General features: G+C 44.5%; 2 protein-coding genes across 4 annotated transcripts; both read left to right on the top strand.

Annotated features, from left to right (window-relative positions):
• Positions 1-48,633: 48,633 nt before the first annotated feature.
• LOC115120496 (uncharacterized) lies at positions 48,634-119,473 on the top strand. The gene is given in 17 exon segments (XM_065015938.1): positions 48,634-49,002; positions 74,146-74,262; positions 74,440-74,524; positions 74,652-74,880; positions 75,290-77,072; positions 77,326-77,499; positions 84,430-84,603; positions 84,785-84,831; positions 87,743-87,795; positions 109,804-109,911; positions 110,042-110,267; positions 110,660-111,201; positions 111,203-112,443; positions 116,071-116,244; positions 117,722-117,895; positions 118,111-118,157; positions 118,749-119,473. Coding segments are annotated over 17 exon segments (6,081 nt in total). The 5' UTR covers positions 48,634-48,742; the 3' UTR covers positions 119,396-119,473.
• Positions 119,474-130,865: 11,392 nt separating this feature from the next.
• atp5pd (ATP synthase peripheral stalk subunit d) lies at positions 130,866-141,964 on the top strand. 3 transcript variants are annotated; one of them, XM_065015935.1, is made up of 6 exons: positions 130,866-130,971; positions 131,732-131,877; positions 132,216-132,312; positions 139,565-139,636; positions 140,673-140,735; positions 141,643-141,964. In XM_065015935.1, exons 2-6 carry the CDS (start codon positions 131,756-131,758, stop codon positions 141,772-141,774), a joined length of 486 nt encoding a protein of 161 aa, XP_064872007.1. In that variant the 5' UTR covers positions 130,866-130,971; positions 131,732-131,755; the 3' UTR covers positions 141,775-141,964. The 3 variants fall into 3 exon arrangements, with proteins under 3 accessions (XP_064872007.1, XP_064872008.1, XP_064872009.1); XM_065015936.1 differs by having other exon boundaries at positions 130,874-130,966; XM_065015937.1 differs by lacking the exon at positions 130,866-130,971 and adding an exon at positions 131,011-131,193.
• Positions 141,965-144,179: the final 2,215 nt, after the last annotated feature.

Below are 144,179 nucleotides of genomic sequence, written 5' to 3'. Positions count from 1 at the left end.
CCAGCTATTGCTCTCTCTCTCTCTCTCTATTGCTTGCTGTCTAAAGTCTCTCTCTCTCTCTCTCAATGTATTGCTCTCTCTCTCTCTCTCTCTCTCTCAATCTCTCTCAGCTAAAGTCTCTCACACACACACAGATAATGCCATCCAATGGAACAAAAAGATAAGATAAAATGTCAATGTAGACCAGCATAAAGTACAACAACAGATCTATGTCAATGTAGACCAGCATAAAGTACAAGAACAGATCTATGTCAATGTAGACCAGCATAAAGTACAAGAACAGATCTATGTCAATGTAGACCAGCATAAAGTACAACAACAGATCTATGTCAATGTAGACCAGCATAAAGTACAACAACTGATCTATGTCAATGTGGACCAGCATAAAGTACAACAACAGATCTATGTCAATGTAGACCAGCATAAAGTACAACAAGAGATCTATGTCAATGTAGACCAGCATAAAGTACAACAACAGATCTATGTCAATGTAGACCAGCATAAAGTACAACAACAGATCGATTGCAGTGATGAGCGACATACCCCTCCCTACAGGTAACTGACAAAATAGAGTAAACACAGTGTCTTAACAGGGCGTTTTGCCACCATGAGCCGCCAGAACGATGCTCCTTGGTGTAGATACGCCTTGAAATACATTCTACAATGTCTGGAACTCTATTGGAGGGATGCGACATCGTTCCTCCACAAGAAACTCCGTCATTTGGTGTTTTGTTGATGATGGTGGAATATACTGTCTCAGGCGCCACTCCAGGATCTCCCATTAGTGTTCAATTGGGTTAAATTGGGTTAAAACATTCAAAACATGAAAACACAACTTCAAAACACCATTAAATACAGTTGAGGGTCACTACAATACAACATTCAAAACATGACAACACAACTACAAAACACCATTAAATACAGTTGAGGGTCACTACAATACAACATTCAAAACATGACAACACAACTACAAAACACCATTAATACAGTTGAGGGTCACTACAATACAACATTCAAAACATGAAAACACAACTAAAAAAACACCATTAATACAGTTGGAATGTAGTTAGAACTCAAACTGTTTCCATCAAACAGAAAAACAACCAAATGTTGGATCAACACATTTACATTTCTTTGATTTTGCATTACCCATATATCTGTTTAAATTCATACAAAGGCAGAGCGCAGTATCAGCATTTTAGGGGTCATAGGTCAGATCAGTGGTCATGGTTGACATATATAAAATAGTAAGATAATACATCAGTACATTATCACTCACAACATGTTTGGCTGGACAGCAGTACATTATCACTCACAACATGTTTGGCTGGACAGCAGTACATTATCACTCACAACATGTTTGGCTGGACAGCAGTGCATTATCACTCACAACATGTTTGGCTGGACAGCAGTACATTATCACTCACAACATGTTTGGCTGGACAGCAGTACATTATCACTTACAACATGTTTTGCTGGACAGCAGTGCATTATCACTCACAACATGTTTGGCTGGACAGCAGTACATTATCACTTACAACATGTTTGGCTGGACAGCAGTACATTATCACTTACAACATGTTTGGCTGGACAGCAGTACAACCTTAAAGCCATTTTTATCTTCAGTTTGACTGTTACTTGTTACTGCTCTTTGCCTTTGTATGACAGTATGCAAGCAGTCAACGCACAACAATTCTTCATGTAATCATGGGGGAAACCCTTTTGAAAGCAGTTTTTGGCCTTAGTTAAGAAAAATAGTGGGGATCGAGGCTTTCCATTGTGAACACGTTTATCTCGATAATCCTTCAATTGCCTTGTGGCATCGTTTTACAAATGCAGTTACAACCGAAGTTTCATGCGTGATTTAGGCAGATTTTCAAAAGAGCTCTTAAAGGGGCAATGGCATCTTAAAAGGGTGATTATATACTTTGTAAAAGAAACAAAAACAACAACAAAACGATACTGAATAATAATGACAATCAGGATGTTGTGTTCAATGGGGAAGATACAGATACAAACCCCATGCTTCAGCCTATGTATTTCTAGTCACTATGCTCCATCAGTTGGGCTACAGGTCATAATGCTTATTGCTAAGAGTACATCTGGTAATAGACCATCAATACAGGCTATATGCATGGTGCAAAATGTTCAAATCATTTAAACATCATTATTACCCTGATGTTATTGGGCTCATTTCTGGAGGAGGAACCTATGTTTTAGATGGCGTTTAGCATCCTTGTATCTTCATTCATTTTGCAGTAGAATGTCCTTTTTGAAAAGTCACCAGAACTGAGCTTTTCTGTCCTTCTACATGGTGGTGTAAAGTACTTAAGGATAAATACTTTAAAGTACTACTTAAGTCATTTTCTGGGGTATCTGTATTTCACTATTTACTGTATATTTTTGATTACTTTTACTTTTACTTCACGACATTCCTTAAGATAATAATGTACATTTTACTCCATAATGTTGTGCCGTCTGCTTTGCTTAATATAAGGAATTTGAAATTATTTCGATTTTAACTTTGATACTTAAGTATATTTGGCACTAAATACTTCTAGACTTTTACTAAAGTAGTATTTTACTGGCTGACTTTCAGTAAAGTAGTATTTTACTGGGTGACTTTTACTAAAGTAGTATTTTACTGGCTGACTTTCACTAAAGTAGTATTTTACTGGCTGACTTTCACTAAAGTAGTATTTTACTGGCTGACTTTCACTAAAGTAGTATTTTACTGGGTGACTTTTACTAAAGTAGTATTTTACTGGGTGACTTTCACTAAAGTAGTATTTTACTGGGTGACTTTCACTAAAGTAGTATTTTACTGGGTGACTTTTACTAAAGTAGTATTTTACTGGCTGACTTTCACTAAAGTAGTATTTTACTGGGTGACTTTTACTAAAGTAGTATTTTACTGGCTGACTTTCACTAAAGTAGTATTTTACTGGGTGACTTTCACTAAAGTAGTATTTTACTGGGTGACTTTCACTAAAGTAGTATTTTACTGGGTGACTTTCACTAAAGTAGTATTTTACTGGGTGACTTTCACTAAAGTAGTATTTTACTGGGTGACTTTCACTAAAGTAGTATTTTACTGGGTGACTTTTACTAAAGTAGTATTTTACTGGGTGACTTTCACTAAAGTAGTATTTTACTGGGTGACTTTCACTAAAGTAGTATTTTACTGGGTGACTTTTACTAAAGTAGTATTTTACTGGGTGACTTTCACTAAAGTAGTATTTTACTGGCTGACTTTCACTAAAGTAGTATTTTACTGGGTGACTTTCACTAAAGTAGTATTTTACTGGGTGACTTTTACTAAAGTAGTATTTTACTGGGTGACTTTCAGTAAAGTAGTATTTTACTGGCTGACTTTCACTAAAGTAGTATTTTACTGGGTGACTTTTACTAAAGTAGTATTTTACTGGGTGACTTTCACTAAAGTAGTATTTTACTGGCTGACTTTCACTAAAGTAGTATTTTACTGGGTGACTTTCAGTAAAGTAGTATTTTACTGGCTGACTTTCACTAAAGTAGTATTTTACTGGGTGACTTTCACTAAAGTAGTATTTTACTGGGTGACTTTCACTAAAGTAGTATTTTACTGGCTGACTTTCACTAAAGTAGTATTTTACTGGGTGACTTTCACTAAAGTAGTATTTTACTGGGTGACTTTTACTAAAGTAGTATTTTACTGGCTGACTTTCACTAAAGTAGTATTTTACTGGGTGACTTTTACTAAAGTAGTATTTTACTGGCTGACTTTCACTAAAGTAGTATTTTACTGGCTGACTTTCACTAAAGTAGTATTTTACTGGCTGACTTTCACTAAAGTAGTATTTTACTGGGTGAATTTCACTAAAGTAGTATTTTACCGGCTGACTTTTACTAAAGTAGTATTTTACTGGCTGACTTTCACTAAAGTAGTATTTTACTGGCTGACTTTCACTAAAGTAGTATTTTACTGGCTGACTTTCACTAAAGTAGTATTTTACTGGGTGACTTTCACTAAAGTAGTATTTTACTGGCTGACTTTTACTAAAGTAGTATTTTACTGGGTGACTTTTACTAAAGTAGTATTTTACTGGGTGACTTTCACTAAAGTAGTATTTTACTGGGTGACTTTCACTAAAGTAGTATTTTACTGGCTGACTTTCACTAAAGTAGTAGTTTTACTGGCTGACTTTCACTAAAGTAGTATTTTACTGGCTGACTTTTACTAAAGTAGTATTTTACTGGGTGACTTTCACTAAAGTAGTATTTTACTGGGTGACTTTCACTAAAGTAGTATTTTACTGGCTGACTTTCACTAAAGTAGTATTTTACTGGGTGACTTTCACTAAAGTAGTATTTTACTGGCTGACTTTTACTAAATTAGTATTTTACTGGGTGACTTTTACTAAAGTAGTATTTTACTGGGTGACTTTCACTAAAGTAGTATTTTACTGGGTGACTTTCACTAAAGTAGTATTTTACTGGCTGACTTTCACTGAAGTAGTATTTTACTGGCTGACTTTCACTTTTACTTGAGTCATTTTCTATTATTAAGGTATCTTTACTTTTACTCAATTACAGTTGAATAAATATTTAATAGCAGATTTCAAAGATGTAATACATTAATTAAACATAATCAGAAATTCAAAAACACAAAATAACTTCCACAGCCGAACGACAAATAAAATAATATTTGACAAGTTGTCCTTACTGATTTGTAATGACTAGCCCACTATATGGCATGATTACATAAGTCAACTCTATCATGGATTTGTTGTTGTACTCAAGGAAGGGATGCAAGGTCTTAGCGATAAAGTCATTGAGAATTTACTGAATTCGAGGGTGTCCATCTGTTCTGGCACTTTATGCTGGTCCACATTGCCATAGATCTGTTGTTGTACTTTATGCTGGTCTACATTGACATAGATCTGTTGTTGTACTTTATGCTGGTCTACATTGACATAGATTTCACACAATCATTTCTCTTGCGTACATTCTAATGCCTCAAATGAAAGTTCCATTGACATATCATGATGATGTCATTAGAATACAATATCAGTTGGCACTAAAATATAATATTTCTTGGAACTTTTGAGTCAAGGAGATGTTTCTGTTCAAAGTCTGTTTAATTTACTTAATGTTGTATTTTTTCCATTGGTTGGCTGTGTATGTATATGTGTGTGAGTGTGTGTGGTTGAGAGAGAGAGAGAGAGAGAGAGAGGTTGGGAGAGAGGTTGGGAGAGAGAGGTTGGGAGAGAGAGGGGTTGGGAGAGAGAGAGGGGTTGGGAGAGAGAGAGAGGTTGGGAGAGAGAGAGAGAGGTTGGGAGAGAGAGAGAGGTTGGGAGAGAGGTTGAGAGAGAGTTTGGGAGAGAGGTTGGGAGAGAGAGAGAGAGACAGAGAGGTTGGGAGAGAGAGAGAGAGAGAGAGAGAGGTTGGGAGAGAGAGAGAGAGAGAGGTTGGGAGAGAGAGAGAGAGAGAGAGAGAGAGAGAGAGAGAGAGGAACAGGGACAGAGAGAGGAGAACAGGCAGAACCTGGTATGTAAGTGGGTTGAGCAAACGAAAGTAATGATCATTTCAGACTCTGCTTCTGTTGAGACGGAGATAAAAGGTAAGACGATGATTGTAATGTGTATTCATAAAGGTGATGATATTGTTATGTGTATTCATATAGTTGATGATGTTATGTGTATTCATATAGTTGATGATATTATATTTTTGTTGGACAGTGTTATAATAGGCCTAATCTCATTAAAATGTATTTGATGTAAATTAGATGCAGAGGTTGAATTCGATATTGTTTCCCCAGGGTGATCTCCTACTGATCACCCTGGGGAACACAGGTGGCCTATAGGTTTGTCTTCTCAAAACAGGCTAAAAACACAACAAGCAACAAACAATCATGTTCTCTTTCTAATCTACTGTTAACTGTTTTCAGTCAGGAAGGTATTTTTTGTGAAAGAGAAACCATTAAATATTGTGGAATGACTAAAAGCAACTTACACTTCCTCAAAACAGGTTGTGTGTATTCATTAGTGTCCACCGTAGCAAAACGTTTGGCAACAGAAACCGTTTGTGTCACATTGTACAGAGTTTAGAGCAAACACTTGATACAACATTGCAAAACTATTGGCTGTGGAGTAAACTAGTGAATACAACCCAGGTAGTAGCCTATAACTCGGTTGTTGATGCCTGGTTGATGCTGAAACCTGAACATAGCTTGAGGGGTATACTATTATGCAAGCTAGTGTGTTTGCCTTTCACTCCACCAACCCGGGTTCACTTGCTACACAGGTGTCAGAAGTGGTATAGCGGCTGTGAGGCCATCAGAATGACTGGACATGTGAGGGGGCAGAGTAGTTGAAGCATGGGGATGTGCCTTCTTGTTCAGAGGGGACAGAGTAGTTGAAGCATGGGGATTCTTCTTGTTCAGAGGGGGCAGAGTAGTTGAAGCATGGGGATGTGCCTTCTTGTTCAGAGGGGGCAGAGTAGTTGAAGAATGGGGATGTGCCTTCTTGTTCAGAGGGGACAGTGTAGTTGAAGCATGGGGATGTGCCTTCTTGTTCAGAGGGGACAGTGTAGTTGAAGCATGGGGATTCTTCTTGTTCAGAGGGGGCAGAGTAGTTGAAGCATGGGGATGTGCCTTCTTGTTCAGAGGGGGCAGAGTAGTTGAAGGATGGGGATTCTTCTTGTTCAGAGGGGACAGAGTAGTTGAAGCATGGGGATTCTTCTTGTTCAGAGGGGACAGAGTTGTTGAAGCATGGGGATTCTTCTTGTTCAGAGGGGGCAGAGTAGTTGAAGCATGGGGATTCTTCTTGTTCAGAGGGGACAGAGTAGTCGAAGCATGGGGATTATTCTTGTTCAGAGGGGACAGAGTAGTTGAAGCATGGGGATGTGCCTTCTTGTTCAGAGGGGGCAGAGTAGTTGAAGCATGGGGATGTGCCTTCTTGTTCAGAGGGGGCAGAGTAGTTGAAGCATGGGGTTGTGCCTTCTTGTTCAGAGGGGGCAGAGTAGTTGAAGCATGGGGATTCTTCTTGTTCAGAGGGGGCAGAGTAGTTGAAGCATGGGGATTCTTCTTGTTCAGAGGGGGCAGAGTAGTTGAAGCATGGGAATTCTTCTTGTTCAGAGGGGGCAGAGTAGTTGAAGCATGGGGATTCTTCATGTTCAGAGGGGGCAGAGTAGTTGAAGCATGGGGATTCTTCTTGTTCAGAGGGGGCAGAGTAGTTGAAGCATGGGGATTGTTCTTGTTCAGAGGGGGCAGAGTAGTTGAAGCATGGGGATGTGCCTTCTTGTTCAGAGGGACAGAGTAGTTGAAGCATGGGGATGTGCCTTCTTGTTCAGAGGGGGCAGAGTAGTTGAAGCATGGGGATGTGCCTTCTTGTTCAGAGGGGGCAGAGTTGGGGATTATTCTTGTTCAGATGGGACAGAGTAGTTGAAGCATGGGGATTCTTCTTGTTCAGAGGGGGCAGAGTAGTGGAAGCATGGGGATTCTTCTTGTTCAGAGTGGGCAGAGTAGTTGAAGCATGGGGATGTGCCTTCTTGTTCAGAGGGGGCAGAGTAGTTGAAGCATGGGGATTCTTCTTGTTCAGAGGGGGCAGAGTAGTTGAAGCATGGGGATTCTTCTTGTTCAGAGGGGGCAGAGTAGTTGAAGCATGGGGATTCTTCTTGTTCAGAGGGGGCAGAGTAGTTGAAGCATGGGGATTCTTCTTGTTCAGAGGGGGCAGAGTAGTTGAAGCATGGGGATTCTTCTTGTTCAGAGGGGGCAGAGTAGTTGAAGCATGGGGATTCTTCTTGTTCAGAGGGGGCAGAGTAGTTGAAGCATGGGGATTCTTCTTGTTCAGAGGGGGCAGAGTAGTTGAAGCATGGGGATGTGCCTTCTTGTTCAGAGGGGGCAGGGTAGTTGAAGCATGGGGATGTGCCTTCTTGTTCAGAGGGGGCAGAGTAGTTGAAGCATGGGGATTCTTCTTGTTCAGAGGGGGCAGAGTAGTCGAAGCATGGGGATGTGCCTTCTTGTTCAGAGGGGACAGAGTAGTTGAAGCATGGGGATGTGCCTTCTTGTTCAGAGGGGGCAGAGTAGTTGAAGCATGGGGATTCTTCTTGTTCAGAGGGGACAGAGTAGTTGAAGCATGGGGATTCTTCTTGTTCAGAGGGGGCAGAGTAGTTGAAGCATGGGGATTCTTCTTGTTCAGAGGGGGCAGAGTAGTTGAAGCATGGGGATGTGCCTTCTTGTTCAGAGGGGGCAGAGTAGTTGAAGCATGGGGATTCTTCTTGTTCAGAGGGGGCAGAGTAGTTGAAGGATGGGGATGTGCCTTCTTGTTCAGAGGGGCCAGAGTAGTTGAAGCATGGGGATGTGCCTTCTTGTTCAGAGGGGCCAGAGAGTTGAAGCATGGGAATGCCTTCTTGTTCAGAGGGGGCAGAGGATGAAGCATGGGGATTCTTCTTGTTCAGAGGGGGCAGAGTAGTTGAAGGATGGGGATTCTTCTTGTTCAGAGGGGGCAGAGTAGTTGAAGCATGGGGATTCTTCTTGTTCAGAGGGGGCAGAGTAGTTGAAGCATGGGGATTCTTCTTGTTCAGAGGGGGCAGAGTAGTTGAAGAATGGGGATTCTTCTTGTTCAGAGGGGCAGAGTAGTTGAAGCATGGGGATGTGCCTTCTTGTTCAGAGGGGGCAGAGTAGTTGAAGCATGGGGATTCTTCTTGTTCAGAGGGGACAGAGTAGTTGAAGCATGGGGATTCTTCTTGTTCAGAGGGGCAGAGTAGTTGAAGCATGGGGATTCTTCTTGTTCAGAGGGGACAGAGTAGTGGCATGGGGATTATTCTTGTTCAGAGGGGACAGAGTAGTTGAAGCATGGGGATGTGCCTTCTTGTTCAGAGGGGGCAGAGTAGTTGAAGCATGGGGATTCCTTCTTGTTCAGAGGGGGCAGAGTAGTTGAAGCATGGGGTTGTGCCTTCTTGTTCAGAGGGGGCAGAGTAGTTGAAGCATGGGGATTCTTCTTGTTCAGAGGGGGCAGAGTAGTTGAAGCATGGGGATTCTTCTTGTTCAGAGGGGGCAGAGTAGTTGAAGCATGGGAATTCTTCTTGTTCAGAGGGGGCAGAGTAGTTGAAGCATGGGGATTCTTCATGTTCAGAGGGGGCAGAGTAGTTGAAGCATGGGGATTCTTCTTGTTCAGAGGGGGCAGAGTAGTTGAAGCATGGGGATTCTTCTTGTTCAGAGGGGGCAGAGTAGTTGAAGCATGGGGATGTGCCTTCTTGTTCAGAGGGGACAGAGTAGTTGAAGCATGGGGATGTGCCTTCTTGTTCAGAGGGGGCAGAGTAGTTGAAGCATGGGGATGTGCCTTCTTGTTCAGAGGGGGCAGAGTAGTTGAAGCATGGGGATTCTTCTTGTTCAGATGGGACAGAGTAGTTGAAGCATGGGGATTCTTCTTGTTCAGAGGGGGCAGAGTAGTCGAAGCATGGGGATTCTTCTTGTTCAGAGTGGGCAGAGTAGTTGAAGCATGGGGATGTGCCTTCTTGTTCAGAGGGGGCAGAGTAGTTGAAGCATGGGGATTCTTCTTGTTCAGAGGGGGCAGAGTAGTTGAAGCATGGGGATTCTTCTTGTTCAGAGGGGGCAGAGTAGTTGAAGCATGGGGATTCTTCTTGTTCAGAGGGGGCAGAGTAGTTGAAGCATGGGGATTCTTCTTGTTCAGAGGGGGCAGAGTAGTTGAAGCATGGGGATTCTTCTTGTTCAGAGGGGGCAGAGTAGTTGAAGCATGGGGATTCTTCTTGTTCAGAGGGGGCAGAGTAGTTGAAGCATGGGGATGTGCCTTCTTGTTCAGAGGGGCAGAGTAGTTGAAGCATGGGGATGTGCCTTCTTGTTCAGAGGGGGCAGAGTAGTTGAAGCATGGGGATTCTTCTTGTTCAGAGGGGCAGAGTAGTTGAAGCATGGGGATTCCTTCTTGTTCAGAGGGGGCAGAGTAGTTGAAGCATGGGGATGTGCCTTCTTGTTCAGAGGGGGCAGAGTAGTTGAAGGATGGGGATTCTTCTTGTTCAGAGGGGACAGAGTAGTTGAAGCATGGGGATTCTTCTTGAGGGGGCAGAGTTCAGAGGGGATTCTTCTTGTTCAGAGTTGGCAGAGTTGAAGCATGGGGATGTGCCTTCTTGTTCAGAGGGGGCAGAGTAGTTGAAGCATGGGGATTCTTCTTGTTCAGAGGGGGCAGAGTAGTTGAAGGATGGGGATGTTCTTGTTCAGAGGGGCAGAGTAGTTGAAGCATGGGGATTCTTCTTGTTCAGAGGGGGCAGAGTAGTTGAAGCATGGGGATGTGCCTTCTTGTTCAGAGGGGGCAGAGTAGTTGAAGCATGGGGATGTGCCTTCTTGTTCAGAGGGGGCAGAGTAGTTGAAGCATGGGGATTCTTCTTGTTCAGAGGGGGCAGAGTAGTTGAAGCATGGGGATGTGCCTTCTTGTTCAGAGGGGACAGAGTAGTTGAAGCATGGGGATGTGCCTTCTTGTTCAGAGGGGGCAGAGTAGTTGAAGCATGGGGATTCTTCTTGTTCAGAGGGGACAGAGTAGTTGAAGCATGGGGATTCTTCTTGTTCAGAGGGGGCAGAGTAGTTGAAGCATGGGGATTCTTCTTGTTCAGAGGGGACAGAGTAGTTGAAGCATGGGGATGTGCCTTCTTGTTCAGAGGGGGCAGAGTAGTTGAAGCATGGGGATTCTTCTTGTTCAGAGGGGGCAGAGTAGTTGAAGGATGGGGATGTGCCTTCTTGTTCAGAGGGGCCAGAGTAGTTGAAGCATGGGGATGTGCCTTCTTGTTCAGAGGGGCCAGAGTAGTTGAAGCATGGGGATGTGCCTTCTTGTTCAGAGGGGCAGAGTAGTTGAAGCATGGGGATTCTTCTTGTTCAGAGGGGGCAGAGTAGTTGAAGGATGGGGATTCTTCTTGTTCAGAGGGGGCAGAGTAGTTGAAGCATGGGGATTCTTCTTGTTCAGAGGGGGCAGAGTAGTTGAAGCATGGGGATTCTTCTTGTTCAGAGGGGGCAGAGTAGTTGAAGCATGGGGATTGCCTTCTTGTTCAGAGGGGCAGAGTAGTTGAAGCATGGGGATGTGCCTTCTTGTTCAGAGGGGGCAGAGTAGTTGAAGCATGGGGATTCTTCTTGTTCAGAGGGGGCAGAGTAGTTGAAGCATGGGGATGTGCCTTCTTGTTCAGAGGGGACAGAGTAGTTGAAGCATGGGGATGTGCCTTCTTGTTCAGAGGGGGCAGAGTAGTTGAAGCATGGGGATTCTTCTTGTTCAGAGGGGACAGAGTAGTTGAAGCATGGGGATTCTTCTTGTTCAGAGGGGGCAGAGTAGTTGAAGCATGGGGATTCTTCTTGTTCAGAGTTGGCAGAGTAGTTGAAGCATGGGGATGTGCCTTCTTGTTCAGAGGGGGCAGAGTAGTTGAAGCATGGGGATTCTTCTTGTTCAGAGGGGGCAGAGTAGTTGAAGGATGGGGATGTGCCTTCTTGTTCAGAGGGGCCAGAGTAGTTGAAGCATGGGGATGTGCCTTCTTGTTCAGAGGGGCCAGAGTAGTTGAAGCATGGGGATGTGCCTTCTTGTTCAGAGGGGGCAGAGTAGATGAAGCATGGGGATTCTTCTTGTTCAGAGGGGGCAGAGTAGTTGAAGGATGGGGATTCTTCTTGTTCAGAGGGGGCAGAGTAGTTGAAGCATGGGGATTCTTCTTGTTCAGAGGGGGCAGAGTAGTTGAAGCATGGGGATTCTTCTTGTTCAGAGGGGGCAGAGTAGTTGAAGAATGGGGATTCTTCTTGTTCAGAGGGGGCAGAGTAGTTGAAGCATGGGGATGTGCCTTCTTGTTCAGAGGGGCAGAGTAGTTGAAGCATGGGGATTCTTCTTGTTCAGAGGGGGCAGAGTAGTTGAAGCATGGGGATGTGCCTTCTTGTTCAGAGGGGGCAGAGTAGTTGAAGCATGGGGATGTGCCTTCTTGTTCAGAGGGGGCAGAGTAGTTGAAGCATGGGGATGTGCCTTCTTGTTCAGAGGGGGCAGAGTAGTTGAAGCATGGGGATTCTTCTTGTTCAGAGGGGGCAGAGTAGTTGAAGCATGGGGATTCTTCTTGTTCAGAGGGGGCAGAGTAGTTGAAGGATGGGGATGTGCCTTCTTGTTCAGAGGGGCAGAGTAGTTGAAGCATGGGGATGTGCCTTCTTGTTCAGAGGGGCAGAGTAGTTGAAGCATGGGGATGTGCCTTCTTGTTCAGAGGGGGCAGAGTAGATGAAGCATGGCGATTCTTCTTGTTCAGAGGGGGCAGAGTAGTTGAAGGATGGGGATTCTTCTTGTTCAGAGGGGGCAGAGTAGTTGAAGCATGGGGATTCTTCTTGTTCAGAGGGGGCAGAGTAGTTGAAGCATGGGGATTCTTCTTGTTCAGAGGGGGCAGAGTAGTTGAAGCATGGGGATTCTTCTTGTTCAGAGGGGGCAGAGTAGTTGAAGCATGGGGATTCTTCTTGTTCAGAGTTGGCAGAGTAGTTGAAGCATGGGGATGTGCCTTCTTGTTCAGAGGGGGCAGAGTAGTTGAAGCATGGGGATTCTTCTTGTTCAGAGGGGCAGAGTAGTTGAAGGATGGGGATGTGCCTTCTTGTTCAGAGGGGCAGAGTAGTTGAAGCATGGGGATGTGCCTTCTTGTTCAGAGGGGCAGAGTAGTTGAAGCATGGGGATGTGCCTTCTTGTTCAGAGGGGGCAGAGTAGATGAAGCATGGCGATTCTTCTTGTTCAGAGGGGGCAGAGTAGTTGAAGGATGGGGATTCTTCTTGTTCAGAGGGGGCAGAGTAGTTGAAGCATGGGGATTCTTCTTGTTCAGAGGGGGCAGAGTAGTTGAAGCATGGGGATTCTTCTTGTTCAGAGGGGGCAGAGTAGGAAGAATGGGGATTCTTCTTGTTCAGAGGGGGCAGAGTAGTTGAAGCATGGGGATGTGCCTTCTTGTTCAGAGGGGGCAGAGTAGTTGAAGCATGGGGATTCTTCTTGTTCAGAGGGGGCAGAGTAGTTGAAGCATGGGGATGTGCCTTCTTGTTCAGAGGGGGCAGAGTAGTTGAAGCATGGGGATGTGCCTTCTTGTTCAGAGGGGGCAGAGTAGTTGAAGCATGGGGATGTGCCTTCTTGTTCAGAGGGGGCAGAGTAGTTGAAGCATGGGGATTCTTCTTGTTCAGAGGGGGCAGAGTAGTTGAAGCATGGGGATTCTTCTTGTTCAGAGGGGGCAGAGTAGTTGAAGGATGGGGATGTGCCTTCTTGTTCAGAGGGGCCAGAGTAGTTGAAGCATGGGGATGTGCCTTCTTGTTCAGAGGGGCCAGAGTAGTTGAAGCATGGGGATGTGCCTTCTTGTTCAGAGGGGGCAGAGTAGTTGAAGCATGGCGATTCTTCTTGTTCAGAGGGGGCAGAGTAGTTGAAGGATGGGGATTCTTCTTGTTCAGAGGGGGCAGAGTAGTTGAAGCATGGGGATTCTTCTTGTTCAGAGGGGGCAGAGTAGTTGAAGCATGGGGATTCTTCTTGTTCAGAGGGGGCAGAGTAGTTGAAGAATGGGGATTCTTCTTGTTCAGAGGGGGCAGAGTAGTTGAAGCATGGGGATGTGCCTTCTTGTTCAGAGGGGGCAGAGTAGTTGAAGCATGGGGATTCTTCTTGTTCAGAGGGGGCAGAGTAGTTGAAGCATGGGGATTCTTCTTGTTCAGAGGGGGCAGAGTAGTTGAAGCATGGGGATGTGCCTTCTTGTTCAGAGGGGGCAGAGTAGTTGAAGCATGGGGATGTGCCTTCTTGTTCAGAGGGGGCAGAGTAGTTGAAGCATGGGGATTCTTCTTGTTCAGAGGGGGCAGAATAGTCGAAGCATGGGGATGTGCCTTCTTGTTCAGAGGGGGCAGAGTAGTTGAAGCATGGGGATTCTTCTTGTTCAGAGGGGACAGAGTAGTTGAAGCATGGAGATTCTTCTTGTTCAGAGGGGGCAGAGTAGTTGAAGCATGGGGATTCTTCTTGTTCAGAGGGGACAGAGTAGTTGAAGCATGGAGATTCTTCTTGTTCAGAGGGGGCAGAGTAGTTGAAGCATGGGGATTCTTCTTGTTCAGAGGGGACAGAGTAGTTGAAGCATGGGGATGTGCCTTCTTGTTCAGAGGGGGCAGAGTAGTTGAAGCATGGGGATTCTTCTTCTTCAGAGGGGACAGAGTAGTTGAAGCATGGGGATGTGCCTTCTTGTTCAGAGGGGGCAGAGTAGTTGAAGCATGGGGATGTGCCTTCTTGTTCAGGGGGCAGAGTAGTTGAAGCATGGGGATTCTTCTTGTTCAGAGGGGGCAGAGTAGTCGAAGCATGGGGATGTGCCTTCTTGTTCAGAGGGGACAGAGTAGTTGAAGCATGGGGATGTGCCTTCTTGTTCAGAGGGGGCAGAGTAGTTGAAGCATGGGGATTCTTCTTGTTCAGAGGGGACAGAGTAGTTGAAGCATGGGGATTCTTCTTGTTCAGAGGGGGCAGAGTAGTTGAAGCATGGGGATGTGCCTTCTTGTTCAGAGGGGGCAGAGTAGTTGAAGCATGGGGATTCTTCTTGTTCAGAGGGGGCAGAGTAGTTGAAGCATGGGGATTCTTCTTGTTCAGAGGGGGCAGAGTAGTTGAAGCATGGGGATTCTTCTTGTTCAGAGGGGGCAGAGTAGTTGAAGCATGGGGATTCTTCTTGTTCAGAGGGGGCAGAGTAGTTGAAGCATGGGGATTCTTCTTGTTCAGAGGGGGCAGAGTAGTTGAAGCATGGGGATTCTTCTTGTTCAGAGGGGGCAGAGTAGTTGAAGCATGGGGATGTGCCTTCTTGTTCAGAGGGGGCAGAGTAGTTGAAGCATGGGGATGTGCCTTCTTGTTCAGAGGGGGCAGAGTAGTTGAAGCATGGGGATTCTTCTTGTTCAGAGGGGGCAGAGTAGTTGAAGCATGGGGATGTGCCTTCTTGTTCAGAGGGGACAGAGTAGTTGAAGCATGGGGATGTGCCTTCTTGTTCAGAGGGGGCAGAGTAGTTGAAGCATGGGGATTCTTCTTGTTCAGAGGGGACAGAGTAGTTGAAGCATGGGGATTCTTCTTGTTCAGAGGGGGCAGAGTAGGGGGATTCTTCTTGTTCAGAGTTGGCAGAGTAGTTGAAGCATGGGGATGTGCCTTCTTGTTCAGAGGGGGCAGAGTAGTTGAAGCATGGGGATTCTTCTTGTTCAGAGGGGGCAGAGTAGTTGAAGGATGGGGATGTGCCTTCTTGTTCAGAGGGGCCAGAGTAGTTGAAGCATGGGGATGTGCCTTCTTGTTCAGAGGGGCAGAGTAGTTGAAGCATGGGGATGTGCCTTCTTGTTCAGAGGGGCAGAGTAGTTGAAGCATGGGGATTCTTCTTGTTCAGAGGGGGCAGAGTAGTTGAAGGATGGGGATTCTTCTTGTTCAGAGGGGGCAGAGTAGTTGAAGCATGGGGATTCTTCTTGTTCAGAGGGGGCAGAGTAGTTGAAGCATGGGGATTCTTCTTGTTCAGAGGGGGCAGAGTAGTTGAAGAATGGGGATTCTTCTTGTTCAGAGGGGGCAGAGTAGTTGAAGCATGGGGATGTGCCTTCTTGTTCAGAGGGGGCAGAGTAGTTGAAGCATGGGGATTCTTCTTGTTCAGAGGGGGCAGAGTAGTTGAAGCATGGGGATTCTTCTTGTTCAGAGGGGACAGAGTAGTTGAAGCATGGGGATTCTTCTTGTTCAGAGGGGGCAGAGTAGTTGAAGCATGGGGATTCTTCTTGTTCAGAGGGGGCAGAGTAGTTGAAGCATGGGGATGTGCCTTCTTGTTCAGAGGGGGCAGAGTAGTTGAAGCATGGGGATGTGCCTTCTTGTTCAGAGGGGGCAGAGTAGTTGAAGCATGGGGATTCTTCTTGTTCAGAGGGGGCAGAATAGTTGAAGCATGGGGATGTGCCTTCTTGTTCAGAGGGGGCAGAGTAGTTGAAGCATGGGGATTCTTCTTGTTCAGAGGGGACAGAGTAGTTGAAGCATGGGGATGTGCTTCTTGTTCAGAGGGGGCAGAGTAGTTGAAGCATGGGGATGTGCCTTCTTGTTCAGAGGGGCAGAGTAGTTGAAGCATGGGGATTCTTCTTGTTCAGAGGGGGCAGAGTAGTTGAAGCATGGGGATGTGCCTTCTTGTTCAGAGGGGACAGAGTAGTTGAAGCATGGGGATGTGCCTTCTTGTTCAGAGGGGGCAGAGTAGTTGAAGCATGGGGATTCTTCTTGTTCAGAGGGGACAGAGTAGTTGAAGCATGGGGATTCTTCTTGTTCAGAGGGGGCAGAGTAGTTGAAGCATGGGGATTCTTCTTGTTCAGAGGGGGCAGAGTAGTTGAAGCATGGGGATGTGCTTCTTGTTCAGAGGGGGCAGAGTAGTTGAAGCATGGGGATTCTTCTTGTTCAGAGGGGGCAGAGTAGTTGAAGCATGGGGATGTGCCTTCTTGTTCAGAGGGGGCAGAGTAGTTGAAGCATGGGGATTCTTCTTGTTCAGAGGGGGCAGAGTAGTTGAAGCATGGGGATGTGCCTTCTTGTTCAGAGGGGACAGAGTAGTTGAAGCATGGGGATGTGCCTTCTTGTTCAGAGGGGGCAGAGTAGTTGAAGCATGGGGATTCTTTTTGTTCAGAGGGGACAGAGTAGTTGAAGCATGGGGATTCTTCTTGTTCAGAGGGGGCAGAGTAGTCGAAGCATGGGGATTCTTCTTGTTCAGAGTGGGCAGAGTAGTTGAAGCATGGGGATGTGCCTTCTTGTTCAGAGGGGGCAGAGTAGTTGAAGCATGGGGATTCTTCTTGTTCAGAGGGGGCAGAGTAGTTGAAGCATGGGGATTCTTCTTGTTCAGAGGGGACAGAGTAGTTGAAGCATGGGGATGTGCCTTCTTGTTCAGAGGTGGCAGAGTAGTTGAAGCATGGGGATTCTTCTTGTTCAGAGGGGGCAGAGTAGTTGAAGGATGGGGATGTCCTTCTTGTTCAGAGGGGCAGAGTAGTTGAAGCATGGGGATGTCTTCTTGTTCAGAGGGGCAGAGTAGTTGAAGCATGGGGATGTGCCTTCTTGTTCAGAGGGGGCAGAGTAGTTGAAGCATGGGGATTCTTCTTGTTCAGAGGGGGCAGAGTAGTTGAAGGGGGATGTGCCTTCTTGTTCAGAGGGGGCAGAGTAGTTGAAGCATGGGGATTCTTCTTGTTCAGAGGGGGCAGAGTAGTTGAAGGATGGGGCCTTCTTGTTCAGAGGGGCCAGAGTAGTTGAAGCATGGGGATGTGCCTTCTTGTTCAGAGGGGCAGAGTAGTTGAAGCATGGGGATGTGCCTTCTTGTTCAGAGGGGGCAGAGTAGTTGAAGCATGGGGATTCTTCTTGTTCAGAGGGGGCAGAGTAGTTGAAGGATGGGTTCAGAGGGGCAGAGTAGTTGAAGCATGGGGATTCTTCTTGTTCAGAGGGGGCAGAGTAGTTGAAGCATGGGGATTCTTCTTGTTCAGAGGGGGCAGAGTAGTTGAAGAATGGGGATTCTTCTTGTTCAGAGGGGGCAGAGTAGTTGAAGGATGGGGATGTGCCTTCTTGTTCAGAGGGGCAGAGTAGTTGAAGCATGGGGATGTGCCTTCTTGTTCAGAGGGGCCAGAGTAGTTGAAGCATGGGGATGTGCCTTCTTGTTCAGAGGGGGCAGAGTAGATGAAGCATGGGGATTCTTCTTGTTCAGAGGGGGCAGAGTAGTTGAAGGATGGGGATTCTTCTTGTTCAGAGGGGGCAGAGTAGTTGAAGCATGGGGATTCTTCTTGTTCAGAGGGGGCAGAGTAGTGGGGATTCTTCTTGTTCAGAGGGGGATTCATGGGGATTCTTCTTGTTCAGAGGGGGCAGAGTAGTTGAAGCATGGGGATGTGCCTTCTTGTTCAGAGGGGACAGTGTAGTTGAAGCATGGGGATTCTTCTTGTTCAGAGGGGGCAGAGTAGTTGAAGCATGGGGATGTGCCTTCTTGTTCAGAGGGGGCAGAGTAGTTGAAGCATGGGGATTCTTCTTGTTCAGAGGGGACAGAGTAGTTGAAGCATGGGGATTCTTCTTGTTCAGAGGGGACAGAGTAGTTGAAGCATGGGGATGTGCCTTCTTGTTCAGAGGGGGCAGAGTAGTTGAAGCATGGGGATTCTTCTTGTTCAGAGGGGGCAGAGTAGTTGAAGCATGGGGATTCTTCTTGTTCAGAGGGGGCAGAGTAGTTGAAGGATGGGGATTCTTCTTGTTCAGAGGGGGCAGAGTAGTTGAAGCATGGGGATTCTTCTTGTTCAGAGGGGGCAGAGTAGTTGAAGCATGGGGATTCTTCTTGTTCAGAGGGGGCAGAGTAGTTGAAGCATGGGGATTCTTCTTGTTCAGAGGGGGCAGAGTAGTTGAAGCATGGGGATGTGCCTTCTTGTTCAGAGGGGGCAGAGTAGTTGAAGCATGGGGATGTGCCTTCTTGTTCAGAGGGGGCAGAGTAGTTGAAGCATGGGGATTCTTCTTGTTCAGAGGGGGCAGAGTAGTCGAAGCATGGGGATGTGCCTTCTTGTTCAGAGGGGACAGAGTAGTTGAAGCATGGGGATGTGCCTTCTTGTTCAGAGGGGGCAGAGTAGTTGAAGCATGGGGATTCTTCATGTTCAGAGGGGACAGAGTAGTTGAAGCATGGGGATTCTTCTTGTTCAGAGGGGGCAGAGTAGTCGAAGCATGGGGATTCTTCTTGTTCAGAGTGGGCAGAGTAGTTGAAGCATGGGGATGTGCCTTCTTGTTCAGAGGGGGCAGAGTAGTTGAAGCATGGGGATTCTTCTTGTTCAGAGGGGGCAGAGTAGTTGAAGGATGGGGCTGTGCCTTCTTGTTCAGAGGGGCCAGAGTAGTTGAAGCATGGGGATGTGCCTTCTTGTTCAGAGGGGCCAGAGTAGTTGAAGCATGGGGATGTGCCTTCTTGTTCAGAGGGGGCAGAGTAGATGAAGCATGGGGATTCTTCTTGTTCAGAGGGGGCAGAGTAGTTGAAGGATGGGGATTCTTCTTGTTCAGAGGGGGCAGAGTAGTTGAAGCATGGGGATTCTTCTTGTTCAGAGGGGGCAGAGTAGTTGAAGCATGGGGATTCTTCTTGTTCAGAGGGGGCAGAGTAGTTGAAGAATGGGGATTCTTCTTGTTCAGAGGGGGCAGAGTAGTTGAAGCATGGGGATGTGCCTTCTTGTTCAGAGGGGGCAGAGTAGTTGAAGCATGGGGATTCTTCTTGTTCAGAGGGGGCAGAGTAGTTGAAGCATGGGGATTCTTCTTGTTCAGAGGGGACAGAGTAGTTGAAGCATGGGGATTCTTCTTGTTCAGAGGGGGCAGAGTAGTTGAAGCATGGGGATTCTTCTTGTTCAGAGGGGGCAGAGTAGTTGAAGCATGGGGATTCTTCTTGTTCAGAGGGGCAGAGTAGTTGAAGCATGGGGATGTGCCTTCTTGTTCAGAGGGGGCAGAGTAGTTGAAGCATGGGGATTCTTCTTGTTCAGAGGGGGCAGAATAGTCGAAGCATGGGGATGTGCCTTCTTGTTCAGAGGGGGCAGAGTAGTTGAAGCATGGGGATTCTTCTTGTTCAGAGGGGACAGAGTAGTTGAAGCATGGGGATGTGCCTTCTTGTTCAGAGGGGGCAGAGTAGTTGAAGCATGGGGATGTGCCTTCTTGTTCAGAGGGGCAGAGTAGTTGAAGCATGGGGATTCTTCTTGTTCAGAGGGGGCAGAGTAGTCGAAGCATGGGGATGTGCCTTCTTGTTCAGAGGGGACAGAGTAGTTGAAGCATGGGGATGTGCCTTCTTGTTCAGAGGGGGCAGAGTAGTTGAAGCATGGGGATTCTTCTTGTTCAGAGGGGACAGAGTAGTTGAAGCATGGGGATTCTTCTTGTTCAGAGGGGGCAGAGTAGTCGAAGCATGGGGATTCTTCTTGTTCAGAGGGGGCAGAGTAGTTGAAGCATGGGGATGTGCCGTCTTGTTCAGAGGGGGCAGAGTAGTTGAAGCATGGGGATTCTTCTTGTTCAGAGGGGGCAGAGTAGTTGAAGCATGGGGATGTGCCTTCTTGTTCAGAGGGGCAGAGTAGTTGAAGCATGGGGATTCTTCTTGTTCAGAGGGGGCAGAGTAGTCGAAGCATGGGGATGTGCCTTCTTGTTCAGAGGGGACAGAGTAGTTGAAGCATGGGGATGTGCCTTCTTGTTCAGAGGGGGCAGAGTAGTTGAAGCATGGGGATTCTTTTTGTTCAGAGGGGACAGAGTAGTTGAAGCATGGGGATTCTTCTTGTTCAGAGGGGGCAGAGTTCTGGGGATTCTTCTTGTTCAGAGTGGGCAGAGTAGTTGAAGCATGGGGATGTGCCTTCTTGTTCAGAGGGGGCAGAGTAGTTGAAGCATGGGGATTCTTCTTGTTCAGAGGGGGCAGAGTAGTTGAAGCATGGGGATTCTTCTTGTTCAGAGGGGACAGAGTAGTTGAAGCATGGGGATGTGCCTTCTTGTTCAGAGGTGGCAGAGTAGTTGAAGCATGGGGATTCTTCTTGTTCAGAGGGGGCAGAGTAGTTGAAGGATGGGGATGTGCCTTCTTGTTCAGAGGGGCCAGAGTAGTTGAAGCATGGGGATGTGCCTTCTTGTTCAGAGGGGCCAGAGTGGTTGAAGCATGGGGATGTGCCTTCTTGTTCAGAGGGGGCAGAGTAGTTGAAGCATGGGGATTCTTCTTGTTCAGAGGGGGCAGAGTAGTTGAAGAATGGGGATGTGCCTTCTTGTTCAGAGGGGACAGAGTAGTTGAAGCATGGGGATTCTTCTTGTTCAGAGGGGGCAGAGTAGTTGAAGGATGGGGCTGTGCCTTCTTGTTCAGAGGGGCCAGAGTAGTTGAAGCATGGGGATGTGCCTTCTTGTTCAGAGGGGCCAGAGTAGTTGAAGCATGGGGATGTGCCTTCTTGTTCAGAGGGGGCAGAGTAGATGAAGCATGGGGATTCTTCTTGTTCAGAGGGGGCAGAGTAGTTGAAGGATGGGGATTCTTCTTGTTCAGAGGGGGCAGAGTAGTTGAAGCATGGGGATTCTTCTTGTTCAGAGGGGGCAGAGTAGTTGAAGCATGGGGATTCTTCTTTCAGAGGGGGCTTCTTGTTCAGAGGGGGCAGAGTAGTTGAAGGATGGGGATGTGCCTTCTTGTTCAGAGGGGCCAGAGTAGTTGAAGCATGGGGATGTGCCTTCTTGTTCAGAGGGGCAGAGTAGTTGAAGCATGGGGATGTGCCTTCTTGTTCAGAGGGGGCAGAGTAGATGAAGCATGGGGATTCTTCTTGTTCAGAGGGGGCAGAGTAGTTGAAGGATGGGGATTCTTCTTGTTCAGAGGGGGCAGAGTAGTTGAAGCATGGGGATTCTTCTTGTTCAGAGGGGGCAGAGTAGTTGAAGAATGGGGATTCTTCTTGTTCAGAGGGGAGAGTGTAGTTGAAGCATGGGGATTCTTCTTGTTCAGAGGGGGCAGAGTAGTTGAAGCATGGGGATGTGCCTTCTTGTTCAGAGGGGACAGAGTAGTTGAAGCATGGGGATTCTTCTTGTTCAGAGGGGGCAGAGTAGTTGAAGCATGGGGATGTGCCTTCTTGTTCAGAGGGGGCAGAGTAGTTGAAGGATGGGGATTCTTCTTGTTCAGAGGGGACAGAGTAGTTGAAGCATGGGGATTCTTCTTGTTCAGAGGGGACAGAGTAGTTGAAGCATGGGGATTCTTCTTGTTCAGAGGGGGCAGAGTAGTTGAAGCATGGGGATTCTTCTTGTTCAGAGGGGACAGAGTAGGAAGCATGGGGATTCTTCTTGTTCAGAGGGGGCAGAGTAGTTGAAGCATGGGGATTCTTCTTGTTCAGAGGGGGCAGAGTAGTTGAAGCATGGGGATTCTTCTTGTTCAGAGGGGGCAGAGTAGTTGAAGCATGGGGATTCTTCTTGTTCAGAGGGGCAGAGTAGTTGAAGCATGGGGATTCTTCTTGTTCAGAGGGGACAGAGTAGTTGAAGCATGGGGATTCTTCTTGTTCAGAGGGGGCAGAGTAGTTGAAGCATGGGGATTCTTCTTGTTCAGAGGGGACAGAGTAGTTGAAGCATGGGGATGTGCCTTCTTGTTCAGAGGGGACAGAGTAGTTGAAGCATGGGGATTCTTCTTGTTCAGAGGGGGCAGAGTAGTTGAAGCATGGGGATTCTTCTATTCAGAGGGGACAGAGTAGTTGAAGCATGGGGATTATTCTTGTTCAGAGGGGACAGAGTAGTTGAAGCATGGGGATGTGCCTTCTTGTTCAGAGGGGCAGAGTAGTTGAAGCATGGGGATGTGCCTTCTTGTTCAGAGGGGGCAGAGTAGTTGAAGCATGGGGATGTGCCTTCTTGTTCAGAGGGGGCAGAGTAGTTGAAGCATGGGGATTCTTCTTGTTCAGAGGGGGCAGAGTAGTTGAAGCATGGGGATTCTTCTTGTTCAGAGGGGGCAGAGTAGTTGAAGCATGGGGATTCTTCTTGTTCAGAGGGGCAGAGTAGTTGAAGCATGGGGATTCTTCTTGTTCAGAGGGGACAGAGTAGTTGAAGCATGGGGATGTGCCTTCTTGTTCAGAGGGGGCAGAGTAGTTGAAGCATGGGGATGTGCCTTCTTGTTCAGAGGGGCAGAGTAGTTGAAGCATGGGGATGTGCCTTCTTGTTCAGAGGGGGCAGAGTAGTAGTTGAAGCATGGGGATGTGCCTTCTTGTTCAGAGGGGCAGAGTAGTTGAAGCATGGGGATGTGCCTTCTTGTTCAGAGGGGGCAGAGTAGTTGAAGCATGGGGATTCTTCTTGTTCAGATGGGACAGAGTAGTTGAAGCATGGGGATTCTTCTTGTTCAGAGGGGGCAGAGTAGTTGAAGCATGGGGATTCTTCTTGTTCAGAGGGGGCAGAGGGAAGCATGGGGATTCTTCTTGTTCAGAGGGGGCAGAGTAGTTGAAGCATGGGGATGTGCCTTCTTGTTCAGAGGGGGCAGAGTAGTTGAAGCATGGGGATGTGCCTTCTTGTTCAGAGGGGGCAGAGTAGTTGAAGCATGGGGATTCTTCTTGTTCAGAGGGGGCAGAATAGTCGAAGCATGGGGATGTGCCTTCTTGTTCAGAGGGGTTAGAGTAGTTGAAGCATGGGGATTCTTCTTGTTCAGAGGGGACAGAGTAGTTGAAGCATGGAGATTCTTCTTGTTCAGAGGGGGCAGAGTAGTTGAAGCATGGGGATTCTTCTTGTTCTGAGGGGACAGAGTAGTTGAAGCATGGAGATTCTTCTTGTTCAGAGGGGGCAGAGTAGTTGAAGCATGGGGATTCTTCTTGTTCAGAGGGGACAGAGTAGTTGAAGCATGGGGATGTGCCTTCTTGTTCAGAGGGGGCAGAGTAGTTGAAGCATGGGGATTCTTCTTCTTCAGAGGGGACAGAGTAGTTGAAGCATGGGGATGTGCCTTCTTGTTCAGAGGGGGCAGAGTAGTTGAAGCATGGGGATGTGCCTTCTTGTTCAGAGGGGGCAGAGTAGTTGAAGCATGGGGATTCTTCTTGTTCCGAGGGGGCAGAGTAGTCGAAGCATGGGGATTCTTCTTGTTCAGAGGGGACAGAGTAGTTGAAGCATGGGGATTCTTCTTGTTCAGAGGGGACAGAGTAGTTGAAGCATGGAGATTCTTCTTGTTCAGAGGGGGCAGAGTAGTTGAAGCATGGGGATTCTTCTTGTTCAGAGGGGACAGAGTAGTTGAAGCATGGAGATTCTTCTTGTTCAGAGGGGGCAGAGTAGTTGAAGCATGGGGATTCTTCTTGTTCAGAGGGGACAGAGTAGTTGAAGCATGGGGATGTGCCTTCTTGTTCAGAGGGGACAGAGTAGTTGAAGCATGGGGATTCTTCTTCTTCAGAGGGGACAGAGTAGTTGAAGCATGGGGATGTGCCTTCTTGTTCAGAGGGGGCAGAGTAGTTGAAGCATGGGGATGTGCCTTCTTGTTCAGGGGGGCAGAGTAGAAGCATGGGGATTCTTCTTGTTCAGAGGGGGCAGAGTAGTGAAGCATGGGGATTCTTCTTGTTCAGAGGGGACAGAGTAGTTGAAGCATGGGGATTCTTCTTGTTCAGAGGGGACAGAGTAGTTGAAGCATGGAGATTCTTCTTGTTCAGAGGGGGCAGAGTAGTTGAAGCATGGGGATTCTTCTTGTTCAGAGGGGACAGAGTAGTTGAAGCATGGGGATTCTTCTTGTTCAGAGGGGACAGAGTAGTTGAAGCATGGGGATTCTTCTTGTTCAGAGGGGGCAGAGTAGTTGAAGCATGGGGATTCTTCTTGTTCAGAGGGGACAGAGTAGTTGAAGCATGGGGATGTGCCTTCTTGTTCAGAGGGGACAGAGTAGTTGAAGCATGGGGATGTGCCTTCTTGTTCAGAGGGGCCAGAGTAGTTGAAGCATGGGGATGTGCCTTCTTGTTCAGAGGGGGCAGAGTAGATGAAGCATGGGGATTCTTCTTGTTCAGAGGGGACAGAGTAGTTGAAGCATGGGGATTCTTCTTGTTCAGAGGGGGCAGAGTAGTTGAAGCATGGGGATTCTTCTTGTTCAGAGGGGACAGAGTAGTCGAAGCATGGGGATTATTCTTGTTCAGAGGGGACAGAGTAGTTGAAGAATGGGGATGTGCCTTCTTGTTCAGAGGGGGCAGAGTAGTTGAAGCATGGGGATGTGCCTTCTTGTTCAGAGGGGGCAGAGTAGTTGAAGCATGGGGATTCTTCTTGTTCAGAGGGGGCAGAGTAGTTGAAGCATGGGGATTCTTCTTGTTCAGAGGGGGCAGAGTAGTTGAAGCATGGGGATTCTTCTTGTTCAAAGGGGGCAGAGTAGGAAGCATGGGGATTCTTCTTGTTCAGAGGGGGCAGAGTAGTTGAAGCATGGGGATTCTTCTTGTTCAGAGGGGGCAGAGTAGTTGAAGCATGGGGATGTGCCTTCTTGTTCAGAGGGGGCAGAGTAGTTGAAGCATGGGGATGTGCCTTCTTGTTCAGAGGGGGCAGAGTAGTTGAAGCATGGGGATTCTTTTTGTTCAGAGGGGGCAGAGTAGTTGAAGCATGGGGATGTGCCTTCTTGGTCAGAGGGGGCAGAGTAGTTGAAGCATGGGGATTCTTCTTGTTCAGATGGGGCAGAGTAGTTGAAGCATGGGGATGTGCCTTCTTGTTCAGAGGGGGCAGAGTAGTTGAAGCATGGGGATGTGCCTTCTTGTTCAGAGGGGGCAGAGTAGTTGAAGCATGGGGATTCTTTTTGTTCAGAGGGGGCAGAGTAGTTGAAGCATGGGGATGTGCCTTCTTGGTCAGAGGGGGCAGAGTAGTTGAAGCATGGGGATTCTTCTTGTTCAGATGGGACAGAGTAGTTGAAGCATGGGGATTCTTCTTGTTCAGAGGGGGCAGAGTTTGAAGCATGGGGATGTGCCTTCTTGTTCAGAGGGGCAGAGTAGTTGAAGCATGGGGATGTGCCTTCTTGTTCAGAGGGGGCAGAGTAGATGAAGCATGGGGATTCTTCTTGTTCAGAGGGGGCAGAGTAGTTGAAGGATGGGGATTCTTCTTGTTCAGAGGGGGCAGAGTAGTTGAAGCATGGGGATTCTTCTTGTTCAGAGGGGGCAGAGTAGTTGAAGCATGGGGATTCTTCTTGTTCAGAGGGGGCAGAGTAGTTGAAGAATGGGGATTCTTCTTGTTCAGAGGGGGCAGAGTAGTTGAAGCATGGGGATGTGCCTTCTTGTTCAGAGGGGGCAGAGTAGTTGAAGCATGGGGATTCTTCTTGTTCAGAGGGGGCAGAGTAGTTGAAGCATGGGGATTCTTCTTGTTCAGAGGGGGCAGAGTAGTTGAAGCATGGGGATTCTTCTTGTTCAGAGGGGGCAGAGTAGTCGAAGCATGGGGATGTGCCTTCTTGTTCAGAGGGGACAGAGTAGTTGAAGCATGGGGATGTGCCTTCTTGTTCAGAGGGGGCAGAGTAGTTGAAGCATGGGGATTCTTCTTGTTCAGAGGGGACAGAGTAGTTGAAGCATGGGGATTCTTCTTGTTCAGAGGGGGCAGAGTAGTCGAAGCATGGGGATTCTTCTTGTTCAGAGTGGGCAGAGTAGTTGAAGCATGGGGATGTGCCTTCTTGTTCAGAGGGGGCAGAGTAGTTGAAGCATGGGGATTCTTCTTGTTCAGAGGGGGCAGAGTAGTTGAAGGATGGGGATGTGCCTTCTTGTTCAGAGGGGCCAGAGTAGTTGAAGGATGGGGATGTGCCTTCTTGTTCAGAGGGGCCAGAGTAGTTGAAGCATGGGGATGTGCCTTCTTGTTCAGAGGGGGCAGAGTAGATGAAGCATGGGGATTCTTCTTGTTCAGAGGGGGCAGAGTAGTTGAAGCATGGGGATTCTTCTTGTTCAGAGGGGGCAGAGTAGTTGAAGCATGGGGATTCTTCTTGTTCAGAGGGGGCAGAGTAGTTGAAGCATGGGGATGTGCCTTCTTGTTCAGAGGGGGCAGAGTAGTTGAAGCATGGGGATGTGCCTTCTTGTTCAGAGGGGGCAGAGTAGTTGAAGCATGGGGATTCTTTTTGTTCAGAGGGGGCAGAGTAGTTGAAGCATGGGGATGTGCCTTCTTGTTCAGAGGGGGCAGAGTAGTTGAAGCATGGGGATTCTTCTTGTTCAGATGGGACAGAGTAGTTGAAGCATGGGGATTCTTCTTGTTCAGAGGGGGCAGAGTAGTTGAAGCATGGGGATGTGCCTTCTTGTTCAGAGGGGGCAGAGTAGTTGAAGCATGGGGATGTGCCTTCTTGTTCAGAGGGGGCAGAGTAGATGAAGCATGGGGATTCTTCTTGTTCAGAGGGGGCAGAGTAGTTGAAGGATGGGGATTCTTCTTGTTCAGAGGGGGCAGAGTAGTTGAAGCATGGGGATTCTTCTTGTTCAGAGGGGGCAGAGTAGTTGAAGCATGGGGATTCTTCTTGTTCAGAGGGGGCAGAGTAGTTGAAGCATGGGGATGTGCCTTCTTGTTCAGAGGGGCAGAGTAGTTGAAGCATGGGGATTCTTTTTGTTCAGAGGGGGCAGAGTAGTTGAAGCATGGGGATGTGCCTTCTTGGTCAGAGGGGGCAGAGTAGTTGAAGCATGGGGATTCTTCTTGTTCAGATGGGACAGAGTAGTTGAAGCATGGGGATTCTTCTTGTTCAGAGGGGGCAGAGTAGTTGAAGCATGGGGATGTGCCTTCTTGTTCAGAGGGGGCAGAGTAGTTGAAGCATGGGGATGTGCCTTCTTGTTCAGAGGGGGCAGAGTAGATGAAGCATGGGGATTCTTCTTGTTCAGAGGGGGCAGAGTAGTTGAAGGATGGGGATTCTTCTTGTTCAGAGGGGGCAGAGTAGTTGAAGCATGGGGATTCTTCTTGTTCAGAGGGGGCAGAGTAGTTGAAGCATGGGGATTCTTCTTGTTCAGAGGGGGCAGAGTAGTTGAAGAATGGGGATTCTTCTTGTTCAGAGGGGCAGAGTAGTTGAAGCATGGGGATGTGCCTTCTTGTTCAGAGGGGGCAGAGTAGTTGAAGCATGGGGATTCTTCTTGTTCAGAGGGGACAGAGTAGTTGAAGCATGGGGATTCTTCTTGTTCAGAGGGGGCAGAGTAGTTGAAGCATGGGGATTCTTCTTGTTCAGAGGGGGCAGAGTAGTCGAGCATGGGGATGTGCCTTCTTGTTCAGAGGGGACAGAGTAGTTGAAGCATGGGGATGTGCCTTCTTGTTCAGAGGGGGCAGAGTAGTTGAAGCATGGGGATTCTTCTTGTTCAGAGGGGACAGAGTAGTTGAAGCATGGGGATTCTTCTTGTTCAGAGGGGGCAGAGTAGTTGAAGCATGGGGATTCTTCTTGTTCAGAGGGGGCAGAGTAGTTGAAGCATGGGGATGTGCCTTCTTGTTCAGAGGGGGCAGAGTAGTTGAAGCATGGGGATTCTTCTTGTTCAGAGGGGGCAGAGTAGTTGAAGGATGGGGATGTGCCTTCTTGTTCAGAGGGGCCAGAGTAGTTGAAGCATGGGGATGTGCCTTCTTGTTCAGAGGGGCCAGAGTAGTTGAAGCATGGGGATGTGCCTTCTTGTTCAGAGGGGGCAGAGTAGATGAAGCATGGGGATTCTTCTTGTTCAGAGGGGGCAGAGTAGTTGAAGGATGGGGATTCTTCTTGTTCAGAGGGGGCAGAGTAGTTGAAGCATGGGGATTCTTCTTGTTCAGAGGGGGCAGAGTAGTTGAAGCATGGGGATTCTTCTTGTTCAGAGGGGGCAGAGTAGTTGAAGAATGGGGATTCTTCTTGTTCAGAGGGGGCAGAGGTTGAAGCATGGGGATGTGCTTCTTGTTCAGAGGGGGCAGAGTAGTTGAAGCATGGGGATTCTTCTTGTTCAGAGGGGACAGAGTAGTTGAAGCATGGGGATTCTTCTTGTTCAGAGGGGGCAGAGTAGTTGAAGGGGGATTCTTCTTGTTCAGAGGGGACAGAGTTGTTATTCTCAGAGAGGGGACAGAGTAGTTGAAGCATGGGGATGTGCCTTCTTGTTCAGAGGGGGCAGAGTAGTTGAAGCATGGGGATGTGCCTTCTTGTTCAGAGGGGGCAGAGTAGTTGAAGCATGGGGATGTGCCTTCTTGTTCAGAGGGGGCAGAGTAGTTGAAGCAAGGGGATTCTTCTTGTTCAGAGGGGCAGAGTAGTTGAAGCATGGGGATTCTTCTTGTTCAGAGGGGGCAGAGTAGTTGAAGCATGGGAATTCTTCTTGTTCAGAGGGGGGAGGAAGCATGGGGATTCTTCATGTTCAGAGGGGGCAGAGTAGTTGAAGCATGGGGATTCTTCTTGTTCAGAGGGGGCAGAGTAGTTGAAGCATGGGGATTCTTCTTGTTCAGAGGGGGCAGAGTAGTTGAAGCATGGGGATGTGCTTCTTGTTCAGAGGGGACAGAGTAGTTGAAGCATGGGGATGTGCCTTCTTGTTCAGAGGGGGCAGAGTAGTTGAAGCATGGGGATGTGCCTTCTTGTTCAGAGGGGGCAGAGTAGTTGAAGCATGGGGATTCTTCTTGTTCAGATGGGACAGAGTAGTTGAAGCATGGGGATTCTTCTTGTTCAGAGGGGGCAGAGTAGTCGAAGCATGGGGATTCTTCTTGTTCAGAGTGGGCAGAGTAGTTGAAGCATGGGGATGTGCCTTCTTGTTCAGAGGGGGCAGAGTAGTTGAAGCATGGGGATTCTTCTTGTTCAGAGGGGGCAGAGTAGTTGAAGCATGGGGATTCTTCTTGTTCAGAGGGGGCAGAGTAGTTGAAGCATGGGGATTCTTCTTGTTCAGAGGGGGCAGAGTAGTTGAAGCATGGGGATTCTTCTTGTTCAGAGGGGGCAGAGTAGTTGAAGCATGGGGATTCTTCTTGTTCAGAGGGGGCAGAGTAGTTGAAGCATGGGGATTCTTCTTGTTCAGAGGGGGCAGAGTAGTTGAAGCATGGGGATGTGCCTTCTTGTTCAGAGGGGGCAGAGTAGTTGAAGCATGGGGATGTGCCTTCTTGTTCAGAGGGGGCAGAGTAGTTGAAGCATGGGGATGTGCCTTCTTGTTCAGAGGGGGCAGAGTAGTTGAAGCATGGGGATTCTTCTTGTTCAGAGGGGGCAGAGTAGTTGAAGCATGGGAATTCTTCTTGTTCAGAGGGGGCAGAGTAGTTGAAGCATGGGGATTCTTCATGTTCAGAGGGGGCAGAGTAGTTGAAGCATGGGGATTCTTCTTGTTCAGAGGGGGCAGAGTAGTTGAAGCATGGGGATTCTTCTTGTTCAGAGGGGGCAGAGTAGTTGAAGCATGGGGATGTGCCTTCTTGTTCAGAGGGGACAGAGTAGTTGAAGCATGGGGATGTGCCTTCTTGTTCAGAGGGGCAGAGTAGTTGAAGCATGGGGATGTGCCTCAGAGTAGTTGAAGCATGGGGATTCTTCTTGTTCAGATGGGACAGAGTAGTTGAAGCATGGGGATTCTTCTTGTTCAGAGGGGGCAGAGTAGTGAAGCATGGGGATTCTTCTTGTTCAGAGGGGCAGAGTAGTTGAAGCATGGGGATGTGCCTTCTTGTTCAGAGGGGGCAGAGTAGTTGAAGCATGGGGATTCTTCTTGTTCAGAGGGGGCAGAGTAGTTGAAGCATGGGGATTCTTCTTGTTCAGAGGGGGCAGAGTAGTTGAAGCATGGGGACTTCTTGTTCAGAGGGGGCAGAGTAGTTGAAGCATGGGGATTCTTCTTGTTCAGAGGGGGCAGAGTAGTTGAAGCATGGGGATTCTTCTTGTTCAGAGGGGGCAGAGTAGTTGAAGCATGGGGATTCTTCTTGTTCAGAGGGGGCAGAGTAGTTGAAGCATGGGGATGTGCCTTCTTGTTCAGAGGGGGCAGAGTAGTTGAAGCATGGGGATGTGCCTTCTTGTTCAGAGGGGACAGAGTAGTTGAAGCATGGGGATGTGCCTTCTTGTTCAGAGGGGGCAGAGTAGTTGAAGCATGGGGATTCTTCTTGTTCAGATGGGACAGAGTAGTTGAAGCATGGGGATTCTTCTTGTTCAGAGGGGCAGAGTAGTTGAAGCATGGGGATGTGCCTTCTTGTTCAGAGGGGCAGAGGGCAGAGTAGTTGAAGCATGGGGATGTGCCTTCTTGTTCAGAGGGGGCAGAGTAGTTGAAGCATGGGGATTCTTCTTGTTCAGAGGGGGCAGAGTAGTTGAAGCATGGGGATTCTTCTTGTTCAGAGGGGGCAGAGTAGTTGAAGCATGGGGATTCTTCTTGTTCAGAGGGGGCAGAGTAGTTGAAGCATGGGGATTCTTCTTGTTCAGAGGGGGCAGAGTAGTTGAAGCATGGGGATTCTTCTTGTTCAGAGGGGGCAGAGTAGTTGAAGCATGGGGATTCTTCTTGTTCAGAGGGGGCAGAGTAGTTGAAGCATGGGGATGTGCCTTCTTGTTCAGAGGGGGCAGAGTAGTTGAAGCATGGGGATGTGCCTTCTTGTTCAGAGGGGGCAGAGTAGTTGAAGCATGGGGATTCTTCTTGTTCAGAGGGGGCAGAGTAGTTGAAGCATGGGGATTCTTCTTGTTCAGAGGGGGCAGAGTAGTTGAAGCATGGGAATTCTTCTTGTTCAGAGGGGGCAGATAGTTGAAGCATGGGGATTCTTCTGTTCAGAGGGGGCAGAGTAGTTGAAGCATGGGGATTCTTCTTGTTCAGAGGGGGCAGAGTAGTTGAAGCATGGGGATTCTTCTTGTTCAGAGGGGGCAGAGTAGTTGAAGCATGGGGATGTGCCTTCTTGTTCAGAGGGGACAGAGTAGTTGAAGCATGGGGATTCCTTCTTGTTCAGAGGGGGCAGAGTAGTTGAAGCATGGGGATGTGCCTTCTTGTTCAGAGGGGGCAGAGTAGTTGAAGCATTTCTTCTGTTCAGAGGGGGCAGAGTAGTTGAAGCATGGGGATTCTTCTTGTTCAGAGGGGGCAGAGTAGTTGAAGCATGGGGATTCTTCTTGTTCAGAGGGGCAGAGTAGTTGAAGCATGGGGATGTGCCTTCTTGTTCAGAGGGGGCAGAGTAGTTGAAGCATGGGGATTCTTCTTGTTCAGAGGGGGCAGAGTAGTTGAAGCATGGGGATTCTTCTTGTTCAGAGGGGGCAGAGTAGTTGAAGCATGGGGATTCTTCTTGTTCAGAGGGGGCAGAGTAGTTGAAGCATGGGTTCTTCTTGTTCAGAGGGGGCAGAGTAGTTGAAGCATGGGGATTCTTCTTGTTCAGAGGGGCAGAGTAGTTGAAGCATGGGGATTCTTCTTGTTCAGAGGGGGCAGAGTAGTTGAAGCATGGGGATGTGCCTTCTTGTTCAGAGGGGGCAGAGTAGTTGAAGCATGGGGATGTGCCTTCTTGTTCAGAGGGGGCAGAGTAGTTGAAGCATGGGGATGTGCCTTCTTGTTCAGAGGGGGCAGAGTAGTTGAAGCATGGGGATTCTTCTTGTTCAGAGGGGACAGAGTAGTTGAAGCATGGGGATTCTTCTTGTTCAGAGGGGGCAGAGTAGTTGAAGCATGGGGATTCTTCTTGTTCAGAGGGGGCAGAGTAGTTGAAGCATGGGGATGTGCCTTCTTGTTCAGAGGGGGCAGAGTAGTTGAAGCATGGGGATTCTTCTTGTTCAGAGGGGGCAGAGTAGTTGAAGCATGGGGATGTGCCTTCTTGTTCAGAGGGGCAGAGTAGTTGAAGCATGGGGATTCTTCTTGTTCAGAGGGGCAGAGTAGTTGAAGCATGGGGATTGCCTTCTTGTTCAGAGGGGGCAGAGTAGTGAAGCATGGGGATTCTTCTTGTTCAGAGGGGGCAGAGTAGTTGAAGCATGGGGATTCTTCTTGTTCAGAGGGGGCAGAGTAGTTGAAGCATGGGGATTCTTCTTGTTCAGAGGGGGCAGAGTAGTTGAAGCATGGGGATTCTTCTTGTTCAGAGGGGGCAGAGTAGTTGAAGCATGGGGATGTGCCTTCTTGTTCAGAGGGGGCAGAGTAGTTGAAGCATGGGGATTCTTCTTGTTCAGAGGGGGCAGAGTAGTTGAAGGATGGGGATGTGCCTTCTTGTTCAGAGGGGCCAGAGTAGTTGAAGCATGGGGATGTGCCTTCTTGTTCAGAGGGGCCAGAGTAGTTGAAGCATGGGGATGTGCCTTCTTGTTCAGAGGGGGCAGAGTAGTTGAAGCATGGGGATTCTTCTTGTTCAGAGGGGGCAGAGTAGTTGAAGCATGGGGATTCTTCTTGTTCAGAGGGGACAGAGTAGTTGAAGCATGGGGATTCTTCTTGTTCAGAGGGGACAGAGTAGTTGAAGCATTTCTTCTTGTTCAGAGGGGACAGAGGAAGCAGGGGAGTTCAGAGGGGGCAGATTAGAAGCATGGGGATGTGCCTTCTTGTTCAGAGGGGGCAGAGTAGTTGAAGCATGGGGATTCTTCTTGTTCAGAGGGGACAGAGTAGTTGAAGCATGGGGATTCTTCTTGTTCAGAGGGGGCAGAGTAGTTGAAGCATGGGGATTCTTCTTGTTCAGAGGGGGCAGAGTAGTTGAAGCATGGGGATTCTTCTTGTTCAGAGGGGGCAGAGTAGTTGAAGCATGGGGATTCTTCTTGTTCAGAGGGGGCAGAGTAGTTGAAGCATGGGGATGTGCCTTCTTGTTCAGAGGGGCCAGAGTAGTTGAAGCATGGGGATGTGCCTTCTTGTTCAGAGGGGGCAGAGTAGTTGAAGCATGGGGATTCTTCTTGTTCAGAGGGGGCAGAGTAGTTGAAGCATGGGGATGTGCCTTCTTGTTCAGAGGGGGCAGAGTAGTTGAAGCATGGGGATTCTTCTTGTTCAGAGGGGACAGAGTAGTTGAAGCATGGGGATGTGCCTTCTTGTTCAGAGGGGGCAGAGTAGTTGAAGCATGGGGATTCTTCTTGTTCAGAGGGGACAGAGTAGTTGAAGCATGGGGATTCTTCTTGTTCAGAGGGGACAGAGTAGTTGAAGCATGGGGATGTGCCTTCTTGTTCAGAGGGGGCAGAGTAGTTGAAGCATGGGGATTCTTCTTGTTCAGAGGGGACAGAGTAGTTGAAGCATGGGGATTCTTCTTGTTCAGAGGGGACAGAGTAGTTGAAGCATGGGGATGTGCCTTCTTGTTCAGAGGGGGCAGAGTAGTTGAAGCATGGGGATTCTTCTTGTTCAGAGGGGGCAGAGTAGTTGAAGCATGGGGATGTGCCTTCTTGTTCAGAGGGGGCAGAGTAGTTGAAGCATGGGGATTCTTCTTGTTCAGAGGGGGCAGAGTAGTTGAAGCATGGGGATGTGGGTTCAGAGGGGCAGAGTAGTTGAAGCATGGGGATTCTTCTTGTTCAGAGGGGGCAGAGTAGTTGAAGCATGGGGATGTGCCTTCTTGTTCAGAGGGGGCAGAGTAGTTGAAGCATGGGGATTCTTCTTGTTCAGAGGGGGCAGAGTAGTTGAAGCATGGGGATTCTTCTTGTTCAGAGGGGGCAGAGTAGTTGAAGCATGGGGATGTGCCTTCTTGTTCAGAGGGGCCAGAGTAGTTGAAGCATGGGGATGTGCCTTCTTGTTCAGAGGGGCCAGAGTAGTTGAAGCATGGGGATGTGCCTTCTTGTTCAGAGGGGACAGAGTAGTTGAAGCATGGGGATGTGCCTTCTTGTTCAGAGGGGGCAGAGTAGTTGAAGCATGGGAATTCTTCTTGTTCAGAGGGGACAGAGTAGTTGAAGCATGGGGATTCTTCTTGTTCAGAGGGGGCAGAGTAGTTGAAGCATGGGAATTCTTCTTGTTCAGAGGGGGCAGAGTTCATGGGGATTCTTCTTGTTCAGAGGGGACAGAGTAGTTGAAGCATGGGGATTCTTCTTGTTCAGAGGGGACAGAGTAGTTGAAGCATGGGGATTCTTCTTGTTCAGAGGGGACAGAGTAGTTGAAGCATGGGGATTCTTCTTGTTCAGAGGGGGCAGATTAGTTGAAGCATGGGGATGTGCCTTCTTGTTCAGAGGGGGCAGAGTAGTTGAAGCATGGGGATTCTTCTTGTTCAGAGGGGACAGAGTAGTTGAAGCATGGGGATTCTTCTTGTTCAGAGTGGGCAGAGTAGTTGAAGCATGGGGATGTGCCTTCTTGTTCAGAGGGGGCAGAGTAGTTGAAGCATGGGGATTCTTCTTGTTCAGAGGGGGCAGAGTAGTTGAAGCATGGGGATTCTTCTTGTTCAGAGGGGGCAGAGTAGTTGAAGCATGGGGATTCTTCTTGTTCAGAGGGGGCAGAGTAGTGAAGCATGGGGATTCTTCTTGTTCAGAGGGGGCAGAGTAGTTGAAGCATGGGGATTCTTCTTGTTCAGAGGGGGCAGAGTAGTTGAAGCATGGGGATTCTTCTTGTTCAGAGGGGGCAGAGTAGTTGAAGCATGGGGATGTGCCTTCTTGTTCAGAGGGGGCAGAGTAGTTGAAGCATGGGGATGTGCCTTCTTGTTCAGAGGGGGCAGAGTAGTTGAAGCATGGGGATTCTTCTTGTTCAGAGGGGGCAGAGTAGTTGAAGCATGGGGATTCTTCTTGTTCAGACGGGACAGAGTAGTTGAAGCATGGGGATTCTTCTTGTTCAGAGGGGGCAGAGTAGTCGAAGCATGGGGATTCTTCTTGTTCAGAGGGGCAGAGTAGTTGAAGCATGGGGATGTGCCTTCTTGTTCAGAGGGGGCAGAGTAGTTGAAGCATGGGGATTCTTCTTGTTCAGAGGGGGCAGAGTAGTTGAAGGATGGGGATGTGCCTTCTTGTTCAGAGGGGCAGAGTAGTTGAAGCATGGGGATGTGCCTTCTTGTTCAGAGGGGCAGAGTAGTTGAAGCATGGGGATGTGCCTTCTTGTTCAGAGGGGGCAGAGTGTTGAAGCATGGGGATTCTTCTTGTTCAGAGGGGCAGAGTAGTTGAAGCATGGGGATTCTTCTTGTTCAGAGGGGGCAGAGTAGTTGAAGCATGGGGATTCTTCTTGTTCAGAGGGGGCAGAGTAGTTGAAGAATGGGGATTCTTCTTGTTCAGAGGGGGCAGAGTAGTTGAAGCATGGGGATGTGCCTTCTTGTTCAGAGGGGGCAGAGTAGTTGAAGCATGGGGATTCTTCTTGTTCAGAGGGGGCAGAGTAGTTGAAGCATGGGGATTCTTCTTGTTCAGAGGGGGCAGAGTAGTTGAAGCATGGGGATTCTTCTTGTTCAGAGGGGGCAGAGTAGTTGAAGCATGGGGATTCTTCTTGTTCAGAGGGGGCAGAGTAGTTGAAGCATGGGGATGTGCCTTCTTGTTCAGAGGGGGCAGAGTAGTTGAAGCATGGGGATGTGCCTTCTTGTTCAGAGGGGGCAGAGTAGTTGAAGCATGGGGATTCTTCTTCTTCAGAGGGGACAGAGTAGTTGAAGCATGGGGATGTGCCTTCTTGTTCAGAGGGGGCAGAGTAGTTGAAGCATGGGGATGTGCCTTCTTGTTCAGAGGGGGCAGAGTAGTTGAAGCATGGGGATTCTTCTTGTTCAGAGGGGGCAGAGTAGTTGAAGCATGGGGATTCTTCTTGTTCAGAGGGGACAGAGTAGTTGAAGCATGGGGATGTGCCTTCTTGTTCAGAGGGGCCAGAGTAGTTGAAGCATGGGGATGTGCCTTCTTGTTCAGAGGGGGCAGAGTAGATGAAGCATGGGGATTCTTCTTGTTCAGAGGGGCAGAGTAGTTGAAGCATGGGGATTCTTCTTGTTCAGAGGGGGCAGAGTAGTGGGGATTCTTCTTGTTCAGAGGGGGCAGAGGGAAGATGGGGATTCTTCTTGTTCAGAGGGGGCAGAGTAGTTGAAGCATGGGGATGTGCCTTCTTGTTCAGAGGGGGCAGAGTAGTTGAAGCATGGGGATTCTTCTTGTTCAGAGGGGGCAGAGTAGTTGAAGCATGGGGATTCTTCTTGTTCAGAGGGGACAGAGTAGTTGAAGCATGGGGATTCTTCTTGTTCAGAGGGGGCAGAGTAGTTGAAGCATGGGGATTCTTCTTGTTCAGAGGGGACAGAGTAGTTGAAGCATGGGGATGTGCCTTCTTGTTCAGAGGGGGCAGAGTAGTTGAAGCATGGGGATTCTTCTTCTTCAGAGGGGACAGAGTAGTTGAAGCATGGGGATGTGCCTTCTTGTTCAGAGGGGGCAGAGTAGTTGAAGCATGGGGATGTGCCTTCTTGTTCAGAGGGGCAGAGTAGTTGAAGCATGGGGATTCTTCTTGTTCAGAGGGGGCAGAGTAGTCAGATTCTTCTTGTTCAGAGGGGACAGAGTGAAGCATGGGGATGTGCCTTCTTGTTCAGAGGGGCAGAGTAGTTGAAGCATGGGGATGTGCCTTCTTGTTCAGAGGGGGCAGAGTAGATGAAGCATGGGGATTCTTCTTGTTCAGAGGGGACAGAGTAGTTGAAGCATGGGGATTCTTCTTGTTCAGAGGGGGCAGAGTAGTTGAAGCATGGGGATTCTTCTTGTTCAGAGGGGGCAGAGTAGTTGAAGAATGGGGATTCTTCTTGTTCAGAGGGGGCAGAGTAGTTGAAGCATGGGGATGTGCCTTCTTGTTCAGAGGGGGCAGAGTAGTTGAAGCATGGGGATTCTTCTTGTTCAGAGGGGGCAGAGTAGTTGAAGCATGGGGATTCTTCTTGTTCAGAGGGGACAGAGTAGTTGAAGCATGGGGATTCTTCTTGTTCAGAGGGGGCAGAGTAGTTGAAGCATGGGGATTCTTCTTGTTCAGAGGGGGCAGAGTAGTTGAAGCATGGGGATGTGCCTTCTTGTTCAGAGGGGGCAGAGTAGTTGAAGCATGGGGATTCTTCTTGTTCAGAGGGGGCAGAGTAGTTGAAGCATGGGGATGTGCCTTCTTGTTCAGAGGGGGCAGAGTAGTGAAGCATGGGGATTCTTCTTGTTCAGAGGGGACAGAGTAGTTGAAGCATGGGGATTCTTCTTGTTCAGAGGGGACAGAGTAGTTGAAGCATGGGGATTCTTCTTGTTCAGAGGGGACAGAGTAGTTGAAGCATGGGGATTCTTCTTGTTCAGAGGGGGCAGAGTAGTTGAAGCATTTCTTCTTGTTCAGAGGGGACAGAGTAGTTGAAGCATGGGGATGTGCCTTCTTGTTCAGAGGGGGCAGAGTAGTTGAAGCATGGGGATTCTTCTTCTTCAGAGGGGACAGAGTAGTTGAAGCATGGGGATGTGCCTTCTTGTTCAGAGGGGGCAGAGTAGTTGAAGCATGGGGATGTGCCTTCTTGTTCAGGGGGCAGAGTAGTTGAAGCATGGGGATTCTTCTTGTTCAGAGGGGGCAGAGTAGTCGAAGCATGGGGATTCTTCTTGTTCAGAGGGGGCAGAGTAGTTGAAGCATGGGGATCTTTGTTCAGAGGGGGCAGAGAGTTGAAGCATGGGGATTCTTCTTGTTCAGAGGGGGCAGAGTAGTTGAAGCATGGGGATGTGCCTTCTTGTTCAGAGGGGGCAGAGTAGTTGAAGCATGGGGATGTGCCTTCTTGTTCAGAGGGGACAGAGTAGTTGAAGCATGGGGATTCTTCTTGTTCAGAGGGGGCAGAGTAGTTGAAGCATGGGGATGTGCCTTCTTGTTCAGAGGGGACAGAGTAGTTGAAGCATGGGGATGTGCCTTCTTGTTCAGAGGGGGCAGAGTAGTTGAAGCATGGGGATTCTTCTTGTTCAGAGGGGGCAGAGTAGTCGAAGCATGGGGATTCTTCTTGTTCAGAGTGGGCAGAGTAGTTGAAGCATGGGGATGTGCCTTCTTGTTCAGAGGGGGCAGAGTAGTTGAAGCATGGGGATTCTTCTTGTTCAGAGGGGGCAGAGTAGTTGAAGCATGGGGATGTGCCTTCTTGTTCAGAGGGGGCAGAGTAGTTGAAGCATGGGGATTCTTCTTGTTCAGAGGGGCAGAGTAGTTGAAGCATGGGGATGTGCCTTCTTGTTCAGAGGGGGCAGAGTAGTTGAAGCATGGGGATTCTTCTTGTTCAGAGGGGGCAGAGTAGTTGAAGCATGGGGATGTGCCTTCTGTTCAGAGGGGGCAGAGTAGTCATGGGGATTCTTCTTGTTCAGAGGGGACAGAGTAGTTGAAGCATGGGGATGTGCCTTCTTGTTCAGAGGGGCAGAGTAGTTGAAGCATGGGGATTCTTCTTGTTCAGAGGGGGCAGAGTAGTTGAAGGATGGGGATGTGCCTTCTTGTTCAGAGGGGCCAGAGTAGTTGAAGCATGGGGATGTGCCTTCTTGTTCAGAGGGGCCAGAGTAGTTGAAGCATGGGGATGTGCCTTCTTGTTCAGAGGGGGCAGAGTAGTTGAAGCATGGGGATTCTTCTTGTTCAGAGGGGGCAGAGTAGTTGAAGCATGGGGATTCTTCTTGTTCAGAGGGGACAGAGTTTGAAGCATGGGGATTCTTGTTCAGAGGGGACAGAGTAGTTGAAGCATGGGGATTCTTCTTGTTCAGAGGGGACAGAGTAGTTGAAGCATGGGGATTCTTCTTGTTCAGAGGGGGCAGATTAGTTGAAGCATGGGGATGTGCCTTCTTGTTCAGAGGGGGCAGAGTAGTTGAAGCATGGGGATTCTTCTTGTTCAGAGGGGACAGAGTAGTTGAAGCATGGGGATTCTTCTTGTTCAGAGGGGGCAGAGTAGTTGAAGCATGGGATTCTTCTTGTTCAGAGGGGGCAGAGTAGTTGAAGCATGGGGATTCTTCTTGTTCAGAGGGGGCAGAGTAGTTGAAGCATGGGGATTCTTCTTGTTCAGAGGGGGCAGAGTAGTTGAAGCATGGGGATGTGCCTTCTTGTTCAGAGGGGGCAGAGTAGTTGAAGCATGGGGATGTGCCTTCTTGTTCAGAGGGGGCAGAGTAGTTGAAGCATGGGGATTCTTCTTGTTCAGAGGGGGCAGAATAGTCGAAGCATGGGGATGTGCCTTCTTGTTCAGAGGGGGCAGAGTAGTTGAAGCATGGGGATTCTTCTTGTTCAGAGGGGACAGAGTAGTTGAAGCATGGGGATGTGCCTTCTTGTTCAGAGGGGGCAGAGTAGTTGAAGCATGGGGATTCTTCTTGTTCAGAGTGGACAGAGTAGTTGAAGCATGGGGATTCTTCTTGTTCAGAGGGGACAGAGTAGTTGAAGCATGGGGATGTGCCTTCTTGTTCAGAGGAGGCAGAGTAGTTGAAGCATGGGGATTCTTCTTGTTCAGAGGGGACAGAGTAGTTGAAGCATGGGGATTCTTCTTGTTCAGAGGGGACAGAGAAGGGGGGATGTGCCTTCTTGTTCAGAGGGGGCAGAGCAGAAGCATGGGGATTCTTGTTCAGAGGGGCAGAGTGGGCATGGGGATGCCGTCTTGTTCAGAGGGGGCAGAGTAGTTGAAGCATGGGGATTCTTCTTGTTCAGAGGGGGCAGAGTAGTTGAAGCATGGGGATGTGCCGTCTTGTTCAGAGGGGCAGAGTAGTTGAAGCATTTCTTGTTCAGAGGGGCAGAGTAGTTGAAGCATGGGGATGTGCCTTCTTGTTCAGAGGGGGCAGAGTAGTTGAAGCATGGGGATTCTTCTTGTTCAGAGGGGGCAGAGTAGTTGAAGCATGGGGATTCTTCTTGTTCAGAGGGGGCAGAGTAGTTGAAGCATGGGGATGTGCCTTCTTGTTCAGAGGGGCCAGAGTAGTTGAAGCATGGGGATGTGCCTTCTTGTTCAGAGGGGCCAGAGTAGTTGAAGCATGGGGATGTGCCTTCTTGTTCAGAGGGGACAGAGTAGTTGAAGCATGGGGATGTGCCTTCTTGTTCAGAGGGGGCAGAGTAGTTGAAGCATGGGAATTCTTCTTGTTCAGAGGGGACAGAGTAGTTGAAGCATGGGGATTCTTCTTGTTCAGAGGGGGCAGAGTAGTTGAAGCATGGGAATTCTTCTTGTTCAGAGGGGGCAGAGTAGTTGGCATGGGGATTCTTCTTGTTCAGAGGGGACAGAGTAGTTGAAGCATGGGGATTCTTCTTGTTCAGAGGGGACAGAGTAGTTGAAGCATGGGGATTCTTCTTGTTCAGAGGGGACAGAGTAGTTGAAGCATGGGGATTCTTCTTGTTCAGAGGGGGCAGATTAGTTGAAGCATGGGGATGTGCCTTCTTGTTCAGAGGGGGCAGAGTAGTTGAAGCATGGGGATTCTTCTTGTTCAGAGGGGACAGAGAAGTTGAAGCATGGGGATTCTTCTTGTTCAGAGGGGGCAGAGTAGTTGAAGCATGGGGATTCTTCTTGTTCAGAGGGGGCAGAGTAGTTGAAGCATGGGGATTCTTCTTGTTCAGAGGGGCAGATTAGTTGAAGCATGGGGATGTGCCTTCTTGTTCAGAGGGGCAGAGTAGTTGAAGCATGGGGATTCTTCTTGTTCAGAGGGGACAGAGTAGTTGAAGCATGGGGATTCTTCTTGTTCAGAGGGGGCAGAGTAGTTGAAGCATGGGGATTCTTCTTGTTCAGAGGGGGCAGAGTAGTTGAAGCATGGGGATTCTTCTTGTTCAGAGGGGGCAGAGTAGTTGAAGCATGGGGATTCTTCTTGTTCAGAGGGGGAAGAGTAGTTGAAGCATGGGGATGTGCCTTCTTGTTCAGAGGGGGCAGAGTAGTTGAAGCATGGGGATGTGCCTTCTTGTTCAGAGGGGGCAGAGTAGTTGAAGCATGGGGATTCTTCTTGTTCAGAGGGGGCAGAATAGTCGAAGCATGGGGATGTGCCTTCTTGTTCAGAGGGGGCAGAGTAGTTGAAGCATGGAGATTCTTCTTGTTCAGAGGGGACAGAGTAGTTGAAGCATGGGGATGTGCCTTCTTGTTCAGAGGGGGCAGAGTAGTTGAAGCATGGGGATTCTTCTTGTTCAGAGTGGACAGAGTAGTTGAAGCATGGGGATTCTTCTTGTTCAGAGGGGACAGAGTAGTTGAAGCATGGGGATTCTTCTTGTTCAGAGGGGACAGAGTAGTTGAAGCATGGGGATTCTTCTTGTTCAGAGGGGACAGAGTAGTTGAAGCATGGGGATGTGCCTTCTTGTTCAGAGGGGGCAGAGTAGTTGAAGCATGGGGATTCTTCTTGTTCAGAGGGGGCAGAGTAGTTGAAGCATGGGGATGTGCCGTCTTGTTCAGAGGGGGCAGAGTAGTTGAAGCATGGGGATTCTTCTTGTTCAGAGGGGGCAGAGTAGTTGAAGCATGGGGATGTGCCGTCTTGTTCAGAGGGGGCAGAGTAGTTGAAGCATGGGATTCTTCTTGTTCAGAGGGGGGCAGAGTAGTTGAAGCATGGGGATGTGCCTTCTTGTTCAGAGGGGGCAGAGTAGTTGAAGCATGGGGATTCTTCTTGTTCAGAGGGGGCAGAGTAGTTGAAGCATGGGGATTCTTCTTGTTCAGAGGGGGCAGAGTAGTTGAAGCATGGGGATGTGCCTTCTTGTTCAGAGGGGCCAGAGTAGTTGAAGCATGGGGATGTGCCTTCTTGTTCAGAGGGGCCAGAGTAGTTGAAGCATGGGGATGTGCCTTCTTGTTCAGAGGGGACAGAGTAGTTGAAGCATGGGGATGTGCCTTCTTGTTCAGAGGGGGCAGAGTAGTTGAAGCATGGGAATTCTTCTTGTTCAGAGGGGACAGAGTAGTTGAAGCATGGGGATTCTTCTTGTTCAGAGGGGGCAGAGTAGTTGAAGCATGGGAATTCTTCTTGTTCAGAGGGGGCAGAGTAGTTGAAGCATGGGGATTCTTCTTGTTCAGAGGGGACAGAGTAGTTGAAGCATGGGGATTCTTCTTGTTCAGAGGGGACAGAGTAGTTGAAGCATGGGGATTCTTCTTGTTCAGAGGGGACAGAGTAGTTGAAGCATGGGGATTCTTCTTGTTCAGAGGGGGCAGATTAGTTGAAGCATGGGGATGTGCCTTCTTGTTCAGAGGGGGCAGAGTAGTTGAAGCATGGGGATTCTTCTTGTTCAGAGGGGACAGAGTAGTTGAAGCATGGGGATTCTTCTTGTTCAGAGGGGGCAGAGTAGTTGAAGCATGGGGATTCTTCTTGTTCAGAGGGGGCAGAGTAGTTGAAGCATGGGGATTCTTCTTGTTCAGAGGGGGAAGAGTAGTTGAAGCATGGGGATGTGCCTTCTGTTCAGAGGGGGCAGAGTAGTTGAAGCATGGGGATGTGCCTTCTTGTTCAGAGGGGGCAGAGTAGTTGAAGCATGGGGATTCTTCTTGTTCAGAGGGGGCAGAATAGTCGAAGCATGGGGATGTGCCTTCTTGTTCAGAGGGGGCAGAGTAGTTGAAGCATGGAGATTCTTCTTGTTCAGAGGGGACAGAGTAGTTGAAGCATGGGGATGTGCCTTCTTGTTCAGAGGGGGCAGAGTAGTTGAAGCATGGGGATTCTTCTTGTTCAGAGTGGACAGAGTAGTTGAAGCATGGGGATGTGCCTTCTTGTTCAGAGGGGGCAGAGTAGTTGAAGCATGGGGATTCTTCTTGTTCAGAGGGGACAGAGTAGTTGAAGCATGGGGATTCTTCTTGTTCAGAGGGGACAGAGTAGTTGAAGCATGGGGATGTGCCTTCTTGTTCAGAGGGGGCAGAGTAGTTGAAGCATGGGGATTCTTCTTGTTCAGAGGGGGCAGAGTAGTTGAAGCATGGGGATGTGCCGTCTTGTTCAGAGGGGGCAGAGTAGTTGAAGCATGGGGATTCTTCTTGTTCAGAGGGGGCAGAGTAGTTGAAGCATGGGGATGTGCCGTCTTGTTCAGAGGGGGCAGAGTAGTTGAAGCATGGGGATTCTTCTTGTTCAGAGGGGGCAGAGTAGTTGAAGCATGGGGATGTGCCTTCTTGTTCAGAGGGGGCAGAGTAGTTGAAGCATGGGGATTCTTCTTGTTCAGAGGGGGCAGAGTAGTTGAAGCATGGGGATTCTTCTTGTTCAGAGGGGGCAGAGTAGTTGAAGCATGGGGATGTGCCTTCTTGTTCAGAGGGGCCAGAGTAGTTGAAGCATGGGGATGTGCCTTCTTGTTCAGAGGGGCCAGAGTAGTTGAAGCATGGGGATGTGCCTTCTTGTTCAGAGGGGACAGAGTAGTTGAAGCATGGGGATGTGCCTTCTTGTTCAGAGGGGGCAGAGTAGTTGAAGCATGGGAATTCTTCTTGTTCAGAGGGGACAGAGTAGTTGAAGCATGGGGATTCTTCTTGTTCAGAGGGGGCAGAGTAGTTGAAGCATGGGAATTCTTCTTGTTCAGAGGGGGCAGAGTAGTTGAAGCATGGGGATTCTTCTTGTTCAGAGGGGGCAGAGTAGTTGAAGCATGGTGATTCTTCTTGTTCAGAGGGGACAGAGTAGTTGAAGCATGGGGATTCTTCTTGTTCAGAGGGGACAGAGTAGTCGAAGCATGGGGATGTGCCTTCTTGTTCAGAGCAGACAGAGTAGTTGAAGCATGGGGATTCTTCTTGTTCAGAGGGGACAGAGTAGTTGAAGCATGGGGATGTGCCTTCTTGTTCAGAGGGGGCAGAGTAGTTGAAGCATGGGGATTCTTCTTGTTCAGAGGGGGCAGAGTAGTTGAAGCATGGGGATTCTTCTTGTTGAGAGGGGGCAGAGTAGTTGAAGCATGGGGATTCTTCTTGTTCAGAGGGGACAGAGTAGTTGAAGCATGGGGATGTGCCTTCTTGATCAGAGGGGGCAGAGTAGGTGAAGCATGGGGATTCTTCTTGTTCAGAGGGGGCAGAGTAGTTGAAGCATGGGGATTCTTCTTGTTCAGAGGGGGCAGAGTAGTTGAAGCATGGGGATTCTTACTTACAGTCTTAGTCTAGATATTCTCCTCCATTTCCTCTGCTGGACACTACTTACAGTCTTAGTCTAGATATTCTCCTCCATTTCCTCTGCTGGACACTACTGGACACTACTTACAGTCTTAGACTAGATATTCTCCTCCATTTCCTCTGCTGGACACTACTTACAGTCTTTCTAGATATTCTCCTCCATTTCCTCTGCTGGACACTACTGGACACTACTTACAGTCTTAGTCTAGATATTCTCCTCCATTTCCTCTGCTGGACACTACTTACAGTCTGTCTAGATATTATTCTCCATTTCCTCTGCTAGACACTACTTACAGTCTTAGTCTAGATATTCTCCTCCATTTCCTCTGCTGGACACTACTTACAGTCTTTCTAGATATTCTCCTCCATTTCCTCTGCTGGACACTACTGGACACTACTTACAGTCTTAGTCTAGATATTCTCCCCATTTCCTCTGCTGGACACTACTTACAGTCTTAGTCTAGATATTCTCCCCATTTCCTCTGCTGGACACTACTTACAGTCTTATTCTAGATATTCTCCCCCATTTCCTCTGCTGGACACTACTTACAGTCTTAGTCTAGATATTCTCCCCCATTTCCTCTGCTGGACACTACTTACAGTCTTATTCTAGATATTCTCCTCCATTTCCTCTGCTGGACACTACCTACAGTCTTAGTCTAGATATTCTCCTCCATTTCCTCTGCTGGACACTACTTACAGTCTTAGTCTAGATATTCTCCTCCATTTCCTCTGCTGGACACCACTTACAGTCTTAGTCTAGATACTCTCCTCCATTTCCTCTGCTGGACACTACTTACAGTCTTTCTAGATATTCTCCTCCATTTCCTCTGCTGGACACTACTGGACACTACTTACAGCCTTAGTCTAGATATTCTCCTCTCCTCCATTTCCTCTGCTGGACACTACTTACAGTCTTATTCTAGATATTCTCCTCCATTTCCTCTGCTGGACACTACTTACAGTCTTATTCTAGATATTCTCCTCCATTTCCTCTGCTGGACACTACTTACTGTCTTAGTCTAGATATTTTCCTCCATTTCCTCTGCTGGACACTACTTACAGTCTTAGTCTAGATATTATTCTCCATTTCCTCTGCTGGACACTACTTACAGTCTGTCTAGATATTCTCCTCCATTTCCTCTGCTGGACACTACTTACAGTCTTAGTCTAGATATTCTCCTCCATTTCCTCTGCTGGACACTACTGGACACTACTTACAGTCTTTCTAGATATTCTCCTCCATTTCCTCTGCTGGACATTACTTACAGTCTTAGTCTAGATATTCTCCCCCATTTCCTCTGCTGGACACTACTGGACACTACTTACAGTCTTTCTAGATATTCTCCTCCATTTCCTCTGCTGGACACTACTTACAGTCTTAGTCTAGATATTTTCCTCCATTTCCTCTGCTGGACACTACTTACAGTCTGTCTAGATATTATTCTCCATTTCCTCTGCTAGACACTACTTACAGTCTTAGTCTAGATATTCTCCTCCATTTCCTCTGCTGGACACTACTTACAGTCTGTCTAGATATTATTCTCCATTTCCTCTGCTAGACACTACTTACAGTCTTTCTAGATATTCTCCCCCATTTCCTCTGCTGGACACTACTGGACACTACTTACAGTCTTAGTCTAGATATTCTCCCCCATTTCCTCTGCTGGACACTACTTACAGTCTTAGTCTAGATATTCTCCCCCATTTCCTCTGCTGGACACTACTTACAGTTTTATTCTAGATATTCTCCCCCATTTCCTCTGCTGGACACTACTTACAGTCTTAGTCTAGATATTCTCCCCCATTTCCTCTGCTGGACACTACTTACAGTCTTATTCTAGATATTCTCCTCCATTTCCTCTGCTGGACACTACTTACAGTCTTAGTCTAGATATTCTCCTCCATTTCCTCTGCTGGACACTACCTACAGTCTTAGTCTAGATATTCTCCTCCATTTCCTCTGCTGGACACTACTGGACACTACTTACAGTCTTAGTCTAGATATTCTCCCCCATTTCCTCTGCTGGACACTACTTACAGTCTTATTCTAGATATTCTCCCCCATTTCCTCTGCTGGACACTACTTACAGTCTTATTCTAGATATTCTCCTCCATTTCCTCTGCTGGACACTACTTACAGTCTTAGTCTAGATATTATTCTCCATTTCCTCTGCTAGACACTACTTACAGTCTTAGTTTAGATATTCTCCTCCATTTCCTCTGCTGGACACTACTTACAGTCTTTCTAGATATTCTCCTCCATTTCCTCTGCTGGACACTACTGGACACTACTTACAGTCTTAGTCTAGATATTCTCCCCCATTTCCTCTGCTGGACACTACTTACAGTCTTATTCTAGATATTCTCCTCCATTTCCTCTGCTGGACACTACTTACAGTCTTAGTCTAGATATTCTCCTCCATTTCTTCTGCTGGACACTACCTACAGTCTTAGTCTAGATATTCTCCTCCATTTCCTCTGCTGGACACTACTGGACACTACTTACAGTCTTATTCTAGATATTCTCCTCCATTTCCTCTGCTGGACACTACTGGACACTACTTACAGTCTTAGTCTAGAAATTCTCCTCCATTTCCTCTGCTGGACACTACTTACAGTCTTAGTCTAGATATTCTCCTCCATTTCCTCTGCTGGACACTACCTACAGTCTTAGTCTAGATATTCTCCTCCATTTCCTCTGCTGGACACTACTGGACACAACTTACAGTCTGTCTAGATATTCTCCTCCATTTCCTCTGCTGGACACTACTTACAGTCTTATTCTAGATATTCTACTCCATTTCCTCTGCTGGACACTACTTACAGTCTTATTCTAGATATTCTACTCCATTTCCTCTGCTGGACACTACTTACAGTCTTATTCTAGATATTCTCCTCCATTTCCTCTGCTTGACACTACTTACAGTCTTATTCTAGATATTCTCCTCCATTTCCTCTGCTGGACACTACTTACAGTCTTACTCTAGATATTCTCCTCCATTTCCTCTGCTGGACACTACTTACAGTCTTAGTCTAGATATTCTCCTCCATTTCCTCTGCTGGACACTACTTACAGTCTTATTCTAGATATTCTCCTCCATTTCCTCTGCTGGACACTACTTACAGTCTTATTCTAGATATTCTCCTCCATTTCCTCTGCTGGACACTACTGGACACTACTTACAGTCTTATTCTAGATATTCTCCCCCATTTCCTCTGCTGGACACTACCTACAGTCTTAGTCTAGATATTATTCTCCATTTCCTCTGCTAGACACTACTAACAGTCTGTCTAGATATTCTCCTCCATTTCCTCTGCTGGACACTACTTACAGTCTTAGTCTAGATATTCTCCTCCATTTCCTCTGCTGGACACTACTTACAGTCTTAGTCTAGATATTCTCCTCCATTTCCTCTGCTGGACACTACTTACAGTCTTATTCTAGATATTCTCCTCCATTTCCTCTGCTGGACACTACTGGACACTACTTACAGTCTTATTCTAGATATTCTCCCCCATTTCCTCTGCTGGACACTACCTACAGTCTTAGTCTAGATATTATTCTCCATTTCCTCTGCTAGACACTACTAACAGTCTGTCTAGATATTCTCCTCCATTTCCTCTGCTGGACACTACTTACAGTCTTAGTCTAGATATTCTCCTCCATTTCCTCTGCTGGACACTACTTACAGTCTTAGTCTAGATATTCTCCTCTCCCCCATTTCCTCTGCTGGACACTACTTACAGTCTTATTCTAGATATTCTCCTCCATTTCCTCTGCTGGACACTACTTACAGTCTGTCTAGATATTCTCCTCCATTTCCTCTGCTGGACACTACTTACAGTCTTAGTCTAGATATTCTCCTCCATTTCCTCTGCTGGACACTACTTACAGTCTTAGTCTAGATATTATTCTCCATTTCCTCTGCTAGACACTACTTACAGTCTTAGTCTAGATATTCTCCTCCATTTCCTCTGCTGGACACTACTTACAGTCTTAGTCTAGATATTCTCCTCCATTTCCTCTGCTGGACACTACTTACAGTCTTATTCTAGATATTCTCCTCCATTTCCTCTGCTGGACACTACTTACAGTCTTTCTAGATATTCTCCTCCATTTCCTCTGCTGGACACTACTGGACACTACTTACAGTCTTACTTTAGATATTCTCCTCTCCTCCATTTCCTCTGCTGGACACTACTTACAGTCTTAGTCTAGATATTATTCTCCATTTCCTCTGCTGGACACTACTTAGAGTCTTAGTCTAGATATTCTCCTCCATTTCCTCTGCTGGACACTACTTACAGTCTTAGTCTAGATATTCTCCTCAATTTCCTCTGCTGGACACTACTTACAGTCTTAGTCTAGATATTCTCCTCCATTTCCTCTGCTGGACACTACTTACAGTCTTAGTCTAGATATTCTCCTCCATTTCCTCTGCTGGACACTACTTACAGTCTTATTCTAGATATTCTCCTCCATTTCCTCTGCTGGACACTACTTACAGTCTTTCTAGATATTCTCCTCTCCTACTGGATACACCCAGGAGTGTCTTTGAGAAACCTTCCTAAAACCCCACATGTTTCTTCTAGGTTGTTGTTGGTGACTCTTTGATTTATTTATTGTTGGGGAATGTAGCAATATTCATATGATCGCATTAACTCACCTGACTGTTTGGATGTTTCTGTTAGTAAATATTTTTGGAATTTTATGAATGAAAGAGAACAATTTACAATCAAGAATTTCTTGTCACTGTGTTAACCTCAACCAACATTCTCTGTTTAGGGGTCAGAGCTCTAAAATGAGTCTCTCTGGGGAGAGAGAGGAAGGGGGCCCTGCCTCTGAAATGAGTCTCTCTGGGGAGAGAGAGGAGGGGGGCCCTGCCTCTGAAATGGGTCTCTCTGGGGAGAGAGAGGAGGGGGGCCGTGCCTCTGAAATGGGTCTCTCTGGGGAACATGACACCAAAGCTAAGAGGTGAGATAAATATTTTCTTTAAGAATATATGAAGGCTTTCCAAAACGATATATCGCATAAAAAAATCATTTTTTTTCATCAGAAATGATTGTTTATGGGTGGGTAGCTTCAATATTACCTTTCTCAGTGTGTATAAAACATTTTCATCACGGCAAATTCATTCTGACATTTTAAAATGGACATTACGAACTTTAGAGGACTTTTTAAACCTTAGATAAATTACAAGTTTGCATTTCCTGCTGTGCAGGAAAATTCCTGCAATTACAGGATGATCAAATTAAGATACACCAACCGTACACTAACTCTCCTGGTCTGGTTTCCGATAGCGATGGAATTTAGGCTTACGAGGAGTGTTTTAAAGAAGCATCTTCCCTACAACGGCCGAAGACATAACATGCAGTTTCCTAAAACACCACGCAGAGAGAACTGTTGCTGTGTGCATCTTGGAGCATGTGTCGATACTGAAAGAAAGGAAAAGAAAGGGAGCGCTGCTCTCAGATCTGAGTATCTGCTCAGATCTGCTCTCAGATCAGTTTCTCCATTCAAATCTTTCCTTAACATTTATATTTAGCAGATTTTTTTTGATCTTAGTGATACTATTTTTGGACAACCCCAAAGTGGAATAGTTTACCTATTTACCTAGTTGGCTTGTTGTTGTGAAATATTCCTCTCCAGGCACATTCAAGTTGCGAGAACCATAAGACGGAAGCATGTATTCTGACAGGCAGACTGGAAGCACGTCAGTTGAACGGTGCTCTCAGCATATCAAATAGCTGAATTTTGATTTACGGTTGTCAGTGAAAAGCATCTAAAAAGGCCTATCGCAATATTTCAGAATAGTCTACAATCACTGGTAAACACAAAAGAGAGGAGACATAGAAACAACTGACCTGTCTTTAGGTGATCAAAATCCTCAACTCACAATAGGCTATTGAGTGAACAGTACTATCTTATTGGCACTATATAGCAGAGAGCATCAGCCCCAGTGAGTGCTGTCTTTATAATCACTATATATCACAGAACATCAGCCCCAGTGAGTGCTGTCTTTATAATCACTATATAGCAGAGAACATCAGCCCCAGTGAGTGCTGTCTTTATAATCACTATATAGCAGAGAACATCAGCCCCAGTGAGTGCTGTCTTTATAATCACTATATAGCAGAGAGCATCAGCCCCAGTGAGTGCTGTCTTTATAATCACTATATAGCAGAGAACATCAGCCCCAGTGAGTGCTGTCTTTATAATCACTATATAGCAGAGAACATCAGCCCCAGTGAGTGCTGTCTTTATCATCACTATATATCACAGAACATCAGCCCCAGTGAGTGCTGTCTTTATAATCACTATATAGCAGAGAGCATCAGCCCCAGTGAGTGCTGTCTTTATAATCACTATATAGCAGAGAACATCAGCCCCAGTGAGTGCTGTCTTTATAATCACTATATATCACAGAACATCAGCCCCAGTGAGTGCTGTCTTTATAATCACTATATAGCAGAGAACATCAGCCCCAGTGAGTGCTGTCTTTATAATCACTATATATCACAGAACATCAGCCCCAGTGAGTGCTGTCTTTATAATCACTATATAGCAGAGAACATCAGCCCCAGTGAGTGCTGTCTTTATAATCACTATATAGCAGAGAACATCAGCCCCAGTGAGTGCTGTCTTTATAATCACTATATAGCAGAGAACATCAGCCCCAGTGAGTGCTGTCTTTATAATCACTATATAGCAGAGAACATCAGCCCCAGTGAGTGCTGTCTTTATAATCACTATATAGCAGAGAACATCAGCCCCAGTGAGTGCTGTCTTTATAATCACTATATATAACAGAACATCAGCCCCAGTGAGTGCTGTCTTTATCATCACTATATATCACAGAACATCAGCCCCAGTGAGTGCTGTCTTTATAATCACTATATAGCAGAGAACATTAGCCCCAGTGAGTGCTGTCTTTATAACCACTATGTAGCAGAGAACATCAGCCCCAGTGAGTGCTGTCTTTATCATCACTATATATCACAGAACATCAGCCCCAGTGAGTGCTGTCTTTATAATCACTATATATAACAGAACATCAGCCCCAGTGAGTGCTGTCTTTATCATCACTATATATCACAGAACATCAGCCCCAGTGAGTGCTGTCTTTATAATCACTATATAGCAGAGAACATTAGCCCCAGTGAGTGCTGTCTTTATAACCACTATATAGCAGAGAACATCAGCCCCAGTGAGTGCTGTCTTTATCATCACTATATAGCACAGAACATCAGCCCCAGTGAGTGCTGTCTTTATCATCACTATATAGCACAGAACATCAGCCCCAGTGAGTGCTGTCTTTATCATCACTATATAGCACAGAACATCAGCCCCAGTGAGTGCTGTCTTTATCATCACTATATAGCACAGAACATCAGCCCCAGTGAGTGCTGTCTTTATCATCACTAGTATTTCCGGTTTGGAGCGAGCAGTCGCATCCGCACTTCGGTCTGCACTTCGGTCTGCAGGAGTCACTGCTAGCTAGCCAACAGCTAGCCAACGTCTACCGATTAGAACTCAACAACCCGGTCGCATTCCGCCTCGCTCCACAGGTAGTATCACATTTTCATTTCATTTCATTACAGTACAACGGTTTGATTTTTTGATCGTAGCTAGCTACATAGCTAGCTACATAGCCGTCTCTGTATCAAAGATAATTGTGTAGTCTAGAGCGATTTTCTAGGTTACCTAGCCAGCTATTGTCGTTCTTTTAACGCAACGTAACGTAATCAACACTGCTAGCTAGCCAGCTAGCCCCCGAATCAACAACGCAGCCACTGCCAGCTAGCCTACAAAGTCAACAACGCAGCCACTGCCAGCTAGCCTACTTCAGCAGTACTGTATCATTTTTTAATCATTTTAGTCAATAAGATTCTTGCTACGTAAGCTCAACTTTCTGAACATTCGAGACGTGTAGTCCACTTGTCATTCCAATCTCCTTTGCATTAGAGTAGCCTCTTCTGTAGCCTGTCAACTATGTGTCTGTCTATCCCTGTTCTCTCCTCTCTGCACAGACCATACAAACGCTCCACACCGCGTGGCCGCGGCCACCCTAATCTGGTGGTCCCAGCGCGCACGACACACGTGGAGTTCCAGGTCTCCGGTAGCCTCTGGAACTGCCGATCTGCGGCCAACAAGGCAGAGTTCATCTCAGCCTATGCCTCCCTCCAGTCCCTCGACTTCTTGGCACTGACGGAAACATGGATCACCACAGATAACACTGCTACTCCTACTGCTCTCTCTTCGTCCGCCCACGTGTTCTCGCACACCCCGAGAGCTTCTGGTCAGCGGGGTGGTGGCACCGGGATCCTCATCTCTCCCAAGTGGTCATTCTCTCTTTCTCCCCTTACCCATCTGTCTATCGCCTCCTTTGAATTCCATGCTGTCACAGTTACCAGCCCTTTCAAGCTTAACATCCTTATCATTTATCGCCCTCCAGGTTCCCTCGGAGAGTTCATCAATGAGCTTGATGCCTTGATAAGCTCCTTTCCTGAGGACGGCTCACCTCTCACAGTTCTGGGCGACTTTAACCTCCCCACGTCTACCTTTGACTCATTCCTCTCTGCCTCCTTCTTTCCACTCCTCTCCTCTTTGACCTCTCCCTCTCACCTTCCCCCCTACTCACAAGGCAGGCAATACGCTCGACCTCATCTTTACTAGATGCTGTTCTTCCACTAACCTCATTGCAACTCCCCTCCAAGTCTCCGACCACTACCTTGTATCCTTTTCCCTCTCGCTCTCATCCAACACTTCCCACACTGCCCCTACTGGATGGTATCGCGCCGTCCCAACCTTCGCTCTCTCTCCCCCGCTACTCTCTCCTCTTCCATCCTATCATCTCTTCCCTCTGCTCAAACCTTCTCCAACCTATCTCCTGATTCTGCCTCCTCAACCCTCCTCTCCTCCCTTTCTGCATCCTTTGACTCTCTATGTCCCCTATCCTCCAGGCCGGCTCGGTCCTCCCTCCCGCTCCGTGGCTCGACGACTCATTGCGAGCTCACAGAACAGCGCTCCGGGCAGCCGAGCGGAAATGGAGGAAAACTCGCCTCCCTGCGGACCTGGCATCCTTTCACTCCCTCCTCTCTACATTTTCCTCTTCTGTCGCTGCTGCTAAAGCCACTTTCTACCATTCTAAATTCCAAGCATCTGCCTCTAACCCTAGGAAGCTCTTTGCCACCTTCTCCGCCCTCCTGAATCCCCCTCCCCTCCCCCTCCTCCTCTCTGCAGATTACTTCGTCAACCATTTTGAAAAGAAGGTCGACGACATCCGATCCTCGTTTGCTAAGTCAAACGACACCGCTGGTTCTGCTCACACTGCCCTACCCTGTGCTCTGACCTCTTTCTCCCTCTCTCCCAGATGAAATCTCGCGTCTTGTGACGGCCGGCCGCCCAACAACCTGCCCGCTTGACCCTATCCCCTCCTCTCTTCTCCAGACCATCTCCGAGACCTTCTCCCTTACCTCACCTCGCTCATCAACTCATCCCTGACCGCTGGCTACGTCCCTTCCGTCTTCAAGAGAGCGAGAGTTGCACCCCTTCTGAAAAAACCTACACTCGATCCCTCCGATGTCAACAACTACAGACCAGTATCCCTTCTTTCTTTTCTCTCCAAAACCCTTGAACGTGCCGTCCTTGGCCAGCTCTCCCGCTATCTCTCTCAGAATGACCTTCTTGATCCAAATCAGTCAGGTTTCAAGACTAGTCATTCAACTGAGACTGCTCTTCTCTGTATCACGGAGGCGCTCTGCACTGCTAAAGCTAACTCTCTCTCCTCTGCTCTCATCCTTCTAGACCTATCGGCTGCCTTCGATACTGTGAACCATCAGATCCTCCTCTCCACCCTCTCCGAGTTGGGCATCTCCGGCGCGGCCCACGCTGGATTGCGTCCTACCTGACAGGTCGCTCCTACCAGGTGGCGTGGCGAGAATCCGTCTCCTCACCACGTGCTCTCACCACTGGTGTCCCCAGGGCTCTGTTCTAGGCCCTCTCCTATTCTCGCTATACACCAAGTCACTTGGCTCTGTCATAACCTCACATGGTCTCTCCTATCATTGCTATGCAGACGACACACAATTAATCTTCTCCTTTCCCCCTTCTGATGACCAGGTGGCGAATCGCATCTCTGCATGTCTGGCAGACATATCAGTGTGGATGACGGATCACCACCTCAAGCTGAACCTCGGCAAGACGGGAGCTGCTCTTCCTCCCGGGAAGGACTGCCCGTTCCATGATCTCGCCATCACGGTTGACAACTCCACTGTGTCCTCCTCCCAGAGCGCTAAGAACCTTGGCGTGATCCTGGACAACACCCTGTCGTTCTCAAATAACATCAAGGCGGTGGCCCGTTCCTGTAGGTTCATGCTCTACAACATCCGCAGAGTACGACCCTGCCTCACACAGGAAGTGGCGCAGGTCCTAATCCAGGCACTTGTCATCTCCCGTCTGGATTACTGCAACTCGCTGTTGGCTGGGCTCCCTGCCTGTGCCATTAAACCCCTACAACTCATCCAGAACGCCGCAGCCCGTCTGGTGTTCAACCATCCCAGTTCTCTCACGTCACCCCGCTCCTCCGCTCTCTCCACTGGCTTCCAGTTGAAGCTCGCATCCTCTACAAGACCATGGTGCTTGCCTACGGAGCTGTGAGGGGAACGGCACCTCAGTACCTCCAGGCTCTGATCAGGCCCTACACCCAAACAAGGGCACTGCGTTCATCCACCTCTGGCCTGCTCGCCTCCCTACCACTGAGGAAGTACAGTTCCCGCTCAGCCCAGTCAAAACTGTTCGCTGCTCTGGCCCCCCAATGGTGGAACAAACTCCCTCACGATGCCAGGACAGCGGAGTCAATCACCACCTTCCGGAGACACCTGAAACCCCACCTCTTTAAGGAATACCTAGGATAGGATAAAGTAATCCTTCTCACCCCCCCTTAAAAGATTTAGATGCACTATTGTAAAGTGGCTGCTCCACTGGATGTCATAAGGTGAATGCACCAATTTGTAAGTCGCTCTGGATAAGAGCGTCTGCTAAATGACTTAAATGTAAATGTAATCACTATATAGCAGAGAACATCAGCCCCAGTGAGTGCTGTCTTTATCATCACTATATAGCAGAGAACATCAGCCCCAGTGAGTGCTGTCTTTATTAATGGGGTAGTCCTGCTCCTGGAAAGTGTTTTGTTGGACAATTTCCTCCAATATGTCTCTCTGCTTTTCATAGGCCTTGATTAGGTGGTTGCACTCAAGACATAATCGTTTTTAATGATCTTTGTCTGTCAGTCAGCAGTAGTAGCTGCTACCCTGTCATTGCTGTGGTATTAAAGATGATGCTATTATCTCCAGTCATGGAGAGTAAGGTGTCATAGAATTGCATGTAATATGTTCATAAAAGGCCACATTGGGCTGAGATCTGGATGTGTGCAATGAAAGGAGAAGAAAAGCAGGTATTTTATGTGAACAGTGAGTAAGTTATATTATTAACCTGACTAATTACTTGCCTAGTTAAATAAAGGTTACCATTCAATTAAATACAGTTGAATGTGGTTAGAACTCTCAAACTGTTTCCATCAAACAGAAAAACAACAAAATGTTGGATCAACACATTTAGATTTCAAGATACTGCATTTTGCTTTTGCATTACCCATATCGCTGTTTGAGGTCAAACAAAGGCAGAGTGCAGTATCCATTTTTTAGGGGTCATAGGTCAGGTCATTGGTCGTGGTTGATATGCATGGAGAGCAAAAAAAACAAAAAAAACTTTTTCTCAGATTCACTGTTAGTGTAGCTGCTCTTTGCCTTTGTAGGACAGTAGTTCAGGTGGCTCTTTGCCTTAATCTGCCTCCTGTCCCTCTTATCGCCATGGGTACACTTTCCTGAAAACAATGACACCATACTTTGCTTAAACCTGTTCTTCCGGTTCATTTCCTTAAAGACTAGAATGTTCCACTGTGGTTACCAAAAAGATGAAAAGATAGTTCACACATCATTTAGGGTTACTATCAAACAGATATGTCACATTTCTGGTTCGTCCATAATGTGGTTCCTGCTTGTAGCAGGCCTCGTTTACAGGAATCCTTTCCTCTAACTATAAATCACATGATTTCATGAGAAACATTTTCTGCAGTGAAAGGGTAATGCAAGTCAGCGTGTCTTTGGATGAATGTCAACAAGATTTATAACCAGCATTGTTCAAATTCAAGCTGACCATACCAGTTCACACCTTATAAGAAGACAATGTTCAAATGTAGTCCATAAAGAGGAATTAGGATTATGTGCACAGCTATTCTGGCGTACAATTGCAAACTGCCGCTACACATTTGGTCAAAGATGGGTTAAGACCAAAATCAGGCTTTGTAGTAGTATCTGTTATATCTAGTGACAAAGTATCCTAGTTCAATTATCTTCCGTTTCAGAGAAAATGGAGTGTCAAATGTGAAGTAACTTCAAAATCCCAGTAAAAACTACCTGCTGCCCCACATGGGGGGATATAGTGAAGACGTCAAAACTATGAAATAACACATATGGAATCATGTAGTAACCAAATAAGTGTGAAACAAATCAATACATATTTTGTATTTGAGATTCTTCAATGTAGCCACCCTTTATCTTGATTACTGCTTTGCACACTCTTGGCATTCAACTAACATAATGAGGTAGTCACCTCGAATGCATTAACAGGTGTGCCTTGTTAAAAGATCATTTGTGGAATTTCTTTCCTTCTTAATGCGTTTGAGACAATCAGTTGTGTTGTGAAAGGGTATGGGTGGTATACAGAAGATGTCCCTATTTGGTAAAAGACCAAGTCCATATTATGGCAAGAACAGCTCAAATAAGCAGACAAATAAGCAAAGTGCATCATTCCTCTAATACATGTAGGTCAGTCAATCTGGAAAATTTCACAAACTCTGAATGCAGCCCAAATAAATGCTTCACGGAGTTCAAGTAACAGACACATCTCAACATCAACTGTTCAGAGGAGACTGAGTGAATGAGGCCTTCATGGTCAAATTGCTGCAAAGAAACCACTACTAAAGGACACCAATAGGAAGAAGAGACATGCTTGGGCCAAGAAACACGAACAATGGACATTAGACCGGTGGAAATCTGTCCTTTGGTCTGATGAGTCCAAATTTGAGATTTTTGGTTCCAACCGCCATGTCTTTGTGAGACGCAGAGTAGGTGAACGGATGATCTCCGCATGTGTGGTTCCCACCGTGAAGCAAGGAGGAGGAGGTGTGATGGTGTGGGGGTGCTTTGCTGGTGACACTGTCAGTGATGTATTTATAATTCAAGGCACACTGAACCTGCATGGCTACCACAGCATTCTGCAGCAATACACCTTCCCATCTGTTTTTTTGCTTAGTGGGACTATAATTTGTTTTCAACAGGACAATGACCCAACAAACCTCCAGGCTGTGTAAGGGCTATTTGACCAAGAAGGAGAGGGATGGAGTGCTGCATCAGATGACCTGGCCTCCACAATCACCTGACCTCAACCCAATTGAGATGGTTTGGGATGAGTTGGACAGCAGAGTGAAGGAGAAGCAGCCGACGAGTGCTTAGCATGTGTGGGAACTCCTTCAATACTGTAGGAAAAGCATTCCAGGTGAAGCTGGTTGAGAGAATCCCAAGGATGTGCAAAGCTGTCATCAAGGCAAAGGGTGGCTACTTTGAAGAATCTAAAATAGATTTAGATTTGTTGAGCACTTTTTCGGTTACTACATTATTCCATATGTGTAATGTCATAGTTTTGATGTGTTCACTATTATTATACAATATAGAAAATAGTTTTTTTTAAATCAACTTGAATGAGTAGGTGTGTCTAAACTTTTGACTGGTACTGTATGTGTGATGGGATGTATAATTCTGGACAATATGTTTAAAGATAGAAGATGTAGTATATCCGAAGAATACGTAGGATAGAACAGTACAGTTAAATAGGATGGCCTTGACTAGAATATTTTTATATATTTTTTATGTAACCTTTATTTAACTAGGCAAGTGAGATAAGAACTAAATCTTATTTACAATGACGGCCAACACCGGCCAAACACGGACTACACTGAGCCAATTGTGCACCACCCTATGGGACTCCCTACCACGACCGGTTGTGATACAGCCTGGATTCAAACCAGGGTATCTGTAGTGATGGCTCAAGCAGTGAGATGCAGTGCCTTAGACCGCAGCGCCACTCGGGAACCCAGATTCCAAGAACACAGGATGAGATGTTACTATCATTTGTGCAAGCACTTCCAAGAGTTAATGAACAGTGAGCCTGGTGAAATTTGGGGAGCGCATCGTCAGTAGTGTACCTTTGGTTCCTAGGGTGTTTCGGCCTTTCACACTATACACCCTCCCCAAAGACGGCCAGCGACAGGGTGATCAATCCTACGCTTGCGTCCCATTCCCAATTAGTCATAGGAGTTGCCTTGTTGATGATAGCCAACATCCCATGGGACTATGCATGGCAGGGGCATCCTCCTCCCTGAGTCAAGCATTGTTGACGGCATACCTCCTGGCCCTCTCACTTCGGGGCCCAGCTGGGGTCTTTCCTCTTCATCCAGAGCCACTGACTGCTGCCTTCTGCCGCCTCCGATACAGCTTTGATTGCCGAACGCTGGCTCTGGCCCTTAATTCCAAGGTCTCTAAGCAGTCTGGTTGTAGATGTTGCCACAAAACCTCTGCAGCCCACCTCCACTGGTCGGACTTCTGTGTTCCAGCCATGATGCCGTGCTTCGGCAGCTAGATCGGCATAGCGCAGATGCTTTCGCTCATAAGCCTCATCTACTGACTCCTCCCAGGGTACTGTGAGCTCAATGATGAAGACCTTCTTGAGCGAACGGGACCAGAGCACCATGTCAGGTCTTAGGGTGGTGGTTGCGATCTCCGGAGGAAACACAAGTTGCCGGCCAATGTCAGCTAGCATTTTCCAGTCGCGGGCCAAGCGCAGCTGGTCTCGCTCTAATGGTGTCGAGCCACGCTTCGGTGGTTTAGCCCCTTCGCGGACAAAGTTTGTCCGTAAGGGGTGTGATGCTGCTGGGGGTGGTAGGGAGTTGGTGGCAGCTCGCTTGTCGTCCAGGGCGGACGCAAGGTTTTTAAGGACTTGGTTATGAGGCCAAGTGTAGCGTCCTTGGGTGAGGCTTGTTTTACACCCTGTGATAATGTGCCTGAGGTTGGCTGGCATGGAACAGAGGGCACAGTCCGGATCTTCACCATGCCATTGGTGAAAATTAACTGGAGTTGGAAGGACGTCATATGTTGCTCTGATGGAAAAGCTCAACCGCCTCGCTTCCATGGCCCACAGATCCTTCCAGCTGATCTTCCTCTTCTCCACACTGTCCCATCGAGTCCACTGTCCCTGTTTGGAAAGAGAGACTGCCTTGGCCCACCTTGCAGCCTCCTCCTGATGCCGTACTTCCTGCACTACCATCTTCCGCCGCTCTGGTGCAGTGGCCTTACTCCAAGCAGCACGGCTAGTTAGCCCAAGGCCTCCTCTCCCTTGCTGAACATGACCCACAATGTCAGCATGTCTGAGGGCTGCTGTTGCCTCCTGGACTGCTTTTCCTGGCCTCCATTTGCTCCCAGTTGCCAAGTTGGCGCGTTGTTGCTCACCACTGGGTCTCGAGATTCATTCAGTGTCATCTGGAGCCTGGTTTTTGAACACTTGAATTCCTCTGTTAGACTGGTGAGGGGCAGCTTGAGGACACCATCTCCATAGAGGCCTATGGTGGTAAGGCATCGTGGAACTCCGAGCCACTTCTTTAAGTAGCCTGTGACTCCTCATTCCATCTTCTCCACTGTTGAGATTGGAACCTCATACACTGCTAAGGGCCACAACACCCGGGGTAGGAGACCAAACTGCAGACACCAGGCCTTTAACTTTCCAGGTAGCTGGGTGTTGTCGATGGACTGTAGGCTACTACTGATGTCTTTGTGCAGCTGTTGCACCTGGTCTTTGTCCTTCAGGCGTGCATCATACCACCTTCCAAGGCTTTTTACCGGCTGCTCAGACACTGTTGGGATTTGGTCATCTCCGATGAAGAATTTCAGGTCAGAGAGTACTCCCTTCACAATCGAGATGCTGCGTGACTTGGATGGTTTAATCTTCATACGGGCCCAGCTGATGTTCTCCTCGAGTTTTCTGAGCAGTCTCCTGGTGCATGGGACAGTGGTGGTCAATGTTGTAATGTCGTCCATGTAGGCTCTGTGTGGAGGAGGCGGAAACCAGAGTCGACTCGCTGTCCACCAGCAACCCATTTTGAGGATCTGATGATAACCTCCATTGCCATTGTGAATGCCAACGGAGAAATGGTACATCCCGCCATTATACCTACATTCAGGCACTGCCATGAGGTGGTGAACTCTGAGGTGGTGAAGCAGAACTGCAGATCCTGGAAGTACGACTTCACCAGGGTTGTGATGGTGTCCGGTATGTGGAAAAATCTGAAGGCAGACCACAGGAGTTCATGGGGCACAGAGCCAAATGCATTGGCGAGGTCGAGAAAGACTACATGGAGGTCCCTTTTCTCCACCTTGGCCATTTGGATCTGATGCCAGATCATGCTGGAATGTTCCAAGCAGCCAGAGAACCCTGATATTTCTGCCTTCTGTACAGATGTATCGACGTACGCATTCCTTTGCAGGTACTTGGCCATCCTCTGGGCAATGACCCTAAAGAAGATTTTACCCTCGACATTCAGTAAGGAGATTGGGTGGAGTTGGCTGATGTTCACTGCATCCTTCTCCTTAGGGATCAGGACCCCGCCTGCCCTACGCCACACTTAGGGTATTATCTTATTTTTCCAAGCTGTTCTCATAAGCTTCCAGAGGAACCTCAGGACGTCTGGTGCGTTCTTATACACTTTGTACGGGACTCCATTTGGCCCCGGGGCTGATGCTGTTCTTGCCCGTCGAACTGTGTTTTCCACCTCTTTCCATGTTGGAGGGCTGGTCTCAATATGATGTTCCGGGGGTTCAATGGGTGGGACATCTGATGGGATGGCCAGATGTTCATTTCTCTTTGAGTCAAAGTTTGTTGTTCTCAGGTGCTCCTCTAGGTCTTTCTTTGTTGTTTTTAGAGCTCCGCTTTTTTCCTTCGTGAAGAGACTTTTAAGGAACTTGAAGGGATCTTTATAGAATCGAGTTCTAGTTTGTTCTTTCTTCCTTCTGCGTTTCCGTAGGTTCTCTGCTCTACGGAGGGATGCCAACCGGGTTTTGATATCAGCCTGAAGTGCCTCTATGCCATCCTTTTCCATTTCCGAGGCCTTCTTCCACTGTTTCTTAAGCTGCCGCCTTTCTTGAACGAGGCGCTTGATTTCTTGTTGCCTCCTGGAAACTGGTGGGGTTGGAACCTTTCTCCCGCCTTTTGCCTCTTCCACTCCAGATCTTTCTGTCCCGTACTCATAGATAATGTCCCCCATCCTCTCCAACTTCTTCTCCACTGTGCCTCAAAGTTTCTCGAGGGTCAAGGTAAGGTCAGTATTCACTGTTTCCCACAACTTCTTGTGACTGGCGCCAGGCCACTTCACATACGGTCTGTGCCCTGGTAGTCTCCTCTCGACTGCAGGTCTGGGAGGCTCGGTGAGTTCCACTCCTGTTGTTGGTTCCACCTCAGTTGTTACTTCGGTGCTTGAGTTTACGTCCTCCATGACAGTGGTACTGATGCACTGCAAACTATGGTTTGCGTCCAGTTGCTGTGCTTCATTCGACTGATTTGATCGCTTTCGCAGAAAGTAATCAATGCGAGGCCTATGTCTCTCTTTACCCAAACACCCCTTCTTCCCCTGGTGGATCCTCAACCCATGGTGTGATGTAACTTTCCTCCAACCACAGACACATACCTGCATCTGTTTGTGGCCCGCTGTTGCAGCAGAACTTGTGACAGTTGCTGTGGTGTTCTCTTGTGCTGTGCTCTCATTACTCGTAGTCGTTTCCGGTCCAGGCGTTACCATGTTGTCAGCCAATGAGTCATCTTCCGCCCCCGCTCTCGCAGACTCTTCGGGTATTCTCGTATGTTGACTTTCTGTAGCTAAAGCGGGTGTTTCCAACATACTGCGAAGCATGGGAAACTACAGAAATGGGAAGCTACCCCATGTCCCAGTGGGGTCTATTCCCTCCTGGCAGCCGTCTCTCCGTGCCGCCACAAGGACTTTCCCCTGTTGTCAGCTGATCTTTCTCAGCAGTCACTGGACAAGTCCAGATATTCAGATTCCAAGAACACAGGATGGGATGTTACTATCCTTTGTGCAAGCACTTCCAAGAGTTAATGAACAGTGAGCCTGGTGAAATTTGGGGAGCACATCGTCAGTAGTGTACCTTTGGTTCCTAGGGTGTTTCAGCCTTTCACACTATACACCCTCCCCAAAGGCGGCCAGCGACAGGGTGATCAATCCTACGCTTGCGTCCCATTCCCAATTAGTCATAGGAGTTGCCTTGTTGATGATAGCCAACATCCCATGGGACTATGCATGGCAGGGGCATCCTCCTCCCTGAGTCAAGCATTGTTGACCGCATACCTCCTGGCCCTCTCACTTCGGGGCCCAGCTGGGGTCTTTCCTCTTCATCCAGAGCCACTGACTGCTGCCTTCTGCCGCCTCCGATACAGCTTTGATTGCCGAACGCTGGCTCTGGCCCTTAATTCCAAGGTCTCTAAGCAGTCTGGTTGTAGATGTTGCCACAAAACCTCTGCAGCCCACCTCCACTGGTCGGACTTCTGTGTTCCAGCCATGATGCCGTGCTTCGGCAGCTAGATCGGCATAGCGCAGATGCTTTCGCTCATAAGCCTCATCTACTGACTCCTCCCAGGGTACTGTGAGCTCAATGATGAAGACCTTCTTGAGCGAACAGGACCAGAGCACCATGTCAGGTCTTAGGGTGGTGGTTGAGATCTCCGGAGGAAACACAAGTTGCCGGCCAATGTCAGCTAGCATTTTCCAGTCGCGGGCCAAGCGCAGCTGGTCTCGCTCTAATGGTGTCGAGCCGCGCTTCGGTGGTTTAGCCCCTTCGCGGACAAAGTTTGTCCGTAAGGGGTGTGATGCTGCTGGGGTGGTAGGGAGTTGGTGGCAGCTCTCTTGTCCTCCAGGGCGGACGCAAGGTTTTTAAGGACTTGGTTGTGACGTCAAGTGTAGCGTCCTTGGTTGAGGCTTGTTTTACACTCTGTGAGAATGTGCCTGATGTTGGCTGGCATGGAAGAGAGGGAACACAGTATATACACTACCGTTCAAAAGTTTGGGATCACTTAGAAATGTCCTTGTTTTTGGCAGACAAGCACAATTTTTGTCCATTAAAATAACATAAAATTGATCAGAAATACAGTGTAGATATTTATAATGTTGTAAATGACGATTCTAGCTGGAAACAAGTGATTTCTAGTGGAATATCTACATAGGCGTACCGAGGCCCATTATCAGCAACCATCACTCCTGTATTCCAATGGCACATTGTGTTAGCTAATCCAAGTGTATCATTTTAAAAGGCTAATTGATCTTAGAGAACCTTTTTGCAATTATGTTAGTACAGCTGAAAACTGAAGCAATAAAACTGGCCTTCTTTAGAATAGCTGAGTATCTGGAGCATCAGCATTTGTGGGTTCAATTACAGGCTCAAAATGGGCACGAACAAAGAACTTTCTTCTCAAACTTGTCAATCTATTCTTGTTCAGAGAAATGAAGGCTATTCCCTGCGCAAAATTGCCAAGAAATTGAAGATCTCGTACAACGCTGTGTATTACTCCTTCACAGAACAGTGCAAACTGGCTCTAACCAGAATAGGAAGAAGAGTAGGAAGACAAGAGGACAAGAGGACAAGTACATTAAAGTGTCTAGTTTGAGAAACAGACGCCTCACAAGTCCTCAACTGGCAGCGTCATTAATTAAATAGTACCCACAAAACACCAGTCTCAACGTCAACAGTGAAGAGGCGACTCTAGGATGCTGGCATTCTAGACAGAGTTGCAAAGAAAAAGCCATATCTCAGACTGGCCAAGAAAAATAAAAGATTAAGATGGGCAAAAAAACACTGGACAGAGTAACATTGGAAAAAAGTGTTATGGACAGACGAAACTAAGTTTGAGGTGCTGGAGGAGTTCTTGACACCATCTGTTAAGCATGGTGGAGGCAATGTGATTAGTATGTATGTATATATGTTTTGGTGGTGGTAAAGTGGGAGATTTGTACAGGGTAAAAGGGATCTTGAAGATGGAAGGCTATCACTCCATTTCTCAACTCCATGCAATACTCTGTGGACGGCGCTTAATTGGAGCCAATTTCCTCTTTAATTTTTTTTCTTTCTTTTTAAAAGGAGTTGATCAGCTTATTAATATTGTGGAAAGAATATTGCTTCCATCAATGTAATTGTCTGCATCATTTCCAATCCCCCATATATTTTTGTGGTAAATATATATATACAGACACACATGCATACATATACACATATATACATACACATACCTATATATACATACATACTATTTTAAAGAATAGTATTATTCCCCGCAAACCCTCCCACCGATCCCCCAATTGGAGTAAACTAATAAACACTTCTGCTTTTACCTTCAATTTATACATCTTATACACATTTTACAGGCACGGTCTATTTTACAATAGTTATATTTGGTTTGTTTTTAGTCCTTCCTCTATTTCTGATGTCCATCCAGTTTGATTTCTATTTGTAACTGTGCTATTTCACAAACGTTCTGAACCTATATACATTTTACAGATCCCGTAGGTTTTAAATGGTTTATCTTGCTATTAGTCCCACCCTTCAGCTCCACTCAACCTCTCCCATCTGTCTCTCAACATCATCCATTTTGGATTTCTATTTGCCATATATGTTTCAACTGTGCTGCTTCACAAACAAATTGAACCTTTCTATTCTCATACATTGTAAATTAAAAATAAACATTTTTGATAAAATAATAATTATATTATTGATTGATTGACTATGGCTTTTCAAATCACCCAGTATTGCTATCTGTAGCATTAGTTCTAGACAATGTTGCAATTCTTCAGCCATTCCTGGACCTGTGACCAAAAAAGAGTTACATATGGACAATGCCAAAATAAATAATCTAAATCAAATCGAATTTTATTTGTCACATACACATGGTTAGCAGATGTTAATGCGAGTGTAGCGAAATGCTTGTGCTTCTAGTTCCGACAATGCAGTAATAACCAACAAGTAATCTAGCTAACAATTCCAAAACTACTGTCTTATACACACAAGTGTAGGGGGATAAAGAATATGTACATAAAGATATATGAATGAGTGATGGTACAGAGCGGCATAGGCAAGATACAGTAGATGGTATCGAGTACAGTATATACATATGAGATGAGTATGTAAACAAAGTGGCATAGTTAAAGTGGCTAGTGATACATGTATTACATGAAGATGCAGTAGATGATATAGAGTACAGTATATACGTATACATATGAGATGAATAATGTAGGGTATGTAAACATTATATTAGGTAGCATTGTTTAAAGTGGCTAGTGATATATGTTACATCATTTTCCATCAATTCCCATTATTAAAGTGGCTGGAGTTGAGTCAGTGTGTTGGCAGCAGCCACTCAATGTTAGTGGTGGCTGTTTAACAGTCTGATGGCAATGAGATAGAAGCTGTTTTTCAGTCTCTCGGTCCCAGCTTTGATGCACCTGTACTGACCTCGCCTTCTGGATGATAGCGGGGTGAACAGGCAGTGGCTCGGGTGGTTGTTGTCCTTGATCTTTATGGCCTTCCTGTAACATCGGGTGGTGTAGGTGTCCTGGAGGGCAGGTAGTTTGCCTCCGGTGATGCGTTGTGCAGACCTCACTACCCTCTGGAGAGCCTTACCGTTGTGGGCGGAGCAGTTGCCGTACCAGGCGGTGATACAGCCCGCCAGGATGCTCTCGATTGTGCATCTGTAGAAGTTTGTGAGTGCTTTTGGTGACAAGCCAAATTTCTTCAGCCTCCTGAGGTTGAAGAGGCACTGCTGCGCCTTCTTCACGATGCTGTCTGTGTGGGTGGACCAATTCAGTTTGTCTGTGATGTGTATGCCGAGGAACTTAAAACTTGCTACCCTCTCCACTACTGTTCTATCAATGTGGATAGGGTGGTGTTCCCTCTGCTGTTTCCTGAAGTCCACAATCATCTCCTTAGTTTTGTTGACGTTGAGTGTGAGGTTTTTTTCCTGACACCACACCGAGGGCCCTCACCTCCTCCCTGTAGGCCGTCTCGTCGTTGTTGGTAATCAAGCCTACCACTGTTGTGTCGTCCGCAAACTTGATGATTGAGTTGGAGGCGTGCGTGGCCACGCAGTCGTGGGTGAACAGGGAGTACAGGAGAGGGCTCAGAACGCACCCTTGTGGGGCCCCAGTGTTGAGGATCAGCGGGGTGGAGATGTTGTTGCCTACCCTCACCACCTGGGGGCGGCCCGTCAGGAAGTCCAGTACCCAGTTGCACAGGGCGGGGTCGAGACCCAGGGTCTCGAGCTTGATGACGAGCTTGGAGGGTACTATGGTGTTAAATGCCGAGCTGTAGTCGATGAACAGCATTCTCACATAGGTATTCCTCTTGTCCAGATGGGTTAGGGCAGTGTGCAGTGTGGTTGAGATTGCATCGTCTGTGGACCTATTTCTAATGACTCTGCCTCCTCACAGCAGAATCTGCAGAGCTGGGAAGATTGTATCCCCCATATATATAACATTATATTAGTTGTAAGAATTTTGTATAGTAATTTAGATTGAAAAATTCAACGTTTTGCATCCGGCAAATGGGTACATCGAAAATCTCTTCCCAACTATTTTGGAGTTTATATGGCACAGCTGTCAGTTTTTTGGTCCTTAAATGAAATTGGTATATGTTTTTATTTATCACACTTTTCTTTAACCATTTATGTTCTTCCTGTAACATCTTTTTTCCCCTTCTACTTGCCTCTTCCATTTTTGTGGTAATGCTGCAATTAATTGGTTGTAATTTTGGGTAGAGCAGACATTTCCATATGTCTGTGTTAGCTGCATGTGTGACATAACTCCACCAGTCCTATTATCATTCACAACAATTATACATTTTTTAAACATTTCTTCGAAAAATACATTTTTTTTTATCAATTACTATATTTGAATTTAACCACGGTATTTGTTGTATTATTTGTTCTGTCTTTTCAGGTGGATTAAACTGAAATTGCAACCAACTTTCTAAGGCTTGTTTAAAAATAAAGATATTTTGGAGATTATTTCCTTTTACATTTACATTTAAGTCATTTCAAACAACCGAAAGTGAGCAGGTGTAATCTGAATAAAGGGGAAAGGGCCCTTCCTGAATATAGGATGAGCCCAATTGACTAGAGAACCAGTCTGGATTTAAGTATAACTTTTGTATGACTGATGCCTTTAGTGAGAGGTCTAATGCTTTAATATTTAATCATTTCTGCCCTCCGAATTCATATTCGTTATATAAATAGGCCCTTTTAATTTTATCTGGCTTGCCGTTCCAAATAAAATTTAATATTTTATGCTCATATAATTTAAAAAGCAGGTCACTAGGTGTAGGCAAAACCATAAGCAAATAGGTCAACTGGGATATGACTAAAGAGTTAATCAGGGTGATTTTTCCACAAATAGACTGGTATTTTCCTTTGCATGGTAGCAAGATCTTATCTATTTTTGCTAACTTTCTATAAAAATTTATTGGAGTGAGATCATTTCTTTCTTTTGGGATTTGTTTACCGAGTATGTCCACATCTCCATCAGACCATTTAATTGGTAAACTACATGTAAAATTTGCATTTTGTTTTGTGATCCAATACGTAATATAGTACACTTATCATAATTTGGTTTTAATCCAGAGAGAATAGCAAAAGTATCTAGATCCTCTAAGAGGCCGTGGAGAGACTCCAATTGAGGTTTTAAAAGAAAACATGAATCATCAGCGTACAATGACACCTTAGTTTTTAAGCCACGGGTTTCTAATCCCTTAATATTACTGTTTGATCTAATCTTAACAGCTAACATTTTGATGGCAATAATAAATAGATATGCCGATAGTGGACAACCTTGTTTTACTCCTCCAGAGAGTTTAAAACTTTCTGAGATGTAGCCATTATCTACTATTTTACACCTAGGGTTACTATACATAACGTTTTATAAGAGATTCCCCAAAATTGAAATATTCTAGGCATTTATATATAAACTGCAGTCGTACTTTATCAAAAGCCTTTTCAAAATCAGCTATGAAAACCAGGCCTGGTGTCCCCGATATTTCATAGTATTCTATTGTTTCCAGTACTTGTCTTATATTATATCCAATGTATCGTCCATGTAAAAAACCTGTCTGATTAGGATGAATAATATCTGACAATACTTTTTAAATTCTATGTGCCAAGCATTTTGCTAGGATTTTTGCATCACAACACTGAAGTGTAAGAGGTCTCCAATTTTTTTAATGGACTGGATGTTTATATATACCACTTGGGTCCTGTTTCAGTAATATTGATATCAGACCTTCTTGTTGCATGTCTGATAATCTACCATTTATATAGGAGTGGTTAAAACATGTTAATAATGGTCCTTTGAGTATATCAAAAAAAGTTGTGTATACTTCCACTGGTATGCCATCCAGCCCTGGAGTTTTTCCAGCCTTAAAGGCCCCAATTGCATCAAGCAGTTCCTCCTCTGTAATTTGGCCTTCACATGAGTCTTTCTGTACAGATGTTAATTTTACAATATTATTAGGGGGAAAATCATATAATTAGTTTCAGTTAGTGGAGATGGAGGAGCCTGAAATGAAAACATATTCTTAAAGTACTTTACTTCCTCTTTCAAAATATAATTTGGTGAATCACGCGTAACTCCATCATTTGTAACAAGTTTTAATACATTTTTTTGGTAGCATTTCTATATTGAAAATTGAAAAAGATTTGGTGCATTTCTCCCCATATTCCATCAGGTTTGCTTTATTTTTATAATCAATTACACTAGATCTTTCTTGAATAAGTTCCTCCATTTCTTTTTGTTTTTCCTCTAACTTATTTTGTGCCTAAATAGTACCGTTTTACTGCTATCTAACTGTACTGTTAGTCCTTCAATCACCATTAAAATCAATAAATGACAAACTGGGTATACTTGAATTAGTTAGTAAGGTTATAAAAGAGTTGAAGGCAAGCCTCGAGATGAATGATGAAAAAGCTGCGACATTGGAGAAGGAAACAAACAAGCTAAAAGGGACAGTCAATAGATTTCCATACCCAACTATAACATTTTCCGTCAAGATAGAACTGCCAAAGGGGGAGGAGTTGCAGTCTACTGCAGAGATAGCCTGCAAAGTAATGTCATACTTTCCAGGTCCATACCCAAACAGTTCGAACTACTAATTTAAAAAATGACTCTCTCCAGAAATAAGTCTCTCACTGTTGCCGCCTGCTACCGGATATGCTTAACACCCCGGCAGTCCTACATTCTAAGCTAGATGCCCTCAATCTCACACAAATCATCAAGGAACCCACCAGGTACAACCCTACATCTGTAAACAAGGGCACCCTCATAGACGTTATCCTGACCAACTGGCCCTCCAAATACACCTCCGCTGTCTTCATCCAGGATCTCAGCGATCACTGCCTCATTGCCTGTATCCGCTATGGGTCAGCAGTCAAACAACCACCCCTCATCACTGTCAAACGCTCCCTAAAACACTTCTGTGAGCAGGCCTTTCTAATCGACCTGGCCCGAGTATCCTGGAAGGATATTGACCTCATCCCGTCAGTTGAGGATGCCTGGTCATTCTTTAAAAGTAACTTCCTCACCATCTTAGATAAGCATGCTCCGTTCAAAATATGCAGAGCTAAGAACAGATATAGCCCTTGGTTCACTCCAGACCTGACTGCCCTCGACCGGCACAAAAACATCCTGTGGCGGATTGCAATAGCATCGAATAGTCCCCGCGATATGCAACTGTTCAGGGAAGTCAGGAACCAATACACGCAGTCAGTCAGTAAAGCAAAGGCCAGCTTCTTCAAGCAGAAATTTGCATCCTGTAGCTCTAACTCCAAAAAGTTCTGGGACACTGTAAAGTCCATGGAGAACAAGCGCACCTCCTCCCAGCTGCCCACTGCACTGAGGCTAGGTAACACGGTCACCACCGATAAATCCATGATAATCGAAAACTTCAACAAGCATTTCTCAACGGCTGGCCATGCCTTCCTCCTGGCTACTCCAACCTCGGCCAACAGCCCCCCCCCCCCCCGCAGCTACTCGCCCAAGCCTCCCCAGCTTCTACTTTACCCAAATCCAGATAGCAGATGTTCTGAAAGAGCTGCAAAACCTGGACCCTACAAATCAGCTGGGCGTGACAATCTGGACCCTCTATTTCTGAAACTATCCGCCGCCATTATCGCAACCCCTATTACCAGCCTGTTCAACCTCTCTTTCATATCGTCTGAGATCCCCAAGGATTGAAAGCTGCCACAGTCATCCCCCTCTTCAAAGGGGGAGACACCCTGGACCCAAACTGTTACAGACCTATATCCATCCTGCCCTGCCTATCTAAGGTCTTCGAAAGTCAAGTCAACAAACAGGTCACTGACCATCTCGAATCCCACCGTACCTTCTCCGCTGTGCAATCTGGTTTCCGAGCCGGTCATGGGTGCACCTCAGCCACGCTCAAGGTACTAAACGATATCATAACCGCCATCGATAAAAGACAGTACTGTGCAGCCGTCTTCATCGACCTGGCCAAGGCTTTTGACTGTCAATCAGCATATTCTTATCGGCAGACTCAGTAGCCTCGGTTTTTCTAAGACTGCCTTGCCTGGTTCACCAACTACTTTGCAGACAGAGTTCAGTGTGTCAAATCGGAGGGCATGTTGTCCGGTCCTCTGGCAGTCTCTATGGGGGTGACACAGGGTTCAATTCTCGGGCCGACTCTTTTCTCTGTATATATCAATGATGTTGCTCTTGCTTTGGGCGATTCCCTGATCCACCTCTACACAGACGACACCATTCTGTATACTTCTGGCCCTTCCTTGGACACTGTGCAATCTAACCTCCAAACGAGCTTCAATGCCATACAACACTTCTTCCGTGGCCTCCAACTGCTCTTAAACGCTAGTAAAACCAAATGCATGCTTTTCAACCGTTCGCTGCCTGCACCCGCACGCCCGACTAGCATCACCACCCTGGATGGTTCCGACCTAGAATATGTGGACATCTATAAGTACCTAGGTTTCTGGCTAGACTGTAAACTCTCCTTCCAGACTCATATCAAATATCTCCAATCTAAAATCAAATCTAGTCGGCTTTCTATTCCACAATAAAGCCTCCTTCACTCACGCCGCCAAACTTACCCTAGTAAAACTGACTATCCTACCGATCCTCGACTTCGGCGATGTCATCTACAAAATAGCTTCCAATACTCTACTCAGCAAACTGGATGCAGTTTATCACAGTGCCATCCGTTTTGTTACTAAAGCACCTTATACCACCCACCACTGCGTCCTGTATGCTCTAGTCGGCTGGCCCTCGCTACATATTCGTTGCCAGACCCACTTGCTCCAGGTCATCTACAAGTCCATGCTAGGTAATGTTCCGCGCTCCAGCAAGTGTATCTCACTGATCATCCCTAAAGCCAACACCTCATTTGGCCGCCTTTCCTTCCAGTTCTCTGCTGCCTGTGACTAGAACGAACTGCAAAAATCGCTGAAGTTGGAGACTTTTATCTCCCTCACCAACTTCAAACATCTTCTATCTGAGCAGCTAACCGATCAATGCAGCTGTACATAGTCCATCGGTAAATAGCCCACCCGATTTACCTACCTCATCCCCATACTGTTTTTATTTATTTACTTTTCTGCTCTTTTGCACACCAGTATCTCTACCTGCACATGACCATCTGATAATTTATCACTCCAGTGTTAATCTGCAAAATTGTAATTATTCGCCTACCTCCTCATGACTTTTGCACACAATGTATATAGACTCTTTTTTTATTTTTTTCTACTGTGTTATTGACTTGTTTATTGTTTACTCCATGTGTAACTCTGTGTTGTTGTCTGTTCACACTGCTATGCTTTAAATGAAAACTTGTTCTCAACTAGCCTACCTGGTTAAATAAAGGTGAATTAAAAAAAATAATAATTTAAAAGATTGAAACCGAAGTGAATGAAATTAAAAAGGAGAACACCGTTCTGAGAGAAGCCTTACTGGACATACAAACTAGATCCATGAGAGAGAATCTGGTACTTACAGGTATCCAGGAGAGAGAATGTGGTACTTACAGGTATCCAGGAGAAAGATGGAGAAGTTCCTGAATCTGTAGTTAGAGAGTTCCTCCTTACAGAGTTCCTTCTTACAGCGCTTCAGATCCCACGCCAAGCTATCGACAAAATCCAACCTGAACGTGTAGACCGCTTCGGACAGAGCGGCCAAAGGCATGAACACCCAATCGTTGCCAAATTTGCTTCATTTAAAGATAAAATAATGGTTAAAATTGGCATGAATGACCAGTTCCCGAAGGAAATTGCAGAACTGTGTAAAGTTCTGTATCCAATTTTCAAAGAAACTAGATTAAAAGGGAAACGAGTCGTTGATAAACTATATATTGATAACCAGTTGAGACACAACACAAAGCACACTACTCCACGGCTATTTTAAACAGCCAGTTGTTCAGAGACACAACACAAAGCACACTACTCCACGGCTATTTTAAACAGCCAGTTGTTCAGAGACACAACACAAAGCACACTACTCCACGGCTATTTTAAACAGCCAGTTGTTCAGAGACACAACACAAAGCACACTACTCCACGGCTATTTTAAACAGCCAGTTGTTCAGAGACACAACACAAAGCACACTACTCCACGGCTATTTTAAACAGCCAGTTGTTCAGAGACACAACACAAAGCACACTACTCCACGGCTATTTTAAACAGCCAGTTGTTCAGAGACACAACACAAAGCACACTACTCCACGGCTATTTTAAACAGCCAGTTGTTCAGAGACACAACACAAAGCACACTACTCCACGGCTATTTTAAACAGCCAGTTGTTCAGAGACACAACACAAAGCACACTACTCCACGGCTATTTTAAAAATGACAAAGTTCTCATAGATGAGGAAAATGATGAAACACAATTCTAGCCCGGTTATGGACTGTAACAATACAATAAAATAAATAGCTTTTGTATATCTTTACATATAACTAATTGGAACACACAAGCACTAATTCAACATGGTGAAGATAAAAACTATGTAAACAGAAGGCACAGTATGTGTGGATGGTGTGGTGTGTGTTTATTTTATATTTTATTTGTTATGTTTGGGAAAGTTGAGTGAGTGAGTAATGAAATGGTTGCATATCCCAGAGCCAATGTATTGCTGAGGGCCGGGGTATGAGAGGGCTTTCAATGTTGTTCAGATGATGGACATACTTTTATAATGAATTATATGTCTTATTTATTTATTGTCCTATCATGGTGGAACAGTTTTAAAATAAATTATACATTTGATTTATTTATTGTCCTATCATGGGGAACGACATTTTTAAAATAAATTATATCTAATTGTTTATTTATGATCCTAATTTAATGGTACGGTCCACAACCCTATACCCTAGACACCCACCTGAATGACCCAGATACTAAGTGGGAAGTCCCTAAATGAAATGTCAAATGTAAATGTTTTACATAAAAATCTCATATTACTGTATTGATATTTTTTTTTAAATATTAATGTTAATGTCAGACATGTAACATTTGTTTTTTTATTCAAAAATGTAGTTACTATTTTACATTTGAAACCATTAAAACCTTGCAATACTAGTTATTTCTCTGAGAGTGAAGCAGATATTTAGCACTTAGCAAAAAAACGTTATTATTTGTCACTCTGAAATGAAACCATCAAGTCATAATTTTTAAGCAAATGCATGTCTGTCATTGAACATCATCATGCCACGGTTAGACAGTGAAAAAATATACCAATATCCTTCATAATTTCATTAAACAATAGAAGCTCATTTAACAACATTTTCTGAAAATGGATATATAGCATTTTGGAATTAATCTATTCTTATGTTTCCCCCTCTGTACCCAGAATAGATGAAATACTGAATGTTTGTCTCTGTTGTGTTGAAGCCCAATCAAGCAGGAGAAACCAGCCTCCCCTGTACCCAGCTGTGTGTCCATGGAGAGTGACGGGTCAATTGAACTACCTATAGAGTTTAGAGAGGGACACTTTTCTACTAAACAAAGGTAAGAAGAACTCATGGGTCATGGTCAGGGAGTTAAACAACACTGTCTCGAGTCATTTCTCCTCTCCCATTTATGTTTGTTGTTTTCATAATCCATAGGCAAATCGTTTTTTCCATTTTCATAAAATAAAATAAAACCCTGTGTGTGTGTGTGCAATCCTTGGATGTTTGTCCACAGAAACCAACAGGAGAGATCAGAGTCAGAGATTCTCAGTAGTCAGTCTTCCCAGAGTCATCAAACAGACCTGGCCTCCATATTCAGTGTATGTGGTCCTGTTATGTACAATTGTTTTTTTTTTACCTCCAGTAAAGTTCATCTGTCAATCATTAATTTGTGTTTTATTGAGAAAGCATTTATCTTGCTTAACTTATTTACTTTACTTATTTCAGTTGCTTGAAGAAAATATTATCACATTTGTGAAGAACGAGCTGAAGATGTTCAAAAGGATTCTTAGTCCAGAACTCCCAGAAGGCTTTGAGAGTCAGAAGCAGGATAAGGAAGTGGTGGATGCTGAAGATGAGAAGCATGAGAGCAGTGCCAGAGAGGGGGCTCTGAAGATCACACTGCACGTCCTGAGGAAAATGAACCAGAAGGAGCTTGCTGACACACTGGAGAAATGTAAGACCTGTCTGCCTCATGTTGAATGCTGTTTTATAACAAACATTAAAAGCTGAAGCTAAATTACAGGGAGAGCGAGAGTTTAAAAAACAAAAATGATTCCTTGTTTTACCAGGCAAATTGACTGAACACATTCTCATTTACAGCAACAACCTGGGGAATAGTTACGGGGGTGAGCCAATCAGGTGATCGTGATGGTATAAGGGATTAGGAATTTGAGAACATAAACAAAACCAATAATAATATAATCAATATAAATACACCAGTGTGTCATGAAAACACATTTATACAGGCAGTTATCAATTACTATTACATACAACTTTCTAACATAGTCCTACAATACTGTATTAAAACAGATGCATTAAATCAGATGTAATATTAATATCCTCTGTGTTATTTCTTCATTCAGATGAGCTTGCTGTGATTTGCCAACGTGAACTCAAATCTAATCTAAAGAAGAAGTTTCAATGTGTATTTGAGGGGATCACTAAACAAGGAAACCCAACACTTCTCAATAAGATCTACACAGAGCTCTACATCACAGAGGGTGGAACAGGAGAGGTCAATAATGAACATGAGCTGAGACAGATTGAGACAACAACCAGGAAACAAGCAAGACCAGAGACTGCAATCAAATGTAACGACATCTTCAAACCCTTAACTGGACAAGACAAACTTATCAGAACTGTGCTGACAAAGGGAGTCGCTGGCATTGGAAAAACAGTCTCTGTGCAGAAGTTCATTCTGGACTGGGCTGAAGGAAAAGCAAATCAGGATGTCCAATTTGTATTTTCATTGCCTTTTCGTGAGCTGAATTTGATGAAAAGGGAAAAAAACACTTTGATTGAACTTCTCAATCACTACTCAATGGAAACCAAAGAATCAAGAATCTCCAACTACGACAAGTACAAAGTTCTGTTCATCTTTGATGGTCTGAATGAGTGCCAACTGCCCCTAGACTTCCAGAACAACAAGGTCTGTTGTGACGTCACGAAGTCAACCTCAGTGGATGTTCTGCTGACAAATCTCATCAAAGGAAATCTGCTTCCCTCTGCTCTCCTCTGGATAACTACCCGACCTGCAGCAGCCAATCAGATCCCTTTAGCGTTTGTTGACCAGGTGACAGAGGTTCGAGGGTTCAATGACCCACAAAAGGAGGAGTACTTCAGGAAGAGATTCAGTGATGAGGACCTGGCCAGCAGAATCATCTCACACATAAAGACATCAAGGAGCCTCCACATCATGTGCCACATTCCAGTCTTCTGTTGGATTTCTGCAACAGTCCTTGAAGACATAATGAAACATAAGAGAGAAGAGATGCCCAAGACTCTGACTGAGATGTACACACACCTTGTGGTGTTTCATACCATTAAGAAGAATGAAAAGTATCTTGGAAAAGAAGAGACAGGCCCAGACTGGAATAAAGAGAGCATTCTGTCACTGGGAAAACTGGCTTTTCAACAGCTTGTGAATGGCAATCTGATTTTCTATGAAGAAGACCTGAAAGAGTCTGGCATTGATGTCAATGAAGCCTCAGTGTACTCAGGATTGTGCACACAGATCTTTAAAGAGGAATGTGGGCTGTACCAGGACAAGGTGTACTGCTTCGTGCATCTGAGCATTCAGGAGTTTCTGGCTGCTGTATATGTGTTCCTTTCATTCAGCAACAACAATGAGAATCTAATGGCCGAACTGCAATCAACATCTAGTAACGATTGTCTACTGAAGCCAGAAGTTACTGTCTACAAGAGTGCTGTGAATAAAGCTTTACAAAGTGAGACGGGAAACCTGGACCTTTTCCTCCGCTTCCTTCTGGGCCTCTCACTGGAGTCCAATCAGAAGCACTTAGGAGGTCTACTGACAGAGACAGGAAGCAGCTCACAGAGCCATGAAGAAACAGTCAAGTACATCAAGGAGAAGATCAGGGAGAATCCCTCTCCAGAGAGGTGCATCAATCTGTTCCACTGTCTGAATGAACTGAATGACCATTCTCTAGTGGAGGAGATCCAAAGCTACCTGAGCTCAGGAAGTCTCTCAGAAGCCAAACTCTCACCTTCACAGTGGTCAGCTCTGGTCTTTGTGTTGCTGTCTTCAGAAAAGGCGATGGATGTGTTTGACCTGAAGAAATACACCAGATCAGAGGAAGGTCTTCTGAGGCTGCTGCCAGTGGTCAAAGTCTCCAGAGCTGCTTTGTGAGTAAATACAAATACATTTAAGTACTAATCATCAGGAAGAACTATTCAGTTTAGAGAAAAATGAATTATTGAAAAACATATTAAATCAATGCATTAATTGTTCACATTAGTATGACCAACAAGAACAATTCTAGGACACAGAATATTAATATATATGTTGTTTGAGAGAATGAACCAAATGCATCTTCAATTGTACTACCGGTGATACATTAACAGTGTGTTCGTGAAATCATGATGATCTCTTTATCAGGCTGTCAGGCTGTGGAGTCACAGAGAAATGCTGTGATTCTCTGGTCTCTGCTCTGAGGTCAAACCCCTCACACCTGAGGGAGCTGGATTTGAGTAACAATGACCTGAAGGATTCAGGAGTGAAGCTGCTCTCTGATGGACTGGGGAATCCCCACTGTAAACTGGAGACTCTGAGGTCAGTATTCCTGTAGTTGGTAAAACAAGAGTTCACCAGATTCACATGTGTTTACCAGTCACACATAGTTCACACCATATGTGTTTAGACAGTGAAGTTGATCGTATTAAATCTGGTGCTATGCTCCAGCATTTTGGATATGTGATACAGTGGCAAGGAAATTATGTGAACCCTTTGGAATTACCTTGAGTTCTCCATAAATTGGTCATAAAATTTGATCTGATCTTAATCTAAGTCACAACAACAGACAAACACAGTCTGCTAATAACACTAATAACACACAAACAATTATTATTTTTCATGTCTTTATTGAACACACCGTGTAAACATTCACAGTGCAGGGTGGGAAAAGTATGTGAACCCTTGATTTAACAACTGTTTGACCCTCCTTTGACAGAAATAACCTCAACCAAATGTTTTCTGTAGTTGCAAATCAGTTTTGGACCATTCCTCTTTACAAACTGTTTCAGTTCAGCAATTTTCTTGGGATGTCTGTGTGAACTGGTCTCTCGAGGTCATGCCACAGCATGTCAGTCAGGTTGAGGTCAGGAGTCCTACTGGGCCACTCCAGAAGGCGTATTTTCTTCTGTTGAAGCCATTCTGTTGTTGATTTACTTCTGTGTTTTGGGTCGTTCTCCTGTTGCATCATCAAACTTCTGTTGCGCTTAAATTGGCTGACAGATAGCCGTACATTCTCCTGCAAAATGTCTTGATATACTTGGGAATTAATATACCTGTTGATGATATCAAGCTGTCCAGGCCCTGAGGCAGCAAAGCAGCCCCAAACCATGACACTCCTTCCACAATACTTTACAGCTGGGATGAGGTTTTGATGTTGGTGTGCTGTGCCTTTTTTTTCTCCACACATATTGCTGTGTGTTCCTTCCAAACAACTCAATCTTAGTTTAATCTGTCCACAGAATATTTTGCCAATAGCTATGTGGAACATCCAAGTGCTATTTTGTGAAATTCAGACTTGTAGCAATGTTTTTTTGGACAGCAGTGGCTTCTTCCGTGGTGTCCTCCTATGAACACCATTCTTGTTTAGTGTTTTACGTATCGTAGGCTCGTCAACAGAGATGTTAGCATGTTCCAGAGATTTCTGTAAATCTTTAGCTGGCACTCTAGGATTCTTCTTAACCTCATTGAGTATTCTACGTTGTGCTCTTCCAGTCATCTTTGCAGGACGACCACTCCTAGGGAGAGTAGCAACAGTGCTGAACTTTCTCAATTTTTAGACCATTTGTCTTACTGGACTGATGAACATCAAGGCTTTTAGAGATACTTTTGTAACCCTTTCCAGCTTTATGCAAGTCAACAATTCTTAATCTTAGGTCTTCTAATATCTCTTTTTTTTTTTTTTTTTTTTTCACCTTTATTTAACCAGGTAGGCAAGTTCAGAACAAGTTCTCATTTACAATTGCGACCTGGCCAAGATAAAGCAAAGCAGTTCGACACATACCACGACACAGAGTTACACATGGAGTAAAACAAACATACAGTCAATAATACAGTATAAACAAGTCTATATACAATGTGAGCAAATGAGCTGAGATAAGGGAGGTAAAGGCAAAAAAAGGCCATGGTGGCAAAGTAAATACAATATAGCACAATAAAACACTGGAATGGTAGTTTTGCAATGGAAGAATGTGCAAAGTAGAAATAAAAATAATGGGGTGCAAAGGAGCAAAATAAATGAATTAATTAAATACAGTAGGGAAAGAGGTAGTTGTTTAGGCTAAATTATGTACAGGTGCAGTAATCTGTGAGCTGCTCTGACAGTTGGTGCTTAAAGCTAGTGAGGGAGATAAGTGTTTCCAGTTTCAGAGATTTTTGTAGTTTGTTCCAGTCATTGGCAGCAGAGAACTGGAAGGAGAGGCGGCCAAAGAAAGAATTGGTTTTGGGGGTGACTAGAGAGAATATACCTGCTGGAGCGTGTGCTACAGGTGGGAGATGCTATGGTGACCAGCGAGCTGAGATAAGGGGGACTTTACCTAGCAGGGTCTTGTAGATGACATGGAGCCAGTGGGTTTGGCAACGAGTATGAAGCGAGGCCAGCCAACGAGAGCGTACAGGTCGCAATGGTGGGTAGTATACGGGGCTTTGGTGACAAAACAGATTGCACTGTGATAGACTTCATCCAATTTGTTGAGTAGGGTATTGGAGGCTATTTTGTAAAGGACATCGCCAAAGTCGAGGATTGGTAGGATGGTCAGTTTTACAAGGGTATGTTTGGCAGCATGAGTGACGGATGCTTTGTTGCGAAATAGGAAGCCAATTCTAGATTTAACTTTGGATTGGAGATGTTTGATATGGGTCTGGAAGAAGAGTTTACAGTCTAACCAGACACCTAAGTATTTGTAGTTGTCCACGTATTCTAAGTCAGAGCCGTGCAGAGTAGTGATGTTGGACAGGCGGGCAGGTGCAGGTAGCGAACGGTTGAAGAGCATGCATTTAGTTTTACTTGTATTTAAGAGCAATTGGAGGCCACGGAAGGAGAGTTGTATGGCATTGAAGCTTGCCTGGAGGGTTGTTAACACAGTGTCCAAAGAAGGGCCAGAAGTATACAGAATGGTGTCGTCTGCGTAGAGGTGGATCAGAGACTCTCCAGCAGCAAGAGCGACCTCATTGATATATACAGAGAAGAGAGTCGGTCCAAGAATTGAACCCTGTGGCACCCCCATAGAGACTGGCAGAGGTCCGGACAGCAGACCCTCCGATTTGACACACTGAACTCTATCAGAGAAGTAGTTGGTGAACGAGGCGAGGCAATCATTTGAGAAACCAAGGATGTCGAGTCTGCCGATGAGGATGTGGTGATTGACAGAGTCGAAAGCCTTGGCCAGATCAATGAATACGGCTGCACAGTAATGTTTCTTATCGATGGCGGTTAAGATATCGTTTAGGACCTTGAGCGTGGCTGAGGTGCACCCATGACCAGCTCTGAAACCAGATTGCATAGCAGAGAAGGTATGGTGAGATTCGAAATGGTCGGTAATCTGTTTGTGACTTGGCTTTCGAAGACCTTAGAAAGGCATGGTAGGATAGATATAGGTGTGTAGCAGTTTGGGTCAAGAGTGTCCCCCCCTTTGAAGAGGGGGATGACCGCAGCTGCTTTCCAATCTTTGGGAATCTCAGACGACACGAAAGAGAGGTTGAACAGGCTAGTAATAGGGGTGGCAACAATTTCGGCAGATAATTTTAGAAAGAAAGGGTCCAGATTGTCTAGCCCAGCTGATTTGTAGGGGTCCAGATTTTGCAGCTCTTTCAGAACATCAGCTGAACGGATTTGGGAGAAGGAGAAATGGGGAAGGCTTGGGCGAGTTGCTGTGGGGGGTGCAGTGCTGTTGACCGGGGTAGGAGTAGCCAGGTGGAAAGCATGGCCAGCCATAGATTTTTTTGGAACCTCTAACCAATGTCTCCAATCTCATCTCATTGAATGGACTCTAGGTTAGCTGACCCCTGACTCCAATTACCTTTCAGAGAAGTCATTAGCCTCAGGGTTCACATACTGTTTCCTGTGAACGTTTAAATGATGTATTCAATATAAACAAGAAAAATACAATAATTAGTGTGTTATTAGTTTATTTTACCAAGTAAGTTGACTGAGAACACATTCTCATTTACAGGGGAGAGGAGGGGGATGAATGAGCAAATTGTAAACTGGGGATTATTAGGTGACCATGATGGTTTGAGGGCCAGATTGGGAATTTAGCCAGGACACGGGGGTTAACACCCCTACTCTTACGACAAGTGCCATGGGATCTTTTAATGACCTCAGAGAGTTCAGGACACCCATTTAACGTCCCATTCAAAAGACGGCACCCTACACAGGGCACTGCCCCCAATCACTGCCCTGGGGCATTTTTTAGACCAGAGGAAAGAGTGCCTCCAACACCACTTCCAGCAGCATCTGGTCTCCCATCCAGGGACTGACCAGGACCAACCCTGCTGAGCTTCAGAAACAAACCCGCAGTGGTATGCAGGGTGGTATGGTGCTGGCACACTGTGTTTGTCTGTTGTTATGAACTAGATGAAGATCAGAGCAAATGTTATGACCAGTTGATGCAGAAATCCAGGTACTTCCAAAGGGTTCACACACTTTGTCTTGCCACTGTATTTTATATTTGGCGACTGTAGATGTTACCTTTTATTTGAGTGTAATGGTGAGAGGGGAGCATGTTTTTCTTACCTTTTATTTGAGTGTAATGGTGAGAGGGGAGCATGTTTTTCTTACCTTTTATTTGAGTGTAATGGTGAGAGGGGAGCATGTTTTTCTTACCTTTTATTTGAGTGTAATGGTGAGAGGGGAGCATGTTTTTCTTACCTTTTATTTGAGTGTAATGGTGAGAGGGGAGCATGTTTTTCTTACCTTTTATTTGAGTGTAATGGTGAGAGGGGAGCATGTTTTCTTACCTTTTATTTGAGTGTAATGGTGAGAGGGGAGCATGTTTTCTTACCTTTTATTTGAGTGTAATGGTGAGAGGGGAGCATGTTTTTCTTACCTTTTATTTGAGTGTAATGGTGAGAGGGGAGCATGTTTTTCTTACCTTTTATTTGAGTGTAATGGTGAGAGGGGAGCATGTTTTTCTTACCTTTTATTTGAGTGTAATGGTGAGAGGGGAGCATGTTTTTCTTACCTTTTATTTGAGTGTAATGGTGAGAGGGGAGCATGTTTTTCTTCCCTTTTATTTGAGTGTAATGGTGAGAGGGGAGCATGTTTTTCTTACCTTTTATTTGAGTGTAATGGTGAGAGGTGAGCATGTTTTTCTTCCCTTTTATTTGAGTGTAATGGTGAGAGGTGAGCATGTTTTTCTTCCCTTTTATTTGAGTGTAATGGTGAGAGGGGAGCATGTTTTTCTTACCTTTTATTTGAGTGTAATGGTGAGAGGTGAGCATGTTTTTCTTCCCTTTTATTTGAGTGTAATGGTGAGAGGTGAGCATGTTTTTCTTGTAGCCTCTGTAACTTTCTCACTCATTGTTATTCAAGATTCATTCATGATTTTTCATAATCAGGATTAATTTAGTTTAGAAACATGTTATTTATTAACTTAGAAAGAAAATTATTCCAGTCTTCATTGACCATTCAGTTACTATTGGGCAAAATGTAACTCAAAACACAACCAAAAAGTGCTTTCATATCTAAACGAGAAACAGATATGTATGAAAATACCCTAAAATAGAAGGTGACATTATATACTGTCACCTGATATGAAACATTTGATCTCAAATTGAAAATCCTGGAGTATCGAGCCAAATTTTAAATGTTATCTTCACTGTCAAATGGATGTGGTGTCACTTCCTCCAAAGTCGGCTCCTCTCCTTGTTCGGGCGGCGTTCGGCGATTGATGTCACCGGCTTTCTAGCCGTCGTGACATCGCTGCTCCATTTTTTCATATATCCATTTGTTTTGTCTTGTTCCATACACACCTGGTTGTCATTCCCTAATCACACTGAATGTATTTAGTCCTCTGTTCCCCTCTATGTCTTTGTGTGATGTTGTTTTATGTTATGTGGGTATTTTCCTCGCGCCAGACTTTTGTTCATGTTCCGTGTTTTGGGCACGTTTACTGTACTTATGTGCTTTCCTTTTGGAATGGAAATAAAGTGTGCCTGTTACTACACTCTACTCTCCTGACTTCGCCTCCCGTACACACCCGTAACATGTGGACTGTATACTCAATACGATCTAAATCTGATTCCTCACTGTCTGTCTCACTGTCTGTCTTTTGACTTATACTGCTTTTTAAATTGGTCTAGCCAGTCTACTCAAATATTTGTGCTATACATTTCTATATCTACAAGCAATACTTTTGTCATTTCTAACGATGATACAATCATTTATGAATAGATAAAACATGTTTCAGGACACTGATATGTCTGAATATGTTGAAATAATACATTGCCACATAAGTAATACATCACCACCAAAGTATAGCAGTGTGGTTTTAAAATGATTTTACAGCTTCCGAGTGGCGAAACGGTCTAACATGCTGACCAGACCAGACACGTCGCGTGCACGGGCATCGCAAAATAAATGTAGAAATCCATGTTATTCAATTATTGCCCCCACACTGCTCGCGCACGCCAACGAGCGTCTGCGATGCCAAGGGCTAAAATAGAAGTCATTCCTATTTCTGACGCAGGTCGTGCTGAAAGTCATCTCCTCATTGGTTTATAGAAGCAGGTACCCACGTGCCATCTCCTCATTGGTTTATAGAAGCAGGTACCCACGTGCCATCTCCTCATTGGTTTATAGAAGCAGGTACCCACGTGCCATCTCCTCATTGGTTTTTAGAAGCAGGTACCCACATGCCATCTCTTCATTGGTTATACCCACGTGGGTGATTGAAAGACGAACTTTGTCGCCGGTTGTCGTGGTAATACAATGAAAGTTTAGATGCGATCACCATATAAGTTCAAAGATGAATAAGCCTGGAAGGAGGAGAGATGACTAGAATCGATTCGGTTGACCGTTTCATGTGTGGATTAATTGTCGGAGTAGAGGTCCTTGTGCATTTCAGGTAAAATAACAACTCAATGTTTATATCCCAGGACAAATTAGCTAGCAACAGCAAGCTAGCTGAATAGGACAAATTAACGTTAGGTAGCAAGTGCGGGAGTTCCATAGAACAACACAGGGGAGGGGAGGGTTTAGCTGGTGGGCCTTTACTTGGCTCATCGCACTCTACCGACTCTTGTGGCTGGCCAGGTGCTTGTAGGCTGACCCCGGATGCCATTAGAACGGTGTTTCCTCTGACACATTGGTGTGGCTTAGCTGGCGGGTGTTAAGGAGTACGGTTCGGCCGGTTATATATCGGAGGATGTATGAGTCCACCTTTACCTCTCCCGAGCCCGTTAGGGACCTGCAGCGAAAAGCCAAGATTGAAAAAGGGGGAAATATAAATACAATTATTTGACTCTTTGCAGGCTGTCACGCTGTCAAGTCACAGAGGAAGGCTGTGCTTCTCTGGTCTCAGCTCTGAGGTCAAACCCCTCACACCTGAGAGAGCTGGACCTGAGCTACAATCACCCAGGAGACTCAGGAGTCAGACTGCTCTCTGCTAGACTGGAGGATCCAAACTGCAGACTGGAGAAACTCAAGTATGTAGAGGGTTTATGTCAATGATCATATCAGACATGTTTGAGTTATCAAGCTAGTTGAGACAAACATTCTTACCAACCCTTGGACAAAGTTATATGCTGACTGTGTGTGTGTGTGTTTGAGTTTGTGAGTTCACGTGTATCATTCATTAACTGTCTGTTCCTCTACTTACCGCTACAGTATGGAACATGGTGGAGAGTACACAATGAATCCTGGGCTTAGAAAATGTGAGTGTTGACTGCTGTGAAGAATATGACTAAGAATAAGTCTTAAGTCATTACTTACTTGGTCATATTAAATATCAGCTGTAGTTCTACAGAATCAGAAGTCAGGGACACCAACATTTAGAAAGAGCTGTTTTGACAATGTGTGTGTCTGTGTATGTGGGTATCACTGACCCCTCCGGTATTGTTGCTCTTTCCATGCACCAGTTTGGGAGGTCTACGTCACCGGCCTCTAGGAAGTGAACTGTGTCATTACATGGTCTCCATTTCCTCACTGATTTATGTCTGTATAAATGTGCCCTTTGGTTCACCATTTATTGTTGCAATGTCTGTTGTGCCTGTGAGTACCTGTGCTTGTGTTGTTTTGACTTTCGTGCCGCTTTGATGTGCATATATGATTACGGGTCTCGTCCCGTGGTGTATCATTGTGAGCTCTTGTTTACGGGTCTAGTCCTCTGTATTTATTTGAAGTACTCTTCAACCCTGTGTTTTGTATACGTGTTGTTTGGGTTCTCTTTTTTGTTTGTTTGGTTCAACCCTGTGTTTTGTATACGTGTTTGTTTGGGTTCAAACCTGTGTTTTGTACATGTGTTTGTTTGGTCTTCCCTGTGTTTTGTATATGTGTTTGTTTGGGTTCAACCATGTTTTGTTTGGTCTTCAACCCGTGCCTTTACATGGCACGCTATAATTTGGGTCAATATAAACCCTTATTACGCATCCCTGCGCCTGTCTCCCAATCCTTCACACAATGTGACAGTGTGTGGCGTGTTCATGTTACATTAGAAATGTGTGTGTGTGTTCATGCATGCATACAGGTGTGTGTGTGTGTGTGTGTGTGTGTGTGTCTCTGTGTGTGTTACATTAATGGGAATGAGAGTTTTTTATATTACCATACAGTATAATATATGATCATTCAACAAGTCTCACGTTACCTTAACTTCTCCTTTTGATACCTAGAAACATCTATATTAAATTAATTAGTGAAAAGTAAGTTAACATTCTAATGTGAATGATGATGATTTCTAATATTGTACCCAAACACAGCAAACAGACTCCTCTCTCTGTCTGAGGAGAACAGAAAGGTGACATGTAGGACAGAGGAACAGCCGTACCCTAATCACTCAGAGAGATTTGAGGTCTGGCCACAGGTGCTGTGTAGAGAGGGTCTGACTGGGCGCTGTTACTGGGAGGTAGAGATGAGTGGGAGAGGTGCTGATATAGGAGTGACATATAATGGAATCAGAAGGAGAGGATTGGGTAATGACTGTGGGCTTGGATACAATGACAGGTCCTGGAGTCTGTTCTGCTATGACAACAGTTATAGAGCCTGGCATAATCACAATCTCACTATCATAGACGTCCCCCCCTCCAGCTCCCACAGAGTAGGAGTGTATCTGGACTGGCCAGCTGGCACTCTGTCCTTCTACAGAGTCTCCTCTGACACACTGACCCACCTGTACACATTCCACACCACATTCACTGAGACCCTCTATCCAGGGTTTAGAGTTTGGTATGGAGACTCCTCAGTGTCCCTGTGTCAGGTGGTCCCTGTGTCAAACACAACATGATGTTTCACTCTAATCCTGGTCATGTTCAGTAAGACACACTGGAGCAACAATGTAGAATAGCTCTCTAGTGTGTAAACATGTGATTGTAAATATTCATGAATAAACACCATTGACGTTGACAGACATTGTCAACTAGAGTCAGTCATTAATAGAATGAATCACCACACTGTGTTGTAAAAACTGTTTTCATTTAGAAATCATTGATCTTATTGGGCTTCTTGGTGCTTGTACATATTGTTGTCTGTTGAATGTTTATTTGTCAAATTCTTGACACAACAATCTTGTTTCTGTATCAACTCAATTCCACTGAATGAAATGTACATGTGACAGATGTGACTAATAAAGTTAATCAACCAGATGGAAGAAGAGAGGTTTAAATGTTTTAATATTGATCAGAATATGACAGTACAGTAATAGATGGAAGAAGAGAGGTGTAAATGTTTTAATACTGATCAGAATATGACAGTACAGTAATAGATGGAAGAAGAAAGGTGGAAATGTTTTAATACTGATCAGAATATGACAGTACAGTAATAGATGGAAGAAGAGAGGTGTAAATGTTTTAATACTGATCAGAATGTGACAGTACAGTAATAGATGGAAGAAGAAAGGTGTAAATGTTTTAATACTGATCAGAATATGACAGTACAGTAATAGATGGAAGAAGAGAGGTGTAAATGTTTTAATACTGATCAGAATGTGACAGTACAGTAATAGATGGAAGAAGAGAGGTGTAAATGTTTTAATACTGATCAGAATATGACAGTACAGTAATAGATGGAAGAAGAGAGGTGTAAATGTTTTAATATTGATCAGAATATGACAGTACAGTAATAGATGGAAGAAGAGAGGTGTAAATGTTTTAATACTGATCAGAATATGACAGTACAGTAATAGATGGAAGAAGAGAGGTGTAAATGTTTTAATACTGATCAGAATGTGACAGTACAGTAATAGATGGAAGAAGAGAGGTGTAAATGTTTTAATACTGATCAGAATGTGACAGTACAGTAATAGATGGAAGAAGAGAGGTGTAAATGTTTTAATACTGATCAGAATAATAGATGGAAGAAGTGACAGTACAGTAAATGGAGTAGAGTAATATGGGTTGTGTTCAGTACATAGAAATGGGACTCATTCAGTTGAAGAGGAAGCTGTTATGATCACACACACAGACCTTAACCGTGTAAAATGTCAACTTCAATGAGGTCGTAGCTGTATTGAAGTGGTGTGTTTTTAGTGAATCTCCTTTCTCTGTCATCTCTGGCACAACACCCTCTGTGAGGTCAGAAACATTCAGGGGAAATGGAAAGAGATCCTGTGATGTGATTTGCTCTTTTGTATAGGGATTCCTTTTAAGCCTGCTAGGTTACTGGTTGTCTACAATGACGTCTCCTGTGTAAATACACACCCTTGTTACGTTGCAGCAAGCAGCTTCAGGAAGTGATACTGTGTATTCAGTATTCACATTATAATATGCACTATTCTGTCATTATAATATGCACTATTCTGTCATTATAACATCCACTTTTCTGTCATTATAATATCCACTACATTATAATATCCACTATTCTGTCATTATAATATCCACTATTCTGTCATTATAATATGCACTATTCTGTCATTATAAAATCCACTATTCTGTCATTATAATATCCGCTATTCTGTCATTATAATATCCACTATTCTGTCATTATAAAGTGGCTCAGTGACTCGTGTTTGCATCTCAATGTGAAAAAAACTGTTTGCATGTTCTTCACAAAGAGGGCAACAGATGCTACTGAGCCAGATGTCTATGTGTCAGGGGAGAAGCTCCAGGTGGTATCCGATTTTAAGTACCTTGGCATCATACTTGATTCCAACCTCTCTTTTAAAAAGCATGTGAAAAAGGTAATTCAAATAACTAAATTCAATCTAGCTAATTTCCGATTTATACAAATTGTTTGACTACAGAGGTAGCAAAACTGTACTTCAAATCTATGATACTCCCCACTTAACATACTGCTTGACTAGTTGGGCCCAAGCTTGCTGTACAACATTAAAACCTATTCAGTCTGTCTACAAACAGGCTCTCAAAGTGCTTGATAGGAAGCCCAATAGCCATCATCATTGTCACATCCTTAGAAAACATGAGCTCTTGAGTTGGGAAAATCTTGTGCAATACACCGACGCATGTCTTGTATTCAAGATCCTTAATGGCCTGTCCACTCAATATTTTTGTTAAACAGAAAACCCAGACATATGGCAGCAGATCCACAAGGTCTGCCATGAGAGGTGACTGTATAGTTCCCCTGAGGAAAAGCACCTTTAGTAAATCTGCATTCTCTGTGAGAGCTTCCCATGTCTGGAATACACTGCCATCAGACACACATAACTGCACCACATATCACACTTTCACAAAATGCTTGAAGACATGGCTAAAGGTCAATCAGATTTGTGAACATGGTCCCTAGCTGTGTGTTGCCGCTTTCCATGTTGTCTGTTGTCTGTATGAGGTGTGGAAACACTTTGTTGCTTTTATGAATTTTGTCTTGCTGCTTTCTGTTCTGTGTTGCTCTGTCTGTATGCTATGTCTTGCTTGTCCTATGTTGCTATGTCTTGCTTGTTCTATGGTGCTATTGTCTATATTGTAATTGTTTTTAATAACCTGCCCAGGGACTGCGGTTGAAAATTAGCCGGCTGGCTAAAACCGGCACTTTTACTGAAACATTGATTAATGTGTACTGTCCCTGTAAAAATAAAATAAACTAAACTAAACTAAAAATTATAATATCCACTATTCTGTCATTATAATATCCACTATTCTGTCATTATAATATCCACTATTCTGTCATTATAATATGCACTATTCTGTCATTATACTATCCACTATTCTGTCATTATACTATCCACTATTCTGTCATTATAATATGCATTATTCTGTCATTATAATATCCACTATTCTGTCATTATAATATCCACTATTCTGTCATTATAATATCCACTACATTATTATATCCACAATTCTGTCATTATAATATCCACTATTCTGTCATTATAATATCCACTATTCTGTCATTATAATATCCACTATTCTGTCATTATAATATCCACTATTCTGTCATTATAATATCCACCACATTATAATATCCACTATTCTGACATTATAATATCCACTACATTATAATATCCACTATTCTGTCATTATAATATCCACTATTCTGTCATTATAATATCCACTATTCTGTCATTATAATATTCACTACATTATGCATTGTACTTGTGCATATTTAAAGTCTGTGGTCAATGCAGACAAACACAAATGAGCTGGGACCAGGCTGAACTCATGGATGAACTCAAAACATCTGGGTCACATGATTAAAGATTTTTGGATTAGACTTTGAACACGAACCATATAAAGCCACAGAGAGATCAATCCATTAAGCAGGAGAATTTATAGTATGGAGTAAGGTAACCAGTCCATCCAACATCATGGCCTATATGTTCCATCCCAGACTCATGGATAGACAGTCTGGAGTGTATTATAAGGTAACCAGTCCATCCAGTATGTATAATAATACAGTCATCACTCAAAGGCCATCACCAGAATGTGTTTAATTTTGGAGTCTAGGCTCGACCAATTATGTACCGAAGACATCTGTTTTCTGTTTTTATAGTTTTTCTGCTGTGCCTAATATGCGGTAAGCTTTGTATTGTATAATGGCACAATCATTATTTTATTCAGAGTTTTTTTCAGGCTTGGGCTCAGATATAGTCTATGTGTAGTTCTAATATTCAATATCCACACTGACCATGTTTTCATTCAGTTTCAACCTGTTGAACATCTTTCTTCAAATGTATCAGTCACAATGAGTTTTAAAAGCACAATACTGTTTTGATAATAAGTGTTTCATGTGATTTTTGTTTGTTGTGTATTTGTGTGTGTGAGAGAGAGAGAGAGACTTTGTGTACTGTGGGATTCTTGAATCAGTTTGGCTCATTGGACAGGTCAGAGTGTATGTTTGAAGTTGTTGAGTGGTTTTTGGAAAAACACTGTAGATGTATGTGTTCCAGAGTAGAAAGAGTTCCAGAGTAGAGAGTTCCAGAGTAGAGAGTGTTCCAGAGTAGAGAGTGTTGCAGAGTAGAGAGTGTTCCAGAGTAGAGTGTTCCAGAGTAGAGTGTTCCAGAGTAGAGAGAGTAGAGTGTTCCAGAGTAGAGTGTTCCAGAGTTGAGAGTGTTTCAGAGTAGAGAGTGTTTCAGAGTAGAGAGTGTTCCAGAGTAGAAAGTGTTCCAGAGTAGAAAGTGTTTCAGAGTAGAGATTGTTTCAGAGTAGAGATTGTTCCAGAGTAGATAGTGTTCCAGAGTAGAGAGTGTTCCAGAGTAGAGAGTGTTGCAGAGTAGAGAGTGTTCCAAGGTAGATAGTGTTCCAGAGTAGAGAGTGTTCCAGAGTAGAGAGTGTTCCAGAATAGAGAGTGTTCCAGAGTAGAGAGTGTTCCAGAGTAGAGAGTGTTGCAGAGTAGAGAGTGTTCCAGAGTAGAGAGTGTTCCAGAGTAGAGAGTGTTCCAGAGTAGATAGTGTTCCAGAGTAATGTGTTCCAGAGTAGAGAGTGTTCCAGTGTAGACAAGTTCTGGCCTGGTTTAGATCTTATCCGTCGGAAAGATATCAGTTTGTCTCTGTGAATGGTTTGTCCTCTGACAAATCAACTGTAAATTTCGGTGTTCCTCAAGGTTCCGTTTTAGGACCACTATTGTTTTCACTATATATTTTACCTCTTGGGGATGTCATTCGAAAACATAATGTTAACTTTCACTGCTATGCGGATGACACACAGCTGTACATTTCAATGAAACATGGTGAAGCCCCAAAATTGCCCTCGCTAGAAGCATGTGTTTCAGACATAAGGAAGTGGATGGCTGCAAACTTTCTACTTTTAAACTCAGACAAAACAGAGATGCTTGTTCTAGGTCCCAAGAAACAAAGAGATCTTCTGTTGAATCTGACAATTAATCTTAATGGTTGTACAGTCGTCTCAAATAAAACTGTGAAGGACCTCGGCGTTACTCTGGACCCTGATCTCTCTTTTGAAGAACATATGAAGACCATTTCAAGGACAGCTTTTTTCCATCTACGTAACATTGCAAAAATCAGAAACTTTCTGTCCAAAAATGATGCAGAAAAATTAATCCATGCTTTTGTCACTTCTAGGTTAGACTACTGCAATGCTCTATTTTCCGGCTACCCGGATAAAGCACTAAATAAACTTCAGTTAGTGCTAAATACGGCTGCTAGAATCCTGACTAGAACCAAAAAATGTGATCATATTACTCCAGTGCTAGCCTCCCTACACTTGCTTCCTGTCAAAGCAAGGGCTGATTTCAAGGTTTTACTGCTAACCTACAAAGCATTACATGGGCTTGCTCCTACCTATCTCTCTGATTTGGTCCTGCCGTACATACCTACACGTACAAGTCACAAGACGCAGGCCTCCTAATTCTCTAAGCAAACAGCTGGATGCAGGGCTTTCTCCTATAGAGCTCCATTTTTATGGAACGGTCTGCCTACCCATGTCAGAGAAACTCGGTCTCAACCTTTAAGTCTTTACTGAAGACTCATCTCTTCAGTGGGTCATATGATTTAGTGTAGTCTGGCACAGGAGTGGGAAGGTGAACGGAAAGGCTCTGGAGCAACGAACCGCCCTTGCTGTCTCTGCCTGGCCGGTTCCCCTCTTTCCACTGGGATTCTCTGCCTCTAACCCTATTACAGGGGCTGAGTCACTGGCTTACTGGGGCTCTCTCATGCCGTCCCTGGAAGGGGTGCGTCACCTGAGTGGGTTGATTCACTGATGTGGTCATCCTGTCTGGGTTGGCGCCCCCCCTTGGGTTGTGCCATGGCGGAGATCTTTGTGGGCTATACTCGGCCTTGTCTCAGGATGGTAAGTTGGTGGTTGAAGATATCCCTCTAGTGGTGTGGGGGCTGTGCTTTGGCAAAGTGGGTGGGGTTATATCCTTCCTGTTTGGCCCTGTCCGGGGGTGTCCTCGGATGGGGCCACAGTGTCTCCTGACCCCTCCTGTCTCAGCCTCCAGTATTTATGCTGCAGTAGTTTATGTGTCGGGGGGCTAGGGTCAGTTTGTTATATCTGGAGTACTTCTCCTGTTCTATTCGGTGTCCTGTGTGAATCTAAGTGTGCGTTCTCTAATTCTCTCCTTCTCTCTTTCTTCTCACTCTCGGAGGACCTGAGCCCTAGGACCATGCCCCAGGACTACCTGACATGATGGCTCCTTGCTGTCCCCAGTCCACCTGGCCGTGCTGCTGCTCCAGTTTCAACTGTTCTGCCTTATTATTATTCAACCATGCTGGTCATTTATGAACATTTGAACATCTTGGCCATGTTCTGTTATAATCTCCACCCGGCACAGCCAGAAGAGGACTGGCCACCCCACATATGCTCTCTCTAATTCTCTCTTTCTTTCTCTCGGAGGAGGACCAGAGCCCTAGGACCATGCCCCAGGACTACCTGACATGATGACTCCTTGCTGTCCCCAATCCACCTGACCGTGCTGCTGCTCCAGTTTCAACTGTTCTGCCTTATTATTATTCGACCATGCTGGTCATTTATGAACATTTGAACATCTTGGCCATGTTCTGTTATAATCTCCACCCGGCACAGCCAGAAGAGGACTGGCCACCCCACATAGCCTGGTTCCTCTCTAGGTTTCTTCCTAGGTTTTGGCCTTTCTAGGGAGTTTTTCCTAGCCACCGTGCTTCTACACCTGCATTGCTTGCTGTTTGGGGTTTTAGGCTGGGTTTCTGTACAGCACTTTGAGATATCAGCTGATGTACGAAGGGCTATATAAATAAATTTGATTTGATTGAATTTGATTTGATTCCAGAGTAGATAGTGTTCCAGAGTAGAGAGACACACAGTAGCAACTGTAAGTGAGTACTGACAGTGTCTGCTATGGCAGACGGGAAGGTGCAAACTACCTGAAAAAATCTAATCTCTCAATCTCAAAGTGCACCAAATTCATGCATTGAGCTGTTGAAACGCCCCAGACCCCCATAATGGCATTGGACTAAGCACCCAATGTCTTCAAATCCTCAAAAAGCCCATGAACAGGCCTCACTCCAGTCGCAGCTAAAACCACCTCCACCGACTACCACTACTGCTACCTCTGAGAGAGAGGAACTTCTACCGCTGGAGAGAGAGGAGTTACTACCCCTGGGGAGAGAGCAGTTTCTACCCCTGGGGAGAGAGCAGTTCCTACCCCTGGGGAGAGAGGAGTTTCTACCCCTGGGGAGAGAGGAGTTTCTACCCCTGGGGAGAGAGGAGTTTCTACCCCTGGGGAGAGAGGAGTTTCTACCACTGGGGAGAGAGGAGTTTCTACCCCTGGGGAGAGAGGAGTTGCTACTACTGGGGAGAGAGGAGCATCAACCCTGGGGAGAGAGGAGCATCAACCCTTGGGAGAGAGGAGCTTCAACCCTGGGGAGAGAGGAGTTTCTACCCCTGGGGAGAGAGGACTTGCTACCACTGGGGAGAGAGGAGCTTCAACCGTGGGGAGAGAGGAGCATCAACCCTGGGGAGAGAGGAGCTGCTACCCCTGGGGAGAGAGGAGAGAGGAGTTTCTACCCCTGGGAAGAGAGAAGCTTCAACCCTGGGGAGAGAGGAGCTGCTATTAGGAGAAACTGCGATCCTGCTCGGGAAGTGCTTGCCAGGAGCTTCTGTGAGAAATGTTTGGCAGGAGCTTCAGTGGCGAAGACTGCTCAACTTGCTGATGTTTCACAATATGCCATGGTCGTCTCAGTAACCAGGTCCCAACCCAATTGAAACCCAATTGAACACTAATGGGAGATCCTGGAGCGGCGCCTGAGACAGTATATTCCACCAACATCAACATTCTTGTACTTTATGCTGGTCTACATTGACATAGATCTGTTCTTGTACTTTATGCTGGTCTACATTGACATAGATCTGTTCTTGTACTTTATGCTGGTCTACATTGACATAGATCTGTTCTTGTACTTTATGCTGGTCATGTCTCTTACATACATTCCCTGTCTGTGTGTGCATGCTTGTGAGAGAGAGAGAGAGCGAGAGAGAGAGAGAGAGAGAGAGAGAGAGAGAGAGAGAGAGAACAGGCAGAACCTGATATGTAAATAAGTTGAGCAAACAAAAGTATCTTTCGATGACCGAATGATCATTCCAGACTCTGCTTCTGTTGAGAGAAATTAAAGGTAAGACAATTGTTATGGGTATTCATATAGTTGATGATATTGTTATGTGATTTCATATAGTTGATGATATGTTATGTATATTCATATAGTTGATGATATTGTTATGTGTATTCATATAGTTGATGATATTGTTATGTTTATTTATATAGTTGATGATATTGTTATGTATATTCATATAGTTGATGATATTGTTATGTGTATTCATATAGTTGATGATATTGTTATGTGTATTCATATAGTTGATGATATTGTTGTATAGTTGATGATATTGTTATGTATATTCATATAGGTGATGATATTGTTATGTGTATTCATATAGTTGATGATATTGTTATGTATATTCATATAGTTGATGATATTGTTATGTGTATTCATATAGTTGATGATATTGTTATGTGTATTCATATAGTTGATGATATTGTTATGTGTATTCATATAGTTGATGATATTGTTATGTGTATTCATATAGTTGATGATATTGTTATGTGTATTCATATAGTTGATGATATTGTTATGTGTATTCATATAGTTGATGATATTGTTATGTTTATTCATATAGTTGATGATATTGTTATGTTTATTTATATAGTTGATGATATTGTTATGTGTATTCATATAGTTGATGATATTGTTATGTGTATTCATATAGTTGATGATATTGTTATGTGTATTTACAGAGTTGATGATATTGTTATGTGTATTCATATAGTTGATGATATTGTTATATTCATATAGTTGATGATATTGTTATATTCATATAGTTGATGATATTGTTATATTCATATAGTTGATGATATTGTTATATTCATATAGTTGATGATATTGTTATGTGTATTCATATAGTTGATGATATTGTTGTATAGTTGATTATATTGTTATGTTTATTCATATAGTTGATGATATTGTTATGTGTATTCATATAGTTGATGATATTGTTATGTTATATTCATATAGGTGATGATATTGTTATGTTATATTCATATAGTTGATGATATTGTTGTGTGTATTCATATAGTTGATGATATTGTTATATTCATATAGTTGATGATATTGTTATATTCATATAGTTGATGATATTGTTATATTCATATAGTTGATGATATTGTTGTGTGTATTCATATAGTTGATGATATTGTTATATTCATATAGTTGATGATAGTGTTGTGTGTATTCATATAGTTGATGATATTGTTATGTTATATTCATATAGTTGATGATATTGTTATGTTATATTCATATAGTTGATGATATTGTTATGTTATATTCATATAGTTGATGATATTGTTATATTCATATAGTTGATGATATTGTTATGTGTATTCATATAGTTGATGATATTGTTATGTGTATTCATATAGTTGATGATATTGTTATGTGTATTCATATAGTTGATGATATTGTTATATTCATATAGTTGATGATATTGTTATATTCATATAGTTGATGATATTGTTATATTCATATAGTTGATGATATTGTTATGTGTATTCATATAGTTTATATTTTTGGTAGACAGAGTGTTATAATAGTCCTACTCTCATTAAAATGTATTTGATGTAAATTAGATGGGGGGAGGGACTGGTTCCGTGCCCATCTGTGTTCCCCAGGGTGATCTCTTACTGTATCATAGGCCTATCTTCTTGTCTTCTCAAAACAGGCTTAAAACACAACAAACAACAAACAATCATTTTCTCTTTACAATCTACTGTTAACTATTTTCACTCAGGAAGGTATTTTGTGTGAAAGAGAGACAATTAAATATTGTGGAAAGACTAACAGCAACTTACACTTCCTCAAAACCGGTTGTGTGTATTCATTGGAGCTCACTGTAGCAAAACGTTTGGCAACTTAAACCGTTTAGGTCACCTTGTATCCTTTAGTCTCTATGGCGTTTGGAGCAAATCGTTTCTGCTTTGTTGAAAAACTTGTGGCTGCCGTGTAAACTAATGAATACGACCCAGGTAGTGGCCTATGACTCGGTTGTTGATGCTGAAACCTGAACGTAACCTGAGAGGTGTACTATGATGCAAGCTAGATATACTGGTTTTCTAAAGTTAGCTAGCTTCAGTTAGCTTCACATTCCAGCTCAAACCCTCATCCATAGGAGTGTACAGAGCGCTAGTTATCGGGAAGGGAAATATATAATGACTTGACAGTTTAATCATACAAAATGGCGCTAACTGGACGTGAGCATGTCAAATTCAATCAGTGGAGGCTGCTGAGGGGAGGACTTTCCACCTATTCTGCTCCAGCCATTACCACCAGCCCGTCCTCCCCAATTAAGGTGCCACCAACCTCCTGTGAATATATCAATATTCATTCATCATAATTCTACATTTGATAAATGTATGATAAATGTAATTGTATCATAGTTCTACTGCAGTGTAGTGATCTATACAACTTCCAAAGTGCGTTTACTGTGAACACTGCGGCTGTGCCTGCCTCAGTTACAGTTTTAACAGAGACTAAGAAGGCTATTTGATCACAACGTAGGCCTACCAGAGTGGCCTACCATCAAAAACAATGTAAAAAAGGACTCCAATAACATTTAACATGGAAATAGATGTTCTATCATTCAGTCTGCAGTAGCAGCCAATGTGTGGTGTTCAATGTAAGTCTTCATTCCATGAGAAAAAAACATGCAGAGCTTCACATGAACCTGTTGATCTACTTGTCCTTCACACAAGGAGGTGACTGAAAATGTTGTTCTGTTGAAAATGCAAGAAGACACTTCACTAAATAAAACACATCATTATTCCCACACCATTATTACAGAGAATCAGACACATTATCCTTTACCTCTGCCCATTGGCTGCTTAGTTTATTCAAACATGTTTCAAAATACGACACTGCCAATCGTGTGCAAAGCTGTCATCAAGGCAAAGCTATCTTCCAAACAACGGCTTTTCGGGCATCATCACTTAAATACAGCACAGTCCTTTAGTCTCTATGGGCCAGATGGCTGGTTGGAGAGGGCCACAGCATTATCCTTTAGTCTCTATGGGCCAGATGGCTGGTTGGAGAGAGCCACAGCATTATCCTTTAGTCTCTATGGGACAGATGGCTGGTTGGAGAGGGCCACAGCATTATCCTTTAGTCTCTATGGGCCAGATGGCTGGTTGGAGAGGGCCACAGCACAGTCCTTTAGTCTCTATGGGCCAGATGGCTGGTTGGAGAGGGCCACAGCATTATCCTTTAGTCTCTATGGGCCAGATGGCTGGTTGGAGAGGGCCACAGCACAGTCCTTTAGTCTCTATGGGCCAGATGGCTGGTTGGAGAGGGCCACAGCACAGTCCTTTAGTCTCTATGAGCCAGATGGCTGGTTGGAGAGGGCCATAGCACAGTCCTTTAGTCTCTATGGGCCAGATGGCTGGTTGGAGAGGGCCACAGCATTATCCTTTAGTCTCTATGGGCCAGATGGCTGGTTGGAGAGGGCCACAGCATTATCCTTTAGTCTCTATGGGCCAGATGGCTGGTTGGAGAGGGCCACAGCACAGTCCTTTAGTCTCTATGGTCCAGATGGCTGGTTGGAGAGGGCCACAGCATTATCCTTTAGTCTCTATGGGCCAGATGGCTGGGTGGAGAGGGCCACAGCATTATCCTTTAGTCTCTATGGGCCAGATGGCTGGTTGGAGAGGGCCACAGCACAGTCCTTTAGTCTCTATGAGCCAGATGGCTGGTTGGAGAGGGCCATAGCACAGTCCTTTAGTCTCTATGAGCCAGATGGCTGGTTGGAGAGGGCCACAGCACAGTCCTTTAGTCTCTATGGGCCAGATGGCTGGTTGGAGAGGGCCACAGCATTATCCTTTAGTCTCTATGGGCCAGATGGCTGGTTGGAGAGGGCCACAGCACAGTCCTTTAGTCTCTATGAGCCAGATGGCTGGTTGGAGAGGGCCATAGCACAGTCCTTTAGTCTCTATGAGCCAGATGGCTGGTTGGAGAGGGCCACAGCACAGTCCTTTAGTCTCTATGAGCCAGATGGCTGGTTGGAGAGGGCCACAGTATAGTCCTTTAGTCTCTATGGGCCAGATGGCTGGTTGGAGAGGGCCACAGCATTATCCTTTAGTCTCTATGGGCCAGATGGCTGGTTGGAGAGGGCCACAGCACAGTCCTTTAGTCTCTATGGGCCAGATGGCTGGTTGGAGAGGGCCACAGCATTATCCTTTAGTCTCTATGGGCCAGATGGCTGGTTGGAGAGGGCCACAGCACAGTCCTTTAGTCTCTATGGGCCAGATGGCTGGTTGGAGAGAGCCACAGCATTATCCTTTAGTCTCTATGGGCCAGATGGCTGGTTGGAGAGGGCCACAGCACAGTCCTTTAGTCTCTATGGGCCAGATGGCTGGTTGGAGAGGGCCACAGCATAGTCCTTTAGTCTCTATGGCCAGTACCACCTGGCCTCCACATTGACTCTGCCAGATGGCTGGTTGGAGAGGGCCACAGCACAGTCCTTTAGTCTCTATGGGCCAGATGGCTGGTTGGAGAGGGACACAGCATTATCCTTTAGTCTCTATGGGCCAGATGGCTGGTTGGAGAGGGCCACAGCACAGTCCTTTAGTCTCTATGGGCCAGATGGCTGGTTGGAGAGTGCCACAGCATAGTCCTTTAGTCTCTATGGGCCAGATGGCTGGTTGGAGAGGGCCACATCACAGTCCTTTAGTCTCTATGGGCCAGATGGCTGGTTGGAGAGAGCCACAGCATAGTCCTTTAGTCTCTATGGGCCAGATGGCTGGTTGGAGAGGGCCACATCACAGTCCTTTAGTCTCTATGGTCCAGATGGCTGGTTGGAGAGAGCCACAGCATTAGTCCTTTAGTCTCTATGGGCCAGATGGCTGGTTGGAGAGGGCCACATCACAGTCCTTTAGTCTCTATGGGCCAGATGGCTGGTTGGAGAGGGCCACAGCATAGTCCTTTAGTCTCTATGGGCCAGATGGCTGGTTGGAGAGGGCCACAGCACAGTCCTTTAGTCTCTATGGGCCAGGTGGCTGGTTGGAGAGGGCCACAGCACAGTCCTTTAGTCTCTATGGGCCAGATGGCTGGTTGGAGAGGGCCACAGCACAGTCCTTTAGTCTGAGAGCTTCAAGTTCCTTGGCGTCCACATCACCAACATACTAACATGGTCCAAGAACACCAAGACAGTCGTGAAGAGAAAAACCTATTCCCCCTCAGGACACTGAAAAACCTATTCCCCCTCAGGACACTGAAAAACCTATTCCCCCTCAGGACACTGAAAAACCTATTCCCCAGGACACTGAAAAGATTTGACATGGGTCCTCAGATCCTCAAAAGGTTTTAAAACCGGACCTCTATACCATGCAGTGTCAGAAGGAGGCCCTAACAATGGTCAAAGACTCCATCCACACTAGTCATAGACTGTTCTCTCTGCTTCCACATGGCATTGACTCTGTACCAGTACCCCTGTATATAGCCTCCACATTGACTCTGTACCAGTACCCCTGTATATAGCCTCCACATTGACTCTGAACCGGTACCCCCTGTATATAGCCTCCACATTGACTCTGAACCGGTACCCCTGTATATAGCCTCCACATTGACTCTGAACCGGTACCCCACATTGACTCTATAGCCTCCACATTGACTCTGAACCGGTACCCCTGTATATAGCCTCCACATTGACTCTGAACCGGTACACCCTGTATATAGTCTCCACATTGACTATGTACCAGTACCCCCTGTATATAGCCTCCACATTGACTCTGAACCGGTACCCCCCCCTGTATATGGCCTCCACATTGACTCTGTACCAGTACCCCTGTATATAGCCTCCACATTGACTCTGTACCAGTACCCCCTGTATATAGCCTCCACATTGACTCTGTACCAGTACCCCCTGTATATAGCCTCCACATTGACTCTGTACCGTAACCCCCTGTATATAGCCTCCACATTGACTCTGTACCAGTACCACCTGTATATAGCCTCCACATTGACTCTGAACTGGTACCCCCTGTATATAGCCTCCACATTGACTCTGTACCAGTACCACCTGTATATAGGCTCCACATTGACTCTGAACGGGTACCCCCTGTATATAGCCTCCACATTGACTATGTACCGGTACCCCCTGTATATAGCCTCCACATTGACTCTGAACCGGTACCCCCTGTATATGGCCTCCACATTGACTCTGTACCAGTACCCCCTGTATATAGCCTCCACATTGACTCTGTACCAGTACCCCCCCCTGTATATAGCCTCCACATTGACTCTGTACCAGTACCCCCTGTATATAGCCTCCACATTGACTCTGTACCGTAACCCCCTGTATATAGCCTCCACATTGACTCTGTACCAGTACCACCTGTATATAGCCTCCACATTGACTCTGAACTGGTACCCCCTGTATATAGCCTCCACATTGACTCTGTACCAGTACCACCTGTATATAGGCTCCACATTGACTCTGAACGGGTACCCCCTGTATATAGCCTCCACATTGACTCTGTACCAGTACCCCTGTATATAGCCTCCACATTGACTCTGTACCGTAACCCCCTGTATATAGCCTCCACATTGACTCTGTACCAGTACCACCTGTATATAGCCTCCACATTGACTCTGAACTGGTACCCCCTGTATATAGCCTCCACATTGACTCTGTACCAGTACCCCCTGTATATAGCCTCCACATTGACTCTGAACCGGTACCCCCTGTATATAGTCTCCACATTGACTCTGTGTACCGGTACCCCCTGTATATAGCATATATAGCCTCCACATTGACTCTGTGCACATTGACTCTGAACTGTACCCCCTGTATATAGCCTCCACATTGACTCTGTCCAGTACCCCCTGTATATAGCCTCCACATTGACTCTGCCCAGTACCCCCTGTATATAGCCTCCACATTGACTCTGTCCAGTACCCCCTGTATATAGCCTCCACATTGACTCTGAACCGGTACCCCCTGTATATAGCCTCCACATTGACTCTGAACCGGTACCCCCTGTATATAGCCTCCACATTGACTCTGAACCGGTACCCCCTGTATATAGCCTCCACATTGACTCTGAACCGGTACCCCCTGTATATAGCCTCCACATTGACTCTGTCCAGTACCCCCTGTATATAGCCTCCACATTGACTCTGTCCAGTACCCCCTGTATATAGCCTCCACATTGACTCTGTACCAGTACCCCCTGTATATAGCCTCCACATTGACTCTGTCCAGTACCCCCTGTATATAGCCTCCACATTGACTCTGTACCGGTACCCCCTGTATATAGCCACCACATTGACTCTGAACTGGTACCCCCTGTATATAGCCTCCACATTAACTCTGTACCGGTACCCCCTGTATATAGCCTCCACATTGACTCTGAACTGGTACCCCCTTTATATAGCCTCCACATTGACTCTGTCCAGTACCCCCTGTATAAAGCCTCCACATTGACTCTGAACTGGTACCCCCTTTATATAGCCTCCACATTGACTCTGTCCAGTACCCCCTGTATAAAGCCTCCACATTGACTCTGAACTGGTACCCCTTTATATAGCCTCCACATTGACTCTGTCCAGTACCCCCTGTATATAGCCTCCACATTGACTCTGAACCAGTACCCCCTGTATATAGCCTCCACATTGACTCTGTCCAGTACCCCCTGTATAAAGCCTCCACATTGACTCTGAACTGGTACCCCCTGTATATAGCCTCCACATTGACTCTGTCCAGTACCCCCTGTATAAAGCCTCCACATTGACTCTGAACTGGTACCCCCTTTATATAGCCTCCACATTGACTCTGTCCAGTACCCCTGTATATAGCCTCCACATTGACTCTGTCCAGTACCCCTGTATATAGCCTCCACATTGACTCTGTACCGGTACCCCTGTTTATAGCCTCCACGTTGACTCTGTCCAGTACCCCCTGTATATAGCCTCCACATTGACTCTGTACCGGTACCCCTGTATATAGCCTCCACATTGACTCTGTACCAGTACCCCTGTATATAGCCTCCACATTGACTCTGTACCGTAACCCCTGTATATAGCCTCCACATTGACTCTGTACCGTAATACCCTGTATATAGCCTCCACATTGACTCTGTCCAGTACCCCCTGTATATAGCCTCCACATTGACTCTGTGCAGTACCCCCTGTATATAGCCTCCACATTGACTCTGTCCAGTACCCCTGTATATAGCCTCCACATTGACTCTGTACCGTAACCCCCTGTATATAGCCTCCACATTGACTCTGTCCAGTACCCCTGTATATAGCCTCCACATTGACTCTGAACCGTACCCCCTGTATATAGCCTCCACATTGACTCTGAACCGGTACCCCCTGTATATAGCCTCCACATTGACTCTGTACCGTAACCCCCCTGTATATAGCCTCCACATTGACTCTGTGGTACCGGTACCCCCTGTATATAGCCTCCACATTGACTAACTGTACCGGTCTGCACCCCCTGTATATAGCCCCACACTATATTGTTATTTACTGCTGCTCTTTAATTATTTGTTTTTCTTATCTCTTACTTTTTTTTTCACTGTATTTCTTAAAACTGCATTGTTGGTTTCACTGGGTCTTGTAACCTGTAAGCATTTCACTGTAAGGTCTACACCTGTTGTATTCAGCATTTCACTGTAAGGTCTACACCTGTTTTATTCAGCATTTCACTGTAAGGTCTACACCTGTTTTATTCAGCATTTCACTGTAAGGTCTACACCTGTTTTATTCAGCATTTCACTGTAAGGTCTACCTACACCTGTTGTATTCAGCATTTCACTGTAAGGTCTACCTACACCTGTTGTATTCAGCATTTCACTGTAAAGTCTACCTACACTTGTTGTATTCAGCATTTCACTGTAAGGTCTACCTACACCTGTTGTATTCAGCATTTCACTGTAAGGTCTACCTACACCTGTTGTATTCAGCATTTCACTGTAAGGTCTACCTACACCTGTTGTATTCAGCATTTCACTGTAAGGTCTACCTACACCTGTTGTATTCAGCATTTCACTGTAAGGTCTACCTACACCTGTTGTATTCAGCATTTCACTGTAAGGTCTACCTACACCTGTTGTATTCAGCATTTCACTGTAAGGTCTACTACACCTGTTGTATTCAGCATTTCACTGTAAGGTCTACTACACCTGTTGTATTCAGCATTTCACTGTAAGGTCTACCTACACCTGTTGTATTCAGCATTTCACTGTAAGGTCTACCTACACCTGTTGTATTCAGCATTTCACTGTAAGGTCTACCTACACCTGTTGTATTCAGCATTTCACTGTAAGGTCTACTACACCTGTTGTATTCAGCATTTCACTGTAAGGTCTACCTACACCTGTTGTATTCAGCATTTCACTGTAAGGTCTACCTACACCTGTTGTATTCAGCATTTCACTGTAAGGTCTACCTACACCTGTTGTATTCAGCATTTCACTGTAAGGTCTACCTACACCTGTTGTATTCAGCATTTCACTGTAAGGTCTACTACACCTGTTGTATTCAGCATTTCACTGTAGGTCTACCTACACCTGTTGTATTCAGCATTTCACTGTAAGGTCTACCTACACCTGTTGTATTCAGCATTTCACTGTAAGGTCTCTACACCTGTTGTATTCAGCATTTCACTGTAAGGTCTACTACACCTGTTGTATTCAGCATTTCACTGTAAGGTCTCTACACCTGTTGTATTCAGCATTTCACTGTAAGGTCTACCTACACCTGTTGTATTCAGCATTTCACTGTAAGGTCTACTACACCTGTTGTATTCAGCATTTCACTGTAAGGTCTCTACACCTGTTGTATTCAGCATTTCACTGTAAGGTCTACCTACACCTGTTGTATTCAGCATGTGACAAATATAATTTGATTTCATTTGATATTTTAAGGTTAAAAAGGCTTCCGAAGTTTGTAATTTCCACTTTTGAAAAATGTCCATTAATTATAATCCACATAATAATTCAAATGTCCCTTTGCTTCAGGATTATTTTCCTGCTGCAGCAAACTGACTGAAATGAAGATCCTACATGTGTAGCAGTATATCTCTTTAATGCACATGGCTTTATTAGGACGACAGGATTCTCTTTGGACCATTTGACATGTTTTATTTACTGTTGTTTAGGCTGGTTGAATGAGTTCCCTATGAGAGTCTACATCATCTGCAAGAAAACAGGCGGCTGCACCAGTTTCCTCACATTAAATTAAAAGTAGGTTTGTGACCTAACACACTTACAAAATGGCTGTTGAAACTGTGGGACACATTTCTCTGCAACATTAGAAGTCGGATAAATGTGTTGATTTGATGGAAAGACGAGAAGACTGGTAAGTCTAGGCTACATAGAACTATATTATATTATAAAGTTAGGTCGTTGACAGACTTTCAATAGTCAGAGTAGGTTTGATATATGATCTCTTATCATGCTGACAACCTGATGGTCTCGTTTGAAATGTGAAAAATATCAGGTCTAGTCTACCTGCTCTGTCCTGACACTGGCAGGCCTATATTGTCATACGAACTATCACTAACAAACCACTATTATACAGTTGAAGTCAGAAGTTTACATACACTTAGGTCGGAGTCATTAAAACTCGATTTTCAACCACTCCACAAATGTCTTGTTAACAAACTATAGTTTTGGCAAGTCGGTTAGGACATCTACTTTGTTCATGACACAAGTCATTTTTCAAACAATTATTTACAGACATATATTTCACTTATAATTCACTCTATCACAATTCCAGTGGGTCAGAAGTTTACATACACTAAGTTGACTGTACCTTTAAACAGCTTGGAACATTCCAGAAATTATGTCATGACTTTAGAAGCTTCTGATAGGCTAATTGACATTATTTGAGTCAATTGGAGGTGTACCTGTGGAAGTAAAACCGCCATAAAAATGCCAGACTACGGTTTGCAACTGCACATAGCGCCAAAACTGTACTTTTTGGAGAAATGTCCTCTGGTCTGATGAAACAAAAGTAGAACTGTTTGGCCATAATGACCATCATTATGTTTGGAGGAAAAAGGGGGAGGTTTGCAAGCCAAAGAACACCATCCAAACCATGAAGCACGGGGGTGGCAGCATCATGTTGTGGTGGTGCTTTGCTGCAGGAGGGACTGGTGCACTTCACAAAATAGATGGCATCATGAGATAGGAAAATTATGTGGATATATTGAAGCAACATCTCAAGACATCAGTCCAGAAGTTAAAGCTTGGTCACAAATGGGTCTTCCAAATGGATAATGACCCCAAGCATACTTCCAAATTTGTGGCAAAATGACTTAAGGACAACAAAGTCAAGGTATTGGAGTGGCCATCACAAAGCCCTGACCTCAATCCTATAGAACATTTGTGGGCAGAACTGAAAAAAGTGTGTGCGAGCAAGGAGGCCATACAAACCTGACTCAGTTACACCAGCTCTGTCAAGAGGAATGGGCCAAAATTCCCCCAACTTATTGTGGGAAACTTGTGGAATGCTACCCGAAACATTTGACTCAAGTTAAACAATTTAAAGCAATGCTACCAAATACTAATTGAGTGTATGTAAACTTCTGACCCACTGGGAATGTGATGAAAGAAATAAAAGCTGAAATAAATCATTCTCTCTACTATTATTCTGACATTTCACATTCTTAACATAACGTGGTGATCCTAACTGACCTAAGACAGGGAATGTTTACTCGGATTAAATGTCAGGAATTGTGAAAAACTGAGTTTAAATATATTTGGCTAAGGTATATGTAAACTTCTGACTTCAACTGTACATTTTAACCTTGCCTACATTACATAATATAAAATATCTTACTTGTTGCAAAAGTCTTTCTGAATGTATAAATGATTTCCCCCTCAGATCAATCATTCCCCCTTTAGCCTTTCAGTCTACATTTTCAGATTTGTTTAGAAAATAACAGATTGATAGATAATAGCCTACTTTTAGTGAATACAAATAAGTGTGAGACATGGCCTTGTGTTGCTGCACTGTCTAGAACTACCTTAACAAACAGTGACTTATTATTATTATTGACAGTTACCATGGAGAAGAGATGTAACAACTACATAATCATGTGAATTCATTAAATCATCTGACTGTTTCGATGTGTCTGTTAGTAAATGTTTTTATTTCTGAGAGATAATGAATAAAAAAGAACAATTGACATTCAAGAATTAGTTGTCATTATGTTAATCACAACCAACATGCTGGATCTCTGTTTAGTTGTCAGAGGTCTAAAATGACTCTCTCTGGGGAGAGAGAGGAGGGGGTCCCTGCCTCTAAAATGAGTCTCTCTGGGGAGAGAGAGGAGGGGGACCCTGCCTCCAAAATGAGACTCTCTGGGGAGAGAGAGGAGGGGGACCCTGCCTCCAAAATGAGACTCTCTGGGGAACATGACACCACAGCTAAAAGGTGAGATGACAAGTTTGTTCATGTGAAGAGTTTATTTCCAAAATGCTGTATCCCAATCACATTTGTTTTCATCAGAAATGATTGCTCATGGTTACTTTCTATTGGTTCGGTTGCCAGAGACGTGACCCAGTCGTTAAGTATTTTTGTTCTGTATCTATGGATGAGACCCAGTCGTTAAGTCTTTTTGTTCTGTATCTATGGATGAGACCCAGTAGTTAAGTCTTTTTGTTCTGTATCTATGGATGAGACCCAGTAGTTTAGTCTTTTTGTTCTGTATCTATGGATGAGACCCAGTAGTTAAGTCTTTTTGTTCTGTATCTATGGATGAGACCCAGTCGTTAAGTATTTTTGTTCTGTATCTATGGATGAGACCCAGTAGTTAAATCTTTTTGTTCTGTATCTATGGATGAGACCCGGTCGTTAAGTCTTTTTGTTCTGTATCTATGGATGAGACAGTGTCGTTAAGTCTTTTTGTTCTGTATCTATGGATGAGACCCAGTAGTTAAGTCTTTTTGTTCTGTATCTATGGATGAGACCCTGTCGTTAAGTATTTTTGTTCTGTATCTATGGATGAGACCCAGTAGTTAAGTCTTTTTGTTCTGTATCTATGGATGAGACCCAGTCGTTAAGTCTTTTTGTTCTGTATCTATGGATGAGACCCAGTAGTTAAATCTTTTTGTTCTGTATCTATGGATGAGACCCGGTCGTTAAGTCTTTTTGTTCTGTATCTATGGATGAGACCCGGTCGTTAAGTCTTTTTGTTCTGTATCTATGGATGAGACCCTGTCGTTAAGTCTTTTTGTTCTGTATCTATGGATGAGACCCAGTAGTTAAGTCTTTTTGTTCTGTATCTATGGATGAGACCCTGTCGTTAAGTCTTTTTGTTCTGTATCTATGGATGAGACCCAGTAGTTTAGTCTTTTTGTTCTGTATCTATGGATGAGACCCAGTAGTTAAGTCTTTTTGTTCTGTATCTATGGATGAGACCCTGTCGTTAAGTCTTTTTGTTCTGTATCTATGGATGAGACCCAGTAGTTAAGTCTTTTTGTTCTGTATCTATGGATGAGACCCTGTCGTTAAGTCTTTTTGTTCTGTATCTATGGATGAGACCCAGTAGTTAAATCTTTTTGTTCTGTATCTATGGATGAGACCCGGTCGTTAAGTCTTTTTGTTCTGTATCTATGGATGAGACCCTGTCGTTAAGTCTTTTTGTTCTGTATCTATGGATGAGACCCTGTCGTTAAGTCTTTTTGTTCTGTATCTATGGATGAGACCCAGTAGTTAAGTCTTTTTGTTCTGTATCTATGGATGAGACCCAGTCGTTAAGTCTTTTTGTTCTGTATCTATGGATGAGACCCAGTCGTTAAGTATTTTTGTTCTGTATCTATGGATGAGACCCAGTCGTTAAGTCTTTTTGTTCTGTATCTATGGATGAGACCCAGTCGTTAAGTCTTTTTGTTCTGTATCTATGGATGAGACCCAGTAGTTTAGTCTTTTTGTTCTGTATCTATGGATGAGACCCAGTAGTTTAGTCTTTTTGTTCTGTATCTATGGATGAAACCCAGTAGTTTAGTCTTTTTGTTCTGTATCTATGGATGAGACCCAGTAGTTAAGTCTTTTTGTTCTGTATCTATGGATGAGACCCAGTAGTTAAGTATTTTTGTTCTGTATCTATGGATGAGACCCTGTCGTTAAGTATTTTTGTTCTGTATCTATGGATGAGACCCAGTAGTTAAGTCTTTTTGTTCTGTATCTATGGATGAGAGCCAGTCGTTTGTTCTAAATGATCCATTGCCAAACTGGGTGGTAACGTTCTTATCCCTTGCTAGCTAGACAACTACAGATAACTTACAGTCACGTCAAAGAGTGCAGCCAGTATAACATCAATGTAGCTGCAGTTCCATTTGTTTTAGCTGTTTTCTAGTGACATTTATTTGGATAAATCCATGACAATGAGCTAATGATGCACAATTTCACCTGGCATAGAACATGTGCTCTCTCGTCAGGACACTGTTGTTCAGAGTCCTTTAAACTATCAAAGCCAATGTACCAACATTTCTAAAAACGGATACAGTGGGGAGAACAAGTATTTGATACACTGCCGATTTTGCAGGTTTTCCTACTTACAAAGCATGTAGAGGTCTGTCATTTTTATCATAGGTACACTTCAACTGTGAGAGACGGGATCTAAAACAAAAAATCCAGAAAATCAATCAATAAAATGCAAATGAATTACTTAAAAATCATACAATGTGATTTTCTGTATTTTTGTTTTAGATTCCGTCTCTCACAGTTGAAGTGTACCTATGATAAAAATGACAGACCTCTACATGCTTTGTAAGTAGGAAAACCTGCAAAATCGGCAGTGTATCAAATACTTGTTCTCCCAACTGTATATAGTGTTTTGGAATGAAACTCTTCTTACAGTATGTTTCCCCATCTGAGCTCAGAGTAGACGAGAGACATAATGTTTGTCTCTGTTGTGTTGAAGCCCAATCAAGCAGGAGAGACCAGCCTCCCCTGTGCCCAGCGGTCTGTCCATGAAGAGTGAGCGGTCTATGGGTATACCTATATTGTTCAGAGAGGCAGACTTTTCTACTGGACAAAGGTAAGAGGTACTCATGGGTCATGGTCTGTGAGTTAAACAGCACTGTCTCTAGTCATTTCTCCTCTCCCATTTTTCAATTTATTTTTGTTGTTTTAATAATCAATAGGCTAATCCTTTTTCCCATTTTCAAAGTCCTAAAACAATATTAAACAAACACAACATTCCCTCCCTGTGTGTGTGTGTGTGTGTGTGTGTGTGTGTGTGTGTGCACTCCTTGGATGTTTTGTCCACAGAAACCAACAGGAGAGATCAGAGTCAGAGATTCTCAGTGGTCAGTCTTCCCAGAGTCAGCAAACAGACCTGGCCTCCATATTCAGTGTATGTGGTCCTGTTATGTACATATGTTTTCATTTACCTCAAGAAAAAGTTGATCTGTCAATCATTCATTAATGTGTTAATGAGAAAGCATTTATTCTCTTGTTTAACTAATTTACTTCATTTATTTCAGTTGCTTGAAGAGAATATTATGACATTTGTAAAGAACGAGCTGAAGATGTTCAAGAGGATTCTTAGTCCAGAACTCTCACAAGGCTTTGAGAGTCAGAAGCAGGATAAGGAAGTGGATGCTGAAGATGAGAAGCAGGAGAGCAGTGCCAGAGAGGGGGCTCTGAAGATCACACTGCACGTCCTGAGGAAAATGAACCAGAAGGAGCTTGCTGACACACTGGAGAAAAGTAAGAGCTGTCTGCCTCATGTTGAATGCTGTTTTATAACAAACATTTAAAAGCTGAAACTAAAGTACAGCTAAAGTAGCCGTGTAACTCAATGACATTGTACCTGAATTAACACAACACCTAGTGACCTCATCAAGTACAGTACCAGCAGGGATGTGTTGTGGTGATTCATTTAGACAAGAGAGAATTAATAATACCATCAATAATACCAATAATGATATAATCAGTCACACCGGTGTGTAATGTATAATGAAAACATTTACACATTTATACAGACAGTTACAGTAAGATAATACATTATTACCATTTAAACATTATAGCACAGTCTAACAATACTGTAGGCATTAAATCAGATGTAACATTAATATCCTCTGTGTTATTTCTTCATTCAGATGAGCTTGCTGTGATTTGCCAACGTGAACTCAAATCTAATCTGAAGAAGAAGTTTCAATGTGTATTTGAGGGGATCGCTAAACAAGGAAACCCAACACTTCTCAATAAGATCTACACAGAGCTCTACATCACAGAGGGTGGAACAGGAGAGGTCAATAATGAACATGAGCTGAGACAGATTGAGACAACAACCAGGAAACAAGCAAGACCAGAGACTGCAATCAAATGTAACGACATCTTCACACCCTTAACTGGACAAGACAAACCTATCAGAACTGTGCTGACAAAGGGAGTCGCTGGCATTGGAAAAACAGTCTCTGTGCAGAAGTTCATTCTGGACTGGGCTGAAGGAAAAGCAAATCAGGATGTCCAATTTGTTTTTTCCTTCCCTTTTCGAGAGCTGAATTTGATGAAAGAGAAAAAACACACTTTGATTGAACTTCTCTATCACTTCTCAATGGAAACCAAAGAATCAAGAATCTCCAAATACGACAAGTACAAAATTCTGTTCATCTTTGATGGTCTGGATGAGTGCCGACTCCCCCCTAGACTTCCAGAAGAACAAGATATGTTGTGACGTCACCAAGTCAACCTCAGTGGATGTTCTGCTGACAAATCTCATCAAGGGAAATCTGCTTCCCTCTGCTCTCCTCTGGATAACTACCCGACCTGCAGCAGCCAATAAGATTCCTTCAGGGTGTGTTGACCAGGTGACAGAGGTACGAGGGTTTAATGACCCACAGAAGGAGGACTACTTCAGGAAGAGATTCAGTGATGAGGATCTGGCCAGCAGAATCATCTCACACATAAAGACATCAAGGAGCCTCCACATCATGTGCCACATTCCAGTCTTCTGTTGGATTTCTGCAACAGTCCTTGAACACATGTTGAAATATAAGAGAGAAGAGATGCCCAAGACTCTGACTGAGATGTACACACACCTTGTGGTGTTTCATACAAAACAGAAGAATGAAAAGTATCTTGGGAAAGAAGAGAGAGGTCCAGACTGGAATAAAGAGAGCATTCTGTCACTGGGAAAACTGGCTTTTCAACAGCTTGTGAATGGCAATCTGATTTTCTATGAAGAAGACCTGAAAGAGGCTGGCATTGATGTCAATGAAGCCTCAGTGTACTCAGGATTGTGCACACAGCTCTTTAAAGAGGAATGTGGGCTGTACCAGGACAAGGTGTACTGCTTCGTGCATCTGAGCATTCAGGAGTTTCTGGCTGCTGTATATGTGTTCCTCTCATTCAGCAACAACAATGAGAATCTTATGGCCGAACCTCAAACAACATCCAGCAACGATTGTCTACTGAAGACAGAAGTTACTGTCTACAAGAGTGCTGTGGATAAAGCCTTACAAAGTGAGACGGGAAACCTGGACCTTTTCCTCCGCTTCCTTCTGGGCCTCTCACTGGAGTCCAATCAGAAGCACTTACGAGGTCTACTGACAAAGACAATAAGCAGCTCACAGAGTCATGAAGAAACAGTCAAGTACATCAAGGAGAAGATCAGTGAAAATCCCTCTCCAGAGAGGTGCATCAATCTGTTCCACTGTCTGAATGAACTGAATGACCATTCTCTAGTGGAGGAGATCCAAAGCTACCTGAGATCAGGAAGTGTCTCCAGTGATGAACTCTTACCTGCACAGTGGTCAGCTCTGGTCTTTGTGTTGCTGACTTCAGAAAAGGAGCTGGATGTGTTTGACCTGAAGAAATACTCCAGATCAGAGGAAGGTCTTCTGAGGCTGCTGCCAGTGGTCAAAGCCTCCAGAGCTGCTCTGTGAGTAAATACAAATGCATTTAAGTACTAATCATCAGGAAGAAATATTAAGTTTAGAGAAAAATATGTATTATTGAATAACATATTTAATCAGTGCATTGGTGTTCACATTAGTATAACAAAATGACCATACAATTCTAAGAAACAGAAGATGAATCTATAGGTTGTTTGAGAGAATAAACCAAATACATTTGCCATTTTCCTTCTACAATCCTGGTGTTAAATTAACAGTGTGTTTGTGATGATCTCTTTGCAGGTTGTCAGGCTGTGGTGTCACAGAGGAAGGCTGTGCTTCTCTGGTCTCAGCTCTGAAGTCAAACCCCTCACACCTGAGAGAGCTGGATCTGAGTAACAATGACCTGAAGGATTCAGGAGTGAAGCTGCTCTTTGCTGGACTGGGGAATCCCCACTGTAAACTGGAGATTCTGAGGTCAGTATTCCTGTATTTGGTCAACAAGTGATAACTGTTCACTAGATCCACATGTGTTTACCAGGCACATAGTCCACATCATATGTGTGTTTGGACAGTGAAGTTTACAGTTTTAAATTTGGCGCTATGCTCCAGCATTTTGGATTTGAGATCAAATGTGTAATATTAGGTGACAGTACAGAATGTAACCTTTAATTAGAGGTTAATGGTGAGAGTTTAGAATGTCACCTTTAATTAGAGGTTAATGGTGAGAGGTTAGAATGTCACCTTTAATTAGAGGTTAATGGTGAGAGGATAGTATGTCACCTTTAATTAGAGGTTAATGGTGAGAGGTTAGAATGTCACCTTTAATTAGAGGTTAATGGTGAGAGGTTAGTATGTCACCTTTAATTAGAGGTTAATGGTGAGAGGTTAGTATGTCACCTTTAATTAGAGGTTAATGGTGAGAGGTTAGTATGTCACCTTTAATTAGAGGTTAATGGTGAGAGGTTAGTATGTCACCTTTAATTAGAGGTTAATGGTGAGAGGTTAGTATGTCACCTTTAATTAGAGGTTAATGGTGAGAGGTTAGAATGTCACCTTTAATTAGAGGTTAATGGTGAGAGGTTAGAATGTCACCTTTAATTAGAGGTTAATGGTGAGAGGTTAGTATGTTTTGTTGTAGCCTCTGTAACTCTCTCACTCGTTATTATTAATGATTCATTCATGGTCTTTCTTAAACTTGTTAGGGCCGTGGTCCCGTGGTGGGAACATCAATCAGCGGAAATGTTCAAGAGCGCCACCTATAGAGGTTGATAAACCTCAAACTTTCATTAAAATGGACATACAATGTACTGAATTAAAGCTACACTCATTGTGAATCTATCCACCAAGTCAGATTTGTAAAATGCTTTTCGGCGAAAGCATGAGAAGCTATTATCTGATAGCATGCACCCTCAAAATACTGCAACGTCACCTAACACGACAGATTTTGCGTTAGCCGGCGCAAACCAAAACGCAGAAATAAAATATAAAACATTCATTACCTTTGACGAGCTTCTTTCTTGGCACTCCTAGATGTCCCATAAACATCATTTAGGGTCTTTTTTCGATTAAATCGGTCCATATATATAGCCTAGATATCGATCTAAGAATACTGTGTGAACAACGGAAAAAAATTGCTTTTTCTAACGTAACGTCATTTTTTAAAATTAAAAAAGTTGACGATAAACTTTCACAAAACACTTCGAAATACTTTTGTAATGCAACTTTAGGTATTAGTACACGTTAATAAGCGATAAAATTAATCAGGAGGCGATGTAAATTCTATAGGTCTCAGTTGGAAAATATTGTCAGGAGAAATCTCAACCAAAACATCCGGTCGGAGACCGGAGGGAATCGCTTCCCTTGTGTCGTTTTGACCAAGAATCAAAGCCGAATCAAATGACAAGACTCTAGACATTGTGTGGAAGCTGTAGGCACTGCAACCTCGGCCTCATTTAATTCGGTTCACTTTGAACAATTCCTTGAAGTCGCGCATGGATATTTATTTCCATTTTCAGTGATCAGATTTCCCTGCACTTTTCGATGAAACGCACGTTCTGTTATAGTCACAGCCGTGATTTAAACAGTTTTAGAAACGTCTGAGTGTTTTCTATCCACACATACTAATCATATGCATATACTATATTCCTGGCATGAATAGCAGGGCGCTGAAATGTTGCGCGATTTTTAACAAAAAGCTGCGAAAATTCGCAACTTCCCTAACAGGTTTTAATCATGGCAGTCACAGGCTTGATGTAGTCATTGTTGGCAAGGAAAATGGTACCAAATACTATACTTTTGACTACTTTAATACACTATAAGTGAATTGGTCATAATATTATGACTTCGTAACATGGGGGCAATAGAAACATAAAGATCACTCAGTTCTTAACAGTAGCACAGATATGTATGAAAATAGCCTCAAATAAAAGGTGACATTATAGACTGACCAGTAGACTGACCAGTAGACTGAACCAGTAGACAACCAGTAGACTGAACCAGTAGACTGACCAGTAGACTGACCAGTAGACTGAACCAGTAGACAACCAGTAGACTGAACCAGTAGACTGAACCAGTAGACTGACCAGTAGACTGACCAGTAGACTGAACCAGTAGACTGACCAGTAGACTGACCAGTAGACTGAACCAGTAGACAACCAGTAGACTGAACCAGTAGACTGACCAGTAGACTGACCAGTAGACTGAACCAGTAGACTGACCAGTAGACTGACCAGTATACTGAACCAGTAGACTGACCGGTAGACTGAACCAGTAGACTGAACCAGTAGACTGACCAGTAGACTGAACCAGTAGACTGAACCAGTAGACTGACCCAGTAGACTGACCAGTAGACTGAACCAGTAGACTGACCAGTAGACTGACCAGTAGACTGAACCAGTAGACTGACCAGTAGACTGACCAGTAGACTGAACCAGTAGACTGACCAGTAGACTGACCAGTATACTGAACCAGTAGACTGACCGGTAGACTGAACCAGTAGACTGACCGGTAGACTGAACCAGTAGACTGAACCAGTAGACTGACCAGTAGACTGAACCAGTTGACTGACCAGTAGACTGAACCAGTAGACTGACCAGTAGACTGACCAGTAGACTGAACCAGTAGACAACCAGTAGACTGAACCAGTAGACTGACCAGTAGACTGACCAGTAGACTGAACCAGTAGACTGACCAGTAGACTGACCAGTATACTGAACCAGTAGACTGACCGGTAGACTGAACCAGTAGACTGACCAGTAGACTGACCAGTAGACTGAACCAGTAGACTGACCAGTAGACTGACCAGTAGACTGACCAGACCAGTTTAAGAAGACGTATCAGTCAGAAGACAGACAGTGAGGTATCAGACTTAGATTGTATTGAATATACAGTTCACACCATATCTATTTTGACAGTGACACTAACATTTTAAATGTGGCTCTATACTCCAGCATTTTGGATTTGAGATGCCAGTATACTCAAATGTTCATACAAACCATATTTCTCTCTAGAAGCAATATTATGATCATTTATAATAATGATACATTAATTTATTAATAGATATTGCAAGTTTCAGGACACTGATATATCTGAATATGTTGAAAAATATACTGCCACTATTTTCACCACCAAAGAATAGCAGTGTTGTTTTAATATGATTTGACTCTTTTCAGGCTGTCAGGCTGTGGAGTCACAGAGGAAGGCTGTGCTTCTCTGGTCTCAGCTCTGAGGTCAAACCCCTCACACCTGAGAGAGCTGGACCTGAGTAACAATGACCTGAAGGATTCAGGAGTGAAGCTTCTCTCTGATGGACTGGGGAATCCCCACTGTAAACTGGAGACTCTGAGGTCAGTGTTAATGTAATTGGACAACAAGTGATAACTATTCACCAAATCCACATGTGTTTACCAGACACACATAGTCCACATCATATGTGTTTACCAGGTACACATAGTCCACATCATATGTGTTTACCAGGTACACATAGTCCACATCATATGTGTTTACCAGGTACACATAGTCCACATCATATGTGTTTACCAGGTACACATAGTCCACATCATATGTGTTTACCAGGTACACATAGTCCACATCATATGTGTTTACCAGAGACATAGTCCACATCATATGTGTTTACCAGACACATAGTCCACATCATATGTGTTTACCAGATACACATAGTCCACATCATATGTGTTTACCAGACACATAGTCCACATCATATGTGTTTACCAGATACATAGTCCACATCATATGTGATTATCAGAGACACATAGTCCACATCATATGTGTTTACCAGACACATAGTCCACATCATATGTGATTATCAGAGACACATAGTCCACATCATATGTGTTTACCAGACACATAGTCCACATCATATGTGTTTACCAGACACATAGTCCACATCATATGTGTTTACCAGACACATAGTCCACATCATATGTGTTTACCAGATACATAGTCCACATCATATGTGTTTACCAGATACATAGTCCACATCATATGTGTTTACCAGACACATAGTCCACATCATATGTGTTTACCAGACACATAGTCCACATCATATGTGTTTACCAGACACATAGTCCACATCATATGTGTTTACCAGGTACACATAGTCCACATCATATGTGTTTACCAGATACATAGTCCACATCATATGTGTTTACCAGACAGATAGTCCACATCATATGTGTTTGGACAGTGAAGCTTACAGTTTTAAAATGTATTCTATACTCCAGCAATTTAGATTTGAGAAAACAGTTTAATATTAGGTGACAGTACAGAACGTCACTTTTTATTAGAGGTTAATGGTGAGAGGTTAGTATGTCACCTTTAATTAGAGGTTAATGGTGAGAGGTTAGAATGTCACCTTTAATTAGAGGTTAATGGTGAGAGGTTAGTATGTCACCTTTAATTAGAGGTTAATGGTGAGAGGTTAGAATGTCACCTTTAATTAGAGGTTAATGGTGAGAGGTTAGAATGTCACCTTTAATTAGAGGTTAATGGTGAGAGGTTAGTATGTCACCTTTAATTAGAGGTTAATGGTGAGAGGTTAGTATGTTTGGTTGTAGCCTCTGTAACTCTCTCACTCTTTATTATTAGTGATTCATTCATGATCTTTCTCAATCATGGCAGTGACAAGCTTGATGTAGTCATCGCGTTCAAAGAATATGGGACCAAATACTATCCTTCTGACTACTTTAATACACATTCATTCATTTATGAATAGATATGGCAGGTTTAAAAAAATATACTGCCACTCCAATTTCACCACCAAAGAATATCAGTGTGGTTTTAATATGATTTGACTCTTTGCAGGCTGTCAGGCTGTCTAGTCACAGAGGAAGGCTGTGCTTTTCTCGTCTCAGCTCTGAGGTCAAACCCCTCACACCTGAGAGAGCTGGATCTGAGCTACAATCACCCAGGAGACTCAGGAGTCAGACTGCTCTCTGCTAGACTGGAGGATCCACACTGCAGACTGGAGAAACTCAAGTATGTAGAGGGTTTATGTCAATGTTCATATCAGACATGTTTGACTTATCAGACTAGTTAAGACCAACATTCTTATCAAAACTTGGACAAAGTTATATGCTGACTGTGTGTGTTTATCCGTGTGTGTGCGTGTGCGTGTGTGTGTGTACTTGTGTGAGTGTGTGAGTTGACGTGTATCACTCAATGACAATCTGCTCTTCTGCTTACCGCTACAGTGTGGAACATGGTGGAGAGTACACAATGAATCCTGGGCTTAGAAAATGTGAGTGTTGACTACTGTGAAGAATATGACTAAGAATAAGTCTTAATTCAAGTTCAAGTCAAAGTCGAAGACCACCATCATTAATTACTTGGTCATATTAAATATCAGCTGTAGTTCTACAGAAGCAGAAATCAGGGACACCAAAGTTTAGAAAGAGTTGCTTTGACAATGTGTGTGTCTGTGTATGTCTGTGGTGTGTTCTTGTTACATTAGCAATGTGTGAGTGTTCATGCATGCATACATGAATGTGTGTGTGTGTGTGTGTGTGTGTGTGTGTGTGTGTGTGTGTGTGTGTGTGTGTGTGTGTGTGTGTGTGTGTGTGTGTGTGTGTGTGTGTGTGTGTGTGTGTGTGTGTGTGTGTGTGTGTGTGTGTGTGTGTGTGTATGTGTGACATCATGGTTCAGTACGACATCATGGTTCAGTATGACATCATGTGTCCAGCGTGTGTGTGTTCATCAATGCATACAGGTGTTTGAGTATGTGTGTAATTAATGTGAATAAGTGTGTTTTATAATACCATACAGTATATCATATGATCATTCAACAAGTTACCTTTTGATTTCTAATATTGTGTCTGGTTTCATCCATCAGATGCATGTGATCTCACACTGGACCCAAACACAGTAAACAGACTCCTCTCTCTGTCTGAGGAGAACAGAAAGGTGACACGTGGGAGAGAGGATCAGCCATATCCTAATCACCCAGAGAGATTTGGCTACAGGAAGCAGGTGCTGTGTAGAGAGGGTCTGACTGGGTGCTGTTACTGGGAGGTAGAGTGGAGTGGGAGAAGGGCTGCTATTGGAGTGACATATAAAGGAATCAGCAGGAGAGGAGAGTGTGAGGACAGTCTGATTGGATGGAATGACAAGTCCTGGAGTCTGGTCTGCTCTGACAACCTTTATACGGCCTGGCACAATAATAATACCACTCTCATAGCCGTCCCCCCCTCCAGCTCCCACAGAGTAGGAGTGTATCTGGACTGGCCAGTCGGCTCTCTGTCCTTCTACAGAGTCTCCTCTGACTCACTGACCCACCTGTACACATATCACACCACATTCACTGAGCCCCTCTATCCAGGGTTTCTGGTTTATGACTCCTCAGTGTCCCTGTGTCAGGAGGTCCCTGTGTCAGGAGGTCCCTGTGTCAGGAGGTCCCTGTGTCAGGAGGTCCCTGTGTCAGGAGGTCCCTGTGTCAGGAGGTCCCTGTGTGAAACACAACTTGGACCTGCTGAGGTCTGAGCGCGACTTCTGTTTGTTGTTGGGAGCTGGAAGCTGAACGAGAGGTTTATTGTTTTTGTAAAGCTGACCGTGTTTTTATATTGTTTTATTTTATGATCCTGCAGCACAGTTGGGCTTAGTTGCTGTGACTGCTGCTGTCTGTCCCGGGTATTGTAATGTTTTTAAAATTGTATAAACTGCCTTAATTTTGCTGGACCCCAGGAAGAAGAGATGCTGCCTTGGCAGCTAATGGGGATCCACAATAAATACAAACACAAAATAAAAATACAACATGGCGTTTCCCTTTAATCATGGTTCAGTATGACATCATGGTTCAGTATGACATCATGGTTCAGTATGACATCATGGTTCAGTACGACATCATGGTTCAGTACGACATCATGGTTCAGTACGACGTCATGGTTCAGTACGACATCATGGTTCAGTACGACATCATGGTTCAGTACGACATCATGGTTCAGTATGACATCATAGTTCAGTACGACATCATGGTTCAGTATGACATCATGGTTCAGTACGACATCGTGGTTTAGTACGACACTCTTAGAACAGCTCTCTAGTGTGTAAATGATTGTAAATATTCATGAATAAACACCATTGACGTTGACAGACATTGTCAACTAGAGTCATTCATTAATAGAATGAATCACCACACTGTGTTGTAAAAACTGTTTTCATTTAGAAATCATTGATCTTGTTGTTATTGGGCTTCTTGGTGTTTGTAAATATTGTTGTCTGTAGAATGTTTATTTGTCAAATTCTTGACACAACAATCTTGTTTGTATTTAAACTCAATTCCACTGAATGTAATGTACATGTGACAGATGTGACTAATAAAGTTAATCAACCAGATGGAAGAAGAGAGGTTTAAATGTTTTAATATTGATCAGAATATGACAGTACAGTAATAGATGGAAGAAGAGAGGTGTAAATGTTTTAATACTGATCAGAATATGACAGTACAGTAATAGATGGAAGAAGAGAGGTGTAAATGTTTTAATACTGATCAGAATATGACAGTACAGTAATAGATGGAAGAAGAGAGGTGTAAATGTTTTAATATTGATCAGAATATGACAGTACAGTAATAGATGGAAGAAGAGAGGTGTAAATGTTTTAATACTGATCAGAATATGACAGTACAGTAATAGATGGAAGAAGAAAGGTGTAAATGTTTTAATACTGATCAGAATATGACAGTACAGTAATAGATGGAAGAAGAGAGGTGTAAATGTTTTAATACTGATCACAATATGACAGTACAGTAATAGATGGAAGAAGAGAGGTGTAAATGTTTTAATACTGATCAGAATATGACAGTACAGTAATAGATGGAAGAAGAGAGGTGTAAATGTTTTAATACTGATCACAATATGACAGTACAGTAATAGATGGAAGAAGAGAGGTGTAAATGTTTTAATATTGATCAGAATATGACAGTACAGTAATAGATGGAAGAAGAGAGGTGTAAATGTTTTAATACTGATCACAATATGACAGTACAGTAATAGATGAAAGAAGAGAGGTGGAAATGTTTTAATACTGATCACAATATGACAGTACAGTAAATGGAGTAGAGTAATATGGGTTGTGTTCAGTACATAGAAATGGGACTCATTCAGTTGAAGAGGAAGCTGTTATGATCACACACACACAGACCTTAACAGTGTACAATGTCAACTTCAATGAGGTCGTAGCTGTATTGAAGTGGTGTGTTTTTAGTGAATCTCCTTTCTCTGTCATCTCTGGCACAACACCCTCTGTGAGGTCAGAAACATTCAGGGGAAGTGGAAAGAGATCCTGTGATGTGATTTCCTCTTTTGTATAGGGATTCCTTTTAAGCCTTTCCTTTTACTGGTTGTCTACAATGACGTCTCCTGTGTAAATACACACCCTTGTTACGTTGCAGCAAGCAGCTTCAGGAAGTGATACTGTGTATTCAGTATTCACATTATAATATGCACTATTCTGTCATTATAATATGCACTATTCTGTCATTATAACATCCACTTTTCTGTCATTATAATATCCACTACATTATAATATCCACTATTCTGTCATTATAATATGCACTATTCTGTCATTATAATATCCACTACATTATAATATCCACTATTCTGTCATTATAATATGCACTATTCTGTCATTATAAAATCCACTATTCTGTCATTATAATATCCGCTATTCTGTCATTATAATATCCACTATTCTGTCATTATAAAGTGGCTCAGTGACTCGTGTTTGCATCTCAATGTGAAAAAAACTGTTTGCATGTTCTTCACAAAGAGGGCAACAGATGCTACTGAGCCAGATGTCTATGTGTCAGGGGAGAAGCTCCAGGTGGTATCCGATTTTAAGTACCTTGGCATCATACTTGATTCCAACCTCTCTTTTAAAAAGCATGTGAAAAAGGTAATTCAAATAACTAAATTCAATCTAGCTAATTTCCGATTTATACGAAATTGTTTGACTACAGAGGTAGCAAAACTGTACTTCAAATCTATGATACTCCCCCACTTAACATACTGCTTGACTAGTTGGGCCCAAGCTTGCTGTACAACATTAAAACCTATTCAGTCTGTCTACAAACAGGCTCTCAAAGTGCTTGATAGGAAGCCCAATAGCCATCATCATTGTCACATCCTTAGAAAACATGAGCTCTTGAGTTGGGAAAATCTTGTGCAATACACCGACGCATGTCTTGTATTCAAGATCCTTAATGGCCTGGCTCCCCTCCACTCAATATTTTTGTTAAACAGAAAACCCAGACATATGGCAGCAGATCCACAAGGTCTGCCATGAGAGGTGACTGTATAGTTCCCCTAAGGAAAAGCACCTTTAGTAAATCTGCATTCTCTGTGAGAGCTTCCCATGTCTGGAATACACTGCCATCAGACACACATAACTGCACCACATATCACACTTTCACAAAATGCTTGAAGACCTGGCTAAAGGTCAATCAGATTTGTGAACATGGTCCCTAGCTGTGTGTTGCCGCTTTCCATGTTGTCTGTTGTCTGTAGCTTGTGAGGTGTGGAAACACTTTGTTGCTTTTATGAATTTTGTCTTGCTGCTTTCTGTTCTGTGTTGCTCTGTCTGTATGCTATGTCTTGCTTGTCCTATGTTGCTATGTCTTGCTTGTTCTATGGTGCTATTGTCTATATTGTAATTGTTTTTAATAACCTGCCCAGGGACTGCGGTTGAAAATTAGCCGGCTGGCTAAAACCGGCACTTTTACTGAAACATTGATTAATGTGTACTGTCCCTGTAAAAATAAAATAAACTAAACTAAACTAAAAATTATAATATCCACTATTCTGTCATTATAATATCCACTATTCTGTCATTATAATATCCACTATTCTGTCATTATAATATGCACTATTCTGTCATTATAATATCCACTATTCTGTCATTATAATATGCACTATTCTGTCATTATACTATCCACTATTCTGTCATTATAATATCCACTATTCTGTCATTATAATATGCACTATTCTGTCATTATACTATCCACTATTCTGTCATTATAATATCCACTATTCTGTCATTATAATATCCACTATTCTGTCATTATAATATCCACTATTCTGTCATTATAATATCCACTATTCTGTCATTATAATATCCACTATTCTGTCATTATAATATCCACTATTCTGTCATTATAATATCCACTATTCTGTCATTATAATATCCACTACATTATTATATCCACAATTCTGTCATTATAATATCCACTACATTATTATATCCACAATTCTGTCATTATAATATCCACTATTCTGTCATTATAATATCCACTATTCTGTCATTATAATATCCACTATTCTGTCATTATAATATCCGCTATTCTGTCATTATAATATCCACTACATTATAATATCCACTACATTATAATATCCACTATTCTGTCATTATAATATCCACTATTCTTACATTATAATATCCACTATTCTGTCATTATAATATCCACTACATTATAATATCCACTATTCTGACATTATAATATCCACTATTCTGTCATTATTATATCCGCTATTCTGTCATTATAATATCCACTATTCTGTCATTATAATATCCGCTATTCTGTCATTATAATATCCACTACATTATAATATCCACTACATTATAATATCCATTACATTATAATATCCGCTATTCTGTCATTATAATATCCACTATTCTGTCATTATAATATCCACTACATTATAATATCCACTATTCATTATAATATCCACTATTCTGTCATTATAATATCCACTATTCTTACATTATAATATCCACTATTCTGTCATTATAATATCCACTACATTATAATATCCACTATTCTGACATTATAATATCCACTATTCTGTCATTATAATATCCACTATTCTGACAACATAATATCCACTATTCTGTCATTATAATATCCACTATTCTGTCATTAAATTATCCACTATTCTGACAACATAATATCCACTATTCTGTCATTATAATATCCACTATTCTGTCATTATTATATCCACTATTCTGTATATTATAATATCCACTACATTATAATATCCACTATTCTGTCATTATAATATCCACTATTCTGTCATTATAATATCCACTATTCTGTCATTCTATCCACTATTCTGTCATTATATTATCCACTATTCTGTCATTATAATATCCACTATTCTGTCATTATAATATCCACTATTCTGTCATTATAATATTCACTATTCTGTCATTATAATATTCACTATTCTGTCCAGGTAACAGAAGATAACCATGGGACTGGAGGAATCCAACTAGAAACTTGGCATCTTTGATTGTTTTTCCCAGTTTCTGATTACAACATGTCAAACAAATGACAAACTATAGTAAAGCAGAAAGTTGTCCAGGTTCAGCCACAGTTATCTCCACTCCAGCGAGAGAGATGTCCAGGTTCAGCCCCTGTTATATCCACTCCAGCGAGAGAGATGTCCAGGTTCAGCCCCTGTTATCTCCACTCCAGAGAGAGAGAGATGTCCAGGTTCAGCCACAGTTATCTCCACTCCAGGGAGAGAGAGAGATGTCCAGGTTCAGCCCCTGTTATCTCCACTCCAGAGAGAGAGAGAGAGAGATGTCCAGGTTCAGCCCCTGTTATCTCCACTCCAGAGAGAGAGAGATGTCCAGGTTCAGCCCCTGTTATCTCCACTCCAGAGAGAGAGAGATGTCCAGGTTCAGCCCCTGTTATCTCCACTCCAGAGAGAGAGAGAGATGTCCAGGTTCAGCCTCTGTTATCTCCACTCCAGAGAGAGAGATGTCCAGGTTCAGCCACAGTTATCTCCACTCCAGAGAGAGAGATGTCCAGGTTCAGCCACAGTTATCTCCACTCCAGAGAGAGAGATGTCCAGGTTCAGCCACAGTTATCTCCACTCCAGAGAGAGAGAGAGGTGTCTAGGTTCAGCCCCTGTTATCTCCTCTCCAGAGAGAGAGAGAGAGAGAGATGTCTAGGTTCAGCCCATGTTATCTCCTCTCCAGAGAGAGAGAGAGATGTCTAGGTTCATCCCCAGTTATCTCCACTCCAGAGAGAGAGAGAGAGATGTCCAGGTTCAGCCCCTGTTATCTCCACTCCAGAGAGAGAGAGATGTCCAGGTTCAGCCGCAGTTATCTCCACTCCAGGGAGAGAGAGAGATGTGCAGGTTCAGCCACCCTGTTATCTCCACTCCAGAGAGAGAGCGATAGATGTCCAGGTTCAGCCCCTGTTATCTCCACTCCAGAGAGAGAGAGAGAGAGATGTCCAGGTTCAGCCCCTGTTATCTCCACTCCAGAGAGAGAGAGATGTCCAGGTTCAGCCCCTGTTATCTCCACTCCAGAGAGAGAGAGATGTCCAGGTTCAGCTACAGTTATCTCCACTCCAGAGAGAGAGAGATGTCCAGGTTCAGCCCCTGTTATCTCCACTCCAGAGAGAGAGATGTCCAGGTTCAGCCACAGTTATCTCCACTCCAGAGAGGGAGAGAGATGTCCAGGTTCAGCCCCTGTTATCTCCACTCCAGAGAGAGAGAGAGATGTCCAGGTTCAGCCACAGTTATCTCCACTCCAGAGAGAGAGATGTCCAGGTTCAGCCACAGTTATCTCCACTCCAGAGAGAGAGAGAGAGATGTCTAGGTTCAGCCCCTGTTATCTCCTCTCCAGAGAGAGAGAGAGATGTATAGGTTCATCCCCAGTTATCTCCACTCCAGAGAGAGAGAGAGATGTCCAGGTTCAGCCCCTGTTATCTCCACTCCAGAGAGAGAGAGAGAGAGATGTCTAGGTTCAGCCCCTGTTATCTCCTCTCCAGAGAGAGAGATGTCTAGGTTCATCCCCAGTTATCTCCACTCCAGAGAGAGAGAGAGATGTCCAGGTTCAGCCCCTGTTATCTCCACTCCAGAGAGAGAGAGAGATGTCCAGGTTCAGCCCCTGTTATCTCCACGCCAGAGAGAGAGAGAGAGATGTCCAGGTTCAGCCACAGTTATCTCCACTCCGGAGAGAGAGAGAGATGTTCAGGTTCAGCCACAGTTATCTCCACTCCAGAGAGAGAGAGAGATGTCCAGGTTCAGCCCCTGTTATCTCCACTCCAGAGAGAGAGAGAGATGTCCAGGTTCAGCCCCTGTTATCTCCACTCCAGAGAGAGAGAGATGTCCAGGTTCAGCCACAGTTATCTCCACTCCAGGGAGAGAGAGAGATGTCCAGGTTCAGCCCCTGTTATCTCCACTCCAGAGAGAGAGAGATGTCCAGGTTCAGCCGCAGTTATCTCCACTCCAGAGAGAGAGAGAGATGTCCAGGTTCAGCCCCTGTTATCTCCACTCCAGAGAGAGAGAGATGTCCAGGTTCAGCCCCTGTTATCTCCACTCCAGAGAGAGAGAGAGAGAGATGTCCAGGTTCAGCCCCTGTTATCTCCACTCCAGAGAGAGAGATGTCCAGGTTCAGCCACAGTTATCTCCACTCCAGAGAGAGAGAGAGATGTCCAGGTTCAGCCACAGTTATCTCCACTCCAGAGAGAGAGAGAGATGTCCAGGTTCAGCCCCTGTTATCTCCACTCCAGAGAGAGAGAGATGTCCAGGTTCAGCCACAGTTATCTCCACTCCAGAGAGAGAGAGATGTCCAGGTTCAGCCCCTGTTATCTCCACTCCAGAGAGAGAGAGAGATGTCCAGGTTCAGCCACAGTTATCTCCACTCCAGAGAGAGAGATGTCCAGGTTCAGCCACAGTTATCTCCACTCCAGAGAGAGAGAGAGAGATGTCTAGGTTCAGCCCCTGTTATCTCCTCTCCAGAGAGAGAGAGAGATGTATAGGTTCATCCCCAGTTATCTCCACTCCAGAGAGAGAGAGAGATGTCCAGGTTCAGCCCCTGTTATCTCCACTCCAGAGAGAGAGAGAGATGTCCAGGTTCAGCCCCTGTTATCTCCACTCCAGAGAGAGAGATGTCTAGGTTCATCCCCAGTTATCTCCACTCCAGAGAGAGAGAGAGATGTCCAGGTTCAGCCCCAGTTATCTCCACTCCAGAGAGAGAGAGAGAGATGTCCAGGTTCAGCCCCTGTTATCTCCACGCCAGAGAGAGAGAGAGATGTCCAGGTTCAGCCACAGTTATCTCCACTCCGGAGAGAGAGAGAGATGTTCAGGTTCAGCCACAGTTATCTCCACTCCAGAGAGAGAGAGAGATGTCCAGGTTCAGCCCCTGTTATCTCCACTCCAGAGAGAGAGAGAGATGTCCAGGTTCAGCCCCTGTTATCTCCACTCCAGAGAGAGAGAGATGTCCAGGTTCAGCCACAGTTATCTCCACTCCAGGGAGAGAGAGAGATGTCCAGGTTCAGCCCCTGTTATCTCCACTCCAGAGAGAGAGAGATGTCCAGGTTCAGCCGCAGTTATCTCCACTCCAGAGAGAGAGAGATGTCCAGGTTCAGCCCCTGTTATCTCCACTCCAGAGAGAGAGAGATGTCCAGGTTCAGCCCCTGTTATCTCCACTCCAGAGAGAGAGAGAGAGAGATGTCCAGGTTCAGCCCCTGTTATCTCCACTCCAGAGAGAGAGAGAGATGTCCAGGTTCAGCCACAGTTATCTCCACTCCAGAGAGAGAGAGAGATGTCCAGGTTCAGCCACAGTTATCTCCACTCAGAGAGAGAGAGAGATGTCCATGTTCAGCCACAGTTATCTCCACTCCAGGGAGAGAGAGAGATGTCCAGGTTCAGCCACAGTTATCTCCACTCCAGGGAGAGAGAGATGTCCAGGTTCAGCCCCTGTTATCTCCACTCCAGAGAGAGAGAGAGAGATGTCCAGGTTCAGCCACAGTTATCTCCACTCCAGAGAGAGAGAGATGTCCAGGTTCAGCCCCTGTTATCTCCACTCCAGAGAGAGAGAGAGATGTCCAGGTTCAGCCCCTGTTATCTCCACTCCAGAGAGAGAGATGTCCAGGTTCAGCCACAGTTATCTCCACTCCAGAGAGAGAGAGATGTCCAGGTTCAGCCCCTGTTATCTCCACTCCAGAGAGAGAGAGAGAGAGAGAGATGTCCAGGTTCAGCCCCTGTTATCTCCACTCCGGAGAGAGAGAGATGTCCAGGTTCAGCCCCTGTTATCTCCACTCCAGAGAGAGAGAGAGAGATGTCCAGGTTCAGCCCCTGTTATCTCCACTCCGGAGAGAGAGAGAGATGTCCAGGTTCAGCCCCTGTTATCTCCACTCCGGAGAGAGAGAGAGATGTCCAGGTTCAGCCCCTGTTATCTCCACTCCGGAGAGAGAGAGAGATGTCCAGGTTCAGCCCCTGTTATCTCCACTCCAGGGAGAGAGAGATGTCTAGGTTCATCCCCAGTTATCTCCACTCCAGAGAGAGAGAGATGTCCAGGTTCAGCCCCTGTTATCTCCACTCCGGAGAGAGAGATATGTCCAGGTTCAGCTCTGTTATCTCCACTCCGGAGAGAGAGAGAGATGTCCAGGTTCAGCCCTTGTTATCTCCACTCCAGGGAGAGAGAGAGAGAGAGATGTCCAGGTTCAGCCCCTGTTATCTCCACTCCAGGGAGAGAGAGATGTCTAGGTTCATCCCCAGTTTATCTCCACTCCAGGGAGAGAGAGTTTGACTGTTTCTTTCTGAACCAAACCATTTACTGTATCAGTGAATGATGAAGATCTGACCCATGTCTCCACCCTCGTGAAAGGTAAGTGTTGTAATAATCAGATTTAGACAGGGTTATCACTTATCTAGATAGATATTTTACTAGACTTTATTCAACCCATTGGAGCAAAGGACAACAGAATGATGATTGTCATCTTCGTATATCTGTCACTGTCATTCATTGTTTGTCTAATAAATGCAGTCAAGCCACTGTGCTTATTGTGACGTTTAGAGAGCAAGCATGACTTTCTTCCAGCCCTATTTTAAGCATATAGTTCACCCACATAACAAAATACAAAAATGTTTGTGTCTTTACCTTGAAAACAGTCTATGGACAAGCAGACCGCAATCTATGATTTGGTTACCCACTGCCATCAACCATTAATATGACAACTTCCTGTGCAGCCTTGGTGTCCCCGGCACTTGTCCCATACAACTTCCTGTGCAGCCTTGGTGTCCCCGGCACTTGTCCCATACAACTTCCTGTGCAGCCTTGGTGTCCCCGGCACTTGTCCCATACAACTTCCTGTGCAGCCTTGGTGTCCCCGGCACTTGTCCCATACAACTTCCTGTGCAGCCTTGGTGTCCCCGGCACTTGTCCCATACAACTTCCTGTGCAGCCTTGGTGTCCCCGGCACTTGTCCCATACAACTTCCTGTGCAGCCTTGGTGTCCCCGGCACTTGTCCCATACAACTTTCCACCTGAGAACAGAGATCAATCCCTGCTTCCAGCCTTCCCACTGTTTCTAGCATTTGCCTGTCTCCCTCTTATTTCATTACTGTCTGAATAAAGTGGAAAACCAACAACAAAAATAAGAACAAAAAAATATTAGCATACTTTAAATTTCAACCCTCCCCAAAATAAATCTCAAACTAACAAAGTTGTCGAATTTTGAGTTAATTTAATTTTCCAAGCATCCTGAATACACCAAATGTTCCATCCTGGTCACAAGCCTAAACCATGTCAAAATACACACGCAGAATTGGAGGAAATTATCTTTAAAACAGTAAAATCATCCTGGGGGAGGACCCCCCTGTCCCCCATCTAGGGATTGTGCCAGGGGGCAATGAAATTCACATAGCAAATCTCACTTCAATCTTTTTTCAAAAGTTGTCAGCCCTGCTGGTTAACATAATGGATAATAATCTGTAGTTCACATCAGGTAACAGGGTTGACCTTTAAAATGAGGGACAGGTTGTTTCTTTTTTAACATTAAAATGACTCATTTCCTTCAAATCAACACATTTATCTGACTTCTAATGTTGCCAAGAAATGTGCGCCATTTTGTAACTGTGTAGTAGGCTACAAACACACCTTCACTTTCATGATATTAGCAAACCACATGGCTTGTTCCACCACATGAAGTCCCTTTTGGGTAGTGAAACTGGGTGGGGGAAAAACTGATTTCACCTTATTTTTTACATTCTGTCATGAAGAGTACATGTTCAACTTAATAAGCATGTTTTCCCATCTCAAGAGGTTAAATAAATAATAATACAAATCCATAGTGCCTATTATGTGCCAAATAAAGTAACATGGTTGACCATAACAGGGTTGACGATTTCATGTTAAATCAGCCATACATCCAGTCAGGCACAATGGACGCGTCATAATAAATAAAGAAACTGGTTTGACCATAACAGGGCTGACGATTTCATGTCATAAATCCATCCGGCACAGTGGACGCGTCATAATACCCATAAAAATGGTTCCAATGGTTTTTACGCCATTCATTTTTCACATTGGGAATTTTACAAAAATGTTTTATTAATTGTGTGTTTGGTGTAGGCTTTACTTATGCGTGATGTTTTAATAGCCGTGTAATTCTCTCTTGGATAAGGTGAGTTTTAGCAATATATTCAACTTAATTTCCTCTAATAAATTCGTTATGATAATTAGTGTTAAAAGTGACCTTGTCGGAGAGAGATTTGTGCGGTTCTCAAAACATCACGCCAGGGTAAGCCTACATGAAGCACGAACCTGGGTCGCTGGCTTGGAAAGCAAACTCCCTACGCAGCAGGCCAATAGGGTAAATCTTGACTAAGCAAATACAACTCTGCCTCTTCCACATAGGCTAACTGTCATACTTCTGTCAGAAAGTGGTGACAGGTACAATCTTAGAGATGGAAACACTATTTCAAAAATGATCTTTAAAAAATATATATAAATATATATATATATTTTATTTATTTATATATATATTTTTAAAGATCATTTTTGAAAAAGTGTTTCCATCTCTAAGATTGTACCTGTCACCACTTTCTGACAGAAGTAGAGTTGTATTTGCTTAGTCATATATATATATCATAGTCATATATATATGTATATGTTCTGATCAATCTGCTATGTAATGAGTGCAATACGCCAGCAGGCGGCAGCAACCCAAATCCACGGTGTAGTTTCTCGTCGAGATTATTTCTGTCACTTCCGTGTCCGGTGAACCATCTTCACATTTGGAACAACTTGTCCACTGTACGGTATGATCTATCTTCAAATGGCATCTAAACGTCGATATTTTAATGTTTGCAACGTATATTCTATGGGGACAGATGATAAAGTTTGATATTTAAAAACAACTTGAACTCTGTTTGGTGGACGATTGGTTGATATCCACCGCAGCTGGGCTCTGACCTTGTAGTGTTGGCTCAGCAACTAACTAGCTAACTGCTAGACCTTCAGCGGACTCTTGCTCTTTGAACGTAAAAATATGATTTTGTATGTCTAAAATATAACTATATAAGATGATATGGTTAAGTATAAAATATCCACTTAGCTACATTGTTGGATTGTAGTAGCTAGGCAAAGCTAACGACTTTGTTAGTTAGCTTAGTTTAGTAGCTTGAGAGCTAATTTAGCTAAAACGTTAACCAGCTTAAGATCTGTCAGCAAACATGAGTTTGGCGCTGTCAGAACTTGTGTTGGTTAGGACTCAGATCAGTTAGCCAGATCAGTTAGATAATAGCTACATCTCTAACAGTAGCCACTACATGACCGTGTTGTTGAAGAGTCAGGCTAGCTAGTTTCTAATCTCAGTGCACTTCAAATTGTCACCTGTGTGTGACCGCAACCTGCCTGATCGGTGTGGTCATGACATGTCATGCATTGGCGTGCAGTAGGACATAAATGTACAATCCATCCCCTCAAGTGTCTAACGGTTTTCTTCTTTCATGTTATGATCTGTATCTCTTGTGGGTTTTAACAGCTCTATTGAAGGACTTTAATTTACCCCTTTTCCAGTCTTTGCCAGACACAGACAGAAAGATGGCTGGGAAACGTGCAGCATTGAAAGCCATTGACTGGTTGGCCTTTGCTGAGAGGGTTCCCCCCAACCAGAGGGCCATGTTTAACAACCTCAAGACGCGCTCAGACGCCATCGGTGCCAAGTACGTAGCCTACCCAGAGTTAACATTTTGGCCTAGTTCATGACTAGCACTTCAGAGCCAGCCAATAGAGGTAAAACTTTCACTTGCATTGATGTCAATGGAAAAATGAGTAAAACATTTTTAGGGTTCTTCCATCTAGTGTTTTATATGCCTATGTGAAGCGCGTGTAGTTGGAGTTGAATTACAAAGTATTGTCAACCAAGACACACAGGTTGCTGCAAATTGAGTGTGTCTCGTACATGCATGCTACTGTAAATGGAAATCTCCACAATCTCTTTCCCACAATGATTGTTTTATAAGTGACATCAATGAGCTGTTGTTGATGGCTCTGTCTACAGGCTGTCCTCTCTGCCAGAGAAGCCTGTTACCATCGACTGGAGCTTCTATAAGACCAACGTGGCCAGAGCCGGCATGGTGGCTGAGTTTGAATCCAAGGTGAGATCCTAAGGCCTGTGATGAGTTTCATATGAGCTCTACCTGGGGAACAATAATGTTACACACTTAACTACACTGAACAAAAATCTAAACGTTCCATGCAAAATGTTAATGAATTTACAGTTCATATAAGGAAGTCAGTCAATTAAAATGAATGAATTAGCCCCTAATCTATGGATTTCACATGACTGGCCAGGGGCGCAGCCATGGGTGGGCCTGAGGGCATAGGCATTCCCACTGGGGGGCAAGACCCAGCTTTATTCTAGACAGAAATGCTGCTTGGTTTCATCAGCTGTCTGGTTGGCAGGTCTCAGACATTCCCGCAGGGGAAGAAGCCTGATGTGGACGTCCTGGGCTGCCGTGGTTACACATGGTCTGTGTTTGTGAGGCCGGTTGGATGTACTGCCCCAAAAAAAATGCTGTAGGCTCTATGGTATAGAAATGACAATTTAATTATCTGGCAACAATGGTGGACATTCCTGCAGCCAGCATGTCAATTGCACGCTCCCTCAAAACTAGAGACATCTGTGGCATTGTGTGACAACTGCACATTTTAGAGTGGCCTTTTATTGTCCCCAGTACAAGGTGCAACTGTGTAATCATCATGCTGTTCAATCAGCTTTTTGATATGCCACACCTGTCAGGTGGATTAAATATCTTGGCCAAGAAGAATTGATCAGTAACAGGAATGTAGAAAACATTTTGCCTATAGAAAATGTTAGGTGATCTTTTATTTCAGCTCATGAAACATAGGACCAGCATGTTGCGATTATATTTATGTTCAGCATATTAGTCTGGTGTGTAGTATCCTGTCCACTGTGTGGTACTGTAACACTGGTTCAGTCATCTGGTATGTAGTATCCTGTCCACTGTGTGGTACTGTAACACTGGTTCAGTCATCTGGTATGTAGTATCCTGTCCACTGTGTGGTACTGTAACACTGGTTCAGTCATCTGGTATGTAGTATCCTGTCCACTGTGTGGTACTGTAACACTGGTTCAGTCATCTGGTATGTAGTATCCTGTCCACTGTGTGGTACTGTAACACTGGTTCAGTCATCTGGTATGTAGTATCCTGTCCACTGTGTGGTACTGTAACACTGGTTCAGTCATCTGGTATGTAGTATCCTGTCCACTGTGTGGTACTGTAACACTGGTTCAGTCATCTGGTATGTAGTATCCTGTCCACTGTGTGGTACTGTAACACTGGTTCAGTCATCTGGTATGTAGTATCCTGTCCACTGTGTGGTACTGTAACACTGGTTCAGTCATCTGGTATGTAGTATCCTGTCCACTGTGTGGTACTGTAACACTGGTTCAGTCATCTGGTATGTAGTATCCTGTCCACTGTGTGGTACTGTAACACTGGTTCAGTCATCTGGTATGTAGTATCCTGTCCACTGTGTGGTACTGTAACACTGGTTCAGTCATCTGGTATGTAGTATCCTGTCCACTGTGTGGTACTGTAACACTGGTTCAGTCATCTGGTATGTAGTATCCTGTCCACTGTGTGGTACTGTAACACTGGTTCAGTCATCTGGTATGTAGTATCCTGTCCACTGTGTGGTACTGTAACACTGGTTCAGTCATCTGGTATGTAGTATCCTGTCCACTGTACTGTAACACTGGTTCAGTCATCTGGTATGTAGTATCCTGTCCACTGTGTGGTACTGTAACACTGGTTCAGTCATCTGGTATGTAGTATCCTGTCCACTGTGTGGTACTGTAACACTGGTTCAGTCATCTGGTATGTAGTATCTGTAACACTGGTTCAGTCACTGGTGTAGTATCCTGTCCACTGTAACACTGGTTCAGTCATCTGGTATGTAGTATCCTGTCCACTGTGTGGTACTGTAACACTGGTTCAGTCATCTGGTATGTAGTATCCTGTCCACTGTGTGGTACTGTAACACTGGTTCAGTCATCTGGTATGTAGTATCCTGTCCACTGTGTGGTACTGTAACACTGGTTCAGTCATCTGGTATGTAGTATCCTGTCCACTGTGTGGTACTGTAACACTGGTTCAGTCATCTGGTATGTAGTATCCTGTCCACTGTGTGGTACTGTAACACTGGTTCAGTCATCTGGTATGTAGTATCCTGTCCACTGTGTGGTACTGTAACACTGGTTCAGTCATCTGGTATGTAGTATCCTGTCCACTGTGTGGTACTGTAACACTGGTTCAGTCATCTGGTATGTAGTATCCTGTCCACTGTGTGGTACTGTAACACTGGTTCAGTCATCTGGTATGTAGTATCCTGTCCACTGTGTGGTACTGTAACACTGGTTCAGTCATCTGGTATGTAGTATCCTGTCCACTGTGTGGTACTGTAACACTGGTTCAGTCATCTGGTATGTAGTATCCTGTCCACTGTGTGGTACTGTAACACTGGTTCAGTCATCTGGTATGTAGTATCCTGTCCACTGTGTGGTACTGTAACACTGGTTCAGTCATCTGGTATGTAGTATCCTGGTGTGGTACTGTAACACTGGTTCAGTCATCTGGTATGTAGTATCCTGTCCACTGTGTGGTACTGTAACACTGGTTCAGTCATCTGGTATGTAGTATCCTGTCCACTGTGTGGTACTGTAACACTGGTTCAGTCATCTGGTATGTAGTATCCTGTCCACTGTGTGGTACTGTAACACTGGTTCAGTCATCTGGTATGTAGTATCCTGTCCACTGTGTGGTACTGTAACACTGGTTCAGTCATCTGGTATGTAGTATCCTGTCCACTGTGTGGTACTGTAACACTGGTTCAGTCATCTGGTATGTAGTATCCTGTCCACTGTGTGGTACTGTAACACTGGTTCAGTCATCTGGTATGTAGTATCCTGTCCACTGTGTGGTACTGTAACACTGGTTCAGTCATCTGGTATGTAGTATCCTGTCCACTGTGTGGTACTGTAACACTGGTTCAGTCATCTGGTATGTAGTATCCTGTCCACTGTGTGGTACTGTAACACTGGTTCAGTCATCTGGTATGTAGTATCCTGTTCCATCTGTGTGGTGTGGTACTGTAACACTGGTTCAGTCATCTGGTATGTAGTATCCTGTCCACTGTGTGGTACTGTAACACTGGTTCAGTCATCTGGTATGTAGTATCCTGTCCACTGTGTGGTACTGTAACACTGGTTCAGTCATCTGGTATGTAGTATCCTGTCCACTGTGTGGTACTGTAACACTGGTTCAGTCATCTGGTATGTAGTATCCTGTCCACTGTGTGGTACTGTAACACTGGTTCAGTCATCTGGTATGTAGTATCCTGTCCACTGTGTGGTACTGTAACACTGGTTCAGTCATCTGGTATGTAGTATCCTGTCCACTGTGTGGTACTGTAACACTGGTTCAGTCATCTGGTATGTAGTATCCTGTCCACTGTGTGGTACTGTAACACTGGTTCAGTCATCTGGTATGTAGTATCCTGTCCACTGTGTGGTACTGTAACACTGGTTCAGTCATCTGGTATGTAGTATCCTGTCCACTGTGTGGTACTGTAACACTGGTTCAGTCATCTGGTATGTAGTATCCTGTCCACTGTGTGGTACTGTAACACTGGTTCAGTCATCTGGTATGTAGTATCCTGTCCACTGTGTGGTACTGTAACACTGGTTCAGTCATCTGGTATGTAGTATCCTGTCCACTGTGTGGTACTGTAACACTGGTTCAGTCATCTGGTATGTAGTATCCTGTCCACTGTGTGGTACTGTAACACTGGTTCAGTCATCTGGTATGTAGTATCCTGTCCACTGTGTGGTACTGTAACACTGGTTCAGTCATCTGGTATGTAGTATCCTGTCCACTGTGTGGTACTGTAACACTGGTTCAGTCATCTGGTATGTAGTATCCTGTCCACTGTGTGGTACTGTAACACTGGTTCAGTCATCTGGTATGTAGTATCCTGTCCACTGTGTGGTACTGTAACACTGGTTCAGTCATCTGGTATGTAGTATCCTGTCCACTGTGTGGTACTGTAACACTGGTTCAGTCATCTGGTATGTAGTATCCTGTCCACTGTGTGGTACTGTAACACTGGTTCAGTCATCTGGTATGTAGTATCCTGTCCACTGTGTGGTACTGTAACACTGGTTCAGTCATCTGGTATGTAGTATCCTGTCCACTGTACTGTAACACTGGTTCAGTCATCTGTGTAGTATCCTGTACTGTGTGGTAAACACTGGTTCAGTCATCTGGTAGTAGTATCCTGTCCACTGTGTGGTACTGTAACACTGGTTCAGTCATCTGGTATGTAGTATCCTGTCCACTGTGTGGTACTGTAACACTGGTTCAGTCATCTGGTAGTAGTATCCTGTCCACTGTGTGGTACTGTAACACTGGTTCAGTCATCTGGTATGTAGTATCCTGTCCACTGTGTGGTACTGTAACACTGGTTCAGTCATCTGGTATGTAGTATCCTGTCCACTGTGTGGTACTGTGGTTCAGTCATCTGGTATGTAGTATCCTGTCCACTGTGTGGTACTGGTTCAGTCATCACCTGTCCACTGTTACTGTAACACTGGTTCAGTCATCTGGTATGTAGTATCCTGTCCACTGTGTGGTACTGTAACACTGGTTCAGTCATCTGGTATGTAGTATCCTGTCCACTGTGGTGGTACTGTAACACTGGTTCAGTCATCTGGTATGTAGTATCCTGTCCACTGTGTGGTACTGTAACACTGGTTCAGTCATCTGGTATGTAGTATCCTGTCCACTGTGTGGTACTGGTTCAGTCATCTGGTATGTAGTATCCTGTCCACTGTGTGGTACTGTAACACTGGTTCAGTCATCTGGTATGTAGTATCCTGTCCATGTGTGGTACTGGGTTCAGTGGTATGTAGTATCCTGTCCACTGTGTGGTACTGTAACACTGGTTCAGTCATCTGGTATGTAGTATCCTGGTGTGGTACTGTAACACTGGTTCAGTCATCTGGTATGTAGTATCCTGTCCACTGTGTGGTACTGTAACACTGGTTCAGTCATCTGGTATGTAGTATGTCCACTGTGTGGTACTGTAACACTGGTTCAGTCATCTGGTATGTAGTATCCTGTCCACTGTGTGGTACTGTAACACTGGTTCAGTCATCTGGTATGTAGTATCCTGTCCACTGTGTGGTACTGGTTCAGTCATCTGGTATGTAGTATCCTGTCCACTGTGTGGTACTGTAACACTGGTTCAGTCATCTGGTATGTAGTATCCTGTCCACTGTGTGGTACTGTAACACTGGTTCAGTCATCTGGTGTAGTATCCTGTCCACTGTGTGGTAAACACTGGTTCAGTCATCTGGTATGTAGTATCCTGTCCACTGTGTGGTACTGTAACACTGGTTCAGTCATCTGGTAACACTGGTTCAGTCATCTGGTATGTAGTATCCTGTCCACTGTGTGGTACTGTAACACTGGTTCAGTCATCTGGTATGTAGTATCCTGTCCACTGTGTGGTACTGTGGTTCAACACTGTCCACTGTTCAACACTGTCATCATCTGGTATGTAGTATCCTGTCCACTGTGTGGTACTGTAACACTGGTTCAGTCATCTGGTATGTAGTATCCTGTCCACTGTGTGGTACTGTAACACTGGTTCAGTCATCTGGTATGTAGTATCCTGTCCACTGTGTGGTACTGTAACACTGGTTCAGTCATCTGGTATGTAGTATCCTGTCCACTGTGTGGTACTGTAACACTGGTTCAGTCATCTGGTATGTAGTATCCTGTCCACTGTGTGGTACTGTAACACTGGTTCAGTCATCCCTGTCCACTGTGTGGTACTGTAACACTGGTTCAGTCATCTGGTATGCCACTGTGTGGTACTGTAACACTGGTTCAGTCATCTGGTATCCTGTAGTACTGTAACACTGGTTCAGTCATCTGGTGTATCCTGGTGTGGTACTGTAACACTGGTTCAGTCATCTGGTATGTAATCCTGTGTGTGTGGTATGTTGTATCCTGTCCACTGTGTGGTACTGTAACACTGGTTTGTCATCTGGTATGTAGTATCCTGTCCACTGTGTGGTACTGTAACACTGGTTCAGTCATCTGGTATGTAGTATCCTGTCCACTGTGTGGTACTGTAACACTAATTCAGTCATCTGGTATGTAGTATCCTGTCCACTGTTGGTACTGTAACACTGGTTCAGTCATCTGGTAGTAGTATCCTCACTGTGTGGTACTGTAACACTGGTTCAGTCATCTGGTGTCTCCTGTCCACTGTGTGGTACTGTAACACTGGTTCAATCTGGTATGTAGTATCCTGTCCACTGTGTGGTACTGTAACACTGGTTCAGTCATCTGGTGTAGTATCCTGTCCACTGTGTGTACTGTAACACATCTGGTTCACTGTGTGGTACATCTGCTGTAGTGATTATCCTGTCCACTGTGTGGTACTGTAACACTGGTTCAGTCATCTGGTATGTAGTATCCTCCACTGTGTGGTACTGTAACACTGGTTCAGTCATCTGGTGTCCACTGTGTGGTACTGTAACACTGGTTCAGTCATCTGGTATGTAGTATCCTGTCCACTGTGACTGTAACACTGGTTCAGTCATCTGGTATGTAGTATCCTGTCCACTGTGTGGTACTGGTGGTTGCCTCATTTGTCAGCCAGAGTGACATTTGTTTATTATTCAAGCTGTAACGTGGTTTAGATTCTGTAGGTTTTAAAGGACCATAGAGTTCAGTCTGTCTGTGATGGTGATTGTGGTGGTGTGGTGGTGGTATTGTGGTGGTGGTGGTATTGTGGTGGTGTGATGGTGGTATGATGTGGTATGGTGGTGTTGTGGTGGTATTGTGATTGGTGGTGGTGGTATTGTGGTGGTGGTATTGTGATGACACTCATTTATAAAGCCCTTTACAACAACTTTTGTCCCAAAGTGCTTAACAGTTAATATTGGTCTGTTCTATTTCTCTGTCCTCATCTCACCCTGTCCTCATCTCACCCCTGTGATCTCACCCCTGTCCTCATCTCACCCCTGTCCTCATCTCACCCTGTCCTCATCTCACCCCTGTCCTCATCTCACCCCTGTTCATCTCACCCCTGTCCTCATCTCACCCTGTCCTCATCTCACCCTGTCCTCATCTCACCCCTGTCCTCATCTCACCCCTGTCCTCATCTCACCCCTGTCCTCATCTCACCCCTGTCCTCATCTCACCCCTCTCTTCATCTCACCCCTCTCTTCATCTCACCCCTCACCTCACCTCACCCTCTCCTCATCTCACTCCTGTCTCCCTCACCTCACCCCTCTCCTATCCTCCTCAGTTCTCAGCCCTGACCATCCCTGAGCCCAAGGACACAGCCACAGCCGCCATCAACACACAGGAGGCCGAGGCAGTGAGTAGTAGCTCGGGGTTGTAACAGTTATGTGCAGAATTACTTTTCACTGCTCTGCTGTAGTGATTCAGAATGACTCTTCACTGCTCTGCTGTTTTTTTATTTATTTTTTATTTTACCTCTTTAACCAGAAGTGAAGAACAAATTCTTCAATGATGGCCTAGGAACAGTGTTAACTGCCTGTTCAGGGGCAGAACGACAGATTTGTACAGCTCGGGGTTTGAATTCCTGTTACTAGTCACGCCACTCCACTGCTGACTGCTCTGCTGTAGTGATTCAGAATGACTCTTCACTGCTCTGGTAGTGATTCAGAATGACTCTTCACTGCCAGAATGACTTTTCACCTCTGCTGTAGTGATTCAGAATGACTCTTCACTGCTCTGCTGTAGTGATTCAGAATGACTCTTCACTGCTCTGCTGTAGTGATTCAGAATGACTCTTCACTGCTCTGCTGTAGTGATTCAGAATGACTCTTCACTGCTCTGCTGTAGTGATTCAGAATGACTCTTCACTGCTCCGCTGTAGTGATTCAGAATGACTCGTCACTGCTCCGCTGTAGTGATTCAGAATGACTCTTCACTGCTCTGCTGTAGTGATTCAGAATGACTCGTCACTGCTCCGCTGTAGTGATTCAGAATGACTCTTCACTGCTCTGCTGTAGTGATTCAGAATGACTCACTGCTCCGCTGTAGTGATTCAGAATGACTTTCCTGCTCCGCTGTAGTGATTCAGAATGACTTCACTGCTCCGCTGTAGTGATTCAGAATGACTCTTCACTGCTCTGCTGTAGTGATTCAGAATGACTGCTTCACTGCTCTGCTGTAGTGATTCAGAATGACTCTTCACTGTGCTCCACCTCATTCCTGTATTAATATTATAGTAGCTAGCTAATTATGTTGTATTGTTCCTGTCCTGGAGGAAGAGGTGATGAATGAGCTCAGTTCCATTTCAAAGAGGCAACACCTCATTATGCAAAGCACTCACTGCTCTTGATGCCGCCTCCATTATTATTGGTTATATTTCTTCTTTGTTTCAGAACAAAGCTGCTGTTGCCTACGTGGAGGCTTCCAAAGCTCGTATTGGCCAGTATGAGAAGGAGGTGGGTTACACACATGCCACTCCAAACCACACACACACTCCCCTACACCCGGATTTCCCTAGAATGTCTCTTTATATTTTAGGATTTTAGTACACAGTCAGCAGTAGACCCCCTGAGAAACTCCACTATTTAGAGTCATGTACAGTACCAGTCAAAAGTCTGGACATACCTACTGATTCAAGGGTTTTTCTTTATTTTTACTGTTTTCTACATTGTAAAAATACATTTTCCTTTAACACTATTTTGGTTACTTCATGATTCCATATGTGTTATTTCATAGTTTTAATGTCTTCACTGTTATTCTACAATGTGGAATATAGTAAAAAATAAAGAAAAACCCTGTTAGGAGTAGGTGTGTCCAAACTGTTGATTGGTATTGTAGTTCTCTCTGTTGATCCACCTTCCTGTCTTCCACTATTTAGAGACATGTAGTTCTCTCTGTTGATCCACCTTCCTGTCTTCCACTATTTAGAGACATGTAGTTCTCTCTGTTGATCCACCTTCCTGTCTTCCACTATTTAGAGACATGTAGTTCTCTCTGTTGATCCACCTTCCTGTCTTCCACTATTTAGAGACATGTAGTTCTCTCTGTTGATCCACCTTCCTGTCTTCCACTATTTAGAGACATGTAGTTCTCTCTGTTGATCCACCTTCCTGTCTTCCACTATTTAGAGACATGTAGTTCTCTCTGTTGATCCACTATTTAGAGACATGTAGTTCTCTTCTCTCTGTTGATCCACCTTCCTCTCTTCCACTATATAGAGACATGTAGTTCTCTCTGTTGATCCACCTTCCTCTCTTCCACTATATAGAGACATGTAGTTCTCTTCTCTCTGTTGATCCACCTTCCACTATATAGAGACATGTAGTTCTCTTCTCTCTGTTGATCCACCTTCCTCTCTTCCAGCTGGAGAAGTTCCAGAACATGATTCCCTTCGACCAGATGACCATCGACGATCTGAACGACACGTTCCCTGAGACCAAGCTGGACAAGGAGAAGCACCCGTACTGGCCTCACAAGCCCATCGCTGAGCTGTAAACTGGCCCCCGGCGCTTCCTAGATCATATTATACTTTCCTCTGATGAAAGGTTGTATAGTGTCCTATGTATAAAGTCAAGTCCTGTTTCATCGACAGACAGTTTAGTGAAATAACTGCTTATTGTTATTGAGCGACTGAGAAAAGGTCATCTGGTCCTTTGAATGGAAATAAACATGAATGGAAATTGAATATGATTTGTGTCATTATTCTGTGCAACGTTTATTTAACATAAGACTCTTAAGGGGTGATAGTAGTTACAACTATTTTGCGAGGGCACATTTTTATGTTCGTTCATCAACTCGTGAAAGGATTTTCCATAATCACTTAGGACGTTTAGAGTAAGGGAATATCCTGATGCTCTGTGTTGATTCAGTAATATAGGACTGTTGTTTTAGGCTACTGCAGACGTGCTGCTCGTTTCTGTTGGACAATCCTCTCCTCTGTCCAAGTCGGTTCCCTCCAGAGAAGATCCCAACATCTCCTGGGAAGGAGGAAGGGAATCTACTGGTGCTTTGTGTTGACATTCCTCTCCTCTGTCCAAGTCAGTTCCTCCAGAGAAGATCCCACCATCTCCTGGGAAGGAGGAAGGGAATCTACTGGTGCTTTGTGTTGACATTAACATACAGTCCAACGGTTGGACTCCAGAGAACATCCCAACATCTCCTGGGAAGGACCCTATGGAAGTCTACTGGTACTTTTGACCACATTTTCCTCTGTCACAAGTCATTCCTCCAGAAAGATCCTACCATCTCCTGGGAAGGAGTTAAGGGAATATAGGGAATTGTGTTGGGATTCAGTGTCCATAGTCCAAGTCGTTGTTTCCAGAGGATCAATCTCCTGGGAAGGAAGGGAATCTACTGGTGCTTTCTGTTGGACAATCCTCTCCTCTGTCCAAGTCGGTTCCCTCCAGAGAAGATCCCACCATCTCCTGGGAAGGAGGAATGGAATCTACTGGTGCTTTGTGTTGGACATTCCTCTCCTCTGTCCAAGTCAGTTCCCTCCAGAGAAGATCCCACCATCTCCTGGGAAGGAGGAAGGGAATCTACTGGTGCTTTGTGTTGATTCAGTAACATACAGTATAACTGTTGGACACCATATAGACAATGTCTAACAATGGGCATGTCAATCCAAACTGCACCCTCATTCCCGAACAGTGTCTACTTTTTGACCTCTGGGTTTCTATGGCACCCTATTGCCTATTGAAGTTCTGCTACTTTTGACTGGGGCTCTTGTTAAAAGTAGTGCACTATTCAGGAATAGGTGCTATTTGGGAATGTGTCCAGGTTGATATACATTAGAACACATATCTCCTGTTCTAGTGCCTTCAACTGGACTGGTTTCATCCCCTGGTGACTTTTATTTGGAGAAACTCTAAATTACTTGTCTGTGTCAATCCAACTCACAAGTCATGGGAAGAGGTCTTGTGGACTGTCCTCTGGGTTTGTTCTGATGACTATAGGTGAGGTAGCATTGATCTTCTGCTCAGGTGTGATCGTGGTCTCAGTTCAGAAACAACCCTACCCATTCATGACCTTCTAATCCTTGATCAAATCTGTTCTGATGACAAAATGGCATCCAGTCCCTTTCTCAGTGCCCTGCTTGACCCAGAGCCCTGATGACCTGATGAGAAGTATCCCACTAAATAGGGAATAGGGTGCCATTTGTCTCAGTGTTCTGAGACAAGAGGATAACAAGGTGGACTATGGGCTAGATGTCTCAGTGTTCTGATGACATAGGCAAACCCTCTTAGTGTTCTGATGACTATAGGGATGACCTAGTGTTGTGTTCTGATAACTATAGGATGATCCAGTGTTGTCTCAGTGTTCTGATGACTATAGGATGATCCAGTGTTGTCTCAGTGTTCTGATGACCCAGTGTTCTGATGACTATAGGAGGATCTAGTGTTGTCTCAGTGTTCTGATGACTATAGGAGGATCCAGTGTTGTCTCAGTGTTCTGATGACTATAGGAGGATCTAGTGTTGTCTCAGTGTTCTGATGACTATAGGATGATCTAGTGTTCTGATGACTATAGGAGGATCTAGTGTTGTCTCAGTGTTCTGATGACTATAGGATGACCCAGTGTTCTGATGACTATAGGAGGATCTAGTGTTGTCTCAGTGTTCTGATGACTATAGGATGACCCAGTGTTCTGATGACTATAGGAGGATCTAGTGTTGTCTCAGTGTTCTGATGACTATAGGAGGATCCAGTGTTGTCTCAGTGTTCTAATGACTATAGGATGACCCAGTGTTGTCTCAGTGTTCTGATGACTATAGGATGACCCAGTGTTGTCTGTGTTCTGATGACTATAGGAGGATCTAGTGTTGTCTCAGTGTTCTGATGACTATAGGAGTGAGTGTTCTGATGACTATAGTCTAGTGTTGTCTCAGTGTTCTGATGACT

This window comes from Oncorhynchus nerka, unplaced genomic scaffold (assembly GCF_034236695.1).
Source record: "Oncorhynchus nerka isolate Pitt River unplaced genomic scaffold, Oner_Uvic_2.0 unplaced_scaffold_1204, whole genome shotgun sequence".
Classification (NCBI taxonomy): domain Eukaryota; kingdom Metazoa; phylum Chordata; class Actinopteri; order Salmoniformes; family Salmonidae; genus Oncorhynchus; species Oncorhynchus nerka.
The sequence above is the reverse complement of the archived record's forward strand: the minus strand, read 5'-3'. Positions and strand labels throughout refer to the sequence as shown.

What these genes read in the sequence shown, in the direction of transcription:
- atp5pd (XM_065015935.1), top strand. Translation starts at nt 131,756, where the DNA reads ATGGCTGGGAAACGTGCAGCATTGAAAGCCATTGACTGGTTGGCCTTT. An exon ending in ACACACAGGAGGCCGAGGCA is followed by an intron (nt 139,637 to 140,672) that starts GTGAGTAGTAGC and finishes TCTTTGTTTCAG; the next exon opens with AACAAAGCTGCTGTTGCCTA. An exon ending in TTGGCCAGTATGAGAAGGAG is followed by an intron (nt 140,736 to 141,642) that starts GTGGGTTACACA and finishes CCTCTCTTCCAG; the next exon opens with CTGGAGAAGTTCCAGAACAT.